A 144,179-nucleotide genomic window follows, 5' to 3' on the forward strand; every position below is an offset into this window, starting at 1 on the left:
TTATTGATAATACTTATGAAACAACTAAATACATTCTTGTGTAAGTTTATTCTTCACTTTCTTATGAAAACTACACTTCTCTGATATACTGTGATCAGAGATATTAAACTGTCTGATAATTTCATATTTTATAATCATGAGTTTCTTGATTATTTCTTCTTATAATTGTTCTCAGTGATAGTAATAAATATCTTGACTTGAGTTGAACTTTTGCTTCATTCTCACCTCTATTAATGAAATTGTTAGAATATCACATATCATCAGTGCAACAGTTGAATATATACTCTCAACAATTTTTCATAACTCTAGAATTGATTTGATATGTAAATTCATTGAATCATCTTGAAGATAGCAGTTAAATTCAGTTTTACAAGCATATAATTTTACCTGATTTTCAGTTGCAATCAATGTATGCAAGTTCTGTTTCAAAGTTAGTATTATAGTTCTATAAGATATGAAGTGTTACTAAAGATTGTTACTTACTAGAGAATTGTATTTCACTGTCTTCATATCTTGAATATCTGCTTGTTCAAATCTCTGATAGTTAACATTGTAGTAGTCTCAGACTAATTTGACATATGAGTCTTATTTCTTCTCTGTTCAATCTTGAGAAGTATAGATATTAACTTGATAAGAGAGATCTAGTAGAGCTGCTATAGTATAGTACTCTGTAAAAGATTGTTCAGTTTTACTGTAGTAATATGCCAGTTTATCTCTTACAGTAATAATAGCCTGCACTATAGCATCATCTCAGACTGAATTTCTTTTTAAGTGATTCAACTACTTCTCAAGATAAGTAAATAAACTGTTATATACTTATCAGACTGACTACAGCATTGATGTATAAGTGATTGAGACTGTCTTTATTATCTTATAAAACTGAAACAGTAAATCAATCACATATTTCAACTGAGTTCACTTTATATCAGAAAGTTTCAATGTCTGAATCTTTTTCTGATCAGAGTGTTGCACTTAATAATCAATTATCTGATATAATTGAAGAGTCTGAACAGTTATCTTATATATTGAACTTCACTGTGTTCTAATATTCTGTATCATATTCAGTGATGTGACTGATTTGTTTATTTATTAAATATCATGAAATTGTTATTGTTTTTTAAAGAAGATACAAATTACATTAGCAATGTTTTGAATCTGTGATATTTAAATTATTAGTCAATCTATTCAAAATTAACAGTAGTGTTATTAAAAAGTATTATTAAAAAGCAATATTAAAAAGTATTATTAAAAAACATTATCTTTTACAAAGTAAATGTAAAAGTTACTTGAGTAATCACTTTCATCTCATTCTCATCTCAAGAATCAGTTATCTCATTATTTTTTATCTTGATGTTAAGATTCTTTATCAGTGTTTGTATCACAAGTTAAATCACATGAGCAATGCAGAAGATATGACCTTGTTTATCATTTCAGAAATGCAAAGCTAATTTTTGCTTCAAGCTATTCATCATAGTGTAGTTATTTGCAGTGTTATCAGTTATAATTGTAAGAAGACTGAGACTAATATCTTAATAGTTATTTTTAATCACAGTTATTAATATCTCTATTATATAATTCTCAGTATGACTACTGATCAATGATTCAAATTTAATTAATGTCTCTTGATAAGTTCAGTTCTCATCAATGTAATAACATATAACTCTTATAAATATAAGATTGTTTATACTAGTTCATGCATTCACTGTGAGAGACACTCTTTGATAATTCTTCAACTCTAATTCTAGATATTGTATATTGACTTTGTAGTGTGTCTTGAGATTGAACTGAAGACAGAATTAATATGAAATATGAAGATTTGAATTAAGCATTTGAAGAAGTGTTCAGAATTCAGAGTTTTCAATTAATTGAAGAGAAAGATTCAGAGATATACACATGTGAAGTAATTATTCACAGAAGTTATCAGATAAGAGTTATAAAATTAGAGTACTAATATATGATTATTTTTACATAATTTTCTTCAAATTAGAAAGTTAGTGTTATCAAAAATTATTATCTGATAGAGTAACTTATCAGCTCAGTAGTAATTTTCTGATTATTTTTCTTTTATTATTTACATTCTGATGACTTCAGATGTTGAGAAATTTCTTCAGAGTCATGATTAGTTCATAATGAATGTTTCTGAATAAAGTTACAGTGATTGCAGTAGAGAGATGACTCTTCAGTAATCTGCAATACAATCTGTTAATAATTATTCTATAGTTCATCTCAGTGTTTGTGTTAAGTTTTTCATAAATTTTGTAACCTGGAATCAGATGTGAAGATTGAAGTGATCATTTATTATAATTGAAAGAGAGTATTCTGTGTTGAATTGTAAATAATATAGACTTTGTAATTCACAGTGATTTCTTGAAGAGTTTGTGAATCTTCAATAGAAGTAAAAGAAGTGAAAGAAGTGAATTCAGAAGATATGATAATAATTTAAGAAAAATAATAATTTATTTTCAATAACTGATCACTGATGTGTGTAAGAAGAATTAATATAAGAGAAAATAATCTTCTTTCTTAGCTTAGTTATAATTTTAGTACTAACTCAGATTGAATATCATTGATGTATAAAAGTAAACAAATAATCTTGATTAATCTCTGTCATATTTCTTGAAATATATTAATATTATGAAAGAGAGTGTTATCAAATTGTGTTATCAGATAATATTATTAAAAATATATTAATATTGTGAATATTAATGTTGAAAAAATGTTGATACTTATACATTATAGTGATATGATAGTTAAATATATATATATATATTATTCCTGATATTGATAATTGATTACAACTTGTACAATAATTTTTGAAAACTTAAAATTAATTTCAATTATTAACTAATAGTTACAAACTTATAACTAACTAATATAAAAAGGAAAAAACTTTTTCTACTTATTATCTTTCTTCTCTTTCTCATTCTTCTTATCATTCTTCACAATTCACTTCTTATTCTTATTCTTCTTCTTCTTCTTCTCATCTGAGATGATAATTATCTTAAAATCTCTCTCTGCTGCCTTCTCAGAGAAGAGTTTTCACTGCTCTCTCTCAGCCAGGTCAATCTGCATCTCAAAATCCTGTATTTTCTGATCTGCTGTCTCAGGTTTTATCTCAGCAGTAAGCAGATTGATATGTTCAGAGAGCAGAGCTGTCTTCTCAATATTCTGAATCATGAAGCACATTTGAGACCTGAACAAGACCTCAATTCTCTTCTCTATCAGCTTCTGCTAATCAATTAGAGAACAGAAGTGTTATCAAAAATTATTATCTCTTAATAAAAAACTTATCAGTTTTGACTTCTTTGTCTTCTGCTTTAATATCTTCTTAATCTTCTTTTACTGTTACTTATTTATAGTAATACTCTTCTTCTCTCTCTCTCTCTTTATCTTGATCTTAAATTATTCTCAGAACTTCTTCTGATCTTATCACTACTGTATAAGACTCTTCACTGTCTTCTTTTTTAATCTCTCACAGGTGATGTCATTCACATTATTTCTATACTTAGTTCAGTCTAAATCTATCAGAAGTGTTACTTAAAATTATTATCATTCTACTCTCTTACAGAGTCTCTTCAAGGTATTATAACATGTTTTATGATCTGTCTTCTCATACTTGAATACTTTCTTCTTCTCTCTCTTCAATCTGTGATAGTACTCACGCGCCTTGATAATCTACAGAACCACAGAATATTTGAAGAGAGATGACATGATTGATTTTAATAAGTGTTGAAGAGAGAGTGAAAGCAGGCAATGATATAATAATAATAATAATAATGATAATAATAATAATGATAATAATGATGATGATGATGATAATAATGATAATGATGATAATGATGATAATAATAATAATGAAATAAGAAGTGCATCAGAATATATTATTGACTTACTAAATATAAAGAGATAAAGAAACTATTAACAGCTTTCAGAGATGTACAGAAACAGCTACAGTGTTATATAGTAATATTATCTTCATTTAATACATGCACTATTGATATTCTTTATATGCATTTATCATATAATCTATATCAGAGATACATGCAGAAAACAGATCTTTATTACTAGAAAGAATGATTACAGTGATTCTCTGTTTTCATATTATAAAGATAAGTTATTCTTATTTCTTTCTTCTCTCTTTTCTCTTCTTCTTCAACTCATCACTAAGTTCAAGCTAGTATGAAAACTATTAAAACACTCATAGAAACTCTCAAATTAAAGAGTATAGACTAATTAAATTTTAAATACAGATGAATTAAATTACATTTAATAATACTAATTATTCATTTTCTCTTTAATAAAATAATAGTTGCATCTTCTTCTTCTCTCTCAAATGAAACATGACTTGTGAAAAGTAAGTATCATATCAGGCTATAATGATCAACACAGCTCTAGCATGCAGAACTGTATACATGCAGTGTATACTGAACTGAAAGACTGTGTGAGTTGCAAACTGACAGCAGCATCTCAGAGAGAGTCATGCAGTGTGAGAAAGCTGTAATTCTCAGTCACATGTGCAGAGAGTAAATCACTGCAGTAAGTACATGTGTATTATATAAAAGTAATGCTTTTTAATAACACTCAGTCTCTGATATCATGAAAATAGAGTCTCTTCATGAGATCTGTTTTTATCAGAAGTCAGAGAATCTTATATTTCTCAAGATCATCTTCACATATCTTATCTGTGAAATTGATGAGAGAAATCATTGATTTCAGTGTTCTGTTCTTAATGTTATTCAAGTGACAGCAGAGTTCACCCTGACCACACTTTTTAAGTGTATATTTTCTAATTATTCATATTTATACAGATATATACTGATTATTTATTAGATAATATTAAGACAATAACTAATCACAGCTGTGTTACTCTCACTATGAGAGATACACAGTTAATAATAAACATTGTAAAGACTCTGAAGAGTGAGTATTTTGAGAATACTGTGACTCTGTGACCTTGATTTTTTTTTGTTTTTATTTTTTATTTTTTTCTTTTCCTTTTCTTTTTTTTCTTATGTTTGTTTTGTTTTTTGTTTTTTGTTTTTTTTTATATTTTATGTTTTTTTCATAATTAAAATTATATGAATTATAATCTGTGTTCAGAAAAGTAATGATATTTAATAATACTCTCTATTGAATTTTCAACAAATGAGTACTATGTTATGATATTATGTAAGTGAGAAATGATTTCATAGTCTCATTTAGTATCATTCTCAATAATGAGATCAGAATGAAAATGTAACTAAGAATTCAAACATATTCTTTATCTGAGACTAGATTTTTATTTGAAAAGTGAATCTGAGATCTTTAATATTTGAAATAACATGATTTGAGATCAATATAATGAACACAAATCATGATCAGAAGTAATGCTTTTAGACAATGTGATAACTGTAAAGTTTGATCCTGGTCTCAGACACGGTCACACGGTCAGTCTACTAACAGCTGTCAGAGATCATAGAAGAAGATAATGAGCTTGAATAAGAGATTAAAAATATTCTCAATAAGAGATTATATAACTATAACTGATAATATTTTATAAAATAAGTTAGCTATGATTAACTGATCTGAACTCTGAGTTTCATATTATCTGAAACAGCAGTTCTTGACTGATGAGAACTACTTCTGAAAGAGAGAGGTTAATATGACAGGCTGCATCTGATTAATTATATAGACTATTCTGTTACACTTTACAGATTTCAATCACTTTATTCTTAAACTGCTTGATCAATTATATAGACTATTCTGTTACACTCTACAGATTTCAACCACTTCATTCTTGAATATATATGCTCTGATTCTCAGCCATTCTCAATCACTGATTCTCAGTAATCATGAACATGTACACTCTGATTCTCAATCATTCTGAATCATCAATTCTTAGCTGTTATAAACATGTATAATTCTTTCACTCTGAAGCCTCACTGTGTATATCATTACATACATGTATAAATATTCACTTCAATTGCTGATTTTCACACTTTCTCTTTCTTTTCTTTTCTAATGTTTTTATCTTTATTATATAAGACCGCCCCGGTGGCTGAATGGTTAATGCGGCCACCTGGTAGCACCTTAGCGTGGGAAATCAAGGCATGTGAGTTCAAAACCCGCAGGAGATACATTAAATCTGAAACTCAAGCATCTCAGATTTCTAATAAATACAGAGATGTATAAATCACTTCAATAAATCACTCTATGTTTCTGAGCTGAGAAGTTATTATCACATGTATCTAATTATCACTTCATTGTATTTTCTATGTTCTTGTTATCTTGATATAATCTCAACACCTGTATTTTCTTCTGTATAATTAACACTTAATCTGTATTTAACATCACACAAGAACTCATCATAAGCTTCACTTGTATATAAGTATAATGAAAGAATAATAATAATAATAATTATATAAGATCTATTAATATTATATTAATCTATTTAGTGTAGATCTTTTACATAGACTACTCTTTTTAAAGATTTCTTCTAAGTCAGTGATTACATACTTTACTTAAATTATATTAAAATAGTGATATTTTATTTCATCCGTAAATTTTATATAATCTAATAGATCTATTTTCTTTTAATTCTTCATTAAAAAAAAGAAATAAAATATAAAGTTAGTATTTATTCTAAAGTTAAGTAGATATCTTACTAATATCTTCTTATTTAAAGTATTCATTATAATTGTAATATAAACTCAGAGATATAAAAATTATTAAATTTTTATTTATTTCTTTTCTTTATCTTCTACAAATATATTTATCAGAAGAGAAGTTAACTTTGAAAAGATATCTTCTCAGTTTCTTCTCTTCTTTAACTTCTAATAATAATAGTATAGTAATTATCAGCTCTGTAGTTAAAGCAGAGATCTTTATTAAATCTTTTTTAATATTTCTTTATAGTAAGTGAAGAATCAGAATACTTAAAATTCTTCTTTATATTCTCTATACTGAAGCTGTCATAGTTAGACTGATCATGTAACTGTGTCTGAGATCAGAACCAGATTTTTTGATAGTTTCATTATCAATTCAACTGATTTCATTACATGGTTTTAACATTAGATAGTAGTTTCATACTGTCTCAGTGAGACTTACTGTCTACTCTTATCACATTTTTCAAATGAGATCATGATTTCCACTTCTCAATTTAAATTATTTTTATTGCTTTAAATGACTTTAAATCTCATTTGAGTGTTATCAAAAAGTGTTACTTTTTAAAAAATTAAAAATAGTCTAAAAAAACCTTAAAATGTCTAAAAATAGTAACTTTATGCTAAGAATGAGACTAAATGAAATCAAATGAGATCACTTTCTCATTTTTTTTAAGTCATGATTTCATTTTAAGATCTGATATATAGTCACTTTACATGTTTTTTTAATAGCCAGTCCCAGCGGGATTCATGCCAAGAAATGTATGAGATCAGATCAAATGAAATCAAATATGAAATTCATGATTTCAGCGGCCAGTCTAGTCACAGTACTATTTAAATCTTATTATTAATTACTTAAAAGAGATCTTATTAATCTTTTTCTCAGAGTATTTATAAATAAATAGATTTAAAAAGTTAAGTTAATAAGCTTAATATAATTAATTAATAAACTCTGATACTATAATATTATTTTCTGTATTTTATAAGTCAGTTTTATAAGATAAAGCTATATCTTTAATTAATTTAAATTATTAATTAATTTCTCTTAATATTTTTCAAATCTTATATTAAAATTAAAAGAATTCTTATTATTTTATTAATATAATAAGTTAAATTACTGTACTATTATAAAGCTGTACTTATAATAATCTTCAATCTAATTCAGTAGAAAGTCTTTGAATTCTTCTTAAGTTATAATAGTATTAATATACTTAAGCTCTCTCTTCTTAATAATTTAAATAGTTATAGAGATATCTTTAAGAAGATTGATAGTGTATATTACTTATATCTTATAAGTATTAAACTGACTCAGATTAAGATGAAATTTCTGTTCAAGAATATAAATAAAGTTATGAAATTTAGATAATATATTTCTCTTATAATTCAGATAATCTTTAATTTTAATCTCTCTATTTTTATAATAAATGTAGATGTGTAGAGACTGCAGTAGTAATAAAGTAATTAAAGAGCTTATATTATAGTATACAGTAAGTTCAGAAATCTCAGATTTCTGTTAAAATAGAGATATACATACTCTAGAAAATAATATAAAGTTTTCTTCAGAGAGTAAGATTGAATCAGTCTCAGTATAAATATATAAGATTATATCAGTCTGTTAATAGAGCTTAACTGATTCAAACTTATAATCAGATTAAGTGATTTAAATTATAATATAATAGAACTAAAGCAGTGACTAGTTAGTAGTATTATATAGAAATAGTTATTTAAAAAGTTATATAAATAAGCTTAATTATCTTACTTAAATAGTGAGCTTGTGAGTTATAGAGTTATTATGAGAATATCACAGATATAATACTTAGTATACTAAGAAGATTATATAAGAAATACAGTAACTCTTATATATATTTTTATAGAAGAAAAATAAATCACTGACTTCTTTAATAATAAGAAGTCAGTATCTAGCTATTCTATATAGATAATAAATGAATATCTCTCTTTCATTCTATGAGTAAGAATAGCTGGAGTGATACCTCAGCAGCATCTCACTGTCATGAAAGAGTAATCCGCTGACCTCATATAGAAGTGAGGTTCTCATATTCATCAATCAGATCTTCCTATTATCCTATATTATATCTGAATGATGTCATAGGGTGGTTGGAAACCGGTTCGAACAGCCTGCGGGATGAATGGAATCATCCGCATGGAAGCGATGGGCCGTGTGGAACCGCAACGGGGCCTTGGCCGGCCGGGGGCGTGACAGTCCCCGACCTCCACAAGTTGAAAGGGAAGCAACCCCCCCCATTTTCATGAATCATAAGAGAGCAGGAAAAAGAAAGGGATTCTATGACCCCCCCCTTGTGAGGTTCTTGTGTGTTCTTGAGAAGTAGCAGATTCGTGACCGATTCATTCATCTCAACCCAGGAGGAGAATCGTGGGTTGTCAGTACTAACCCCTGTTCCTGTCACTACGGACAAGGAGAGCCCTGCTCAGTTGACAGAGTGCCGGAAACCTCAGGCACCCATGAATCATGATGATGGCAATATCAGGTTGTAGGCTATAAATATACCGTATAATCTCTAGTTAACATGCCTCTCCGTCGCAAGACTGTATATTGCGTAGCAGAGGGAAGCTCAAAGATCACAGACTCTCTTGTTAATTGTACAAAAACAATACAACTACCCATATGAACCTGGTTTCAATCCGACATGGAAGATAACTACTCAACCATGAACATGGATTCTCCATCCTCGCGTCAAATTCCAAGATGAGGGCAACGCGTGTCGCAGGTCTCCTCCCGGCCTACCCCGGTCGTGCTCTCCCTCCTCCTCGTCTCCCTCAATATCCCAACAAACTTCAACAATCTACCACATTTACTTCAATTCCATCTCCGATGTTAACTTCACCATCACAAAGTCGCCTGAAAAACGCCGCCCCGTTTACCATGTGCAAAACTCCTACTTCACCTCAGGGACACCAGACATGACTCTGCATGCTGGCCCCGACCAGTCAGGACCCATTCTGGGCTGCTGTAAATTTGTCCTTTTTTCGACATGCACGAAAATTGGCCTGGGTATCAGTGAGGAGGATACGATTTGGGAGGATCTGGCGTGGGTGAGCAAGGATCATTCACGGTACAGATACGAAATTGATTTGGATATGAACATTGGCGACGGGGATATAGCCGGTCCCACATCCTTATCAGCGGCAAGGTCCGGTGCCCACCGCCGTGCGTTCCTCTGGAAGCCAACACACAGCGTTGGCGTTGAGGAGTCTATGCCCTCGAAATTCAGTCCTAGCAATTATAAGCTAATCGACGAAGAGACGGGGGAAGTGGTTGCGGCGTTTGCGAATAATAGATTTAAGAGCTGGAAGAAGAAGGGGAAATTAGAAATATTGAAGAAGGACGGGTTGTTCGGAGATGCGGGAAAGGGGTTTGAGTTGATGGTGCTCATGGGTGCCTCTGCAGTGATGGAACGGGAACGGAGGAGAGGTATGCAGTGGAGGTATGATCAGTTATGATCTTTCTTAGAGTATTTCTTGAGCAGTGTTTATCCGGGATGCGGGAGCCTTTTGTTAAATATGACAACTTTGCAGGTATAAGACAAATCTTTTATTCGTCCAACATCATATTAGCATGCACTCCGTAACATTCAGCTAATCATAATTTTGATGATTTCCGTTTATAGTCTGGCTTTGGTTCATTGTGGAGAAGGGATAGATAGCTACACTAAGCTACCATAGTTATTTTTACTATTACTATGTGTACAGATGGGCACGCTGGGTATATAATAAGTATACATCTGAAGGTACCGGAGAGTAGTGGAGATTGCCGGGGCTTCGCTCGCTAGGGCGGGTTCTGCAAAACAAAAGGTACCATACTGAAAAGGGAGAGAGATATTGGGAATGGAATATAAGAAAACAGCCTTGATATATACCGAAAATTGTTGACAGGAGGAATTGGCCAAGGAATAAAATGACAACCACTAGTTAACAGAAAAAAGTAAAAGGTAAACCCCGCCACCCACCATCCCCCCCGGGCTCTCCAAAAGAAGGAAAAAATAGAAGGAAAGAAAGAGAGTCCATCTCCAGGATACAAAGTTGGAGCGCGAGGAAGCAGGATGAAAGCACGATCCAATCTCAGTACTCTTACGTTGAAGATAGAGGGCATCTGTAAACTTTATGTTCCCCACATATCCTCATCGCTCATGACTAGATCCTCCTCCTGTTGCACTCGCAGCCCATTCTCCTTCCTTTTCTGTTTCCGTTCCCGTCTCGTGACAATATGACTAGGGGTAATGGGTGTGATCGGCGTGAAGGGCATATAAGGGGAATATGGAGTCTGCGGGACCCCGGTTCGAGGGCCGCCTGCCCTCAACATACTCTCGCGACGCTCAACAACTGTGGTTTTAGTTGGTGTAGCACTTGTAGGTGAAGCGAATGCGCGAAATGGTAGGGTCGAGTTACTACTGCCGGTTCGAATATTGAGAGGTGTGGGAGTTTTTCGGCTTGGGGGATCAAGCGATTTTTGGCTTGGATTAGGTGGGGGAGGTCCTGGGCTGTATATCCGTGGCGATAACGGTTGGGTTTCGGAATAGTTACTCGAGGTAAGTGCCGGAGATCCCATGGGCGGTGAGATTGGAAGATTTCGCACCGACTTCCTGCGAGCTTTGCCACCCGCCGTAGTGTCACGAGAACGAGAGCCGAGGAATGACAAGTTGGAAAGCCTTGATAATCGATGAGCTATAGGAGATAGAGGGGAGGTAGGTAGTTGTTGATGTTGATGTTGCTGCTGCTGTAGTACTGAAGGATCTTTCGGGGGTGGGAATGCGGGCTGATTCTTCAATCGGGCCTGTTGTGGATGGGCAGGTAGTGCGGTATGTCTGAGATGTCGGAATTCTGGAGGACCTTGGATGGATTCAGGGGAGGACGACACTTGTTGTTGAGCCGGGGACAAGTTTTCGTCTTCGTTCGTCTCGTATACAGCACGAGATTGCTTTGCGTCATGTTCCATAACCGCGGCGTAGAGCCGTTCCATCTCATCTTGGGCTCTCATTCGGTCTGCTTGTACTATGGTCTCATCAAATGTGGCCATGCTTCCGGTTTGGGAGGCAGGAGAAGTAGGACTTCTAGAAGTGTTAGACCAAGGCATGCTAAAGCTGGATTTCCCTTTCTTTGGGCTCGGCCACATTTGAGAATCTATTCCGCTTTCTGGAGTTAACCAAAGTCTGCTAGGTGTTGCTGGGTTTATTGTGGTGTTAAGTGTTGGTTTTTGCGGTTTGATCATTTCCATGTCCAGTGTTCGGTTCGATTGTTGTGCGCTGCGACGCAGCCGTCTCCCTGTCGTGAGAAGGCAACCCAGGAATATAACTACTGTGCCAACGTATGCGCCTACTATGGCGACAATTTCTCGCCAGAGGAGACTGAGATCGCGAGTTGCGGAAGCTGAGAGAGGAGGACCGTCTTCGGGGGCTGGGGCCGGGCCTTTGAAAATGTTGATCGAGCGAATTGATGCTGTATGGACGATAGCGGCCTGGATCAAAAGCAGCAGAAAACAAGTAGAAAATGACAACCGTGGAGCGGACATGTCGTGATCCTCGGGTTGTTATACCGCATCCGACATGCCAGGAATAAAGTCTCCCAAACAATCCAGGCCACCCCTTTCACCTCTGTAACAACAGGAGCAGCGTTTACCACTCTGCGGGGCTTTGGTAGATATAAGATCCATGCGAGGAAGGGAGATCCAAACACTGCGTCTTTGATTTTGGATCGGCATCAGGAATCTGCGAACACTGCTTGAGTGATTGGTTCGAAGGGAGAGTTCCTCAAGAGGCATTCCGGTAAAACTCCTGTGAGGTAAAGGTCTGGTCTACAAATGAGAGAGGGGAGTAGCATGAGGAGGCTGTGAGAGGATGTGGGCCGCATGGTCGCACATTGTCATCACTGACCCATTGAGATAATCGCAAGCTATTTTGGCTGCTGGGATTCCCAAGCTAGCATGGTGGCCAGCACGCACTAAAACTGGCTGCTCCTTGGAAACGGCATCGATGATTGTGGTTGGGTATTTGCTGGAACCTTGCAGAGGGATTTTCTGTCAAGACAAAGAATGATTTGCTGCAAATTAAGCGCCGAGATAGAAGTCGGCGTTTTCCCCATGTTGCGTGTAGCCAGTCAACGCAAGTCGCCAGCACGAAAGGCTGCCGGTATGGTATCTTAGTTCATGATCTTGCTGCACGACAGGCATGATCCGTCACACTAGTCCCTTTTGCACTCACACGGTCACACCTCACATTGTTTTCACTGCGGGCCGATGATGGGCCGTGGGCATTGGAGGAAGAAATGTACGCACCCGCCTGCAAAATGCCATCTCCTCTGGGGCATGGAGAGGCGATCGGGGTTGGCCTGATTTAGGCTGAGGTGTGGAATGTTTGTGATAGACCAACTAAATACATCTTTTTGGCTGCTAGCATCTTGTTGAATTCCACATAGCCCTCTTCCGGCGCGTGAGACGTCTTGTAAAACAAATGAACAGGGAGGTTCAGTATCCAAGACGATGAAATACCGCGCGGCAAAAACCCTATCATCTCACCAGGCCCAACTAATGCAGAGTTGTTGCTCTTGGACTAATTTGCCTTGCTACTTGATTTTCATGAAGAGATGAGGAGATACCCCAGCTGCAGCCTCGCCTGAGGGTGTGCGAGTCTTCCACAGCTGATTTACTGTATTGCCAGTTGTAGAACAAGGCGGCGGATCTGGTGATGCGTGTGTTCCCTCGACTCCTAGTCCACTACTACCATTTCTTCTACCTATGCAACATCAAGCGACGGAGGTATAGCGTATGTGTTTGGATCTCTGCTGCCAGGATGTGAGTGGATCCAAACAATGAACTCTCGATCCAAATTGCTCTGTTGGGTCGAGGGCAGGGGCTATATATATGGATAGATTGAGAGTTAACTACAGCCTCAGCGCAGCCTGAGCCGGTTGGGACTACGGAGCCGCATGGCATGGCAAGACATGATTTTTACAGTGTAACTTTTTATATATTTCTACGCAGGTACAGGTACGGTACAGACTGTACATGTACATGTACAGTACATACATTCTCTGAGGGAATGTCTAAACTACCTAGGTACTGTACATTACATACATACATGGCCGTGCTTGCCTGGCGCTGTTGCGTGGACAAGAAACATGGATGATGCCTGCCGCAAGAGTTTTCGAGATGTATTGAACAGCAGAAAAACTTCTGCTTGTTGATTTCTTTGCCCACGCCCGATCCATCCATGGATGCTGCATCCCAAGTGTGATGAAGCAATTCCCCCTAGTCTGCTACCCAAGCAGAGGAGGAGAGCAAGATACGTTCGCTATTTGATAATCCGTATACTCCTTATTTACCCATCAACACTCTTTTGATTGATATATTTTTTCTTTTGCAAGTGCCCCATTGACCTCCTTCGCATCATGGGGAATAAAGTCTCAGCAGTCACTGGTGTCCGCTCCCCCAATTTCTTCGAACCAGGGAACGCGGTAAACGAGGTCTGGGTTGGGGATTTGGAGGTGGTATCGCGGCTCCCTTTTGGCGATTCAGATATGGCACAAGCTGGTTGGCCCAAAAACGACTACCCAAAAATTCCATGGCGTCCTTTTATTATCCCCCTCCGTGCTACAGTCTCTGCCGCGGTGAAATCGAGATCGTTATTCTCGATTGCCGATCCCGCCTCGGACTGGAGTGCGTCCTTGCGCGACTCTGCGGCCACCAAACTGGTCCTGATATGTTGGGTTACGATGCAAATTCTTGCCATTCCTGTCCTTATGGTACCGATTGCTCTCCATCTTGTGCCGCGGAATCACTTCACAGCCTATGGTGACGATGAAAATGAAGTGCAAGATCCGTCTATTCCGTCCAATGATGACGCCGGATCGCCAGACAACTCTCCACGAAGAAAGCAAGATGCAGCATTTGCCCGTGCTTTGTTGGGTTCTGTATTCCATGTAACAGGCGTACTTCTGGTTTACGGAGTTCACGATGGCCCTGTTTTGAGTTCTATATTGCCCCCGAAACCCTCGCTTGAAAGCACGGATTCTGGTATTTCTAGTCCCCAAGATTTTGCCAGACTAGACGCGGCCACCGTATATGCAGCAATGTCAATGGCTTTGTGTTTAAATTCCGCTTACTCTGTCATACGCCTATGGTGGGGTTGTTATAAGTTCCGACGGGATCATGAGAACGAAGTGAGAGAGCATAATGAGAAGGACGCTGCAATGATTTCCGCACCGCCGCCATATGCTGATGGGGATGACGATGATGAGGATGTGGTAATCGTGCTCGTGTAAAGCATGTTCAAGATATCAATTATCAATTATCCCCCACCCTAAGTCCACTCGCTCGGCTCTGTCGTTTCTTACGTGCTTGACATCTGTTTCTCCTTTTCGTACCTTTGGCGTGTGCCTAGCAGAGCATAAGGCTATGATTTTGACGCCTGCTTATTCCTTAGGCTTGACACCCATTGGCAGTTCGGAGCAGCAGACTAGATCCCATATTCTCTCACCTACGCGCTAGGGTATCCCAACCTGCGGTTTTTTGGGACCGATAAATATCGCGGAATTTGCGTTGCCTTTGCAATACTCTGTCTTGAAAGGAGTGCCGGGCACAACAGAAATGATCATTATGACTTTTGCCGCCTTTCCCTGCCTTCTTCGATCAAAGCACATAGTTCCTTTACCCTTAACCTCCCAACACACCTTTTGCCAACATCAAATGGTCATCGAATGGTCAAATTCATACAAACACGACCATCGCTCATGAGATTCATTTCAAAGACACCCTGGAACGCACATACCACCCCCTGTAAGGCACAGTGTCCTAAATCAAATGTACAATGACCTAAGAAATTGCTGCTCCAATTACCTGTTCTAGAGTGCATAGAATCCATGTGAGTTTAGCCGGTCGCAGTATCATTCCGGTTCCATAGATCTCGCCAGAATTGTTTAAATCCATACCGCTTGGACGGATTCTCCTCATGAAGCCGCACGTTTTGCGTCAGAGATAGACTTTTAAGTAAACCGGACTCATGGAGCCCTGGTGGAATACTACGAGTCGAATTGCGTAACTTCTCTGTTGCTCTCCGTTGCAGTTCGCCTGGTAGAGACGGTGCCACGTCCGCGTAGCAGGAGAGCAATTCACGCTCGAGTTTCAGGTAGGGTTTCTGAGCAACGGGGGGAGCCATAAGGTTGTAGGACCTTATTAGTGCATTGAGGTTTTTAACTGTCAGGTTATGGTATGCCTGTTCGATTTTTAGGTAGTCGGCATCTCGCAGTGGTGGGACAGATGGGAGATGTTGAGATGCGGAGGAGTTGTTATGGGATTCGGGTGCTTTTGCATTGGTTTCTGCCGTATGCGACGTATTCTGTCCGTTATTGCCCAACCGTACTTCCGCAGCGGCATAACCCCGCGCTCGCTGAATCTGACTTTCCAGTGATCCACCCTGGCTTGCAATGAGCCGCACAGCGTGTCTCTTCCAATCACTACGCAACCGCCTCCGAAACCGATCAACCTCTTTCGCTACCTCCTGTTGCTTCTCAATCCATGGTGGGGTAACTTCCTGTTTCTGAATAATCTTATTCAGCAGGTATTCTGTCGTGTCGATATAGGGGCTGCTTGCGTTGTGATCACGTTCAGTGTTGATTCCCTTGCCGCGTTGGATATTCCGGAACTGGCCACGGGCGATTGCATCTTCGATGCGCTCGTTTGCCAGCGAGCTAAGTCCATGAGGTGTGATCGCGCGCGCGCCAGGCGTGAATCGCTCTTGTAGTTCTCTACGGATCGCTTCGCGCTCCCGTTCGGACATGTTGGGGTCCCGACTTAGGGCGTAGGTGGATGTGCGATCGCGAGCGGCGGCGAGGCGCTCGCTCGATGATATGGACTTTTTCACCGTTGGGAGCAGGTTCTTCGGACCGGGCTGCGGGGGCTTAAATGGGACTCGTATTGGCTTGCTTGCATCGTGTAGCATCCGGAGTGAGGCGTCGTGGATGGATTCGGTCCCTGTCCACGGAGCCGCTGCAGCGATATCTTGGGTTCCTCTGCCGGCACTGGCCTGTGACGGTTATTCTATTGTTACAATATAATATGAGCGGCAAAAATTGTACGGCGGTAAAAGTTCCAAACAGGCTTGAACCTGTAGTAAGTATAAATGTTTCATACCGGCATATTGACAAGAGAGAACGCAGCAGCATTCTCATTTCGAAAAGTACTCTCTGCAATCCTCTCCTCTAGCTTCTTTTTCAACTCTTCGGAGAAGCCTGCCTCTTGCATGTTTTTGCGGGAGGATCTCCCGCCTTCTAACATCGATTCGTCCGCCATTAAGGATAGCATTCTTGACATTGCGCCCTCCTCTGCACTGGATATCCCATCTCGTTTCTCTTGGCCACTCTCTCTTGATTGAGTTTGTTCATGTTGCGAAACACCTCTTAGCCCAGCAGAGAATGCCCTTGTTCGGATAATGCGTTCATGGCGAGAACCTGGCCGTAGACGTTGTGCGCGAAGGCATGGGGCACAGTAATGAAAAACGAACAGTTGCTGACATCTCATCATTTCCCTCTACCGTTGCTAGACAGTAGATAATAGCATGCTAATGAACTTTCAAGCAGATACTCCGTAGTCGTGTTGCGGCGATGTCTTGATTACATCAGCCCGGGAAGGAAATTCGAATCTTGGCATCGGCGAAGACCTTCAAAAAAAGCGCCTTGCATCAATTATCTCTCTCGAAGGGATCTAATTAGAAACGTCGGCTTGAAACGCGTCTCCAAATTTATCGCAACGTCTGCTCAATCCTTCATCCGTCTACCAATAGATTTTCATTCGGAAACTAAATCGAATTGGCGTTTCCCCGCACCACTTCCATATCAGAACCATGCCTCCAAAAGGTGCTGCGACGCGCATCAAGCCACTACATTTGCAAACAATCCAAAAACTTCGAGTAAAGAGTCCGAATACCCATCAAGCAAACCCATGTCTTGCCGTCATGACAAGTGTTCTGAGTTCGTTTCCCCCCTCTTTCCCTTCTTGCTGCTGTTGGCCCGGAGTGGACTTTGCTCTCCGCGCTCATCTTGGGCGGTTGGTGGAGCGAAGTACGACTATGAAAAAGGGCAACATGTACTAATGGGTGTTTCTGTTGCTGTGGCTTATAGGTTGCTGGGCTTCAAACCGATCGGGGAGCAGTGGGTGCTTCGCTTTAGAACAACAATTAAGAGCATGCATGGATAAAGGGGTACGTTCTACTTTTACCGATTGCTCTGCGTAATCCACATTTCCTTCTTTGAATTACGTGGGGTCATCATTGGCTAACTCAATGCCATTTAACTTGGATTTTAGAAAATACAACGGAAAGGGAAGAGCACAATCAATTACCATCTCATGCGGATGTTTCCCAAGATATCAGGGCCAAGAAAGAAGGACGGCGTGTTTCACTGAGTTTTTATTTATATACATTTTTATTTGGGTTCTGCTTTGTTTATGCTGTGGGCTGTGGGCTGTGTTATTTTTGCTTTTTCATGTTCAGCATATGCCGTCTTTTATAGTTCATCTAGACTCCTCACCTCAAAACGAATACTGGAAAATTAGTTAACTGGGTTTCTCGAGCTCCCCGAGACTGGGCGCCCACATTTGCTGGCTCTATGTGGTTTAGAGAAACAACCTGCGACAGTTGGAGTTGTGAATACGCGTTGTTGCATGGAGGTTGGAGTTTAGGATGTTTTGGCTTGGTGCATGGAGAGCGAAGAAACAAGGGTTTCTAGTATTTTATTCATGAGGTAGCTGGATTTCCCCTTCATTTCTGAAAGGAAGAATTGATTATCATTCTTCTCTTGTGTATATTATGAATCGAAAATGTATTTATTGACGTACGACATGTCGTTTATGCGTTATTTACAGAGCGAAATTCATGACCTAATCCAATCGGAAATTCGTTCGCTGGAAGGTGAGGTGAGAACAAATTCAGTGATACGTATATACACCATGGAGGGTTATAGCCGCTCATCAAATGGGAGAATTTCCATCAATCCTATTGGACTGATGTATAAGCGGGTCTGAGAAGAGGTAGGCAAAATAAGTTGTTGAACCCAGGATCACTGGCCCTCAAACAAGTTCGAATTTTAGTACCAATTTGTTGCTGGATGGCCGGACTGTGTATGCATCGATAGGCTCAATGCCTTCGTCATCGACAATCTTGCTTGTAAAGTTCGAATATATTGCAGCGACGACGAGTTTCATCTCTAATTCAGGCCAAAGTAGTGTGCCATCATTGGATTAGTTATAATGAATTCAAACAAATACATGAATCCAGTTGAAAAAGCAACGAAACAGCCAAACACAACTTACCCTGCAGGGCTAAATTGCTACCAACACACATCCGGCCTCCGCTTCCGAATGCCCAAAACCATCGTCTCATGTTCTCCAGGTCCACTGAGTCTTTTGGTTCGAGCCATCGGTGCGGCAAAAATGATTCTGGGTTTGGGAAAACGTCATGGTTCCGATGCAGTGAGTATGCCTGCGCGTTCACTCGAGTTTTCGGTGGTATTTGATCGTACCCCGCTAGAGTTGTATGTGGTGCTGGTGTTATTCGGGGTTGTATACCTGGGATTGGAGAGTGGAGGCGGAGCGTTTCCATAATGATTGCATTTAGGAGTGGTAAGGCATCGATATCCTTTGGGTGCGGCAGCTCGGTTGGGATCCCAGGGACCGATTGAGCCATTATTCTCGGTGAAAGCGTGTCCAATTCCTTTCGGAGCTCTACCTGCAAATCAGGATGCCTTGATAGTTCCCAGTACAAATAAGTGAGGGCAACTGCACTGGTTTCATGACCCGCAGTTAGATGGTCATACATCTCGCAGGCTAACTCGAGACGCTGCTGGCTCAAGACCCCCGCATTGGCTTCAAGACCATCTTTAGCCAATTGCTTTAGCATTGATTGCTTAACTTGTTTATACACAATTGGTTCGCAGGCCGGATTTGTAGATGCAATAAATTTTTCCGCATTATCGATCATCTCCAACCCCCAGTCCTCCATATCCTGGTTAGCTTTCTCACACCACTTGGGGATTAATGGGATCTTTAGCATCCTAGCCAAAGAGGTCATGTTGGGCACTTCTTGATGAAAGAATTCGAAAGGCTTTCGTGACTGATAAACTCTGAACCACTCTCTCCCAGCAGAAACATCCTCCAGAAAATTGGTGCCTGATGCGAGTCCAAAGATATATGCGGAAACGAAGTCCATCGTTATAGCATTGTTCAGCTCATGAACCTCTACGTTGGATTGAAATCGCGCATTACGCTGGAGTATTGGTAGTAAGCGGCGGTATATGATAGCCTGCGATATTGTGGCCATGTGAGGAGATGATTGCAGATAGGATTTGGAATATATGTTAGACATCATCCGTTTGCGCACCGAATGGGGTTTGGTCCCCACCATCGAGAACATGCTGAGGGTCCTTCAATGCGGGTCAGACCTAGGGACAATCAGGGTGCTAGCAACGCTGGGGTATCCAACACAGATCACGTACCCATAAGCACCGAAAACACGAGGGTACCAGTCATGCTTTTCAAACCCACCAGCGTAGACAGTACGAATGCCGCCGTCGATGCAATTTACGGATATCTCTGACGGCCCCAGTCGAACGATGGGGCCGTATTTTTGGTGCGCCTTGTGGATGGTCCGATTCCCTCGCATCCTAAAGCGATTCCATAATATCCATGCGGGTGATACTGGAGCAGAGAAATGGGCACTTGGGATTTTAGATAGCGGAGATATGAAGACAGGATATATAAAATATTTATACAAGGAAAGAATTGAGAGGCCTACAGCAATCGCTGTTGGCAAAACGAGGTTATATACCATGTCAATGGTCCCGGTGACGTGCCGGGGGTAATTGTTGAGGATTTGCCCTGAGTAGAATAGAGATAAATAGCCAAGGGGTCTTATTATTGGAACACGAACGGACTTCCTTGCACCTCTTTCATACTCCGTACATAAGGTAAAATCGGCATCAAGCTCCTCTTGTAGAAAAAAGAAGAGACGGCTGAGTAGGTAGCTGATATCTGAGCCTGTGGAGGTGGTAGCTTACATAACGAATATACGGTTCTGGCGCCTGGCGGCTTGTCGCTCTTGCGCAGGGGGGCAGGCAACAAGGAGGCGGCTTGGGTTGTATCAAAATATAAAAACTCCGGACATGCCCTATTTTCCTGCCGGCTACTGACGACACCAGAACTAGAATTCCATGGCAAAAAGTATTTTCTATTGAGATCTGGGAATGTTTCTAGACCTACCATCCGATATTGTCTACCATATCGTCAGTTTTCTGTCCACCGCCAGCTGTGTTCATAACCTCGCCCTAACATGCCGGCGACTACACGAGATTATCTCCGCAGGGAATTACCGCATTTTTCAGGCGTTCGTACAAAGCCGTTTTGAGTCCATTGATGTCCCACCGTTCTGGGTTGATGCGGCTCGTGCCCTAACTTCACGGTCGAGGGCTTTCGATCGCAAAGCAATTATTGGCCGTTTTGTTCTACCTCCTCAAAATGCTCGGCGGATCGGTCACCCAAGGACGGTCCGGACGGATCACCCAACGCTTGGATATAGACCGGTAATTGATAGCTACGAAGTCTGGTGTGGCAATAACTGGCATAGTAGGAAAGAAGTCCTCGTCTGGGGTGCCGGCGCGGACTTAAATATCCGTGTTACGGATTTGAGCCTTTATGGCAAAAATAACAAAAGGGAACATCGAGTTGAACCTGACATTGAAGTCGCAAGGCACAGAAGGAGTATTGGAAGAAGTCGAGACGGTGTGACCTGGGCTGTTTTTAATGATCTTCACGGGGTTAACAGCTGGGATGATATTGCTGGGGTTCATGCTGTACCCTCAACATACGGGGAACCAGGTACTGAGAGCGAAGATATCATATTCGGACGTCGTAATGGAAGCCTTCTTCGAATGGCTATTTCTCCAGGGACGGGAAGCAGCGTTCTGAAGAAACGTTACATCACGGGAGAATCAAATAGTCTCGAGAAAACAGATCTGAGTGCGGGGCCTCAAAGATTGCTGGCTGCAACTCTAGGAAGACGGGCTATTGCCTTCTTCAGAGCTGATGCCGAAGAAGATGAATTGCAACCCTTAGACATACTCAAAACTACTGCTCATGGTTTTGCTAGGCATAAATGCTCACGGCTTTTATGTGATGAACGAATAGCTGTTGGATCCGACAGCGCCATTGATACAATACGTGTCTATGACTTGACGCCCACCGGTGTCACCAGAACTCGTGATTTCAAAATGGATGATTCCGATGAGGGTGGTCTAATGAGAAAGTCCCAAGTGCAAACAATTGAACCTCTGCCAGTGACATCACGTACTGGTGGAAGGGCAGGAGATCTCTTCCTGGCAGGGTGGGAAGATAGTAAAGTCCGGTATGCACCTTTGACTACCCTACCGATATATCATGGCCAGTCCTATTATTTCCAATGATTCTCCTCACTGACTCTGGATCAAGGCTTCATGACTTGCGTTCGCCAAAACCTTACGTTTCCTCCTATATCGATACCGTGGATGACAGTCTGATATATGTCATCCAACCAATAGGGCGCGAATGCTTCCTTGTTGGCAGCGGTATAAATGCCACTGTCAAATTTTTCGACATGCGCATGCCGAATAGATATTCTTATCTGGATGCTCGCCCCGCTCCCTTACATTCGCAGAACCACCAGAATCACCACTACCGCCAAACGAGCAATGGCTTCCACAATTTCCAGTTGCAAAACGTAGAAACCCCAGCTTCAGAGAAAATCTTGAAAGACTCACTACGCTACCCACGCCGCGACGTTTCCGTATTCCTCTCCAACCGCCCACCCGTCCGTCCCTCGAACCGTGCGCCTCTGTTCCGTGACAACCTCCGTTACCGGGGACCGATATACACCATGTCCGTTCCTTCTCCATCCTCCTCAACAGTCTACGTCGGCGTGGAGGCAAACGTAATCCGTCTCGATTTTGCATCAACGGACGACATCACCGGTCCACATCGGCAATGGTATGAACAGAATCTCGGGCTCGGTTTGGATGTGGATGCTACTGCATATGCGGACGCAAATGCCGGTATAGGTAACCATCTACCTGTACATTCGTCCAGCTCTAGTGTGCGCCCGTTTGATCTGTCGTGCTATGAGCGGCCATTACCCGAGGATAGGGGGAAGGGAGTTAAGTTGATGATGCAGCATTCGTTACATAAAGTCGTGGGGAGTTGGGAAAGGGACGGCGATGGAGCCGATCAAGGAAGGGTTCCTGGCTGGGATCCGCGCTGGTGGCAGCCGTTGGTTAAAGGGAAGAAGAGGGTGAGGGGGAGGCGGACAAGGGCTTGACCGATGGATGGAGATTTCTGTTCAGTATTCTGGGTTATATTATCGCGGAAGTCCTGTTATATATATTTAATTTGGTTCTCATTGCGTTGGTTCCCTATCCATGTTATCCGAGTTCATATAGACGCTTAGATTTATATTGCCTCCTAGAAATTCTAGCGCATGGAATTTCCTTCCATATCTAGAGTTTACTACTGATGATTCCATATATAGCTTGCATTCCCACCAGCAGAATGGATATTACTGAGCATTTAGCGCAAGATGGTAAGTAACTAGTAAAACAAACGGTTGCTGGCCTCATCTTGCAGATTATATCTCAATATAGGTAATAAAGACGGTGTGTTCTGACATTCTATCTCGCTAGAACGCTACAGGATTTACTGATCTAATTTTTGGTAATAGAGGTTTCATAACAGCAAATTAACGAACCGTCCAGCCAGCGTACAGGAAAAGTTCCAACTTGATAGGTCGTGGGGGTGGCGAGACCTGGAGAATTAATGAAGTCAACGGAACACAAAGGAAGAGACTCTGGTATGGGAATGAAAAATAGCAAACAAAGAGCTAGCTGAAGAATAAAATATTTTTTCTTCTTTTGGTAAGTCGCGAGATATGAAAGAGTGTGCATCTGCTCAGCACTGAGATCTTGTAGTTACGATTCCCAGCACTAGTCTTCAAACTTGAATGATTTTCCGGGGCCTATGTCTATGGGTCCTCCCCGGTAGGAGCCGCGCTTCTTCTTATTCTTCTCCTTTGTGAACCCCTTTCCGCGGGTGACTGAGAGATCCTTGTGTGCACGTTCCGCATACGCGTATGGAATATAAGCATTGGAGGGATGGTTGTGTGGTAGCTCGCTGGCTTGCGCCAAAGGGGTCGGTTTAGCCCCCGAACGCTTAGCGGGCGAAGTAGATACGGCTGGGGTGGAGAGTGGTGTTGAAACAACGTTGGGTGTGGAAGTACTAAAGGTGTTCCTGTTGAGGGTGGTGGAGGAGGCGGTGAATTTGGATTGGCTGCCTGTCTGTTTCTTACTTTTCTTCTTGCTTGTAGAAGAGTTGGAAGTAGATGAATTTGAGGAGGAATCAGAAGAGGGGTCGCTAGGCGAGGAGCTAGCTTCCAGTGTTGCACTTGATTCTGTTGATCGTCTGAGGCCCGAGCTGCCATCGTTATCGGATGAGTCCGAAGAAGATGATGACGATGATGAGGAAGAGTCACTGGAATCGTTTTCGCCAGACTCGGGAAGTGGAATCTGGGCGGCAGCCACGTCAGTTGATTTGGAAACTGGTTTCTTTTTCGATTTCACAGATTCGGATGTAGACGAAGAGTCAGAGCCAGAATCGGAATCAGAATCGGAATCAGAGTTGGAATCAGAGTTGGAACCGGAATCGGAGTTGGAATCGGAGTCAGAACCAGAGCCTGAGGATGATTCGAACGAAGATTCCGAAGTGGAGGATAGCTTTGCTGCTGCCTTCAATGTTGATTTCTTAGTAGCTAGTTTTGTTCGCTTCGCCTGAGGACGGGCTCTATCTGAGCCAGAATCGGAAGACGAAGAACTCGAATTGCCATGGTGTTTGCGCTTTAAATTGTTCAATTGGGCGACGGGCGCCTTCTCGGCGTCCTCATCACTGCTGTCACTTTCCGAGGACGAGGAGGACGAGGAGGACGAATGTGCGCTCTCCATGGCAACGTCAGAATCGCTGGATTCGGACGAGCTGGCATCGGAATCCGAGTCACTCGAATCGCTTTCGTCGGTGTCAACGCTGTTCTCTTCTTTCTCCTCCGAACGTTGCGCTTTGTGATTGCGTTCCCAGTCCTCAAAAATCTCGACCAAAAAAGGTGTTTTCGTGGTGGTTTTACCAGTTGTCCTGATTTTCGCCTTCGTAATCGACTCATTCTCCTTCTGCTCTACGGCGAAAGCCTTGCTGGTCTTGTTGAAGCCGTAAGCATTAAGGAAGTCGTTAACAGCATCTAAGAGAGCAGGGGATAAGGCCGCCTTCCTAGAGAAAGAGGTGCTTTTCTCTTTTACGCCCTGATTGCGGAAATCCAATTAGGACCGGGTTGCAATGCATGTCTAATGAGCAAAGTGACAGACAGCTTGGATTGACTAACCTTGCCATTGTTCGGCTTCGAGGCAACCGACTTTTTGACAGAGGTAGTGGAGGCCGTTTTGGAAGATTTCTTGACATCTTTGGAGAGTGCCATCTTGACTGCTTGTGTGGTGTCACAGACACATAAGACACACAATAAGCTTGATAAGCTTGAGAGCAGTTCAATTGTTACCGCGTGAGAAGTTATTGGTGTCGTTCGAGATGATCAAAGCTCGAAAAAAAAAAGCAACAAAATTTAGGTTTGTGGTGGACCACCAAGGCTGACGGTACGGACGCTAGACGAAGTTAGGCAATAACGCTAGGCTGTACTAGGAATGGTACGGGGGACCAATTTGCTTATATAATTGTTTACTAGTGTGGAACTATGAAACGGATTTAATACCATACATCATAACATACGGCCTTTGCTCCAATATGTATCTGGTACCTTCAGGCAAAGAGAGTCATATCAAGAGAAAGTAGAGATAATACAAAGATAGTGCACATTGTGGCATTGGGATGGATAGATCACATACGTCCGCGTTCTCCTTCTCCGTAGAACTCAATTTTACCTATTTTAGCCAGCAAGCGGACATTGCTGGGCCGGCTGCAGGGGGGCCATTGACTGATCCGTCAAGTAGTTACCAGGTACCAGCCGCTAGCTTGAGGCAACAGGTTAGTTCCCGCCAAAAGAAGCAACTCCCTCTCCCGACGACATCTCGACGACTATCGATCACGATCCGTTCTTGTCGAGCAACTAACACGATCGCTACAGCTCTCAACGTGGCATAACCTGTTCCTTCGTATTTTGCGCTATTTATCCGTCTAGCATGCTTGAATTACTCCAAGTGTTTCGATGAACTCCTCTCCGGGTGAATTGTGATCATGAGCGGCCGCGATCGCCCTCGCGGGCTGCCTTCCAATATCTCCCCCCCAAACGAACGACGGCCCATGGCGGAGGTACACAATGGTAGCGGCGCAAACCCTGGGCCAGTGGGAATGTCAAGGGCAGAGAGATTCGAGGACGAGAAGCGGCGGCTGATCCAAAGCTGTTTTAGCAAGCAAGATGTGGATGGTTCAGGTGCGTCATCGCAGGATTGCATGCCGAATCCGCAATACCCAACGCATTAACAGCATTTGTAACGGACAAAAATGCTTAGCGGATAACCCCCATGGGGTTTTACCTGGGAGACACTGCTGTACTGGAGCAAAATTTGCACACTCTACTGGGTGTAGCTTCTGCTGCTAACAATGTGGTTTCGTATAGTTCTCGAGTCCTATATTACGCATATACGAATTACCGAGGATGCGGCGTTTCCCTCAACACCTGCTCCGCCAAACTCACCCCCTGAAAATAAAAAGGCTCGTGTGATAATCGTTTCGGTGAGAAAGTCTGGGAGGGTTCGCATGCATAAAGCGAGAGAGAACAATGACGGTACATTTTCAATCGGCAAAACATGGCTGTTGGACGACTTATCCCGAATCCAGATTTACGAACACATGCCTGTATCGAGCCCTGCTGAGCAACAACAGAAAATGTGGGCATCGAATATTGGATTCGTAGTGACCGTATCCAAACCTTACTATTGGCAAGCTGCCAGCCTCAAGGAGAAGGATTTTTTTATTGGCAGTTTGGTGAAGATATATAAGAAATATACTGGTGGCAAGGTTCCGGAACTGCTTGGTTTCGACCCTCGCGATCGAGACATGATTACCGGTACTGTGGCTCCCATTCCGCAAAATGGACCTTCCTCAGGTTCGCGTGCTCCTCCCCTCGGCCGCCCAGAGAGTCCTGGACCGCAGACCAGGTCCGCGCAAAATCAATTCAACGTCCCGCAACCGCCATATTCTGCCAACCGGCTTCCCAGCCGCGATGGAGCAAGAGAACATAGGTTGCAGGCGTCCCGGGAACAGTTCTTACACACTCCTCCAGCGCAGGATGAAGGACAAAGACCACGCCCTGAGCTCCCCGCGTCTAAGACTTCTCAACAACAAGGGTTTCGAGGTGAGCTGTCTCCGAAGCCATCCGGAAACAATACCCTCAATAATTCCCACACCCCAACACCATTTCACGCGGGCCAGCCACCCCGGACCCGGCCTCCTGCTCTATCGCCAGCTCCCAATCCTTTATCAAGTTCGACCGGTAACCAGCCTAGAACGCAGTTTAACATCGAAAATGGCATTCGTCCGGCACGAAGCCCAGTTTCGAATGATAATGGTCGACCCGTTGAATCTAGCAAGATATCCACTTCGGAATCTGGTGCTAAAATTGATTCAGAAGTCCCTAAAAGTAGAGCAGTCCTGCTGGATTCTGTCCAGCCATCGGCTCCTACACCGTTGGGACGTCCACCGATGTCTACCATTGGTAGCTCTGAGGTTCAAAGTAGTAAAAGCGAGGCGGAGGATCGCTTTGTCACTCCTTTCACTTCAGAAGCTTCCCTAAATCTTGGTGCGCGTTCTCTTTCTAGAGGGAGTGAGAAATCCACAGGGGTGCCGGAATCCACCAGCGCCCAACGGCACGTTCCTATGTCGCTGCGACCATGTTCTGGAGACGTTAGTAGTAATACCAAATCTTATACTCGCTCGGTAAACGAACCTGAAAGCGTTGTTAGAGAACTGTCGCCTGACGCAGCCGAGAGCCCTGTCATGGGCGAAATATCCGATGTACCTAAAATACTTTCATCTTCAATCAAACCTACTACACTCACCGAATCACCTGAAACCGCTCCTACGGAAGGAGGAGAAGGAGAGACACATCGTCCAGGTCTCGGTCCAATGGTGAAAAAGAAGCCGGCGGAACTCGCGTCTACACTCCGAAAGGCAGCCACTACATATGGTGCTTTCAAACCTAGACCGGGGGGTGCGGCAGATAGATTGCTGGCCACCAAGGAGAAAAGTGGAGATGAGCCAGACGGTATTACCGGTGTGATTCCGGCGCCCCTATCTAGGACGATGACTGATGATTCCATTGAAACTACTGGGCCCCCTTCGATAGAGTCATCAACAAGGGACACACAACCGTTTGTTCCTCCAATGGAAGCGCCCAAGGTTCAAGAAGTGCCTAAAGTCCAGCTTGCTGAGCCCGCACCCCAACCTCAGCCATCAAAGGAAAGTCCAGTTCCTATCGATAGTACGGCAGGTACCACTCACTCGAAAGTGCCACCGTCACAAGAAGAACGCCGGCGCCAGCGCCGCGAGGACAATACGGCACAATATTGTACCGCTCTTGCCATAGACCCAAGCCTTTTGGAGGGTAGGGGAGGATACTTCGACGATATACTAAGTGACCTAGGATGGAATGGGAGACTGAGCGAGGACAAACGGATTGACGATCTCGAGGCAGATGTCCGGCGAGAGATAGGTCGGGTACAAGCAAGTAGCTGGCTGGGACATCTCGAGCAGCAGGAAGGCAAGGTGGACCAACTCTCAAAACTATTTGACAAAGCCATTGCCGAATGCGATGAACTGGATGGCCTACTGATGCTATACGCACATGAACTGAATGCAAGTACCTCCCACCCTAATGCGTCTGATACCAATTGTGCTAACGAATCCTAGACCCTTGTGGATGACGTCGCTTATATCGAAGCACAATCTCAAGGTTTGCAGGTCCAAACAGCGAATCAAAAACTTCTCCAAAATGAGCTACAAAACCTCCTCAAAACCATTTCCATTTCTTCCGAGGACCTTCGACCTCTCCGAGAAGCATCCTTAAGCAGCGCAGAAGGCATCGAGGAGACAGAATCTTCCCTTTCCCTCCTGTACGAAGCAATGGTGACGATTGATCCTGATATTAGGATAAATAAAAAGCGACTAGCGGATGCTGCTGGCGATCGTGGTGCAATTGGCGTCTATGCTGATACCGAAGTTGGCCAGATGCGCGCGGTGAAGGAGAAAACAGGTGAATACCGCGATGAAACCCAACTTTTCTTACAGCGTTTGAAGCAGTACATGGGGCTCTCCTTTAAAATTGCGGAGCAAAAAACGGTGGATTCGATCGCGAGCTCTAAGTCAGCAAAAGTTTTCTTGGGTGCTCATGATGCCGCCAGGCAAGACCTCTGGATGTACAATGCCTTAATGCTTTTCGCTCGGGAGGTTAGCACAGCAGACTGGACTTCCATTACTACGCAATATGGGCAGCAGATGAAGAAACCATATCAGAATGAGTTCAGGGATAATACTATGGCCTGGAAGCGTGAAGCGCGGAAGCCTACTGGCGATGAACAAGAGCTGCTATTCACGTATCAAGACAAGGAACGGGATGGGGAGGGTATCACCACTGCCGCCCGGAAGTTGACAGTGAGGCGAGGCAAAACAGTCCGCGTCGCTGGGACCTCGCGAATGCCAGTAGTGGATAAAGCTGGCGGGAAAATAGAGCCCTACGAAGTTTTCGGCGGTTCGTTAGAAGACACAACGAAGCTAATTGCTGAAGAACAAAACTTTATCGTGAAATTTTTCCATCTGACCTCACTCTCGAACGTCGAGTTCCAGGATTTAATTTCAGCTGCTCGACCAGAGGATCGACGACTACCCAATTTGAGTGGCAATGAGTCTTACGACCCAGATCGCGAAATGGCCAAGAAGGTTGAGCGGATTATGGAAGCAATATTCTCCCCCTGGATCTCTGATATGCAGAATCTAGCGGACTGGGCCATTAGAGAAGATTCATTGTAAGTTTGTGCCACCAAAACTTCAAACCTATCGCTGAGCTAACAAGACAAACAGGCAAGGAGTTGGCATCTTATTTGCTTTGGAGAGAAAGAGGTCAGTTTTTGATGAAACAAGCCAGGAATTCATTGCTCGCAGTCTTCACAAAATTCATTCTCGCTTCATGGGACTTTTCAACCGGTTCGTCGACGAACAAATCCGTGCCATCGAAGAAACGAAAGTCAAGGTCAACAAGCGTAAAGGAGTTATTTCATTCATGAGAATTTTCCCTAATTTCTCTGCATCGATAGAAAATATGATTTCATTGCCATCGCAAGAAACCTTTGACATCCGTTTTTGCGTGAATGATGCCTATGAGAAAATCAACCGCGCCATGTGGGACAGTCTGAAGTTTATCGCCAAGGAAGCACCTGGCCAGCAATCTGTTGCGTCCGGAGGTGGTCAGGACCCAGAAGACAAAGAGGCACTGAATTATCATATCCTCTTGATTGAGAATATGAATCATTACATTGAAGAAGTTGACCCCCGCGATAACATCATTTTAACCGAATGGAAAGATCGGGCTGCGCACGATTTACGCGAACACTTGCGGTTGTATATAGATGCTGTGATCCGCCGGCCTCTTGGTAAACTGCTTGACTTTATCGAGTCTACGGAGTCCCTCCTCCAGACAGCCGCGACGCCAACCGATATCGCCCTCCGTACCAGCCATTCACGCGTCGTTGCGAAGAAACTTCTCACCTCGTACGATACGAAAGAGCTGCGACGGGGCATTGATGCTCTGAAGAAGCGTATTGAGAAGCATTTTGGAGATGCCGACGATCCAGGTGTTTCGCGCAGTTTGGTGGTGAAGGTGTTGAGAGAATGCGAGACGCAGTATTCAAACATACATGACCGTGTGAGACATATAATTGACTTGGTTTACGAGGGACAGATGGAATTGGAGTGGCGGAAGGAGGAGGCTGTAGCCATGTTCAAGCGATGATTGAGGGGAAAAAAAGTTTGTGTCTTGTTTCTTCGATCATCGCGTTCGATATTTTCTCTGACTTATTGATTTTTGGAAATGATATTATTGGCGTTGAGGGGTCGAATCCGATGCACGTAATTACGTTCAACTTACATGCCTCCTTTCGTCTCTTATTTGGTTCTTCTATCGCGATTTCATCTTACTAGTTTTGTTTTACATACATTTGCTTTTCTTTCTCATATATGCCACCCACCTCTTTGGCTATTACTTTTGATCTTCCATGCTCCCTTTCTACCTATCCCTTTTTCATAGCCTTATTTATATCAATCACTCGTTTACGCGTTCATTGTTTTACCTCCAGCGGCCCCCATTATTTTTCCCTTCTCCTTTCATCCAAGCAGATAATTAACCGCTGTAAATTAAGACAATTATATACTTCTTCACACTTTAAGGGTCGATCTTCAGTAGACGAAATTGGCGGCAGGAAGCATATATTCCAGGAGAAAAGGTATGAAGGGAGACGCCATGGCACGAGGAATTAGAAATGTATCTCTTCGCAAAGATGTTTCAAGAAATTTTTCGTTAGGTTTTATGGTGGGATAGTTATAGTTTATAGCTATGTCTGTACATGATCTTTTCACCACTTTAATTTTAATTTTAATTTTTATTGTGTAGAACGCTTGACCTCGAATATCGCGGCCACCCACCCACGAGCCCTGTCAGGGGGGAACCTTGCCTAGGATCAGCGGTTAGCGAGATGTTGCCCATAACTTTAGGCCATAGCATAGTAGAGATCGGATAACTAAGAGGTCGCTGAACCCAAAAAAAACCCTGTGCCTGGCTGTTCCCGGTTCGGCTCCGCAAATACCGCGAAGTCAAATAGTTAGTTATACTTATTCAAAGCCTGTTCCAAGGATCGCGATCGAGCGGAGTTTCAGGGGACCGAGGAGGTATGTATTCGAACCCTCACTCATCTATTGAATAACATGTATCAGTCAAACATCCCTTATGTTTATTAATAGTAACCATCTCGAGTTCTATTAACTACTATTTCTACTATGCAAAGGTATATATATATATATACATATAACTATATATAAATAAGGGTTGTGTAACTCCACTCCTGTTCTTAAATATTCATCCCCAGATCCTGCTGCGACCCATCCCGCCACCACCCATCTCATCCCATCCACTGTCTTTATAGCGCAGTGCCCCTCCACTAACTAACTAGTCAGTCAGTCCGCTGGCCAAAAACGGGGGAGAGGACAAAAGAAAAACAAAAGAAGAAGAAAAAAAGAAAGGAGAAGCCTGAGCGTGACAACGACAGTTGCGGCTCCAGCACTCAATAAAACTAACTAGCCCACCGCACCGCGGCTGAAATGCCCTGCAGGAACAGCCATTAACTAACGGACATTTGTTTCTCCCCCTCTCCCCGTGTCGTGTGGCCTTGAATCATTATTCTTGTTGCCAACAGCGGCACACCACACCAAGCACAACAAACAGGATTTGGCCCCGTCATCTCGAGGCCTGGCTGCTAACTATCGCCACAGTCAGTGATTTAGTTACTCTCCTCGTTTAGGGAAATATTTTGTCCGTGCGTGCCTCAGGGGATTTGGTCCAAGGAAGACCAGAGACTGCCCTTCCCTACCGCCGTTCCACCGCGATATTTTCATCCGCTCCCCGTCTCTTTGGTATGCATTGTCATCCCAAACATTGTTATCCTCCATTTATTCCATTGTTTCTGAGATGCGTTTGTTATTCTTCAGTCGGTTACGGAGGGAATACTACAATTGATGCGCTCACTGACCAAGTTCCGCTATTTACCCGACCAATTCGCAGAGCTGGTCACGCAAGCAAATCCGATTCTGAATGTAATCCTGTCGCAGACCAGCAAGAGCTCTCCCTCCCGTTCTCTCTTAATATTCTAGCCCGTCATTTGCCTATATTATTTTTATCCTTTTTCCCTTCACCGGTCTTTTAATTTTTAATCCCCCGCCAAGCTGCGATTCCGACTCTCTTACTTCCTTGACAAACAACATGCCCTGGCGACCTCTCCCTCGAATTGCATTCGCTGTCGCTATCTATCCCTTCAAGCCTTCGTCTCCCGCAGACCTCCCCCTAGAACTTGGCGATGAGCTTTACATAATTGAACAAGGAGGGACAACTGGATCCTGGTATCGGGGTTATCTTGTTGCGCCGCCTTCACTACTGGCAGGTTTAACCAGCGTGAAGGGACGCACGCTCGAGGCAAGGGTCTTTTCAGGAATCTTTCCTAAGAACTGTGTGGAAGTGCGAGAGGTCTTGGGTGATGCAGATGGCTCAAAAGACGGCAGATTGAGCACTCAGATCATCACAGGGAAATATGCAGGCTCGAGAACCAGCACCGCATCCCCTGATAGCCTTTCTGTCACAGATGGCAGGACACTTTCCACTGGAGTGGGCGACCTTAAGGCGTCACGGAAAATGTCCCAAATTACAATTATAAAACTAGAAGAGGATGTAGGTATACGACGATCCGCGTCTCCCTCTTTGCCATTGACACCTATATCCCTAGGCCCCCGCGACCCTAACACTATAAAACCGCCTGCACCCGTCCCAATGTTGAAAATCGGCGACGAGACGCCCACTTCTGCAGCAGAGCCTCTTGTGGATGAAATCGCATCATGTTTGCGGGAATGGCATTCCACAAATATACACCAACTCCTCTTGGCCCGACAATACACAACCCTAGAGAACATGTCGAATATCGTTTTGGAACTAGACCTTGCACGACGACAGTTGCTTCACAATGTCCTGACAGCCCAAGAGCGCGCGGCCTTGCGAGAAGAGACAGTATGGAATCTCGTTCGAGGAAATAAAATGCTAAGCGGAGAAGTGGTTGTTCGTGACCCAAATCAACGAGGGCGCTTGCTTACCGGAGACGATTCGGCCATGGAACTGACCAAGCTTCAATCCGAAATGAGCATGCTTGACAGTGGACTTACTCCTCAACTAGATAACGTTTCGCTCCATCATCTGCTTTTTGAAGTGAATGCAGTTTCTGGGACTGATGCTGGCTCAATAACTCTTGCCGTCAGTCTGTGGTTGAAACAAGCGAACGGAGACATACGTCAACTTTCAGAGACCTACTCTTTAGATCTGCCGACCGCCGAAACCTTCGCCACCCTGGTTAACAACACCAAGCTGAAGACCCTCTTTACGGACTTAAGTGCCGCTGATATTGGAGAAGGATCTAACTCTGATTCAAAGCTGTACCTTGTTATCAAGGCGTTGGGATCCGAATCACCTAGGGTTAATGCGCCGCCAAAATCTCGGTCATCAAGTTCCCGAGATGGCTCGTTATCGAATAGAGTCGCTTCAGGTATCAATAGCGCAGGGAAAGGTAGCTTGAAGACCAGACGGAGTATGATGTGGGGCCCTAAATCTAGAGGGCCAGGCTCTGAAGTTGGAAAGGAGCTATCAAGACATCCACCACAGTCGAGCGACTCTGTTACAGCCAAGCCTAGCAAAGCTGATACATCTGGGAAGGAGGCTGCAGTCGCCAGAGTAGTTGGGCTTGGGGCTTTGGATATTGGCGCTATACTCAAGCAATGCAAAGAGGTCGAGCAGGTCGTCAATATTTGGTCTCCTCGTCGTAAAACCGATGAAGAGGATGACTACTCAGAGGGTTTCGATGAGATCGTACGGTCCCTCCTATATAGCGCAACAAAACAGTATGTGAGATCCTTTCGCGCGGGAAGGGTGCACGTACAGCTCCACCCATTCACCAGCGAAGATGCGGAGACGCTTGTACGGAACAACCCTACTTCCCTCCATAACGTCACACAGACGAAACGAATAGGATTTCCCGGAGCGCCAACTAAACCAAGATCCGATATCTACGTCACTTTAAATCGAGCAATCATCTCGCAAGATGCCTTGCTTTCGCATCCAATCAACTGTCAGGTTCCGGTTCCGCAGATCACAGGTTTACGGAACCTCCAGTTGACCCTTGAAGTCCGCAACACTGCAGGAGCACGAATTGAACATTGTATCTACCCTTCCTCCAACGCACTAGGCCAAACTGCCTGGCGAACCACTGTTGCTGAGAGAGGCGCAGCTTGGAACCAAACGATTCGATTGAACATTCCTGCCGATCAAGTCCCCGGTGCCCATCTTATTATGAGCGTAGCCGACGCTCCCGAATTCCCGTTTGCTCTGAGCTGGATGCCACTGTGGGACCAACAGGCGTTCATTCGTGACGGCCGTCACTCTCTCTTGTTGCATGCTTACGACAAGTCTACTTCAAGCATTGAAAATGGGCGCGGCGCCTATCTCTCCCTTCCTTGGAGCGCACTTGGAAAGAACGAATCTACTAAAGACGAAGCTGTTACTGGTCCTTTAGCAACACTGTCCCTAGAAACAGATCTTTGCAGTACAGAGTACTCACAAGATCACGTAATTCTGGGCCTCATAAGCTGGCGGGAAAAGTCAGCAACAGAAGTTCTGGAGCTTTTAAAAAGGATTGTTTTCGTTCCGGAAATTGAAATAGTGAAACAGCTTCGGGATGTGTTCGATGCGCTCTTTGGGATCATTGTGGAGAACGCTGGGAATGAAGAGTATGAAGATCTAGTATTCAATGACTTGGTCACTGTCCTTGGCATTGTGCATGACCGTCGATTTAATCTTGGGCCTTTGGTCGACCATTACGCGGAAAATCAGTTTAATTTCCCCTTTGCTACGCCATGTCTGATTCGAAGCTATTGTCGCCTCCTTCAAGCGACGCCGGACTCACAGCAATCTCGGAGCCTTCGTGCTGCCTTCAAGGTTGGCCGACATCTTCTAAAATTCATAATTAATGCCCGGGAACAACAGAAAGCAAAGGAGGAAGGTATCGGCATCACAAAGGTTCAGTCGACCTTCAACCGAGATTTACATTTCATCTTCAAGTCTGTGGAAGCTCTGATGCAAAATCCTGCTCCGATACTTGTTGGCAGCAAGACTTTGGTTGTACAGCATTTCCATACATGGCTACCCGAACTTTCAAGTGCACTGACAAAGGAAGAGATCATTAATATTGCATTGAGCTTCATGGATTCCTGCAAGGATGTCAAGAGCATGCTTATCCTTTATAAATTGGTGTTGATCTTGAACTATATCCGCCTTCCCCTGTTCGAAAGCCCAAAAGACAGAGAGATGCTATTTTCTTCCTGTGTAGATTGGCTCGCCCCATACTGGGGACAGACGGATGATGCCAATGACCAGTATCGAGATCAGGTTCGACTCTGTTCGTCAATTGTAGCAGAGCAGCTCAAGTATCCATCCCCCGAAATGTATGTGTACATGCCCAAGGCTGTAGCATCATACTGCGTTCTGGTTGCCGATGGTGTCGAGGAAACAGATTGGCTATCGATGCTCTTCAGCAAGTCTTTCCCTTTCCAGCTCAAGCAGTCCAAAACAAAGCAAAAATTCGAGGAGAGTCTTGTCGAACTTGCAGCCGTCATTGCATCGCTCGCGACAATACCCAACCCGACGCCATTGTCATTCAAGGATGATGATCTAGCCTTGTTCTTGTCACAGGCTCTCGAGACCCATAAATCCGTCCTTAGCTGCGACGCTTACCCTCCTACTTGGCTGAGTCTGCATATATATCACCATCGAGCGATCATGAAGAGTTTAGAATATCTGTCAACGATGCTGATTAGCTCTTTTCTTCCCCCACCTGATGATGCCGATAATTTTGACATGGAGCTATGGAAATTATTTTTCGAGACACTGCTGAAGCTCGTTTCAAGTGATGCTCTCACCCTCGAGACCTTCCCCGAACAGAAGCGCCGAGCTGTATGGAAGATTGCTGGAGATGTGCGTGAGCATGGTGCTGATTTATTACGGAGAGCCTGGGAAGCAATTGGTTGGGAGTCTAGTTCAGAAGAACAAGAGCGCTATGGCCTGAAGAAGCTGGGCGGATACCAAGTTCAATACGTCCCTAGCCTTGTTTGTCCCATCATCGAACTCTGCCTCAGCGTCCATGAAGGCCTTCGACATGTCGCCGTGGGGATCCTGCAGACAATGATCGTTTCCGAGTGGCAACTCAATGAGGACCTTTCATTCGTGGAGGCTGAAATAATCTCCAGTCTAGACTTGCTGTTCAAAACAAAGAATGCCAATGAGAGTGGGACTCAAAAGACGTTTATCAACGAGTTGCTAGACTTATTTGAAATAGTCTCCTCAGATCCCGATGCGGACCTGCTTGTGGCGTTGAAGGAACTTGTTGCAACGGTTGACGAGTTACTGGATCTTTTGGTCGCGTCTCAAAATGGCAATATTACGGAGAGCCTTAATACCTTGAAGCTTATGGAGTTTATGAAAGACATGGACAAAGAAGATATATTTATTCGATACGTGCATGAGCTTGCTCGTGGGCAGATTGCGGCGCGTAATTATACCGAAGCCGGCCTTGCGCTTCAGTTCCACGCCGATCTTTATGACTGGGACATCTCCAAACCCGTCCCTGCGTTGACGAACCCTGTTTTCCCCGAACAGACATCATTTGAACGGAAAGAGGCATTGTACTTTGAAATCATTCAACATTTTGAGGATGGTAAAGCTTGGGCACATGCACTTTCCTGCTACCGGGAACTTGCACATTATTACGAGCACACAGTACTGGATTTCTCGAAACTTTCAAGAACTCAGGCATCCATGGCCAAGATTTACGACGCCATCGTGAAAGGTAACGACCCACCTCAAAGATATTTCCGTGTTACATTCAAAGGTCTTGGATTCCCCGCTACTCTAAGGGATAAGCAGTATATTTTCGAAGGATACCCTACAGATCGGATGGCGACGTTTACAGACCGCATGCAAAAACAATACCCAGCCGCCCAGATCGTGTCTTCAGATGTTATAGACGATCTCGAAGGGCAGTTCTTGCAGATTTCAGCTGTCAGTGTGCAAAAAGATATGAATCACGCTGTCTACCAGCGATCTAAGGTACCGTACTCAGTCCGAGAACATCTGTTGACTTCAGTGCCTTCCCAATTTTCGATTACCTCAAAACGACATACTAGCGGAGATGACGTGAAAGAACAGTGGGTCGTCAAAACTGTTTTCACAACTACAGAGCCTTTCCCGAATATTCTTCGGAGAAGTGAAATTATCTCGTCGGAGGAAATAGTCCTTACACCTCTTCAAACGGCAATTGAGCGCACCTGGCGCAAAACCCAAGAGCTCTTGTTGCTGGAAAGACGAGCCTCGTCTGGAGAGGACTTCAATTTAACAGGGTTAACGGAAGTGCTAAGCCGTCTTCTTGATCTTCAGTCAACTTCCTCGGGCTGTGTTGCCCTTTATCGACAATTTTTGGTAGATGAGAGCAAGATGGATATGAATTCAGTAGATTGCGAGACTGAGGAGCAGGCTCCACGCCCCGTCAATCCTCTGAACAATGCAATGGCTGTTGCTCTCATCGATCACGCCCTTGCAATTAAGCGCTGCTTGGCATTGTACAACCGTCCTGCTTATCAAGCTACCCAGTTGGAACTTAGTCGCCATTTCGAAATCGCATTTGCTCCAGAGGTTGCCTCCCTTAGCCCTGTCTTTAATACTCCTGCAGGCGAAGAACCACCTAGCCTTCTCAACGGTCGTTCTGACCCATTAATTGCCTCTCGACCTCAGCCCATAGCCCAAACCCGTCCCATTAGTCCAGAACAGGAACTCATCCGCGCCACGCGTCAGCTTGAAAATCCTTCGAAGACGAATAAATCCCATGAGAAAACCATCAGCACGCATCGGATCAGCCTCAATCCTTTTAAACGCTCCAACCATTCTGTCACCAACTCTAACTCCACCATCAATGCGTCTACCATCAACGATGTACGACAACAATCCGAATCCAAGCTGAACGGCACCTATACATCGCGTCCATCCACCGCAAGAACAGATGCCACGGATGCCGTATCCGTCACTCCCAGCCGTGCCGCTAGTCGTCGGTCGCGCAATAAAAACCGCGACTCTGGGTCAAAGCGACGTAGTTGGTTTGGTGGTGGTGGCGGTGGAATCGATACACAAAAGAATAGTTCATCCATCTCTGCGCCCGCCACTTCTACCGAGGACATCCGTACGACACAACAACGGATAACGGAACGTGCGCGATCATCTCGATCACAAGATGGGCGGAGTGGAAATATCGCCTCCCATCCCCCTAATGCGGAAAATAGCGGCAATGGTGGTGTGACTAACGGTATTAGCAGTGCTGCTGCAAAAGTGAGCCAGCTTACTCGAACGGTATCAGGCGCACGCCGTGGAACCAAGGGCAGTAGCAATAACAGTACCAATCCTACAAGTGCGAGTGCGGATTCCAATAACAATGGCCGCCCCGTGACTTCGGAACGGCTTGTTACAAAAGCAATAATGCCCACCCAGACAACCACAGTGACGACCGGCGAGAATGACAATAACAAGAATGCCGTCTCTAATTCTCACAGAGCGACTGTTAGCACGTCAGTCACGACAGGTCCCACTGCCGCGGCACCCGCACCTGATGGCAACGCCAGTGGAGTTCGAGATTCAATGATGAAACGGTTTAGCATGTTGAAGGTGGGGAAGAAGACCACCCGACATAATGTGCGCGATGGAGGTGGGGTCGGGGGAATGTTGCGAGAGGAGTGAATGGAATGAGAAGTCTCTTTTCTTCTATTATTTTTTTATTGGGTACATACGTATGACCATTCATGGGATGATTTTCTTGTTTGGTTTTTTTGTTCAGGGTTACTTACTTTCTTTGTTTACCTCTTTTTTCCCTTCTTTTTTCCTTTTCTCTTACATATATACTTATATTCCCCCTTTCTTTTTCATTTTTATGTTTTCATATATTTATTTTTATACCTATATTGTTGGATCCCCTAAGGCATCCACAAAGGGTCCGACCGCAGCAGCTGCCTCCCACATGGTCTAGAGGTGTTCACTGAATGCAATACACCTTAATATTAACCAACTACTTGTTATATTGCCAACAGATTATAACTCTTTACATGAAAAGTCTTTCACACTGATTAATCAATTTTAGAACTTCTTCTTAATCATTATCAAAAATCATTACTTTTCAAAAAGTGTCTAAAAATAGTAATTTTATGCTAATAAATGTATGTAGCTAAATAAATAAAATCACTTTCTCATTTTAATCAATCATAGTCTCATTCTAAGCTTTTATTTCTGGTTACCTTTCATATTTTTTTAATGATTAGTCCTGATAAGACTCACATTAAGAAAGATATAAATATCTTTTGTGTCGGTTAGCGGGGCGCCGAGCCTAGAAATCAAGCCTGTCATTGGTCCACACCGTAACTACACAATTACCGTTATAATAAGAGCGTTGCCGCTTCGGGGATAGCGCCTGGATCGCCGCTTTTGCAGCATCTCACACAACCCACCACCGCCGCAACAATCTATAAAAACCCCTCACCCATGGGGTGGAAAGGGAGGATGACTGGCTGGAATGTATCCCGAAGCCATCAGCTGGGCTTGGGTGCTCAGGGCTACATCCTCCCATTCACCCCTGACCCACTAAGGCTAACTTGCAGGCTCTCACTTTCATTCTCTGATCAATGGCAAAATTACTGCATTGCTTTTGCTGCGGGATGCGCCTCTGAGCCAGCCCGGGGGCTCTGTATCAAGAAGCGCAGGTGGTACATGTGATCCTTGGAAGTTGCAATGATTGAATGATATTTGGCATAGAGCACTGAGTTATCTGTCCCAGGTCCCAGTTTCAACAGGGATGGACATGTCAGCATTCTCAAGTGAGGTTTAAGGAACGGAGTCTGGGGGTAGTGGTGAAGTGAGCGCGTTGAGAGCCACTATAAGAAGGCTGACTGGTTCTACTCCAGAATTCTAGCACCTCACAATCTGATTTTCCCATTTCACACAAACTCCCCTGAGTCCCCTCATTGATTTCCATTCCTAATCTCCCTTCAGTTTTTAGATCATCTCCGCGTCCAAAATTCTACCCTCATGAAATATGCTATCTCCTCATGCGAACTTCAAACCATGGGCGCCCCTTCACCTCAAACTACTCTCATCTTACGTATCCCACCATTCATGCTCTCCAGCGGCCAGCTGTTCTCCTCCCTCTAAACCCCATCATGATTCTCCCCGCAGCACTCTACCACCCCCCAAGCATCACCTCTCTGCAAGACCACCGGCTGAAGTTTGCATGTCATTCAGCACCAACGCCAGGCCATGTACACCAACAGCATCCCAATTTCAGGAACGAGAGATATCGATACCGCCATCCAGTACGCCATCTTCAGAGAACCCCAAGCATGGGCCTTTATATCCGCATGATCCAGCACATCTTACTCCAAATTCACCTCAAATTGCCGCCTTCGACACCCAAGATCTCACTGCTCTTTCAGACAAGCTACCTCTGCTTGAGAGAGGAGCTGCAGGGCCAGGTCCATCCTCACCCAGTACAAACAGCTCGGATGGCAGCCTAGAGAAATTCTTCAGGCCCCTGGTTCTTCAGAACAACATTCTCATAGACCCGGCCATTCTTTCCAATGACAGGCCCCGACAGGCCAGCAGGTCTCTCTGATTTTTCTAGCAAGGAAACAGCTCTGCAACCCCGAAGGCAAACTGTCCATATTCTGAACCTCCTCCGTCTATGTTCTGCGGTGCACCCGACTATCATCAAGGTTCTCTGAAGTGGTTTGATGGCTGGAATGATGATGCTCAAATGGATAAAGACCCTCACATCCAGGCTTGTTCACAATTGCACCCCTCCCATCTTAGCGCTGGAACCGATGCACCTTGCTCCAGTGGTGTGGGTGAAGGCTCCCACAGCAGTGAAGTTGAAGAGTCTCGAGCGAGGAGTGGAGGGATTGGAGGAACAGACAATGAAGCAGTCTCAGATTGCTTTCATGTTATCTACAGAGGAAGGTTCCTTTACCGGTCTTCATTCCCATTTCCTATCTCTACAGCTTGATGAACGTCTGCAGTTCCTTTCTTGGCTGTTTGAAGGTGCTATGGCAAGTTGCACACTCAAGTTGAATGAGAGCGTGCAGTCAGTCGTTCACTCAGATTATCATGAGGAGATTGAGCAAACTCAGCGTGAGCATAGTAAGAGGAGGAAGGGCCATTGAGACAAGCCATGGTGATGATCCCCTGAGGATGATGCATGTCTTTTGAGCATGATAGAGGACCGCCAGCCCTGGCTGGAGATAGAGAGATGTTTCCAGAGAGGACAGAATCGGCCCTGCGCTAGCGGCAGTCGACACTTCGAAAATGAAGAAACAGGAGGAGGTTACATCCAGCTGAATCTGCCACCACCACACTGGCATTACCAGTTGTGATATAATATGTGTTGTACATAATATTGAAGCCAAGATAAAGGGGCCAGCATCCATCCTGTTTTCCATATGTGGCTTCTCTGACTAGCGAACGAAAACCCCCTGTCAAGTCAAACCCAAACTAACTGGCAACCCCCCGCAATTATAGGTGAACACAGTGACGAAGAGTGATGATGCAGATTTCTGTTTCTTTCATTTTAATCTCACCTATTTTATATAGTTCTTCAGCCAATCAACAAGCTTCAAGAAGATGTCAGATTTCATCTGTATCATATTTTTACTCTGAGAAACAGAATGCACAGCAATTTGAGTGACTAATTAATAGTGTTAACATAGCAGTATTCCTCTTAAATTATTCATTCTCATGTTCACCATCAGAGTTCTCCATGGCATCAATTATCATATCCCTGACAGTTTTCAACAAGAAGATATATATATATATACTCTGTATATGATGATGACAAGGAATCCGGCCCGCCCCACTTACCTGAGGTAAAACCGAGTCTGCAAAACACCTGGGTGCTGACAGGCAGTGGCAGCTTTACACAAGCTTACACCACGCTCACCTTGCCTATTTGAGTTACAACTATCCACTATTTGGTCTAATTACACTGTTGAACTCTAATCACAGGTAAGTGGAGGTTATAATGATGACAGACCGAACGCAAGGCCTTTTTCGGGTAGGTAATTTCAATACCGCGGGTAGGGTCTGTTAAGTGGACCTTTTTAACAGAGGTTAACAGAGGTTAACTGTGCAACCGAACACGCCCTAAAATTCTAATTTGCGGGCTATACCCTCATATTGGCGCTAGCCGAATAAGAAAAAAAAATCTACAGCAGCTGCTTTGTTAGAGCCATAGAAAGTAGAGGTTAAACTCTTCCACTGGATTTTGATTTAATTAAAAAGATGATTTCAATTCAAAAGATTACTTGCTGCAGGCCCCACACTGCCCTAGGATGAAGCGAGCAAACAAAAGTAAGATTTAAGTACACAATGAACTACATAGCAGTAATTAAGGGAAGTCAAAGGAGCATGACATCTGCATGTGTGTCAGAAAGAAAGGAAATGAAATATGCAGGCAAGTACAAGGAGTGAGATGATGTAAATATGTCCATGAAAAGAAATGAAGAACCCAGAACATCACCATCATTGATTGTACCCGCTGAAACGCCCAGCCGCTTACACAATGACATCTTGATCGTAGAACAAGTCGCAAGCATGGGGGTTCTGCAGGCAGTACTTGGGTTGCAGAGGAGAGGCCTGGATGTTATTGGCCAACAAGTACTCTCTGAAGTTGAGGATACGGCTTGTCATCTCGGTCGTGCGCTTCTTCCCCTCGCTGTTGCGGTTGCCGGACCAGACCAGCTCGCCCAGAGCAGCGGCACGAGGCCAGAACTTCGTCGAAATGACAGCGTCGTCAACCTGCTCAGACCACAGAGGTGCCGCAGCGCCAATGACGTGTTTCTTCTCAGCGTCGGTGAGGTTGTATGTGAAGTCGTAGTCATAGATACGCTGCCAGGTCTTATAAGGGGCGCACCAGGAGCCGCCAGGTCCAAGGTAGTTGTAGTTTGGCTTGGTTGGGTCTGGGTTGATCATGACGTTGTATCGGGGGTCATTGCCGACCCAGCCGCCGAAACCGCAGTCAAGGTAGAGGAAATCGGCGGAAGATACAATGACGTCGTAGCCTTGCGAGGTGAGTTTCTTGATGTTGTCAGGGCCCAGGTTCCAGGATTGCATGATCACGTCCTTGGGGACTTCGCGGGCATGCATTCCACCGAGAAGGACGTCTTCCCACATGATGAGACGACGAGATGGGCGGTCCTTGAAGATAGGATAGGCTTTATCAACCCAAACCTGAAGGAGGTCGTTGAAATCACGGTTGGGGTCCTCAGCAAACCAATCCCGGATAATACTGCTGAAGTTGAAGCAGTTGGGGTGCACTTCATCACCGCCAGTGTGGAAGAAATTGTCGGGGAAAAGTTGCTTGACTTCCTTGTAGACGTTCTCAACAACCTTGTAGGTTTCGGGGTAAATGATATCAAGTTGGCCTGGGTTGGGTTCGACCGCAGTGTGTAATGGCCAAACGTCATTGGACCACCAAGAATTGGCGCAAGCGATCAACTTGGGATCAATGTCTTCCCAGCCTTTTGCGGAATGGCCTGGCATATCAATTTCCGGGAGGACACGAATTCCACGTGCCTTGGCGTATTGGACAATATTGCGGATGTCCTGTGGCGTGTATATTTCGCGAGGGGAGTAGGCGCCCTTGATCATTTGTGGGTAGCGGTTAATCTGAACTGGCCAGGACTGAGAGTCAGTCAAGTGCCAATGGAGAACGTTGAGCTTCGCCAACGCCATTCCGTTGAGTTGTTCTTTGATTTTATGAAGGCTGATGAAGTTGCGGGCACTGTCAATCATGATACCACGATACGGGTACAGAGGCTTGTCCTTGATGGAGACTGGCTGCTCCACGATCAGCCGTTTGCCGTCAGCGATGACGATCTGCTGGAGTGTAGTAAAGGCATGCAAGGCACCGTAAATCGTATTCGCGGTGATTTCGATAGACTTGGCTCTTTCCTTGATATCCAGAGTGTAAGATTCATCGACGCCATGCTGTAACTCGGCCTTCTCGTTTTTGACTTTAACCATGACAACTCTAATACCCTTTTCTGGGTCATCATCATCATCATCCGAGTCACGTCGTGCCTTTGCGTTGGTCGGGAATGGGTCGAATATTGGAATTGGTTTTTCGACTGTGGCGGGGGTCCATCTGATGGTTTTGATGGTCTCTTTTGCGCGCTTGAAGGCATCCGTCACAATCTCGTTCCTGCTCCCTCTTATCTCAAATTTCTCGCTGATTTGGATCGGGCCGGAAGTTCCCCAGGTGATTTCAACGGGAGCTGGGAGTGGGTTGACTTTAACAGCTTCCACTGCAACACCTGCAAAGCATATCGCTGTGGCCGCAGCCTGTAGCAACCCCTGGAGGTGCATGTTCGGTGGGTTAAAAGAATGTCGGTCAGTTGAAGGAGAGACTGAGGGTCGGTTTCCCTTGCTGATGATTTTATTTTCCTCGTTGGGAGGGGGAAGCAGTGCACCTTATATAGCTGCTGGGGCTGATTGATCGACTTCTGGAGCTACTAGGCTACTTTATCAAGAACGTAAAAAAACAAAGGAATGAAAGAATCAAGTCCTTGGAAATCCACAGGCCTAGTCGCATTTTCCCATGCAACCCCAGCCATGAATAATACGAGTTAAGGTCCAGGACAGAGGCGTCCACGTCGAGAGGGCGTTCTGCAATGTCCTACGCAGTGTGACATTCGGCCTTGGGAAATGCATGGGAAGTCAGTACATGGACCCTTCTCCGCATGCGCCGATACCAAAGTCAATGAAAGCAAACCCCATATTGCTGTGGGCTCTTGGTGGGCATTGAAGGACTAGGCTGAATCGTTTGTTGGTTGGTTGGCTGCGAAGGGTCCCAAGGGACCACCTCGAGCATCTCTCAGTCTTCCAAGAGTTGACAGTCAGGTAGCTGTTGATGCAACATCGAGCATCTTTGAAGGTCACTGTAACTGTGGGGAGACCAAATTTATGGTGCTGATGGATGGGACCGCTAGCAGGGAAGCGCCAGCCATGATCGCTCGAAATTGAGCCCATCCCAGCAGAGACACGGCAAGGTTTGAGCGACGCCACAACACAGCTCAGACCAGACTCGACTCAACGGCCGTTGGAAACACCTCTTTCATTTCTCTGATTTTATGTGGCTGCATAGCGCTTCGTTGTTTCCAACCACCATCTGCTATCAACTCGTCCGTCCGTGTATGATGTATCTATCAACCTCTCTGATGATGTCGCCAATAATGACTAAGAGTGAAAATAAGAATCTGGTTACTCCCACGTGCTGTTCCCGTGTGGACCCACTCGCAACCACCGATTGCAATCATCGCGAGGTTTTTTTTTTTTTTTTTTTTTTCCTCGACATCCTCTCTCGCCCGCTTCTTCACACTGCTGTCACAGATACCTACAGGTCTCCAGTGGACACATGGCTTTCAACGGGATTTCCTCGAGCCCATAGCCTTAGTTGGGTTGGATTAATTCAACAAATCCAACTACATAATTTGGCGTTGGGTAAAAAGAATGCTTCTGCAGAATAAACGAGATCCGGGACGCTACGGCGTACTGGGTGGGCGTGGATTCTCGAAAGTTTGTTTGACTTGAATTAACTAACTAGTCCAGCCGGAGGGAAGAGCAGGATTTGTCTCATTATTCCCAAGCCATAATGATAACAGATATGGGGCAGCATTGTGTGGTTCGTATTCCTCCTGGTTTTGTAAAGCGAAATTGCAGACCAAGAATGGTTCTGGGCTTCCATCTTGCGGCCGCAGACAGGTTATCTCAATATCCTGTGGCTTCAGTTCTGTGACATTTACTGACATTGCAAGACGCCTGACACTTGTGGTTGTTGCGCTTGTTATTGATACTTCTCCTCAAGCAGGCGCGGTATTGGTTGATCGACTCCGCAGAGAATGCACGGGAGGCCGATTCCGTTGCAAGAGACTCTGAAGGAAGTCTAAACGACGTGATCTGTGGGGCGGTGTCGGCGGGTAGTTAACTAACTAACCCAGCTGCCTAATTAGTAATAGGGCGAAGAAACTCCAGAGATGAATATGGGGTCATGGGGAGTAATATGGAGAGGAAAAGAACGCTGCGGGAAGAAGATATGCCCGGTTGAGGGGGAAAAGAGATAATCAATAATAACAAGAGAATAATCGCGGTGCTCTCTGGAGCAGTAGCGGATTGTTGCTATCCTCATAGCTCCTGAGGAATAATCCGAAGGTCTCTTCACCTAGCTCAGGGGCTAAAAGTCAGTCATGCTAGCTCGTTCCTCACGAACTACCCCGCGGACTAAACGCACTAAAATGGTATTCTTCAGCGAATTGAGTAAGAAGACGCTCCAGGATCTGTGGGACACGCGCCTCTCCGCATGCTCTGCGGCTCACCCGCTTTACCACTGACCATGTTGATGGTATCATCGTCTCGTCGCATCGACCGACCTTCCAATGGAACAACACTATCAGCGCTGTTCGAAATCCACCCCGGGCGGATTTCTCTGATGATGTCGTTGACTTACACCTCCACCGAGTATCACACCACAAAAGGACAAATTCATTCTTTCTGCTCTCTGAGCAGCAACCCTGAGGATTTGTCAATGAGCCGTCTAAGGATAGGAACTTGGCGAGCAATTAAGCGCCTGGCGAGGAACGAACACTGGTTCCCGGTTTGGATAAAATGAGAACAGGACCTGGACTCCCGCCCCAATTGCCAGGTTCCTGCATCAGAAACCTTCCGGTGTGGATACGATGCGCAGGAAAAGCCCCCGTCTCATCAAACATCCCCACACCAACTTGTCAGCATCCGAAGATCGGCACATTGTTCTGTATCTTGCCGGATGAACTTCCCCGAGCTATAAAACTATACCTACTGGGTAGTCTTGTTTTTTCAATGGGAACCTGGCACGCCACATCTAGACCAGATCAAGGTAACGGGCATCAACGTCCGTTCAAACAACGACAAATAATTATGTCCAGGCTTGGCTCAATCTTATCCAAGCAGCCGCCTGTCAACAAAATTAATAGCACAGCTTGGCTCTAAAGGTGAAAAACAAAGATCCTTTTGTTTTTGGGAACACAAGCATGTAACTAACTCCTTTTGCAGACAAGAAATCGGAAATGGTCTGCTTGGAAACACATATTACCGCTCTATTCATTAAGCGAACTAGTTATGGCGTGACTTCCTCCAAGCTCTTGGAAGGAGAAACCCCACATCCTCAACTCCACACACCAGTGAGTGGCCCAGATTACTCGATGTCGAAGTGACCCGAACAGACACCTACAGCAGATAAAACCTTGATATGATGGAGAGGAAACACCGAGTAGCCCGCCACATCACGCAATATGGAGGCCTGCCTCGGCATATCCAGATGCAGGACAACATCGGGGCTCCACATACTCAACGTTTCATGGCATGAAGGATGCGTGCAGGCGTTGATGAGGATGAATAATGAAAAGGATGAAGCAAGCAAGCCTCATTATTCCAGATACAATCTTAGCGGCCGCCTAGAACGTTTTGAAAATGACAGGCTGAGTGGGGCCCTACTGTTGCATGTGCATTATTCACCGGTGCATAATAGTGCATTAGCATTTGTATTGAAGAATACATCATCATTATTAAATTATTGTCCTGAGTGGAATAAGCCATAATTAATAATAATAATGTATGTATGTACTCTGTACATGTACATCGAGATGAACGCACCCCTGGAGCCTAGAGCTTGGATTCTGGGACGGGACGTGCCTTGGTTCCTGTACTGTACTACTGACTAGAGCTCGCATTTCGCAGGGCCCACCAGGGCCTATTAGAATAAAATCTCTTTTCTTTCTGCTCAAGGAAGTGCTTCCTTCCAAAGCATGATGAATAATATAATGCGCCAATTGCCATCAAACAACTCATGTCAGAATACGAGAACTTCCCCCTCCAGTGAAAACTATAATTTCTTTCTCGGTGAGGTGTAACAGTTCTTATGATTGCGGGTATAGTGTAGGTAACATAATTTTGTTTCATTGAGGAGAGGACTGCTCTACATTTTTCTTGTCAATATTCTTTTTCACAACTCAGGGCATCCCGGATACCCCATCTAAATGGCGGCCATCATTTCTTCCAGAGAAAAACATAGGAACGACAAAAATCTCCAATATGAGAAGAGATCGAAGAGGGCGACGGGTAAGACCTAATCTTGCGCGCCACAATCAAATTCTAAAACTTGCAGTTCTTAAACAAGTAACCAGGACAAAGAAAATAAAGCAAGAAGAAACTCACAAAACAATATTGTAGAAGTCAATGAAACATATCCAGCACAGAAACTGGCAAACCTGACAACATTCCAAGGGGGAAGGAAGAGCCAGATATGTCGAAATGAAGGGACAGAGACAAGGGGAATGAATGGTCATAACTAAAGCGCACATATGGCATGAATCGAGAAGAAGACGCCACATGCCACAGCGCTCAATTTGAGCTCAACAAAGCAACCATAATAATGGTGTGAAAGAAGGAACAAACAAGCCGGGTAGGATGAAAAAAAATCACCTCGGATACACGGGCTAAAATTCCTCCGTTGCAGAACGCAGGGGTTGAATTTGGAGACGTGGTTTGCCCGGTCCCGCCATAAATACAGCAGGGGCGGAGGTCACCTCGTGAGTCTTGAGGATGGGAGGTGTAAGAGGCATGAGAAGGGGGGGGGGCCTGATAAGTTTGGGGTACATTGCGCCCAAACCCCTTATTGTGTTTATCCGCCGCGATGCATCCATGGATGCGTTCTGACGCTCCCGTGTCGTTTTGTTCCCAGCTCGGCCTGCTGGTTGGAAGGGGTACGTGCGACCTTTCTTGGAAATACCGTTGTTCGCTCTACGCCTTGCTAATTGTAGTTGTGGTTGTGGCATAGGAGGAGTACTCGCTTTCATGGGGCCAATTCTGCCATTACTTCTATGGATTTTGGCGGTTGTGCTCATGTTGTCTGATGTCTTCTGTCGGGACTTAGACCTTGTCTTCCGAATTTTCTGAAAGGCGGAGGCAGCTTTATGCTTACTTTTCGCCAGCCTTGCGGTACATGCGGTGACCTCCCGAAGACGAACAACGTGGGTTTCCTTTTCCGCGGCACAATTGCGCCCATGAATCTCGACACGACTATACATATCCCGTCGACTCTCGATTGTAAAATTATCCAAAATTCTAGCTAATAGCTTGCCATCTCTTGACCAGCTGGCACCATTCAACAAAGAGGTCACGGAGCGTGTTGTGTACCTCGAAGAAGGAGCGGTAGGCGGAGAAATAGGCATGGCGATGGCGGGCCAGTTCTTGGAATACGACCATATCGGCTGGAACCAATTCTGCCTTCATTTGATATTTTGAGTTGCGATAGTTCGTTATAGTCGATGGAGGGGTTAGGTTCCCCAGATTCAGGGTTGGGTGGATTGCCGAAAAGGACGGCGCTTTTGGAACCAGCGACCTCGACGTAATTGCAAATGGAGAGGACGATGACTGTGTCCTGTGATATTGCTTCCTCAAAAGGGCTGGTGATGGGAATCCCACACTCTCGCGATTCATTTTCCCTTGTGGTCGCCTCTTTGTGTTCGCCCTCTGCTATGTCGGTCGGACTAGGCCTCTCTATTCCAAGTGGTTGGACGGAAATAGGGAACGAATTCTTTTAATCTGATAGCTCAGTACTCCCGCTAATGAATAGAGAGAATGGAAACAAGGTATAAACATTATGGAGGTAAAGTCTGTAAGTATAACTAGTATTATATAAGATTAGAGAAATGAAGTTGCTTCAATATGCATGTATATATGTGTGTGTGCGTGTGTGCGTATGCGGCGGGGGTATCCAGGCAATGCGAGGAATGATGCGATGTGATGCTGAGGAGTGAATATACAAACGTGTCCGTGGGCTATGTAGAAAAGAAAAACAAAGGAGCTTGGGAAAGACAATGTAAGAATCAACAGACAGCCTTTGCTATGTAAGAGAAAAAAGTGATTAGTTCTAATGGTTCCCCTTCGCAAGGATAAAACAACCCAGCTCCCTGAATCCCGAGAATAGATACAGGGTCTATATCATGATTGCAACACTGAGAAATCGACAGTCCTTATCGCTAAAAATGAAAATGAAGAAATTTCCCCGCTTTCAAAGAAGCATTAACTAGAGCTTGTCCAGAAGAAGGATGAAACCCATCAACATTATTAGCATCGGCTGGATGAGCTGTGGCTTGCGGAAGACATATTTTCCATATTTCGATGGATAGAGAGCAGACCCAATGACTAGCTCTTCCTACTGCAGTCCAATTAATAAAGACCATTGGTATAATAACGTTAGAGAAATTATACCAAACCTGGCTTGAACATAAGTGTTCGTTGTTGAAGGACGAAGTTGTCACTTATGCTTGATGCTTCATGCCTCATTCGAACGAGGTAGATCGATATCAACAACCCAGGGGGCATGTACTGGGTCATATTGAACAGTGACGATGCTGGCGTTGACAAACAATGTCTCCTCTCCAACCTTCAACGGCTTCTCACCACCATCACGGCTGACATTAATGTAGGAAGCTCGATCCTTGAGCACGGTCGTTTGATCCAGCTTTATATTCGTTACTTTCTCCCCCGCCCATTCCATCCGCTGGGCACCATATCCTTCATGAATGTGGCCAAAACAGTGTAGTCGAGGCTTAGCTCGGGTAACCGCCCGTCGAAGGTGGTCGCAACCGACTGGTTCACAGCTGATGGTCTCGTCCATGACCCCTCGTGGTGGGCCGTGAGTTAACATAACATCCACAGCAGGGAAATCGGGTACTGGGTTTTGCGCAACGAATTGCGCGCCTTCTTGGGCGTGGTTGAATCGGTCTTGGTGGCGCTTGTATGCGAAAGCCCATCGACAGAATTCTGGCTGGTAGGGAGAGGCATAGACAGTGAATCTGGCGCCATTTTTCAGCGTGAACGTTCTCAACTCCTCATCCATGTAGACGATGCCATGTTTCCGGGCCTCCTCCCCACAGTACATCTCCCTGATCTTAACCAGGTCTTCCCTTGCTCTATGTCGACGATACCCGAAGCTATTATAGTAGTCCTCATCAAGCGTGATGTCATGGTTCCCCGCAATGACAATCTTTAGCTCTGCATCCGCGTTCTTGAGCATGCCAATTGTCGCCTGATGCTCACTCTCCTTTCCGACCATGGTGAGGTCGCCGGCGTGTAGGAGAACATCTGAGGTGGGGAAAGGCAATCGGAATGGAGACCAATTGTCTGGCGGCAACGGCGTGTATGTATGGGTATCGGAAATGATGCAGAAGCGGGTTTTCACCTGGCTTGGGGGACTGTTCGCCTCCATGCTTCTGTGTTCCGACTCCGTACGACGATTGTTGAACGGTCGTTGGGGCTTAGACTCGGGATGGGATGGCGCCGGGAATAAAAAGGACGTTGTTGTTGCGGGTGATAAAACTAACTGCCTAGGATGGTTAGCTGGCGAAATGCCTGCGCAAGCTTAGGTGATCAAAATTTCAATTGGCCACTCAAAAAGAAAAACCAGGGCCATTTCGCCAGCCAGGGAGTGGACACATCCGTGCCGTTTTGGTTCAATATGTGGAGGGGAATTATTGATTCCTGGCGGAGATATTTACGAGATACACATTGTAATGGAAAGGTCACTTTTATTTCTGAACGTAGGGACGGGTTTCGAGACAGTTAAAGTGAAAAGGAATAGAAAAATACACCCAATGAGATATTCCACGTAAACAAAAATGAAGTAAAAAAGAAAGTTCCATTCCGATAGGTAAAAAAAGTTCAGAGCTCTACAGACATCCCATCCTAGCAGGCGCTGTATTAAGTATCACATAATTTTATTTCGAAAATTTGCTGAACTCCAACCGAACCCATCAATCATCACAGCAACACAACCCTGCCTCCCACGCCCGCTCTACTTCCTGATCGCACGCTGGTAGAACGCCAACTCCTCTCCTTCCAGGATATATCCATCAACACGCCCACTCTGGCCAGGCCGCGAGGAAACGACAGCGTACAGCCGACCGGCCTCGAACTGTTTTTCGAGGGCCGCCTCAACCTTTCCTTGAGCGGCGAACCGTGCCGCTTGCTTCTTTTCTACACTCTTGCTCTTCTTCTCCTCCGTAACCTCAACACCGGACTTTTGTTGGCGTCTTCGGCCGAGGGGTTGGCCGTAATGGGCCTCATACCATTGTCTGAAGGGGGCAGCGTCGACTTGGACAACGGCGGACTTGGTGAGGGTATTTGTGCGGACGAGTTCGTTGTTGGAGGGATGGTATGCGACGACAATCACACGGACCTTGCGGGCAATGCCCTCAGAGCCCCACGAGAAGTTGCCAGACTCGAGACGGAGACCACGGAACTTCTGGTTGCCGCCACGGGTACGGACGAGATGGATTCTCTTAGGTCCAATACGAGTGTTCGCGGGTTGGCGACCCTTTTCGAAAGCTCTGTAAAAATTGGGAAAAAACGAATAGTGAGAAGTCTGCGCTAAATGAAAATATCTCTCTCCGCATCCCTCCTAAAATAAAGGAACGATATTGGCACAGTATAATCGCCATACCTCTTCTTGCGGAACTGAGCTTTTTTCGCACCGGTGGCCGAACGCTTGTGGCGGGAATCTCGTGAGATACCCATGATTGCGGTTGATGGACGGGACTACTGGAAAGGAAGAAGCCCAAAGGTCAGTATTTCAATCGATCCAAGTGATAGTAAAGACCGTAGGTTTCCCGCGATGAATTTTCCAATGGTGTGGTCTTTTGCTGGATATTGTCATCGCACACAATCACTGTCCAGGGAGGAGCGGGGATGCCCTTATTCTCCACAGTAAAAAACACCACAGAACCTCGAATTCGCGTCTCAAACACACAGAACTAGGAACAAAAACAGAGAGGAGGAAAATTCTCACCTCGTATCGTGGAGTCCTTCACCAGAATATCGCAGGGTGGTCGGCGGTGGTGAGTTTGGCGTGAGGTTGAAGCTTGTCGTCGTCAGGAATGCTGAATTTCGCACAGTGAGCTCGCTTGTTGAAAATGCCATGCCCTAAGAAGCGGCGCTAGGCCAAATCGGGACTGGTGTCCCCAACTTCCACACCCAGTTTGATAACTCGCCAGGAAAAAGTTTGTACGAGGGAGAACGAGCAGATATGGCTAATGGCCTTATACGCGGGAAACGGGGCGTTTATTTTCTACGAGTGTTCTAGATGTCAAGCAGCATGGCGTCTAACTGCAGTATTGGGCGGCGATGCTTGCTTTGTCGACGCGATTGTGTCTTGGCGATATTTCTTACCGTTGGAGATCAACAACAGGATCATTGAATGAAACGTTAACCTTTGAGCCTCGGAGATTCCAGATGTTGGAATTTGAGGAATTTGAGTCACTCCATCCTCAGGTTTGCTATGCCGTCCGCATTTAAGGAAACCAGAAGTAGACTCAAGAATTCTACTTCCACGCGTTCACAATTTGTCTGCATGCCCTTCCTCTCTCCTTTCTTTGAAAAGACTTTGGAAAGACATAACCACAAACTGTGGGCTTACGACGTGGAAGTAAGGCCTAGAACAAAACATGTGAATTTCCCTTAGCCTCACAGGAATGGATGCTTCAATACACGCCAAACCTTAGGCTCCACCGTTCTCACAGACTGTTTGTTAAATCCCTTCGAAGGATGTCTTAGGTAACCTTGGAATTCATTATGATCGGAGAAAGCGAAACATGAAAGACTATAGATATGTGACAATGCAACACGTTGAAGTCGAACGACAAAAGGGAAGGGGAAAAGAAAACAGGTACATATCCAAATTCAAAATAAAAACAACAAAGCTAAAGAAAAACTCGCCTTCCCTGATCCAAGTTGATATCCGTTCAATCAACACAGCGGTTGTATCACTTGAAGTTCCCGATGTTACCATTGAAAGCCGCATTTCGTGCTAGAAAGAATCGACCGGACCATTACGCCACGTACGACACACAATTTGTACTTCGAAACGGGTACTCGAAAGGGAAAATGAAGGTGGGACGTCTTATTTTCTATGCACTGCCAATTTAAGACCTTCACGATTAATGTCACGCTCAGCAAGTCTTCCATTAAAGGATATGCAGGGATTTAACTCGCGGAGTGGAGAGGGGGGCGGAACCAAAAACGGACGAGGCGAAGGAGAACGAGCACCAAGATCCTGATGGCCCAATGCCAACGGAATGGGAACTCCTCAAGCAAGAAGATCAACAATCTAAAGAGGTTAAGAGGGCTTTACTTACAGAAGAGCGAGTGTCAGATCGCCATGGATACTGGCTTTCAATTCTACCTCTATATCTAGATTAAGCTCCAGCTTCAATTTCAGACCATCCTGTTCATCTTCCTGATGCTTCTCGGCAGTGTTGAGCTTCTGATTCGGATTTCCGTCCCGCATGGGGATCTCGCCTCGCTGCGCACGAGCATAGGTTACTGGCCCATCCATTGACGTTTCTGGTGGTCCGATGCGCTCCAATGGTTGCATTGCTTTATCCTCTGATTGGGCTGATGCAGTTTTCATGGGCCGTTGACGCCGGTCATTTTGTCGTTCCTTTTGTAGTGATTGTCGTGGTAGAAGCCGCTGTGCGGTTCTCCGTTGGGGCTGGCGCTTTATTGGGGTATCGTCATAATCTTCTTCCATAGTCATCTCCGGAGAAGTAGTCCAAGTCTTCGTCATCGCTGTATTGCGGAGTTGGTTGTTGTTGTTGCAGTCTATCATTCTTTCGGGTGGTGGTTGGATTCATGACGAGGTGGGTGGGAGAAGATTTGTGATTTTCCTTTTGATGACCCTGACGTATAAGAGATAAGGAGAAGATTAGGGAGGGCGCAAGGAACAAAGGAATTGTTATATATATGTATGTTAGGTATGAATGAATATTCAAAGAAGCAGAAAAAATCCAAGGACTATTCCATAAAATTGGAAACCGAGCATCTGTAATATCAATCTACCTTGAAGCCTCTTCCCTGCCTCCGTCGGGCAAGGTTCGATATCAGCGATGACGTTGATAGTTGCATGGCATAGGTTGTGGTGTCACGTGTGGGTGGGACCTAAGGTTTCTTAGTTGGCCATGTCAAACCGACGTCTGGCATAAATGGATTTTGAGGTATAATATAGCTTTTATTATCTCATAAGGCCCGCTCAAGAAGATTCAAGAGGGCTTGACAATGGCCACGATAATTTATATCATCTTAAGCTCACTGCCAAAAGACCTTGAAATCGCTAGTTGGCGCTAGGTCTGTTCCTTACTGTTGAATTTTTCATTGAATCCGCTATTAAATTCTCTATTAAATCTGATATTGAGTTTTTCATTAATTCTACTGTTGAATCTTTTATTAAATTTATTATTGAATTTTTCATCAAATCTGCTGTTAAATTTTTAATTAATTTTACTGTTAAATTTTTTATTGATTTTATTATTGAATTTTTTATTGAATATAGTATTAAATTCTCTATTAAATCACTGTTGAATTTTTCATTAATTTCACAGTTAAATTTCTCATTGATTTTACTGTTAAATTTTTTATTAAATTTAGTGTTAAATCTTTCATCAAATCTGTTATTAATTTTTTTATTAATTTTATTAAAATGTTTTTATAGTATACAAGCTTTGATATGTTAATTATTATAAAGCTAGTCTGTATTAAAAAACAGTAATTCTACAGATAAACTGTAATATAGTAGAATTAAATATTTTCATTATTATTATTATTTTTCTATGTAAATTATCAATTTAATTACTCTGTAATAACTAATTTTTTTTAAAAAAACAATACTTATATAACTCAGTCTGCAGCTATTTAATTATCTTTAATAAATTTAACAGTTATTTTTAAGAAATCTTAAATATAGTTTAATTTTCTCTGAAAGAAGATATTATTATAGTATAGATATTTAATTTCAATTTCTTTAATATTAAGTAACTTAATTCTATTGTCTCTGATTTAATATTTAATAAGATGAGCTGAGGCTGTAATAGTAGTAGCAGGTTATTTATAGAGAGAGAAGTTCTATTTAATAACTGTAGTAAGTTTCTTTTTCTTCTTCTTTTTTTTCTTCTTTTTCTTGAAATTAATAATTCAGTTGTCTAGTTATATATCAGCTTATTATTAATTTATGCTTGAATTCATAGTATAGACTTACTTAAATAATAGAAGTAATAGCTTTTTATACTATTATAATAACAGCTGATACATATATTTTAATAATAATCTTGAAAATTAATATAACTTATAAATAAGTCTTCACTTTAAATATAGTAATTATTAGATTTTTTTACAATTATCTTTTATAAATGCAGTAATGCAGTTTTTTAATTAATAAAATAGCTTAAATTAAAAGTTTTACGCTTTTATATATTCACTGTATAAATGTGAGATAGTGTAAGAAAAACAACAGTTCTTGCTAATAATTTATCTGTCAGAGTTTCAATCAGAATTATTCAGTTTCTAGAAAATAACTCAGTAACTAGACTGACTGTGTGACCGTGTCTGAGACCAGAATCAAACTTTACAGTTATCATGTTGTCTAAAAGCATTACTTCTGATCATGATTTGTGTTCATCACATTGATCTCAAATCCTGTTATTTCAAATATTAAAGATCTCAGATTCACTTTTCAAATAAAAATCTAGTCTCAGATAAAGAATATATTTAAATTCTTAGTCACATTTTCATTCTGATCTCATTATTGAAAATAATATTAAATAAGACTATGAAATTATTTCTCACTTACATAATATCATAACATAGTGCTCATTTGTTGAAAATTCAACAGAGAGTGTTATCAAATATTATTACTTTTCTAAACACAGATTATAATTAATAATATCATTTTAATTAAAAAAAAATGTAAAATACAAAAAATAACAAAAAAACAAAAAACAAAACAAGAAAAAATCACAACAAAAAAAAAAAAAAAAGAGAAAGAAAAAAAGAAGAGAAAGAAAAAAAGAGATAGAAAGAGAAAGAAAAATAAAAAAAAAAAGAAAAGAAAAAGAAAAAAATAAAAAATAAAATCAAAAAAAAATCAAGATTACAGAGTCACAGTATTCTCAAAATACTTACTTCTCAGAGTCTTCACAATATTCATCACTAATTATATATTTCTCATAGTGAGAGTAACACAGCTGTGATTAGACTGATCACTGAGATTATGAATTTCACATTTGATCTCATTTGATCTGGTCTCATACATTTCTTGGCGTGAATCCCGCTGGGACTGGCTATCAAAAAAACAGGTAAAGTGACTATATATCAGATCTTAAAATGAAACCATGACTTGAAAAAAATGAGAAAGTGGTCTCATTTGATCCCATTTAGTTCTATTCTTAGCATAAAGTTACTATTTTTAGACATTTTAAGGTTTTTTTAGACTATTTTTAATTTTTTAAAAAGTAATGCTTTTTGATAACACTCAAATGAGATTTAAAGTCATTTAAAGCAATAAAAATAATTTAAATTGAGAAGTGGAAATCATGGTCTCATTTGAAAAATGTGACAAGAGTAGACAGTAAGTCTCACTGAGACAGTATAAGACTACTATCTAATGTTAAAACCGTGTAATGAGATCAGTCAAATTGATAATGAGACTATTAAAAAATCTGGTCCTGGTCTCAGACACGGTCACACGGTCAGTCTAGCTGTGATGAGTCATTGTCTTAATATTATCTAATAAATAATCAGTATATATCTATATAAATGTGAATAATTAGAAAATATACACTTAAAAAGTGTGATCAGAGTGAACTCTGCTGTCACTTGAATAACATTAAGAATAGAAGACTGAAATTAATGATTCTTCTCATTGATTTCACAGACAAGATATGTGAAGATAATCTTGAGAAATATAAGATTCTCTGACTTCTGATAGAAATGAATCTCACAGAGAGACTCTATTTTCATCATATCAGAGACTGAGTGTTATTAAAAAGTATTACTTCAATGCATATATACTTACTGTGATAATTCATTCTCTGCACATGTGACTGAGAATTGCAGCTTTCTCACACTGCACAGCTCTCTCTGAGATGCTGCTATCAGTTTGTAACTCACACAGTCTTTCAGTTCAGCACACACTGTATATATACAGCTCTGCATACTGGGGCTGTGTTGATTATTATAGCCTGATGTGATACTTACTTTTCACAGGTCATGTTTCATTTGATTGAGAGGAAGAGAAATGTGACTGCTGTTTTATTTAAGAGAGAATGAATAATTGAATCTGTAGAAGATAATTTGATTTCTTCTGTATTTGAAATTTGATTAGTCTATACTCTTCAATTTGAGAGTTTCTGAGAGTGTTTTAATAGTTTTCATATCAGCTTGAAATTAGTGATTGATTGAAGAAGAGAAAAGAGAGAAGAAAGAAATGAGAATAACTTATCTTTATAATATGAAAACAGAGAATTGCTGTAATCATTTATTCTAGTAACAAAGATCTGTTTTCTGTATGTATTTCTGATACAGATTATATGATAACTGTATACAAAGAATATTAACAGTGTATGCATTGAATGAAGATAATGTTGTTATACAACACTGTAGCTGTTTCTGTACATTGCTGAAAGCTGTTAATATTTTCTTTAAGTCTCTTTATATTTAGTAAGTCAGTAATATATTTCAATACACTTCTTCTTTTATCATCATCATCATCATCATCATCATTATTATCATCACTATTATTATCATTATTATTATTATCATTATCACTATTATCATTATTATTATCATTATTATTATCATATCATTTCTAGTCATCTCTTCTATCTTCACTTCTCTTCAATACTCATTGAAATCAATCATGTCATTCTTCTTCAAATATTCTGCGGTCTTGCAGATCATCAAGGCGCGTGAGCACTGTCACAGATTGAAGAGAGAGAAGAAGAAGATATTCAAGTAAGAGAAGACAGATTGTAAGACATGTTATAATGCCTTAAAGAGGCTTTGTAAGAAAGCAGAATAATAACAATTTTAAGTAATACTTCTGATAGATTTAGACTGAACTAAGTATAGAAATAATACAGATAATACTGTCTGTAAGAGATTGAAGAAGAAGACAGTGAAGAGTCTTATACAGTAGTAATAAGATTAGAAGAAGTTCTGAGAATAATTTGAGATCAAGATGAAGAGAGAGAGAGAGAAGAAGAGTGTTACTATAAATAAGCAGTGATAGAAGAAGATTAAGAGAGTGTTAAAGTGAGAGATAAAGAAGTCAAAACTGATAAGTTTTTTATTTATTAAGAGATAATGATTTTTAATAACACTTCTGTTCTCTAATTAATTAGCAGAAGCTGATAGAGAAGAAGAGAATTGAGGTCTTCTTCAGATCTTGAATGCACTTCATGATTCAGAACATTGAGAAGACAGCTCTGCTCTCTGAGTATATCAATCTGCTTACTGCTGAGATGAAACCTGAGACAGCAGACCAGAAAATGCAGGATTTTGAGATGCAGGTTGATCTGACTGAGAGGAAGCAGTGAGAACTCTTCTCTGAGAAGGTAGTGAAGAGAGATTTTAAGATGATTATCATCTCAGATGAGAAGAAGAAGAAGAAGAAGAAGAATAAGAAGTGAATTATAAAGAATAATAAGAAGAATAAGAAAGAGAAGAAAGATGATGAGTAGAAAAAGTTTTTTTCTTTTTATATTAGTTAGTTATAAGTTCATAATTATTAATAATTGAAATTAATTTTGAGTTTTTAAAAATTATTGTACAAGTTGTAATCAAGTCAGGAATAATATATATATATATATATATATTTAACTATCATGATTCACAAATCACTATAATGTATAAGTATCAACATTTTTTCAACATTAATATTCACAATATTAATATATTTTTAATAATATCATCTAATAATGCAATTTAGTAATACTCTCTTTTATAATATTAATATATTTCAAGAAATATAACAGAGATTAATCAAGATTGTTTATTTACTTTTATACATTGATGATATTCAATCTGAGTTAGTACTAAAATTATAACTAAGCTAAGAAACAAGATTATTTTCTCTTATATTAATTCTTCTTACACATATTAGTGATCAGTTATTGAAAATAAATTATCATCTTTCTCAAATTATTATCATATCTTCTGAATTCACTTTTTTCATTTCTTTTACTTCTATTGAAGATTCATAAACTCTTTAAGAAATCACTGTAAATTACAAAGTCTATGTTATTTACAATTCAACACAGAATGTTCTCTTTTAATTATGATAAATAATTACTTCATTCTTCACATCTGATTTCAGGCTATGAAATTTATGAAAAACTCAACACAAACATTGAGATGAACTATGAAATAATTATCAACAGATTGTATTATAGATTACTGAAGAGTCATCTCTCTGCTATAATTACTACAACTTCATTCAGAAATATTCATCATGAACTGATTATAGCTCTGAAGAAATTTTCTGATATCTGAAGTTATCAGAATGTAGATAATAAAAGAAAAATAATCAGAAAATTACTACTGAGCTGATAAGTTACTCTATCAGATAATAATTTTTGATAATGCTAACTTTCTAATTTGAAGAAAATTATATGAAAATGATTCTGTATCAGTACTCTGATTTCACAACTCTCATCTAATAACTTCTGTGAATAATTACTTCACATGTGTATATCTCTGAATCTTTCTCTTCAATCAATTGAAAACTCTGAATTTCAAATACTTCTTCAAATGCTTAATTTAAATCTTCATATTTTACATTGATTCTGTCTTCAGTTCAATCTCAAGACACACTACAAAGTCAATATGTAATATCTAGAATCAGAGTTGAAGAATCATTGAAGAGTATCTCTCACAGTGAATGCATGAACTAGTACAAACAATCTTACATTTATGAAAGTTACATGTTATTATATTAATGAGAACTGAACTTATCAAGAGACATTAATTGAATTTGAATCATTGATCAGTAGTCATACTGAGGATTATATAACAGAGATATTAATGACTGTGATTAAAAATAACTATTGAGATATTAGTCTCAGTCTTCTTACAATTATAACTGATAATGCTGTGAATAACTACACTATGATAGAGAGCTTAGAGTAAAAATTGGCTTTGCATTTCTGAAATAATAAACAAGGTCATATTCTCTGCATTGCTCATGTGATTCAACTTGTGATATAAACACTGATAAAGAATCTTAACATTGAGATGAAGAATAATGAGATAACTGATTCTTGAGATGAGAATGAGATGAAAGTGATTACTCAAGTAACTTTTACATTCACTTTACAAAAGATAATGTTTTTTGATAATACTTTTTAATATTGCTTTTTAATAATGCTTTTTGATAATACTACTGTTAATTTTGAATAGATTGACTAATAATTTAAATATCATAGATTTGAAACATTGCTAATATGATTTGTATCTCTTCTAAATAATAATAATAATTTCATGATATTCAATAAATAAACAAATCAGTCACATCACTGAATATGATACAGAATGTTAGAACACAGTGAAGTTTAATATATAAGATAACTGTTCAGACTCTTTGATTATATCAGATGATTGATTATTAAGTGCAATACTCTGATTGAAAAAAGATTCAGATATTAAAACTTTCTGATATGAAGTGAACTCAGTTGAAATATGTGATTGATTTACTGTTTCAGTTTTATAAGATAATAAAGACAGTCTCAATCACTTGTACACTAATGCTGCAGTCAGTCTGATGAGTGTATAACAGTTTATTTACTCATCTTAAGAAGCAGTTGAATCACTTAAAAAGAAATTCAGTCTGAGATGATACTATAGTGCAGGCTATTGTTACTGTAAGAAATAAACTGGCATATTACTACAGTAAAATGAAACAATCTTTTACAGAGTACTATACTGTAGCAGCTCTACTAGATCTCTTCTGTTGAGTTAATATCTACACTTCTCAAGATTAAACAGAGAAGAAATGAGACTCATATATTAAATTAGTTCAAGACTACTACAATGTCAACTATCAGAGATTTGAATGAGCAGATGTTTGAGATGTGAAGACAGTGAAATACAATTCTCTAGTAAGTAACAATCTTTGATAATACTCTATATTATATAGAACTATAATACTAACTTTGAAACAGAACTTGTATACATTGATTATAATTGAAAATCAGATAAAACTACATGCTTGTAAAACTGAATTTGACTGCTATCTTCAAGATAATCTGATAAATTTACACATCAAATCAATTCTAGAGTTATAAAAAATTGTTGAGAGTATATATTCAATTGTTGCACTGATGATATGTAATATTCTGACAATTTCATTGACAGAGATGAGAATGAAGTGAAAGTTCAACTCAAGTTGAGATATTTATTACTATCACTGAGAACAATTACAAGAAGAAACAATCAAGAAACTCATGATTATAAAATATAAAATTATCAGATAGTTTAATATCTCTGATCACAGTATATCAGAGAAGTGTAGTTTTCATGAGAAAGTAAAGAATAAACTTGCACAAGAATGTATTTAGTTATTTCATGAGTGTTATCAATAATTATTATCAAATTCTGATTATATAAGTAATCACTGAATGAACTGAATGAGACTGATTTTGATCTTCAGTCTCAGTTTCATTCTGATTTTGAAAGAATGATTATCTTTCACAGTTTATCCTGGAAAATTACTCTCATTTCACTGTTCTTGAATTAAATCTGGTCATTTTTCACATCATTTCTCTCAGAAATGATCCATTTTCAGATTTTTTTGAGGCTTGGTCCTGGTGAGACTCACGCCAAGAAATGTATGAGACCAGATCAAATGAGACCAAATGTGAAATTCATGGTCTCAGCGGCCAGTCTATCAGTAACTGTAGTGAAAAAATAAGAAACACTGAAAATATGAAAAAAATAAGTAATAGAGGAATTCTGCAGTACTAAGTTATATGAAATATTTAGTACATATAATCTTTCTATATAGGTATAGATGTTACAATTCAGCGCTGCTATAACATAGACCTTGTAAATATTGTATTTATTTAATTGAAAATCTCTTATATGAATATAATAATAATCTATAACTGTAATTAACACTAATTATTAATAACTCTGCAGAGTGTGTGTTATAATGATAATAATAATAATAAGCTTATCATCATCATAATAATAATAATATTAAATGAATTTAAATGTTGAAGATAAGATTGTAGCAGATACAGCTATCAGCACTACTATTATTACTGCTGTTATTACTTATACAGTTATTTTAAACTTCAATAATAATAAAAAGCAAGGTCTTTTATATTAATATCAGCTGCTTATTTTATACACCTGTTTTGATTTCAATCTTGAAAATATATCTGATAAGTGAATAGTATTCAAATTTCAGTTTATTAAGAATGAGATTTATTAAATTATACTCTACATGTAGCTTAATCAGATTGAATGAAAATATTACTATAATTTATTTAATGAACTGGTATTTTATATTCTTCTTAATTGTTTAGTATTTCTTAATTAGTATAAGAATATCACAGATCTTTTTAAACAGTTAACAGGCTTTGTAAATAGTGTTTTTTAGATGTAATTATTCATCTTAGAGATTGATTTAAGAATTTTCTTTACTGAGATTTAACTTATCTTACTATGCTAAAATTACAGCAATATTATCAGTATATTAATACTCAAGAAAATGAAGATCTAATATGAGATTATATTGATAAAACTCTGTAGCAGATCTGTCAGTCTATAGAGAATTAACATCTTATATATTCAGAATATAAACATACTTGTAAATTTAAATATCAAGAAATAATAACTTCTAATAAATTGCTATTCTCAGTCTATGACTCAGTTGTTAATAGTTATAGTGATTGATTTCTCTGGTATAAAAGTCAAATAGAATTAGAAGTAAAAGCTCTATTTATATAAGAGGTCTACACTGAATTGATCAGTATAATATTGATAGGTCTTATATAACAAAGAGAAAAACATTAGAGAAGGAAAAGAAAGAGAAAGTGCAAGAATCAGTGATCAAAGTGAATATTTATACATGTATATGATGATGTACACAGTGAAGCTTCAGAGTGAAAGAATCTATACATGTTAGTAGTAGCTGAGAATCAGTGATTGAGAATGGCTGAGAATCATAGCATACATGTTTAAGAATGAAGCAGTTGAAATTTGTGAAGTGTAACAGAATAGTCTATATAATTGATTGAGTGCAGCCTGTCACATTAGCTCTCTTCTTTCAGAAGCAGTTCTCATCAGTCAAGAATCACTGTTTCAGATAATGCAGAACTCGGAGTTCAGGTTGATTGATCATAGCTGACTCATTTCACAAGATATTACCGGCTGCGGCCGCGGCCGTGAGGTCTCTCATTGAGAATATTCTCAATCTCTTACTCAAGCTCATTATCTTCTTCTATGATGCCTAGCAGCTGTCAGTTGAAAGTCAGTTGAGAAGGGAACAGATCAGTGATAACACAGTGAAGCAAGCTTGTATAAAAGACATTATGAATCTCTGATAATATGTTAAGACAGTAGTTATGACTATCTAGAACTTCTATCACTTTATACTTGATATGACAGTAATTCAGTATACAAGATGAACATGTGATTTGTATATTCTTAAGATTCAATCATATCAAGTCTTCTATCTTATATTATTTGACAGAGTCTTAGTGAACATTGATTTGATTCTCTTGATCTTGTTTCACAGTTATCATAAAGATCTCTGCTTAATCACAGATATCTCAGAGCTTTATTACTATATTATTAACAATCTGAATTAAACTGTGAGAGTCTGATATAAACTGTGTAATCTCTAGAAGATTTAACATCTTTATATAATAATTATATATAAGAAAGAACAGACATACATCTATTAAAATAATATCTCATTTATTAATAATGATCTCTGTGTGTAGAAGCAGATTATATCAATCATCTTATAAATAATTATAGAACTTATAAAGATAGTTCTTTATAGTCTGAATTATCTATTCTAATGCATTATCAGTCTGACAGTCTCAGAGTGATAGATAGTGAACAGACAGTATATAATCTTGAGAACTTGACAGATTCTTATTCAGAGAGTACTTATAAATTAGCAGTCTCAATCTGATACTATTAATCTCAGTAACTCATACCTCTGATAGAATGAACTCTATAAGAAGACTTTAATAACTTGTTTAGTATTTATCTTATTATAAGATTTCAATATTATATCTTTATTTAGTTAATTAATAATAATCAGAATGTTTCTACAATTCTTACTTTTAAATAGATTAATAGTGAAGTCTGTAGCGGGCTGCGCCCGATCAATTATATAGACTATTTCATTACACTTCACAGATTTCAACTGCTTCATTCTTGAATGTGTATACTCTGATTCACAGCCATTCTCAATTGCTGATCTTCAGCCGCTATGAACATATACACTCTGATTCTCAGTCATTCTCAATCACTGATTCTCAGCTGCTACAAACACATGTATATTCTTTCACTCTGAAGCTCCACCGCGTACACCATCACATATATGTATAAATATTCATCTCAATCACTGATTCTCACACTTTCTCTTTCTTTTCTTCTCTAACATTTTTATCTTTGTTATATAAGATCTATCAATATAATACTGATCTATTCAGTGTAGATCTCTACTACTATAAAAACATTCATCATCTTCTTATTAGAAAACAATTATTCATGCATCATCTTATCATCAGAAACAATTACTCATTAAGAGATATCTGAATGTATAATAATGTGTAAGAAAGAGAAACACAGTTAAGTAGACACTGAGTTCTTAGATAGTTCTTAGATAGAAGCTTGCTTATCAGTTACTCTGATCTCATAATAAGATTTTATAAGAGAATATCAGTGAAAGATCTGAGAGTTCTGACACTCAGATATATAAGATATTCATACAATTACATATCTGACAATTGATATAATTATGTCTAATGATAATATAAAACTCTTGAATGTGATTATAGATATAATATCACAGTGACTCTGAGCAATGTTGAAATGATAATAATAATAAATAGCTGATATGCATGCAACTTAATAACTTCAATACAAAGAGATTCAATAATTAACTCATGTGATTTCAATACTTACAGAATGAAATACAAAAGTGCTGAAGAAACACTTAGATACTTCTGTATATTTCAATACTTCTGATCTCACTCTCTACTCATCATGAAGAATGAAAATGCTTATAAAACTGAGTATAAATGAAGATTTCATCAGTTTATTAATCAATCAAGATTGATATATCAATGAATAATTGAAGAATTGCATGAAATAGAAGTTTCATTCATGAATAAAAGCATGTGAATCAGCATTGTAAATATCTGATAATATTATCAAATATCTTGATATTCTGTTCTGAGACACTGTCATGCAATAGAAAGTATTAGATTGATTACAGAGTGTCTGACAGAGAAACATTTCTCTTATAACATTCATTTCTGACTTTGACATCAAGATCTTAGAAGCAGGTGATCAATCTTGAGAGAATTAAATGAAGATTAACATGCTCAAGAAAACATTAACTTTCAAACTCTTATAGACTCTTATAAGTGTAAATGAAGACTCAACTTATAAAGACTTCTGCACACAGCTTCAAATATTGAATAATCATCTTACTAAGCTCAAGAGTATACAGAACAGTGATAGAAGATATTACATTTCAGTCACTCATACACCTGCATCAAAGAACAGTAATAATACAGATGCTATGAACTGAATAGATTCAAATGCCTATATACAAGTAAGAGTCTCTGCTATCTGAACAGACTTTTAAGTCTCTGAGATCACTTCTGAAGAAGTCATTAATCAATATCAATATGAAGTATGCATTAACTGTAACTGATTAGAACACATTACTTTCAACAGTCAATTGATCTATGTGTCTTCACACTTAAGAGAAAGACTGACATCTTCTTAATTGAGAGAAAGATCAGTATCTTCTCATTCAAAGAATGAATCAGCATCTGTTCATATCAATCACATTACAGTGAAGAAAGATTCAGAAGATAACTATGAGAATGCTCTGATGAAACAGGGAAAAGATTAACTTCTATTCAAATTTGTAAACAGAAGCTTGAAGAGGTCAGACAACAATAATTTGAAGAGAAAATAATAATAAATATGATTCTTGTATATACTGTGATTAATAACATGTATAATATGAAGATTATGATAGACAGCAGTCTATGCTACTATACAATAATTAAATCTTCAGTCATGAGACATTATAACCTTCAGTGTATCTTCTTATCAAAACCTCAACTTCTTGCAGAATTTAATGATTTAAAAGATGTTTGCATCTGTTATATGATGAAACTAAACATAGATATCAGAGAATATCAGTGTGAAGACATCTATACATATGAAGTTAATAATCTTGATTATAATCTTATATTAGAACTTATCTGACTATCTGAACAAGGCATCTTGTTAAACACTTGAAACAGAAGTTTAATATTCTCTAACAAAGGTAGAGTTCATAAGAATGATATTCATAAGACTATGAACCTGACACAGATCTCTGTCAATGTCTATAAAATGCTCAGAAAAAGAAGTTGCTGAAAGAATCACTGACAGCAGAATTATGTATCAATCTATTTCATCAGTCTAGCTAATATTAAAAAGGCTCTAGAAAAGTTATCTTATATTACAATAACAGATTCTTATATAAAACTCTCTTAATAATATTATAAATATCTAGATGTCTTCTGATAAGATAATAATACTACAAATCTACCTCTCTTACAAGGTTCAGAAGTGAATCACAGTATTAAGTTGAAAAAGAAGAATAGTAAGAATTCTGAATCATTATAAGACTCTCTTTATAACATGTCTCAAGATAAACTTCTTCTTCTTCAAAAGACACTTAATAATCTATTGAATAAAGAATTTATACACATTAGCAACTCTTTCACTGCAGCCTCTATTCTCTTTGCAAAGAAATCAGATAAAGAACTCTGATTCTGTATGAATTATTAAGAATTGAACAGATTAATGAAGAAGAACTGTTATTCTTTATCTCTTATCAATGAAACTCTAGCTTGTATTGAATAAGCTCAATAATTTACAAAGTTAGATGTCATTGCTGCATTTCATAAGATCTGCATTATTAAAGAAGATAAGTAGCTTACAGTATTCTGAATACAATATAATCTCTTTGAATGAGTAGTCACACTCTTTAAACTGACTAATGCTCTCAGTACATTTCAGAAGTATATTAACTGAATACTCTGAGATTTTCTTAATGAATTCATATCTGCATATCTTGATAACATTTCCATCTTCACTGATAAATTCAGGAAAGAATATCAAGAATATATATGAAAGATATTATAACAGCTACAAGAAGCAGAACTATCAATAGATATTAATAAGTATGATTTTGAAGTCAGAAGTATTAAGTATCTGAGTTTTATTATAGAAGCTAATCAGAAAATTTGAATGAATTCTGAGAAAGTCTTCATCATTCTTAAATAAGAAGCTCTGTGTACTGTAAAAGATGTATGAAGTTTCATCAGATTTACTAACTTCTATCAGTGATTTATATAAAACTTCACAGATATTGTAAGATCACTTACAGATCTCACTAAGAAAGACTCAGTATTTTTGTGATTCAAAGGTTGCTTAAGCCAGCGTATGATTACAGGCGTACGCCGGCTTCTTATATATTGTAATATCATACGCTAATTTAATTAGCGGCCGCTATGGCCCCTTTACACTTGTATGCATATGCTAGTAGTTTGGAAGCGGCTGTGGTATTATTCAACAGTCATACATTCTTCTGAATCACATTCTCTCTCATCAGATTCAGTCACACTCACATGATCATGTTGTATGCCCTAGCTTCATGCAGATTAGCTTATCACTAGCATTTCACAATTATGTGACCTATTTCTGATTCAGCTAGTGTTCTGTGTACACTCTCACAAAGAAACTTTCACTATATTATATCACTCATTCACTAACTTTTCTCATTCTTCAATCATCTTCTTCATTTCATCATCATCAAATATTATCATCATTCAAGATTTCTACTTCTTCTTCTGTTCAACTCTTTCTATCTGTTCATCTATCACATTGTACATGTTTCTGGCAATGGCCCTCTGTTCTCATAACAAGTGTCATCATAGTACTCATATTAAGCAGTTCATTAGCAGTAAGTGTAATATATTATAAAATATGATCAGAACTTGTTTATCTTCTAATGATTGTCAGAATAATATATTATCATGAATGATGACACATCTTCTTCATCTTCTTATACATTCTTAATTGTTTCTTCTTCTCAGCAGGTTTCTGATTGTGTTTTCTGACACAATTTTGTATAAATGCAGATGCTGATATGTTTGTTTTTATTCATATAGAATCTTCATATATTGACAGATTCATGTTCACTGATGATAGTGAACTCAGTGTTAAATCATTGATTGAGAACTTGAAGAATGCAATAATGAAGGAATTATTCATGCTATATATAATCAGATCTTCTGTATCTTCTTCTATCTTCTCTGTTTCTTTCTCTATCACTCTCTCTTAATCTTCTACACCTGTCTCTGTGTCTGGTTCCTCTCTCACTATCTCTGTTCTCGCGACCCTCACTTCTGCTACTTCTGGTTTTATCATCTCTGCTTTCATTATCAGCTCTCCCTGTTTCAAGAAGATATTATGTAGACTTAATGAATCATCTCTCTCAGTACATACACTCCTGCTCTTCTTACTAACTCTCAGAATAATTTATTATACAAAGACTGTGTATAACACAACTATCTGAAGCTCAGTTGCAGATATCAATTATTATATTTATTTTAAATATTCATGATGAAGCAATTGTTTATTTATATCAGAGAATCACTCTCTCTCTCAACAGTATTAAAATTATAAGTCTTTTTCTTTTTCATCTTTTCTTTCTAATGCTGATTTTTCTGTTCTTAGAGAAAATTGTTATGAGTTTTACTATGCATGAAGTTATAATGTTCACAGATATCAAGAAACTTTTTATAACTGTAAAGTTCAATATCACAGAGATATCTGCTCTGATGAATTTCTTCAGAATAATAGATTCATATCAGTCTATTCTCTGATATCTGTCATCTGACTTCATAGTGCAGGTGAAAGATATTCATGTTTTCAGAAATGAGAATATGAATGTTGTACTCTTTTACACTTGCAGGTGTGAGGCTTGTACACCTTGTCTGAGATGTTGTCATGAGAATGAGCTGTTCACACACTGTGTTCTACTTCCTGTATTTCTCTGTGTCTCTCTCTCTCTTTCTGAGAAGCCTTGTATGTGTTGTAATTGTATGTACAACTCTAAGGTCAGTGAGTGTTTATTCAGTAACTGTTCTCATCTCTGATTTTTCAATTTTCATATGCTAACAATAGTTCTTAGTTGCTTCAGTGTCAGAGGTCATTCTAATTGAAGATAATAATACTGCAGAGACTACTCTCTCTCACTCTTAAGCTTCTTCTATTACTTTCTCTCTCTTCTCTGCAAGAAAGATTGTGCACACACCAGATTATAAGTATTCAGTTTCAGGTGACTCTCATCATCATTTATCTGATTCTGTGTCTTCTTCTTCTTCTGTTTCTTTCACCTCTGTCTCTTCTACTCTGGCTCTTGGTTCTGCAGGTTCTGCGCTCTTCTTCAATTTCTCTACACATATACATGCACATTTCTATATTGACATTCCAGTCAATCTTGTGATAAATGACATTAATATCATACACAGAGCAGTAGAGGAATCAGAGACATGCACAGTGTTATTATAAGAGCAGCTTACAGCTCTTAAATCCCTCATAAATCTTGAGTTTTGAGATTTCCTTTGTTTTTAGCATTTTTCAGGTGACATGATGTTGGAAATAGATTAAACATGTGATATATGAAAATGAATGAGATATGTATAATAACATTTATCTTTTTACAGCTGATTCTTACAGTTGATAATCAATTCATTATCTCTTTTCTTTTTCTTATACTTTTTCTTTATCTGCTAGTCACTACTCTTACACAATCTCTATATAATACAGCATTTAATGACTAGGTTCAGCAGCTTCTATCTTTGTAATTCTATCTTATATATTATACTGTCTCTCTTCACTCACTCAGACTACTACAGTGAACAGCTCATTGAAACTAATCTCACTCAATCTCTGAGCATCTTCAGAGATTAAGATGACTTGATCTCACATATCTGTGAATGTTTCAGATAGTTCATTCTCTGTGATCTCTGCAATTGAACTGATATAAACAGTTAAATTCAACTCTGAATTTCTTTTTCTTCTGTGATCTGACTCATGTATAAGTCTGCTGCTTTGAGACTGCTCTTTACTGTGTTACATCTGCTATCTGTGATGTGTTATTATATGACTGACTACAGTCTCATCACTTATTAAAGTGTGATATTTGTCTGATTTCTTCATTTCTTTTCATTCTTTTCTTATAATTGTGAAAAGATTGAAATAAGTGAGATTATCTGATTTGTAAGTGTCTATGATTTCTCTTACTTTGTGAGACTTTTCAATTGTAAGTCTCTTCTTTTTCAACACTGATAATAGTACTGTAAATGATTATAATTCACTCAAGTCTTACATCTTTGCTTTTATAAGTTATGAATCATTGATTAAGTTATGTAAGACTTATCTCTCTGATTCTTTCAATGCATACATTTCCAGAGAATGTGATTTGAGTATTTTATATGACTTAAATCATCTAGATTGAAACTTCTCAGAACTCTCATTGTGTATGAGAACTCATATTCTTATCTTGAGACTTGATTTCTTAATAAGTGAGTCTTATATTCTTTTTGATTGAATTGCTCAGTTCAGAAGTAACTTGTTAGCTTTTACACATGCATGACTGATCTCTTTCAATCTTGATTCTGTGTCTGTGACTGTTGTATCTGCAACTGCTGTTTCCTTTCTCATCTTTTTCAAAGCATTCTCTGAGATGCGCGGATGCAATTCATACAACAGATAGAATGATGAATACTTGATAACTGCATACTGCTGAATTCATGTGGCTAATAGCATCTGATCAAGATATTCATCTTATAATCTCATAGGCTTGCTCACTAGATATTTCATCAGCATATTGCTCAAGATTTCATTCAAGCATTTCATCTTTCTGTTCATCTGCAGATGATATAATATTGTTCTACAATGTCTTGTCTGTAACTAGCTCATGAAATGCCTCACTGCTTCTTCTACAAGATTCACACTGTTATCAGTTAGAATCTCATGCGGCATTTCATAGTTAACATAGATCTCATCATGTAGAAACTTTGTCATCACCTTCTCTATTATCTCTGAAACTGCTTTTATAACTGGCCAGTCAGTAGTGTAATTAATAGCAGTGATTATTCATTGATTTTCATTTGATATTCACAGTAATATATTTATGAGATTCACTTCTCATCATTTGAACAGTTGTATTATACATTTCATCTGATGTTGTGCTTTCTCATATTTCAACCCTTTCTTAGATTCTTTCATGACCTGGCAATTCAGGCACTTGTGAGCATATGCCTGAATATCCTCAGCCATGCTTAGCCAGTATACTCTTGATTTGAGTACACTCATGAGTTCAGAGCTTTCTAAGTAACTGAATTCCTTATGCATATGAGTTATCAAGTCATGTCTAAATGAAGATTCTAGATAGAAAGCTTCTGCATATTCTAGATCACAGTTATTATTATTATTATTCTTCAATTATAGATGTATGCAGTCAGAGACTATGACATCTACCTGAGAACTTTAGTTCTCAGGGTTTTTTCTATGTCTGTAAAGTTAACTATTATACATTCATCAATTTCAGATATGCAAAATCAGAAAATTCCAGCTCAGAATACAAAAACTGTTTACAAATTGCAGTGTTTTAACATCATCTCATACTTTGAAACCATTTGACAATATCATGACAAAGGAAAAGAGAACACAGTCTTAAAGATAGACACATTAAATAGATAGACAGAAAGAAATTGAAAGGAAAAGAAAAAAAAAAAAGGAAGACTGTAACAAAACAAATTATTAAAAGATAGTATATAGCTGTTTTAACAGACTATATCTGGTTGATTTCCTCCTCTTCACATTCAGATACTTCTGAATTTAGCCATTTTCTTGTAGCTGCTTGAGTTTCTGATAGAAAGTCTATTAAGTATTTAATTCCTGTCTCAGTTGAGAATAAGAATCTCATATTTAATTGATTTAGATCATACTTCTCTTTCAATCTGGCTCTGAGACTATTGTATAATGCACAGGGCATTAAACTAGATCACAGTAAAGCACAACATCATTTTTCAATTTTCTCAGCTTGAAGTTCAGAAGCATCTCTTCTACTACTTTCATAAGATGCTTATCATCTGACATCTTGTCATTCTTCAAGTGAGAGATCATAGCATTCACTTATTCTGATTCCTTGAATTCTCTCAGCATATTTAATGCAAACATCTCTTATGTCTGATGCACAGAATCCTCACTCATGAAATCAGATCTGTGACTGATTACATTCAGCATCACTGCATCTGATCTCTTCTGATATTTGATATGAAGATTATACACTTGAAACTCTGAGATTCAATATACTAAGCATTTGAAAGGTTTTGTTATCAATTATAGATAGACAAGGCTTTTATAATCTATGATCATCATTGTTATATATCTGTTGTCAATATATCTATTTCACAATGTCAGCATGTGCTTGATCACTAGTAATTTCTTTTCATACACTGGGTAATTGAGCTCAGCATCTGATAGTTTTCTACTATTATATATCACTGAATGCAGCTTGTCATTCTTACTTATCTGTAGAAGAACGCCTCTGATAGCTCATTTAAATGTGTCTATCTCAATGTAGAAAGATTTATCACAATCTGATTAAATAAGCACTGAAGGTGTTATTACACATTTTCTCAGTGTGAGAAAAGCCTCTTCACACACAGTATTTCAGATGATTGAACAAAACTTCTTCTTTATTATTATTATTATTATTCTTCAATTATAGATGTATGCAGTCAGAGACTATGACATCTACCTGAGAACTTTAGTTCTCAGGGTTTTTTCTATGTCTGTGAAGTTAACTATTATACATTCATCAATTTCAGATATGCAAAATCAGAAAATTCCAGCTCAGAATACAAAAACTGTTTATAAATTGCAGTGTTTTAACATCTTTTGATACTTTGAAACCATTTGACAATATCATGACAAAAGAAAAGAGAAAAAGAACACAGACTCAAAGATAGACACATTAAATAGATAGATAGAAAGAAATTGACAGAAAAAGATAAAGAAAAAGATAAAGTAAAGAGAGACTATAACAAAACAAATTATTAAAAGAGAGTGTATAGCTGTTTTAACAGACTATATCTGATTAATTTCCTCCTCTTCATATTCAGATAATTCTGAATTTAGTCATTTTCTTATAGCTGCTTGAGTTTCTGATAGAAAGTCTATTAAGTATTTAATTCCTGTCTCAGTTGAGAATAAGAATCTCATATTTAATTGATTTAGATCATACTTCTCTTTCAATCTGACTCTGAGACTATTGTATAATGCACAGTGCATTACAATATACTCAGGATTCTCATTTGTATTGCAGAATGAGCATTCTATTGAGTCAAATCTATCATCAAATCTTTGTATATAAGATTTGAAATAGCCATGTTCTAGTTTCAGCTGTATTATAGATGAGAATATTTTCTTTTTACATTTAATTAAACAAGATTTTCACTTGAGTTTTATTTTAAATCTTGAATAATGTATACTCTGCTTTTATTTCTGCCAGCTTTCATTTCACTTATCTAAACAAGATTCTTTTATTTTTCTCTTTATAAAAGACCAGGACACAATTTTTTGAATAGATCTGCTGAATTCAGCACTCTTTTTTGCAGCTGAATCAGCCAATTCATTGCCATGAATATTCATGTGAGTAGGAACTCAGTGCAGATGAATTATCAGCTTTGATATTCTTCTCTTTTGAATTTTCAAAACAGAGTTTAAGATCAGTTCAAGATTCATTTGATCATTATGAATCTGACTATTTCTAAGTCTTTTTAAAGCAGCTTGACTATCAGAGAATATTCATACCTCTTTCAAATAATTTCCTCTTTTATAAGATTTTATTTTAATGAGTTTGAAAGCTTTCACTATTGCAAATAGTTCAGCATCAAAGACTTCACATTCATAGTCTAGATTTCAGAAATCTGAGATAAAATTAATATTATCTTCAGTATAAGCAATACCTGCGCCTAATCTATTCAAGTTCTCATTTTTTGAGCCATCTGAATAAATCAGAATAGAGTCTTTTATATTGATTGTAAAAATTCTCTTTAAATACTGTTTATATTCTTTCTCTTTTAATAGTTCACTTATTTATAAGTCTATAAGAGATTCAAGCTTTTCTCTTCAGAGAGATAACTTCTCATGATCAACTTTTTCAACATTTAAAGAAGAAAATTGATTTTTAATCAGAGAGCATAGTCTGTACAGTTGAGAAGACATTTTCTTTGAAGAATTATTTTCATTTCAATCAAGAAATCTATTCCAATCCAGTTCATTTCCAGAGTTAATTGATGGAAATGAAGAAGAGACTCTTTCTCTGATTATATGATTTGAGCTCATCTTTATAACTCTCAGAGCATAGTTCATACAGGCCTTTTCAAATCTAATAGTAGAAGAAGAAATTGAAGCTTCAATTTCCATTGCTTTAATAGAAGATGATTTGAATGCTTTCAGAATTCTTCTCAAGACTCTGTTTTGCAGACTTTGAAAGAGTTCGGTGAAATTCCCTTGATTATTTCATCAAACTTGAACTTCATAATCAGCTACTGATGTAATACAGGCTATATATAACTGTCTCATAGCCTGGAAGAATAGACCTCTCTCTGTATTTGATAGTCTGATTATATTGTTCAATAGTCTTTCTGCCTTGACAGTTCTTTGTTGAATGTGATATTTAAAATTCAACTTGGAGTTTAATCATACTTCTAATCATTTGACATTTACACTGGGTTTAATCTCTCTATTTAAAAGAGTTAGAGATAGTTCTTTCTCATTGAGTCTAGAAAAGAAATGAATTAACTCAGTTTTATTCATATTAAATTGAATTTGATTGATGTCTGCTCTAACAAAGATTTTCTTTACAGCTTCTTCAATTACTTTCAAATTCTCTTTGATAGTTTTTGAGCTGTAGACTAGATCAATATCATTCACATAACTTGAAGATTGCACTATTCTCATATTTCTATTTTTGAATAGATATACAGTGTATATTGCAAATAAAATAAGTGAGATTGAAGATCTCTGTGATACTTCTATTTTTATCTCAGTCTTGTCTTGTTTCATTTTATCAAAGAAGAGTTATATAATTCTTTTAGATATAAAACAGTTAACTCATTTTATTAGAGAAAGTGACAGTTTTAATATCTTCAATGTCTGAATTAACTTTGACTTTGAAACATGATCAAATACTCTCTTTATATCAATAAAAACTGCAGTTGAGACCAGACTCTCATGCTTTGCTATTTGAATATTATGAATAACTGAGAGAACAGTGTCAATTGCAGAACACTGTTTTCTATCTCTCATTTATTCACTGAATAAAAGAGAATCATCTATAGAGCTTATAAAAGATAGTCAAGTAGCTATTATCTTTTCTAAAATCTTTTCTAAACAGTTCAATAGAGATATTACTCTATATAACTTAGAAATTGAAGTTTTTCTATTAGATTTTGCAAGAATCACTTCAGTGACTTCTCTCCAGCATTCAGAATGATATTCATTTTTCAAGAGATTGAAAAAGAGCTCAAAATATTCATTCTTTAAGTAGAAATATGTATTTTGAATAATCAAGTGATTAATTGAATCAGGATCTGCAGCAGTTTTAACAGAACTAGAGAAGATAGCTGACTCTAATTCATCTTATGTAAGATCAGATCATTCTCAGTCATTTTCATCAATGTAGTTAAGAAGTGATATATTCTCTTTCTCTGAATTTGAATCTGAATCTGATGAGTTCTGAAAGAGAATTCTCATGAAAGCTTGATATTTTTTCTCAAAAGAGTTTGCTGTATATGATTCATTCTGAAACTCATATTCTAAGACTGGAAGTTTTGCTACACTTCTTGTTTTAGTATAGTTAAAAGCTTTAAAAACTTCCTTCTCTTATACTTCTTCAAGAAATTTATTTCAGCAGTCTGTTTTAACTCTTTTAATATCTGAAAAATATTCATTTCTGACAGCTTTGAACTCTTTATCAGATATTACATCATTCTTTCAATCTCTTCTAGCAGTAGCTAATTCTTTTCTTTTAGATGAGATATTCTCATTTTATCAAGATTTTGAATACTCAGAAGATTTTCTTTTTGAAATATTATCTCTAACACTTGTTAGAATAATAGATGTAATAAGCTTCACTCTATTCTCAAGCATTTCATTTGAGATATCTTGACCAGAATTTCAATATAGCTCATTCTGTCTTTCAGATTTTAGCAGTTTTATGCTTTCTTTAACTGCTTTTCAATCAGCTTTTTCAAAGTTATACTGATTAGAGAGAAGAGAATTTTCACTTATTTGTTTTTCACTCAGTTCAATATCAAATTGAATAATCTCATGATCTGATTCTGATGTCTCATTTGAATTAATAAATCAGTTTATAAGTCTTCTTTTTATTAGATTTTGTGATATGAAGATTAGATCTATAATAGACTTCTGTTTCATGTCTTTTCTAAAGAATGTTTATTGATCAGACTTATTAATCAAATCTATTAAATGTTCAAAGATTCATTCAATCAGATTATCAGCTCTCACTGCTCTCTTGCATTCTGAATTTCATCAGAGATAATGTGTATTGAAATCTCCTGTAATTATAGAGTTTCTTGATGAAGTTATGTTCAGAAATTCTCTATTAATTGTTCAGATATTGTTATTTTTCTTCAATGACTTTTCATTATAGATATTTATAAGCTGTATAGTATCAAACTCATTTTCTTTATCTATAATATCACTCACCAGAATATCAGAGTCAGACATGATATTAAATCTTAGATTAAATTGATATCTTGATCTCTTTCTTTCATAGATTACTACTCTTGACTTTATCTCAGACTTTTGAGGTAAAAAGCAGTAGTAGCTTAAATGAGAAATAACATATTTTTGTTCAGTATCAAAATTCGGCTTCTGAAGCAGTATAAAATCAACTTTTTATTCAAATGCAATTTGAAGACAAGAATAAATACAATTTGAGTTTCTATTCACATTATTTTGAATAAATGTGATTTTTGAAGAGTTTTTAAACTTTTTTTGTTGTCTACGGGTGCTAGCCACCCGCAGAATGCATCTTAAGCTAATTACATTTAACTCTCTATAATTAACCGATCACTGTGTCCGTCCTCTCGAGCCAGCCACTAATTTTCAGAGGCATTAGTTAGTGGCTGTCATCACTCACTTGATAATGTACACATCAAGCTTTCAGTTGCTGATCTCGGCCTCATTAGATGTTCATAGACCTATCAATCAGTTGTTATGACCTTGCCCTGTGTTAGAAACTAATTATAGACTTGATAACTGCAGTTCTCTCTGTCAGTATTAGAGCTTGACAGTGAGCTTGCAGACTTGAGCCTATCAGAGTGCTCTGTCTAGAGTCTAGATATGTGTCTAGACCTGCTAGTTAAGTGATTTTTAAAATCATTTTCTGTATTTGAGAGGGAGCTAGGCTTCAATGACAGCCCTAGTTAGAGACTTGCTTAAGTAGTGTATAATCACTACATTAGACTTGACTCTATATTGTTAGAATCTTGACAGATGCATAGTAGAATAGTGAGACATTGACATCTCATATCAGCTCTGATGAGTGTTCACAGAATCTTGCTTAACTAGTGACTTAGCTTGCAGTAGAGAGTTCTACCCTGCATCAAGCCTTACTAATTAGACTCAGCTTCTATTACATGAGGGCTTTCATGGGTAAGAAGTGACAGATGCCAGCGGTGGGATTCGAACCCATGCATCTCTAATGTGTGCGGTCTTGATTACCAGTCTTATCAACTGAGTCACGCTGACAAACTTCTTCTTTCACAGATTCACATCTATTTCTCTTAAGAGATCTGAGAGTGATGCAGATATTCATGTGAAATTCTTGATAAATCTACAGTAGTATGAGATCAACTTAAGAAACTGTTGTACATGATATACATTTCTCAGTCACAGCTAATTCACTATGACATTCAATTTCTCTGAGATGAGGTGTATACAGTTATCACTCACTACATGTTCTATGAACTTCAACTCTTCCATTTCAAACACATACTTGATTGATTTAATATAGAGCTTATACTTTGTCAGAGTTGTAAGCACTTCATCAAGATACTTCAGATATTCATTATATGAGTTTGAAAAGACTAGAATGTTATCAAGATATACAAGGCATGAGATTTCATTCTGTTTATGAAGAATTGTATTCATCATCATTTGAAAGATAATGAGTGCATTTATCAGTCTGAATAATATTATCAGGAATTTGAACTTTTCTCATTATATATTAAATATGATTCACAGAACTGATAGTTCATCTATATGAATCTGTCAGTATTCTGAGAGAAGATCAATCTTCAATAGATATTGAGTGTTTTCAACTGTATTCAACTGTTATTGAATCTGTGATAGTGAATATTCATTCTTGATCATAAGCTTGTTAAGTGCTCAATAATTGATACACATTCATCACTCTCCACCTGTCTTTTTCACAAATAGAACTGGAAAGCCCCACGCGCTTGATGAGAATTGTATGAGATCACATTCTAGAAGGTCTGTGATCTGACACTTCTGTTCTTCAAGATGTGTTTGTGACAGAGGGTATGCATTCTGATTGACTGATTTTGCATTCTCTGTGTCAATCTCATGTACAAATCCTTGTTCTGACAGTAATTTCAGTGAAAGATCTGTTCAGAAGATCTTTCTATACTTCTTCAGAAGCTTCTTCATACACTTATTCTTCTGCATATTCTTTATCTTAGTTTTCTTCACTTCCAGGTCCTGTATAATATACAGAATACTTTCAGATAAGGTCTTGCAAATTATTCTCTTTGCTTGTTAATGTGTAAGCAGATTTAATTCTTCTATATCAGAGACATGAAATGTTCTTCTCATATCAGTTGATAGAATCATATGAACCATTTTCTTTCTATTGATCAACTGTATATAACATGTATGTCATTGAATCTGTGAATTGAATCTTTGAAATCAATTAAGTCTGAGAATAAGGTCATATTTCATGTTCTGCAGCTCTCATGCTTAAATATAGCAAGATTATTCTCTGAAGTGCAAGAGAACTCTTACTTTTGCAGATGATATCAGATATCAGTTATCAGATAATCTTATATATCAGAGATTCTTCACTCAGTGAATCTCTTTCAATCTTTGAATTATATAATTATTAATATATTATATAGAAGCTTCTGTGTCTGCTAACACTTTTGCAGTCATCTCTCAATTCTTATTTAAGTGCTTCTTATATATTAACATTTCAGGTCTTAAGGTATTGAGATGAGTGTTCACTTCATTCTCATCTGTACCTCAGTCAGAAGCCTGCTTTCTCTTGATATTTGCAGAATTCAGAGAGTCATCTAACACAGGCATCTCTTTCACTTTGAAGACTTTTCATAGAATATCAGTGAGTGTCTTCAAGCTCACTAATTCTACTAGTTTTTTGACTCTCTTGCTTCTCTTGACTGTACATGCTGAGTGCAATCTTTTGTATTATGATTTTGATATTCACAGTTGAAGCAAGCTTGATACTCATAATATCAAGATTTTCACTCAGAGAATTTCTTTTTCAGAGGATTTAATGCTTTAGCAATAATATTCAGATTTAGATTCATTATATTCAGATGTGTAACTTGTGTTATAGAAGTCTGATTACTCATTCTTCACTGAGATATACTCAATTGCAGTATTTTCTATCACAGTTGACTTGCTTATTTCTGTATAATGAGAATATTGTATACTTTCTTCACTGTGTCTGACTATGAGGTTAAGCATTTTCATTTCACTCTCAATTCAGACATAAGATCATGAATGAAGATTTATAAACAGAAAGATATTGAAAGCTCTTCATTCAACACAAGATAGTATAAGCTGAAGTGTATGAAATATAATATAAGATCACTCACTTATCTACACTCAGTGAAGTGTTTATAACACTTATCTCACATATTCACTTTCTCAAAGTTGTACAAGATTCATTTGAAAAACTCATTTCATATTTATGAGAATGAATATTACTTCAAGTCTGTAAGATTCATCTTTTCATTAGTTATTTATAATGACTTTGCTTTTCTGTGTAGAAACACAGCAGATCTTAAGACTTGTTAAAATTCTGTTAACTATCTGTCTATGAGTTCACATTCAATCTGATAATATGATTGTATCTGACTTAGTCAGCTGATTGCAGCATCATTTTTTCAGTCACTATTAAAGCTTAGTGACTTCAGCAGATCTTTCAGCTTGATGTATTTTATACTCAGATTCTCATTCTGCACAGCAGTCTTCAATGATGTGTATACTTCTGAAGAGATTGTGAATAATCATGATGAGATCTTCAGATTTGATGTAGTCATCTATCTGTGTAAACATTTGATCTTCTACTGCAGGCCTAAGATCTGGTTTTCTCTATTCTTATTAATGATGATGATTGTATCAGTGAAGCTCTTCATAGTGAATGCTTGATCTGCAGTGAATGTCAATTGTTGTTTAACTTTCATCTCAGCCTGTCACTGTGTACACAAGGCCTTGATCTCATTTAGAATTCTTGTATATATACAGAGCTTTAATTCCAGTTCAGCAGTCTCAGCTGTTTTTCTTACTGCTTCAAGTAAATTCTCTGAGAGGTTCTGTATATCTTTCAGTTCAGGTAGCAGAGAAGAGTGTTGTTCATATTGACTAGAGAAGATATTCATTTCAGTGATTTCTGATTGATTATACAATATCTATCATTATATCACTTATATCATTATATCACTATATCACTGTATCATTATATTGCTATATTATTCTATCACTATATTATTATATGATTTCTGTTATTATTATACAACTTCAGTGATAGTCATTTCTTCTTGTATTTCTTTGAGTGAAGAGCAGTCTTCTTTAAATCTGATTCATTACTCTTATTTCTTTCTCATATCTCATCTGTTCGCGTTTCATACATGGCATTTGCCTGAGTATGAAGTTTTTCCTCAACAAGTAAAGTAGTATCAATTGAATGCTCTTTCACTCACTGCTCTTTATACACTATCTTTTGAGACATTCTAGAACCACACTGACATGATAACTATGAATCACTTCATAGATGAAATTATCACACTCTGAAGAAGTCTGTGCTTCTCACTAGTTTTTAGACATGCTATCAGATGTGATTCAAAGATTGCTTAAGTCAGTGTATGATTACAGATGTATGCTGGCTTCTTATATATTGTAATATCATACACTAATTTAATTAGCAGCTGCTATGGCCCCTTTACACTTGTACGCGTACGCTAGTAGTTCGGAAGCGGCCGCGGTATTATCCGACGGTCGTACGTTCATCCGAACCACATTTTAATGATTAGTGAACATTAAAGCTGCATTTATACAGATGAAGAAGATGTTTATTAATATCTCTTTACTGATAATATTTAATTCTGATCATGAGACAGTTGTTAAGACTAATTTCTCTGACTATATAAGAGAAGAAGTGATATTATAATATGATAATAAAGATGTTCTACAATTATATATCTTCATGTCTAAGAAACTGAGTTCTGTTAAATGCAATTATAAGATCTATGATAAGAAACTTCTTATAATTATACACTGTTTAGAAGAATGAAACTCTGAACTCTGAAGTGTCTCTGAATTTGAGATAATCACAGATTATAAGAATCTTAAATACTTCATAACTATCTATAAACTCACTGAATGACAGATGTGATGATCTGAGTTCTTAAGTTACTTTCATTTTATAATACACTATCATTCTGATGGTCAGAACTTGATGACAGATACTCTCTTATAATAAGAGTAAGATATATTATCTGATGTAACAGATACTCACTGAATGAACTGAGAGCACTGACTCTTGAATTTGAAGATACTAGTTGATTAAGATAGAATAACTCATGACACTATACATACTTCTCTGATTAGAACATCTTCTCTTCAAACTATCATTAACACTGATATTTCAACTTCTCTCAAATCTATACTGAATGAATTATGATATGTAATAGCTTAAACTGATGAACTTCTTCAAGTACTTACTGAAGCAGTATATCAAGAAGCACTCTGATTCCTCTCAGAACTACGTATAAGAACTGATATCTTGAAATGTTCAATCAATGATAATAACACTTTATGATTTTATAAACAATGCTGAGTCTCTCACTCTGAATTCTTACACACTCAGATAATGTAAGAGATGCATGATTTGTATATAATCAGTCATTCAGATTATAAATAACTGTATAGAATGATTGTCTGAGAGTTCTACTGACCTGAGATATTAAACAGTATAAGATACTTTATCTGAAACTGCAATTACTGTTCTTCTGTTATCTCATGAAAGAATCATAAAAAAGATCTATTGAAATCACTCAATATCTCTGATGGAATCTGATAAGATGTAGTAATTGACTTCACTGTCAATCTATCTAAGAGTAAGAGTTATAGAAACATTCTGATCATTATGAATCAATTGAGTAAAGATATAATATTGAAATCTTGTAATAAGATAAATACTGAACAAGTTACTGAAGCTTTTCTACAGAACTCATTCTATCAGATACATAAATTGCTGAGATTTATAGTATCAGATTAAGATTATTAATTTATAAGCACTCTCTGAACAAGAATCTGTCAAGTTCTCAAGATTATACACTGTCTGTCAACTACTTATCACTCTGAGACTGATAATGCATCAGAATAGATAATTCAGACTGTAAAGAATTATCTTTATAAGTTCTGTAATTACTTATAAGATGATTGATATGATCTTCTTCTACACACAGAGATTGCTATTAACAGTTAAGATACTATTTTAACAGATATAAGCTCATTCTTTCTTACATATGAATATTATATGAACGTGTTAAATCTTCTAAAGATTACACAGTTCACACTGAATCTTCACAGTTTAATTCAAATTACTGATAATATAGTAATAAAGCTCTGAGATACCTGCAACTGAGCAGAGATCTTTATAACAATTATAAAACAAGATTAAGAAGATTAAATTAATATCTGATGAGATTCTGCAGAGCAGTATAAGATAGAAGATCTTATATAATTAAATCTCAAGAATATATAAATTACATATTCATCTCATACACTAGATTATCATCATATCAGATATAAAGTGATAGAAGTTCTAGATAGTCACAACTATTATTTTGACACATTATCAGAAATTTATAATATATTTCATATAAGCTTACTTCACTGCACTATTATTAATTCATTTTCTTCTCAGCTGACTTCTAACTGACAGTCATCAGACATCATAGAAGAAGATAATAAGCTTAAGTGAGAGATTGAGAATATTCTTAATGAGAGACTCTGCAGCTGCAGCTGATAATATCTTGTGAAATAAATCAGCTATAATTAATCAATCTAAACTTCAAGTTTCATGTTATCTGAAACAGCAGTTCTTGACTGATGAGAACTGCTTCTGAAAGAAGAAGACTAATATGACAGGCTGTGTCTGATCAATTATATAGACTATTTCATTACACTTCACAGATTTCAATCACTTCATTCTCAAATGTGTATGCTCTGATTTGCAGTCATTCTCAATCACTGATCTTCAGCTGTTATAAACACATACACTTCAATTCTCAGTCATTCTCAATTACTGATACTCAGCTGCTATGAATATGTGTATATTCTTCTGCCTTAAAGCTTTATCATGTACATTATCACATACACATATAAATATTTATCTTGATCACTGATTCTCACACTTTCTCTTTCTTTCCTTCTCTAACATTTTTATCTTTGTTATATAAGACCTATCAATATAATACTGATCTATTCAATGTAGGCCTCTTACAAAGTCAATCACTACATCTTATCAGATTCTATCAGAAATATTAAGTAATTTCAGTAGATCTTTTCTACAGTTCTTTTATAAGATTATTATTATTATTATTATTCTTCCATTATACTCATATGCAAGCGGAGCTTATGATGAGTCCTTGCGTGATGTTAAATACAGGCCAAGTGTTGATTATACAGGAGGAAATACAGGTGTTGAGACCATGTCAAGATAACAAGAACATAGGAAATACAAAGAAGTGACAATTAGATACATGTGATAATAACTTCCCAGCCCAGAAACATAGAGCGATTTTATTGAAGCGATTTGTACACCTCTGTATTTATTAGAAACCTGAGGTGCTTGAGTTCCGGATTTAATGTATCCCCTGCGGGTTTCGAACCCACACACCTTGGTTTCCCACGTCAAGGCGCTACCAGGTGGCCGCATTAATCATTCGGCCACCGGGGCTCTCTTATAAGATAATAGAAGAACAGTAGTTACAGTTTTAGATAAAGCATCTGATACTGTTTAATATCTTAGATTAATAGAACTCTTAGAAGATTATTCTATATAGTTATTCATAATCTGAATAATCAGTTATATATGATTTATATATCTCTTGTATTATCTCAGTGTGTAAGAGTTCAGAGTGAGAGACTTAGTATTATTCATAGAATTATAAAGTGTTATTATCATTGATTGAATATTTTGAGATGTTAGTTCTTATACATAATTCTGAGAGAAATCAGAATGCTTCTTATTATACTGCTTCAGTAAGTGTTTAAAGAAGTTCATTAGTTTAAGCTGCTGTATATTATAGCTCATCTAATATAGATTTAGAAGAAGTTAAGATATCAGTAATAGTTCTAATCAGAGAAGTATATATAGTACTGTAAGCTGTTTTATCTTAATTAACTAGTATCTTCAGATTCAAGAGTCAGTGCTCTCAGTTTATTCAGTAAGTATTTATTATATTGAATAATATATTTTACTCTTATTATGAGAGAGTATCTGTTATTGAGTTCTGACTGTTAGAATAGTAGTGTATTATAAAATGAAAGTAGCTTAAGAACTCAGATCATTGTATCTATTATTCAGTGAGTTTATAAGTAGTTATAAAGTATTTAAGATTCTTATAATCTATGACTATCTTAAATTCAGAGATATTTCAGAGTTCAGAGTCTCATTCTTTTAAACAGTATATAATTATAAGAAGTTTCTTATTATAGATCTTATAATTGTATTCAGTGAGACTCAGTTTCTTATATATAAAGACACATGATTATAGAACATCTTTATTATTATATTATAGTATCACTTCTTCTATTATATAGTCAGAGAAATCAGCTTCAATAACTGTCTTATAATCAGAATCAAATATTATCAGTAGAGAGATATTAATGAATATCTTCTTTATCTATGTAAATGCAGCTTCAGTGTTCACTAATTATTAGAATACTGAGTCTTTCTTAATAAGTTCTGTAAGTGATCTTATAATATCTGAGAAGTTTTATATAAATTATCAATAGAAGTTAGTAAATCTGATAAAGCTTTATACATCTTTTACAGTGTGTGAGACCTCTTATTCAAGAATAGCAGAGATCTTCTCAGAATTTATTCAGATTCTCTTATCAGCTTCTATAATAAAACCTAAGTATTTAGTACTCTTGTCTTTGAAATCATACTTATCAATATCAATTGATAGTTCTGTTTCTCATAGTTATTATAATACTCTTTATACATGCTCTTAATATTCTTTTCTGAATTCATTAGTAAAGATGAGAATGTCATCTAGATAAGTAGATACAAATTTATTAAGAAAGTCTTGAAGTACTCAGTTAATATACTTCTGAAATGTACTGAGAATATTGATCAGTTTAAAGAGTGTAACTACTCATTCAAAGAGATTATATTATGTTTGAAATGCTGTAAGTTACTTATCTTCTTCAGTGATGTTATTATTATTATTATTCTTCAATTATAGATGTATGCAGTCAGAGACTATGACATCTACCTGAGAATCTTTAGTTCTCAGGGTTTTTCCTATATCTATAGAGTCAACTATTATACACTTATCAATTTCAGATATACAAAATCAGAAAATTCCAGCTCAGAATACAAAAACTGTTTACAAATTGCAGTATTTCAACATCTATTAATACTTTGAAATCATTTGAAAATATCATGACAAAAGAAAAGAGAACATAGTCTTAAAGATAGACACATTAAATAGATAGATAGAAAAGAACAGAAAGAAACAAGTACAGTAAAGAGAGACTATAACAAAATAAAAGTATTAAAAGATAGTGTATAGCTGTTTTAACAGACTATATCTAATCAATTTCCATCTCTTCATATTCAGACACTTCTGAGTTGAGTCATTTTCTTATAGCTGCTTGAGTTTCTGATAGAAAGTCTATTAAGTATTTAAGTCCTGTCTCAGTTGAGAATAAGAATCTTATATTTAATTGATTTAAATCATACTTCTTCTTTAATCTGACTCTGAGACTATTGTATAATGCACAATGCATTACAATATACTCAGAATTCTCATTTGTATTACAGAATGAGCACTCTGTTGAATCAAATCTATCATTAAATCTTTGTATATAGAATTTGAAATAACTATGTTCTAGTTTTAGCTGAATTATGAATGAGAATATTTTCTTTTTACATTTAATTGAACAAGATTTTCACTTTGATTTTATCTTAAATCTTGAATAATGTATACTCTTCTTTTATTTCTGTCAGCTTTCATTTCAATTATTTAAACAAGATTCTTTTATCTTTCTCTTTATGAAAGATCAGGACACTGTTTTTTAAATAGATCTGTTTAATTCTGAATTCTTTTTTATAGCTGAATCAGTCAATTCATTGTCATGAATATTCATATGAGCAGAAACTCAATGCAGATGAATTATCAGTTTAGATGTTCTTCTCTTTTGAATTTTCAAAACAGAGTTTAAAATCAGATCAAGATTCATTTGATCATTATAAATCTGACTATTTCTAAGTCTTTGTAAGAAATCCCGCTCCTTGCGGATCCTTTACCCCTATTCCTATCTCTCGCGTAACCAATAGGGCTAGCGGCCCTTGACTACACACAACTATATAGACTGGAGTTCGCGAATACTATTCATAACTCAGCTTGAATGCTATCATACATTTGATCTCTACATTTATCTTTCTACTGTGAACACTTCTAGTAGTTAACAGTATATATCACATCAAGCTGCAAACACCTGAATAATCGCCTGCAAGCACTTATTCTTACATTTCAAGCTCAGTCAGTCAGCAACTGTCTGTTATGACTGAAAGAACTAGAAACTCGCGTGCTTCAACCCCTGTGAACTCTACTGCAGACACCCAGAAGCAGCCACCTGAACCATGAATAACCCCCATGAAAGAAGTTCCAGAGAACTTATCAATCACTCATGAGACACCATTCTCTGCATCTATGACAGAGAAACTCTTCAAATCCATGAACAAATCAATCTCAGTGAAGAACATCCTTGAGCATCTTCTATGAAATCAAGCTATTTTTCTACAAGGAATGCTTACTGCCTGCAAACACTCTCAAACTGAGTCTCTAGACATGATCTTCAGAGACACCTGCAAACTGAAAAGAAACTTTCTCAAGCTGTGACCACTTAAGGTCATCTACTGAATCACAATCTATAAAAGCTTTTGCAAGTTTGTATTTGAAATTGACTCACAAGCCCGGCTGTGTGACATGGAAGATGAAGAAGCTGTCATCTACATAATGACAGGCCTCTATTACACTGAAGCCAAGAACTGGCTGAATCATCTAGAGAATGATCATGAGAGATTCTGATAATCTGTTCTCAAGACCTATCTAGAGAACAAGTTGAGAGACTCTGCAAGCTGAACAGAGAACACCTGAGCTGTAATCATCAACATTAGAAAAAGAGACAAGAAATCTGATAAAGACTACTCACAGTGCTTCATGAAATTGTGATGTGAATTGAGATCTGTGGAAACAGGGCTCTGAAATAAGACCTGGATGATGATGTTTGCAAAGAGGCTGAATAAAGATATACAGAACAAGCTCATTGAGCAAGGCTCTAAGTCCTTGACTCTGGAGAAACTGATGACTCTCATTCATCACTTACAAATCACTGTGAGAGTCACAGACCTGCAGAGAGTGAATCATCAATCAGCCTTGTGAGAGCCAGGACAACAGAGGACAGATTTGTCAGAAAAAGATGATAAGACACAGAGAGATTTGTGTCTGACTGCTGAGCAGAGAGAGAGAGCTTCACAAGCTCTCATAAACAGAGTGTACAACAGAGAGATCAAGAAAAAGAAACTCTGCTTCATCTATTCTAAATCAGGACATCTCTGTGCAAACTGTTCAGACAAATCAAAATAGGAATTTGAGAAGTCACAGACAGAGTCAGCAACAGCCTTCTTAAGAGTCTTGAAGCTGACATCTGAATCTGTTGCTTTCTCAATGAAAATGCTTGCTTACAGAGAGAGATCATGCCATGATGCTGCTGCTCTACAAGCATGGGAAGCATTGATGAACTCAGGATCCCAGGTCACTGTGATGTCTCTAAAGCTCACAGAGTAAATGAGCTGAAAGATGAAGACTGAGAACCTGCTCTTGCAATAAGTAGAGTGTGAGAACTCAGATCTGAGAGCTGAGAGACTTGTAAGAGTCATCTTTGAATTGCAAGATCTCTCTGAAATCTGAAGAAGATTTACAGAAACTGTGATTATTGTGAATATTACAGATAACATGTATTTGAGACTTGCATGACTTCAAAGACACAATTCACACATAGCTGTTCATGAGTCAGGTTTATACTTTCAATCAGTGTTGACAGACTCACTTATGAAGATAGAAGCAGTTGATGCTGCAGAGTTGATTAGAGAAGACAAGCTCATCTATATAATGACTTTACAAGTGTCTGAGAATCTCACAGTCATGAAAACTGAGCTTCAGATATCAGAGAAATACTGAGATCTTACAGAGATGTTCAGCCCAGCTAAGACAGCTGAGCTTTCTTCTCACTGTGAGAAGAATCTGATAATAGATTTGATAGAAGAGCAGAAACTCTTCTGAGAATCAATCTATAAGCTCTCTTATTACAAGACAGAGATCTTGCAGATCTATGTGAAGAAGAATCTGAAGAATGACTTCATCTGATCTTCACAGACCTCTGTGAGAGCCTCTGTGATATTTGTGAAGAAGAAGAATGAAGATCTCAGATTGTGTGTAGACTATCACAATCTGAACTTTAAGATAATAAAGAGTCACTACTCTCTATCTCTGATTGAGAATGTAATCAATCATCTCATGAGAGCTATCATATTCATACAACTGAATGTGATCAATGTATATACATGACTGTGAATACAGTCTGAAGATGAATGAAAGACTGTCTTTAGAACTGCACTGAAATTGTTTGAATACCTAGTGATGTCTTTTGATCTGACTAATGTTCTCACAGCATTTCAGTCTTTCATCAATAAAATACTTCATGCATATCTGAATATCTTTGTGATAATATATCTGAATGATGTGATGATGTACTTCATGAAGAAGAAAGAATACACTGAGCATGTGCAAAGCATGTTGAAGGTCTTAGATGAGACAGAACTGTATATTAAGCTCACAAAGTACAACTTCAGTGTCTGCTGAATTAATTTCCTAGAATATGTAATCACTGTGAATGATATTCAGATGAAATCTTCACAGATTGAGACTATTCTATCATGACTGAAGCTAACTAGTATTCATGAGATTCAGATCTTTCTGAGCTTTGTGAATTTCTATAGATAATTTATCTTTGCATTCATGAGAATCTTCTTGACCCTTACAGACATACTGAAGAATGAAAATAAGAAGAAGTTATTCTATGAATAGAGAATGAAAAGATTATTGAGAAGAAAGAACTGTGAGAACTTTCTTATCTCAGAAGCTCACAGAGTCTTTATAAGATTGAAACAGATATTTATAAATACAGTGATGCTGTTTCACTTTGATCTCTTGCTCTTAATCAGATTGAAGATAGATGTCTTCTTCTTTATAATTTCAGAAATAGTCTCATAACTACAGTCAAATAAGAACTGAGTTTCAGTGGCCTTTTTCTCACAGAAGATGTAATCTGCAGAGATCAACTATGACATTCATGATCAGAAGCTTCTCATAATAGTGAAATTCTTTCATCACTAATATCACTACTTCAAGAGCCTTGTAACAGTGATTACTATTAGAACTGATCATGACAGCTTATAATAGTTTGCTTCAATCAAGAAACTCTCACAGTGACAGATTTGCTGAGCTCAGAGACTGAGTGAGTTCTGATTCAAGATAGAATATATCAAGGGAACTAAGAACTCAGCAGACAGACTCTCTCACAGGTCAGACTATGTTAAGAAGGCCAGGGCAACAGACATAGAGAGACTAGAGAAGGCAGAAAAGCTTCACAGAATGCTTGAACTGAGTGTTGTGAAGAGATTAACTGAAGAGTCTCTCAATCCCTCATGAGAGAAGAGGGAGAAGAGAGGGAAGAAGCCTGCACAACTACTCTCTATAACACTGAGAGTTAACACTCTGAGAATCTTCACAAGGATTCTTGAAGAGAGTATCTATAATCTGAAGAGTTTATGAGCTTTGAGAAGCATCACAGAAGACCTGATGTAAGAAGAAACAGAGTATAAGTCTTTATAAAATCTTCTATTCAGATTGTCTGAACTGCAACTGAAGAATAAATATGCTCAGTATATTCAGAAACTGCTCATAGTAGGGATCAACTCTGCAGAAATAAAGAATTGAAGAGACTTAAATAATCTCTTGCAAAGAGAGAGTCAGATTTATATACCTGTGAATGAGTTTCTATGCATAGAACTTATTAAAAGGTATCATAACTCTTCTCTAGTGAGTCATTTTACAGATACTAGAACTCATGAGTTGCTTATAAGAAAATACTTCTGACTGAAGATACAAGAACTTGTGAAGAAGATAGTGAATTCTTATACTATTTATCAGAGTTCATGAGTAGTGTGATTCAGATCATATGAAGAACTTACTTCTCTACTCATCTTATAAAAACCTTGAGAACAGCTAGAAATGAATGCTCTTGTAAGCCTCTCTGAAAGTAAGAATATATATAATATCTGCTTTGACAGTGTGCTGATAATAGTGAATCACTTCATCAAGATGACACACTTTATACTCACTTACAAGGACTTGAAGTCAAAGGATTTGACTTATATCTTTATTCACAATGTGATTCAGTTGCATGAATTGTCTGCAAATATTATCTTAGATAGAGAATTAATCTTCATAGAAGAGTTCTGATCTGATCTGATGACTATACTGAAGATCTTGTGAGATCTAAGCACAGCTTTTCATCAACAGACAGATGATCAGACAGAACATCTGATAAGTATATTAAAACAGTATCTGCAGTGCTTTGTTAATTATAATCAGAATAACTGAGTGCATTGATTATTACTCACAGAGTTTATATATAACAACTTAAAGTATGTCAGCATAGATAAAACTCTCTTTAAGATGCTCACTGAGACTCATTCATGAATGATCTTGATGAACCTGTGAGAGTACACTATAGAGTGTGATGATGCCTGTGAACAGGCTGAGAGAATTCAGGAGATTCAGGAGAAAGTCTGTGAATTCTTGAGAAAGACTCAAGAGTATCAGAAGAGATACTATGACTTCAAGTATATTATAAAGAGTTTTAAGAAAGATGATAGAGTCTGACTGAGTCTAGAAAATATTATCATGCAGAGATCTAGTAAGAAGCTGAATCTCTTATGAACAGAGTCTTATAAGATTGTGAAGAAAGTTAGCTTGCAGTTCTATAGATTGAAACTGTTATCTGAGTTGCAGATGTATAATATTTTTCATATCTCTTTACTCTATAAATATAAGAAATTCTTAGAAGAGAACTCTGTGACTCATCACTCTGTTCACAAAGCACTAGAGAGTGAAAGAGAATATCAGGTCAAAGAAATTATTGACTCAGAGAAGTGAGATTATGAGCTCTGATTCAAGATTCAGTGATAAGAATATTCTGATAAGATGAATGAGTTCACTTAAGAATCATCTGAACAGATAAGACATCTGTAGAAGCTGAGACATGACTTTCATACTGTGAATTCTGATAAGTCAGAATAATATGATCTTTACTAAGAACCTGATTGTGATAAAGATATTAACACTGTTATTTATGAATTCTAGTCTATAAGATAATGAGTTTCTACTGGAATGAACAGTCTGCAGTGTACATAAGAAAAGAAGAAAACATGTTCTTATTAAAACTAAAAAACAAGAAAATAAACAGGGTCATGAATGCAATTTAGAGATTAATAAAGAAAAAACAAAGAAAACTCATACTTATATTATCAACATCTGTGACACTCAATTCTCTCATAACTATTAATTTCTCTCTTCAAAGAAGCAGAGAGTATCATGTCTGTGATACAGATAATTATTGTATTTGATACAAAGATTATCAGAAATGCACAGACTTCAGAGAAGTCAGATATCAGAGTGTGCACAGTTGCAGCAGAGTCTTGAAGACTGATCATCTATGCATGTGATCAGATATCTCTTACAAAGCTGTGTCTGCTCTTTCAGTTGTGCTGAAGTATTCAGCCTGAAAACAATGAAGATGTGAAGAGAAAGCTCATCTGTTCAGATCAACTTCTGTCATGAATTCATGGCATTCACATTGCCTTGATTACCTGGATTTTGCAGATACTCAGAGACTCATCTCTTATTGACAATGAGATTGTGAAAATGCGCTGCAGTGCAAGGATCATTGATAGAAAACCTAGACATATTTGCATATGTCTGGTCAGAGATTGTGTGAGCAGGGAAAGAGTGGTCATAGGCCTGTGAGGCCGCAGAAGACACTGGCAACACCAGGAGCTTTGTAAGAACTGTTAGCTAGAGTCTGTAAGGAATTACTTATGAGAAGACTTACAGTAAAGAGAGGGACTGTGCTGCTTGAAGCCAGGGGCTGGTCTGAGAAAGGGATGGGGTGGGCTGCTGGCCTGAAGATTGGGTGTGATGGCAGGGCTGAGGGGAGTGAAGACATGGTCATGGGCGGCAGTGTCCCTGCTTCATCAGCTGGTAAAAAGTGATCAGAGGAGTCACAGGGACACTCACAAGAAGCTCAGTAACAGCCAGACATTATTTACAAAGATGTTGAAATTGAAAAATTTTTTATTCTTGAGAAGTTCTTGAATTAATATGCAGACATTGTCAGAAACACTCTCTCTCTGTCATCTGAGTGGAAATACTTCACAGATGAATGAAGATACTCACAGTTTATGAGAATGAAAGCTGTTACAGAAAAAGAAAAAAGAAGATGAGATTTCATAGACAGATCTGAGATATTTATACTACTCTAGAGAGGTTTGCTTACACTGTGAGTGATTTCATAAAACAGTCAGATCACTCTAGTAAACAAGAGTGATTGTGAATTACAGGCCTGAATCTTTCTATATGACTATAAAGAGTGATTGCAGACTGCAGACATCTTGATTCTATAATTCTACAGAGTTGATGAAAGAATGAAAAATTTCTCACAATTCTACAGTGTCAAAGAGCAATGATTTATAAGAATGAATGAAAGATCAACTCATAAATGTTTCTCTTTGATAAGGGTGATCTCATAGAGAGTGATTCATCTGTAAGATGAATCTGTGTGATGATTATACAAGAATCTTGTGAAAATGATTGAGAGTCAACTGAAACCCTTCTATATAAAAGATGTGAGATGAATCTGTGTGATAGTCAGAGAAGAATCTGTAGATCACAAAGAATCTTACAGAATAAGAAACTGAGTGATAGACTCTTTTTTCTTTACAGTAACAAGAGATTTTTCCTCACTGAGGTTTTTTATAGATGTGAAGGATTTTTAGTGAGTATCACTGCAGTGCTGAGCTGACTATGAAGTCACTCAGTGAAAGGCTTCATGGACAAAGCCTTAGAGAGAGAGAGGTATGTAAGAAATCCCGCTTCTTGCAGATTCTTTACCTCTATTTCTATCTCTTATATAATCAATAGGGCTAGCGGCCCTTGGCTACACACAACTATATAGACTGAAGTTCATGAATACTATTCATAACTCAGCTTGAATGCTATTATACATTTGACTTCTACATTTATCTTCCTACTGTGAACACTTCTAGTAGTTAACAGTACATATCACGCCAAGCTGCAAACACCTGAATAATCGCCTGCGAGCACTTATTCTTACAGTCTTTTTAAAGCAGCTTGACTATCAGAGAATATTCATGTCTCTTTCAAACTATTTTCTCTTTTATGAGATTTTATTTCAATGAGTTTGAAAGCTTTCACTATTACAAATAGTTCAGCATCAAAGACTTCAGATTCACAGTCTAAATTTCAGAAATCTGAGATAAAATTGATATTATCTTCAGTATAAGCAATGTCTGTATTTAATCTATTCAAATTCTCATTTTTTGAGTCATCTGAGTAAATCAGAATAGCGTCTTTTATATTAATTGTAGAGATCTTCTTCAAATACTGTTCATATTCTCTCTCTTTAGATAGTTCACTTATTTGTAAGTCTATGAAAGATTCCAGCTTTTCTCTTCAGAGAAATATCTTCTCATGATCAATTTTCTCAACATTTAATGAAGAAAATTGATTCTTAATAAGTGAATATAGTCTATACAGTTGAGAGAGCATTTTCTTTAAAGCATTATTCTCATTTTAATTAAGAAATCTATTTCAATTCAGTTCATTTCCTAAGTTAACTGATGAAAATGATGAAGAGACTCTTTCTCTGATTATATGATTTGAGCTCATCTTTATAACTCTCAGAGTATAGTTTATACAGGTCTTTTTAAATTGAATAGCAGAAGATGAAATTAAGGCTTCAATTTCCATTGCTTTAACAGAAGATGATTTGAATACTCTCAGAATTCTTCTCAAAGCTCTGTTTTATAGACTTTGAAAAAGTTCAGTGAAGTTATCTTGATTGTTTCATCAAACTTGAACTTCATAATCAGCTACTGAGATAATACAGGCTATGTATAACTGTCTCATAGCCTGAAAAGATAGATCTCTCTCAGTATTTAATAGTCTGATTATACTATTCAGTAGTCTCTCTGTCTTGATAATTCTTTGTTGAATATGATATTTAAAATTCAACTTAGAGTTTAACCATACTTCTAGTCATTTAACATTCAAACTGGGTTTAATCTCTTTATTCAGAAGAGTTCAACTTAGTTCTTTCTCATTAAATCTGAAAAAAAGTGAATTAACTCAGTTTTATTTATATTAAATTGAATTAGATTGATATCTGCTCTAACAAAGATTTTCTTTACTACTTTCTCAATCACTTCTAAATTCTCTTTGATTGTCTTTGAACTGTAGAGTAGATCAATATCATCTATATAACTTAAAGATCTCACTATTTTCATCTCTCTATTCTTGAATAAATATGCAGTGTATATTGCAAATAAAACAGATGAGATTGAATATTCTTATAATACTTCTATTTTTATCTCAGTTTTATCTTGTTTTCTTTCATCAAAGAATAGTTGTATAATTCTTTTAGATATGAAATAATCAACTCATTTTATTAGAGAAAGTGACAGTTTTAACATCTTCAAAGTTTGAATCATCTTAGACTTTGAAACATGATCAAATGCACCTTTTATATCAATAAAAACTGCAGATGAGACCAGGTCTTCATACTTTGCTATTTGAATATTATGAATAACTGAGAGAACAGTATCAATTGCAGAACATTGTTTTCTATCTCTCATTTATTCATTAAATAGAAGAGAATCACTAATAGAGCTTATAAAAGATAATCTAGTAGCTATTATCTTTTCTAGAACTTTTCTTAAACAGTTCAACAGAGATATTACTCTATATAACTTAGAAACTGAAGCTTTTCTATTAGGTTTTGTAAGGATTACTTCAGTAGCTTCTCTTCAGCATTTAGAATGATAATCATTTCTTAAGAGATTGAAAAAGAGCTCAAAATATTCATTCTTCAAGTAGAAATATGTGTTTTGAATAATTAAATCATTAATTGAATCAGGCTCTGCAGCAGTTTTAATTGAACTTGAGAATATTGCTGACTCTAGTTCATCACCTGTAAGCTCAGATCATTCTCAGTTATTTTTATTAATATATTTATGAAATGATATATTCTTCTCTTCTAAATATGATGAGTTTTGAAAGAGAATTCTTATAAAAGCTTGACATTTTTTCTCAAAAGAGTTTGCTGTATACAATTCATTCTGAAATTCATATTCTAAGATTGAAAGCTTTGCTACACTTCTTGTTTTAGTATAGTTGAAGGCTTTAAAAACTTCTTTTTCTTATACTTCTTTAAGAAATTTGTTTCAGTAATCTGTTTTAGCTTTTTTAATATCTGAAAAATATTCATTTTGAATAGCTTTGAACTCTTTATCAGATATTAAGTTATTCTTTCACTCTTTCTTAGCAGTGACTAATTGCTTTCTTTTAGAAGTGATATTCTCATTTCATCAAGGTTTGAAAAACTCAGAAGACTTTTTCTTTAAAATATTTTCTTCAATACTTGTTAGAAGAATAGATGTAATCAGCTTTACTCTATTCTCAAGCATTTCATTTGAGATATCTTGACTTTGATTTCAATAAAGCTCACTCTATCTTTCAGATTTCAGCTGTTTTACTCTTTCTTCAACTGCTTTTCAATCAGCTTTTTCAAAGTTATATTGATTAGAGAGAAGAGGATTTTCACTTCTTTATTTTTCACTCAGTTCAATATCAAATTAAATGATCTTATGACCTGATTCTGAGGTTTCATTTGAATCAATAAATCAGTTTATAAGTCTTTTTTCAATTAGATTTTGTGATATGAAAGATAGATTCATAATAGATTTCTATTTCATGTCTTTTCTAAAGAATGTTTGTTGATCAGACTTGTTAACTAAATCTATTGAATGCTTAAAAGTTTATTTAATCAGTTTATCTACTCTTACTGCTCTTATACACTCTGAGTTTTATCAGAGATGATGTGTATTGAAGTCTTCTACAATTATAGAGTTTTTTAAGAGAGTTATATTCAAAAATTCTCTATTAATTATTCAGATATTGTTGTTTTCTTTCAATGACTTTTTATTATAGATATTTATAAGTTGAATAGTATTAAACTCATTCTCTTTATCTATAATATCACTCACTAGAATATCAGAGTCAGATATGATATCAAATCTCAAATTAAATTGATATCTTGATCTTTTTCTCTCATAGATCATTACTCTTGATTTTATCTCAGATTTTTCAGAAAGAAAGTAGTAATAGCTTGAATGAGAAATAATGTACTTTTACTCAGTATCAAAGTTTGGTTCTTGAAGAAGTACAAAGTCAACTTTTTATTCAAATGCAATCTGAAGACAAGAATAAATACAATTTGAGTTTCTATTCACATTATTTTGAATAAATGTGATTTTTGAAGAGTTTTTAAACTTTTTTTATTGTTTTTATTGTATATTCATACTAAGAGAGAGTAGAGATAGAGTAGAATCTAATTTCTATTATCAGATAGTAGATTATAACTATTTTGAAAAGTAGAAATCTTAACTGCTTGCATTATATCCAGTTTATTATCAGAGTCATTTCTCAATTCTCTAATCTTAATAGAAGTTTGAGAATTCAAATTCTGTTTACACTTAGCTGAAGAGTTGAAGTTTAAAGATCTAGATAGTTGAGAATTTCTTCTTTTTAAGCTTATAGTTATAGATTTACTAGCTTGAGTTTTCTCTTCAGTTTTAGATTCACTTTGAGCTTCATCTTTTCTTCAGTTCTTCTGAGTTCTTGAAGTAAATACACATTCTTTTGAACTAGATGCATGTTTTTCTTTACAATTGAAGCACTTAAGCAAAGTATATTGACATATTTCATCTCTTTTTAAGCATATTTCACAATTATGCTCACTAGTTTTGTAATCTCTAGCACAGAATACACATTTTGAGTCTCTGAAATAAGAGATTATAAAGTGTCTATATCTTTGACAGTTTGAACACTGTGCTTGAGCTTTGAGATTCATTCTTGAGTCTTTGTATTCATGAACTCTCATTTTCAAACCTGCTACTCTTACTTCAGAGATTCTTGATTGTTCAAGTATCTTTGTATATACTAGAATAGAGACATTTCTTCTACTCTGTCTGAACTCAATTGAATTAAGTCATATAGGCTCTTTTCTCAGTTGAATAGAATTATATTCTTTTAATTCATTTTTGAGAAGTAGCATTTCTTTCTCACAGTCAAAGATTTCAACTGAAATATCATGAAGAATGAATTTATCTCACTTTTCATCTCTCTCAGATAGAATTATTATTTTTAACAGAGATTTTACTACTGACTTTCAGAGATTCTTATTCTGAATAAGGAATTCTGCACTGAATTCAGACATTGTGATCAGAATGATGAAGTTTTCAAAGAAGAATAGCTCAATTGAAGCTATAACTGATTTTTGAACTTTAATATCAGTTATTAACTGAGAAAAGAACTGCTGATTGATTTCATTTCTAATTCTGAAAATGAGGTTTGAGTTTAGCTTATTTCTCTGCAATATATTCTGATTTGAGACTTTGAGAATAAGTCTTCTATTTCTGAAGATTTGAAGATTTTTCTCTTTTTATATTTTTTTCTTCACTCTTCTATCAATAGAAGTATGAGCAGTATTCTTCTCAGTTTTCTCAGAATTTTAAGCAGATTTTGAGATAGCAGATTTAGAGATAATAGATTTAGAGACAGCAGATTCAGCTGCTTGAGTATATATTTTCTTCTGATTTAAAGAAGAAGAAGAAGAAGAAGTAGAAAAGAAAGAAGAGTAAACTGAAGAGTCAGTGATTATATTAGAAATTTTCAAACTTTTTTAAACTGTGTTTGAAATTCTAAGTTTGAACTTAATCACTTTCTGTAGTTGTCTAGTCTGAGTATGAAGAATTAACAGAACTTCTTCATTCATCTCACTCAGATACTGTATTTCAAGAATTTTACTTACTTTTTCAAGTTTCTGTATTTCAAGAACTTGTTATTTCTCTATTTCTTCTTTCTTTCTTCTCTTCAGAACTTTAATCTCAGAAATAGCATTTGAGAAAGCATTCTTTTTCACATTAACTGAGTGTACTTTCAAACTCATTATTCTTACTCAATGAAAAGTTGATCAGACTAATTCAATTGAGATATTTATTAAACTCTTTTGAATTGAAAAGTTGATCAGACTGTTTCAATTAAGAGATTTCTAAGTCTGTTTTCAATTGAAAAGTTGATCAGACTATTTTAAAAGAAGAATAACAGACTTTTATGTATAAAATACCTGATTTTTTTCACACTAGTTCAGTAACTAGATTAGATTTTTGAAGAGAATCTAATAAACTAAAATTGATTTTTAAGATAAATTAATAAAATCTTTACAATCTCTTTCTTGAAATACAGTGAGAAAAAGTATGATATCAATTAATAATAAATCAGATAATATGACAGTTTTTGAGAGAAAAACTGATAAAAAATAAATCAATTTTTTGCAGAGAAATTGATTAAAACTATTCAATTTTATTCTAAATTATTCAATTCTTCTCACACAATAAGTATGCAACTCAAATCAGTTAATAAAGAGTATAAAAAAGAATTAAGTATTAATAAAAGCTCTTCAGTCACTGAAAAAGTAATTCTTACTTAAAAGAATATAAAATTATAACAGAAAATAACTCTGTTTTTAATTCTTTGTAAGAATATTGTATAAAAGTCAGAGAAAAACATCTTACTTTTTCAAGAGAAGTAAAAAACTATTTCTAAGATCTTTTTTTTTTACATTAACTACTGCAGAAGAATGAGATAGAAACTGCTAAGATATATACTACTATATACTCTCTATTAAGACTTTCTCTCTTCAGAGTCTTGATATTATAGAGAATATAAGTCTGTTTCTATATAATAATATAAATATTATCAGTGAGATGTAGAGAAACTGATTATTTATATCTTAAAATAGAACACTTTATCAATGATTATATTAATATAGAGTTATTTCTCAAATTCAATAGAAATCTAGTGTTACTGTTCTCAATCTCTTGCAGAATCTATTGAATATTGAGATATTAAAACTAGATTTAATATATCTCACTGTGCAGAAATTAAAGGCTCAGTCAGATCTTAAAGTATACTGATTTTATAGTTATCATATCTGCTGATTATGTATTGAGTACAGTTACTGAGATATTCTTTTGTACTTTTCTATTGAGAATGAGCCAGATTGAGAGAAGTGATATGAGAGTGAGACTTGATATTAATGTCTAGATACACTGAAAACAGATTACAGAGATTACACTTCAGAAGTGACTGTTAATTATATACTTAATATTATCACTGAGATATCTTTTTGTATTTTCTGCTGAGAATGAGCCAGATTAGAAAGAGTGATACAAGAATGAGACTTGATATTGATATTTTGAAATATTAAAGATGGACAGGGTTTTCGCGGAGATTACTTCTCAGATATCTCCACAACTACAGATCAGAGATCTTTCAAAATCAAGAAGATTGATGCATATGACTAGGTCTCTTCACCTGACAATTTGTATGGCAATTTGGCCCGGGGTTGTGGTGTGGTAGGGGAGAATGAGGGATAATCCCACACAGGAGTTTCGAACAACGTCTGGTTCACATTTGACTGAATAACTTCACCACCACACGGGGTATGCGGTCGGCGATGGGGTTAAAATGCTTGTATGATCGAGAGCTTTTCAATGAATCTATTGGCGGGTTCTTATTCCAAAAATCAAGCGAGTTCATGGTGGAGCGGTTTGACAGCTGTGATATTGTCTTCAGTGATGTGAATCTTATGAAATACAATGATGACATCTAACTTTATAAATTATTAAGCTTATTTAATATGAGCTAGAGTTTCATTAATAAGAGATAAAGAATAATAATCTTTCTTTGTTAATCTGTTCAATTCTCAATAATTCACACAGAACTGAAGTTCTTCACCTGATTTCTTTGCAAAGAGAATAGAGACTGTGATAGAAGAGTTACTAATGCATATGAATTCTTTATTTAACAGATCATTGAGTGTCTTTCAAAGAAGAAGAAGTTCATCTTAGAACATATTATAAAGATAGTCTTATAACAGTTCAGAGTTCTTATTATTCTTTTTCTCTAACTTGATACTATGATTCACTTAAGAATCTTATAAGAAGAGTATATTTATAATATTATCTTATCAGAATACATCTAGATATTCATGATATTATTGAGAGAGTTTTATACAAGAATCTGTTATTGTAATACAGAATAATTTTTCTAGAGCCTTTTTAATATCAGTCAGACTGACAGAATAGATTATTATATAATCTCACTGTCAGTGACTTCTTTTTCAGAGTATTTTATATGTATTAACAGAGATCTGTGTCAGATTCATAATCTTATGAATGTTATCTTCATGAATTCTATCATTGTTAGAGAATATCAAGCTTCTGTTTTAAGTGTTTAATAAGATGCCTTGTTCAGATAGTCAGATAAGTTCTAATATAAGATTATAATCAAGATTATCAACTTTATATGCATAGATATCTTCATATTAATATTCTTTCACATCTATGATCAACTTTATCATGTAATGAGTACAAATGTCTTTTGAATCATCAAATTCTGTGAGAAGTCAGAATTTTGATAAGAAGATATACTGAAGATTATAACATCTTACAACTGAAGATTTTATCATTGCATAGTGACATAGATCACTGTCTATCATGACTTTCATATTATACATGTTATTAATTACAGTAGATACAAGAATTACATTTATTATCATTTTCTCTTTAAATTATTATTATCTGACCTCTTCAAGCTTCTGTTTACAAATTTGAATAGAAGTTAATCTTTTCTCTGTTTCATTAGAGCATTCTCATAGTTATTCTCTGAATCTTCTTTCAATGCAATGTGATTGACATGAACAGATGTTGATTCATTCTTTAAGTGAGAAGGCATGTAGGCTGATCAGCAGTTGAAAGCAATGTGCTCTGATTGATTACAGTTGATACACACTCTACATTGACATCAACCAGCGACTTCTTCAGAAGTGATCCCAGGAACTCAGAAGTCTGTTTAAATGACAGAGACTCTTGCTTATATGTAGTTATTTAAGTCTACTCAATTCATAGTATCTGCATCATTGTTATTCTTCAGTGTGAGTATATAAGTGACTGAGATATTTCTCAGTGCAGGTGTGTAAGTGTAACATCTTCTGTTACTGTTCTGTATACTCTTAAGCTTAGTAAGATGATTATTCAATATTTGAAGCTGTGTGCAGAAGTCTTTATAAGTTGAGTCTTTATTTACACTTATAAGAGTCTATAAGAGTTTGAAAGTTAATGTTTTCTTGAGCATGTTAATCTTCATTTAATTCTCTCAAGATTGATCACCTGCTTCTAAGATCTTGATGTCAAAGTCAGAAATGAATGTTATAAGAGAAATGTTTCTCTGTCAGACACTCTGTAATCAATCTAATACTTTCTATTGCATGACAGTGTCTCAGAACAGAATATCAAGATATTTGATAATATTATCAGATATTTACAATGCTGATTCACATGCTTTCATTCATGAATGAAACTTCTATTTCATGCAATTCTTCAATCATTCATTAATATATCAATCTTAATTAGTTAATAAACTGATGATATCTTCATCTTTATTCAGTTTTATAAGCATTTCCATTCTTCATAATAAGTAGAGAGTGAGATTAAAAGTATTGAAATATATGAGAGTATCTAAGTGTTTCTTCAGCACTTTTGTATTTGATTCTGTAGATGTTGAAATCATATGAGTTAATTATTAAATCTCTTTGTATTGAAGTTGCTGAGTTGTATGCATATCTGCTATCTGTTATTATTGTAATTTCAACATTACTCAGAGTCACTGTGATATCACTTCTATACTTGCATTCAAGAGTTTCATATTATCATTAGATATGATTATATCATTTTATCAGATGTGTGATATCTGTGAAATCTGAAGAAGTGGAATTATATAAATATCTCATATGTGACATCAGTGATTAGTTATTGAAAATAAATTATTATCTTTTTTAAATTATTATTATATCTTCTGAATTCACTTCTTTCACTTCTTTTACTTCTATTGAAGATTCACAAACTCTTTAAGAAATCACTATGAATTACAAAGTCTATATTATTTATAATTCAACACAGAATGCTCTCTTTTAATTATAATAAATAATCACTTCATTCTTCATATCTGATTTTAGGTCATAAAATTTATGAAAAACTCAACATAAATACTGAGATGAACTATGAAATAATTATTAACAGATTATATTATAGATTACTGAAGAGTCATCTCTCTACTATAATTACTGTAACTTTATTTAGAAATATTCATTATAAACTGATTATGACTCTGAAGAAATTTTCTAACATCTAAAGTCATTAGAATGCAGATAATAAAAGAAAAATAATTAGAAAATTATTACTAAGCTGATAAGTTACTCTATTAGATAATGATTTTTAATAATACTAACTTTCTAATTTGAAGAGAAAATTATATGAAAATAATTATATATCAGTACTCTGATTTCACAACTCTTATCTGATAACTTCTGTAAATAATTACTTCATATATATATATCTCTGAATCTGTCTCTTTAATTAATTGAAAACTATGAATTCTGAATACTTCTTCAAATACTTAATTCAAATCTTCATATTTTACATCAATTCTATCTTCAATTCAATCTCAAGATATACTATAAAATTAATATATAATATCTAGAATCAGAGTTGAAGAATCATTGAAGAGTGTCTCTCACAGTGAATATATTATTATTATTATTATTATTATTATTCTTCAATTATAGATGTATGTAGTCAGAGACTATGACATCTACCTGAGAACTTTTAGTTCTCAGGGTTTTTCCTATATCTGTAAAGTTAACTATTATACATTCATCAATTTCAGATATGCAAAATCAGAAAATTCCAGCTTAGAATACAAAAACTGTTTACAAATTACAGTATTTTAACATCTTCTGATACTTTGAAATCATTTGACAATATCATGACAAAGGAAAAGAGAACACAGTCTTAAAGATAGACACATTAAATAGATAGATAGAAAGAAATTGAAAGGAAAAGATAAAGTAAAGAAAGACTGTAATAAAACAAATTATTAAAAGATAGTATATAGCTGTTTTAAGAGACTATATCTGGTTAATCTCCTCCTCTTCATATTCAGATAATTCTGAATTTAGCCATTTTCTTATAGCTGCTTGAGTTTCTGATAGAAAGTCTATTAAGTATTTAATTCCTGTCTCAGTTGAGAATAAGAATCTCATATTTAATTGATTTAGATCATACTTCTCTTTCAATATGGCTCTGAGACTATTGTATAATGCACAGTGCATTACAATATACTCAGAATTCTCATTTGTATTGCAGAATGAGCATTCTATTGAGTCAAATCTATCATCAAATCTTTGTATATAAGATTTGAAATAGCCATGTCCTAGTTTCAGCTGTATTATAGATGAGAATATTTTCTTTTTACATTTAATTGAACAAGATTTCCACTTGAGTTTTGTTTCAAATCTTGAATAATGTATACTCTTCTTTTGTTTCTGCCAGCTTTCATTTCACTTGTCTAAACAAGATTCTTTTATTTTTCTCTTTATAAAAGATCAGGATATAATTTTTTGAATAGATCTGCTTAATTCTGCACTCTTTTTTACAGCTGAATCAGTCAATTCATTGTCATGAATATTCATATGAGCAGGAACTCAGTGCAGATGAATTATCAGCTTTGATGTTCTTCTCTTTTGAATTTTCAAAACAGAGTTTAAGATCAGTTCAAGATTCATTCAATCATTATAAATCTGACTATTTCTAAGTCTTTTTAAAGCAGCTTGACTATCAGAGAATATTCATGTCTCTTTCAAACAATTTCCTCTTTTATGAGATTTTATTTCAATGAGTCTGAAAGCTTTTACTATTGCAAATAGTTCAGCATCAATGACTTCACATTCACAGCCTAGATTTCAGAAATCTGTGATAAAATTGATATTATCTTCAGTATAAGCAATGCCTGCATCTAATCTATTCAAGTTCTCATTTTTTGAGTCATCTGAATAAATCAGAATAGAGTCTTTTATATTGATTGTAGAAATTCTCTTCAAATGCTGTTTATATTCTTTCTCTTTTAATAGTTCACTTATTTGTAAGTCTATAAGAGATTCAAGCTTTTCTCTTCAGAGAGATAACTTCTCATGATCAACTTTTTCAACATTTAAAGAAGAAAATTGATTTTTAATCAGACAGCATAGTCTGTACAGTTGAGAAGGCATTTTCTTTGAAGAATTATTTTCATTTCAATTAAGAAATCTATTTCAATTCAGTTCATTTTCAGAGTTAATTGATGGAAATGAAGAAGAGACTCTTTCTCTGATTATATGATTTGAGCTCATCTTTACAACTCTCAGAGCATACCAGTGAATATATAAACTAGTATAAATAATGTTACATTTATGAAAGTTATATATTATTACATTGATGAGAACTGAACTTATTAAGAGATATTAATTGAATTTAAATCATTGATCAGTAGTTATACTGAGAATTATATAACAGAGATATTAATAACTATAATTAAAAATAATTATTGAGATATTAATCTCAGTCTTCTTATAATTATAACTGATAATACTGTGAATAACTATACTATAATAAAGAGCTTAAAGTAAAAATTAACTTTGTACTTCTGAAATGATAAATAAGATCATATTCACTGTATTACTTATATGATTCAACTTGTAATATAAACACTGATAAAGAATCTTAACATTGAGATAAAGAATAATGAGATAACTGATTCTTAAGATGAGAATGAGATAAAAGTGATTATTTAAGTAACTTTTACATTCACTTTATAAAAGATAATATTTTTTTATAATACTTTTTAATATTACTTTTTAATAATGCTTTTTAATAATACTTCTATTAATTTTGAATAGATTGACTAATAATTTAATTATCATAGATTTAAAATATTATTAATGTGATTTGTATCTCTTCTAAATAATAATAATAATTTCATGATATTCAATAAATAAATAAATCAGTCACATTACTAAATATGATATAGAATATTAGAATACAGTAAAGTTTAATATATAAAATAGCTGTTCAGACTCTTCAATTATATCAGATAATTAATCATTAAGTATAACACTCTGATCAGAAAAAGATTTAGATATTAAAACTTACTGATATGAAGTGAACTCAGTTGAAATATATGATTAATTTACTGTTTTAGGTTTATAAGATAATGAAGACAGTCTCAATTATTTATACATTAATACTGCAGTCAGTCTGATAAGTATATAACAGTTTATTTACTTATTTTAAGAATCAGTTAAATCACTTAAAAAGAAATTCAATCTGAGATAATACTATAGCACAGGCTATTATTACTGTAAGAAATAAACTGGTATATTATTATAGTAAAACTAAACAATCTTTTACAGAGTACTATACTATAGCAGATCTACTAGATTTCTTCTGTTGAGTTAATATCTACACTTCTCAAGATTGAATAGAGAAGAAATGAGAGTTATATATTAAATTAGTCTAAGACTACTACTATATCAACTATTAGAGATTTAAATGAGCAGATGTTAGAGATATAAAGACAGTGAAATACAATTTTCTAGTAACTAATGATCTTTGATAATACTTTCTATTATATAGAACTATAATACTAACTTTGAAACAGAACTTACATACATTGATTATAACTGAAAATCAGATAAAACTATATACTTATAAAACTGAATTTGATTACTATCTTCAAGATAATCTGATGAATTTATGTATTAAATCAATTCTAGAGTTATAAAAAATTGTTAAGAGTATATATTCAACTATTACACTGATAATATGTGATATTCTGATAATTTTATTAATAGAGATGAAAATGAAGTAAAAGTTCAACTCAAGTCAAGATATTTATCACTATTATCAGAGACAATTATAAGAAGAAATAATCAAGAAACTCATGATTATAAAATATAGAATTATCAGACAGTTTAATATCTCTGATCACAGTATATCAAAGAAGTGTAGTTTTTATAAGAAAGTAAAGAATAAACTTGTATAAGAATGTATTTAGTTATTTCATAAGCATTATTAATAATCATTATCAAATTCTGATTATATAAGCAATTACTAAATCTGTAGAATAGTTGAAGATTGTATTGATAGATCTATTTACAAGAACATAATATAGTGATGAGTCATGTGATCTAGTAAGATCACTAACTGCAACAGCTGTAACAGTCAACACTCTCTCTCAAGATAATAAGAATCATATACAAAAACACTCAAATCATCAAGATAGTCTGTTAAAATTAAATACAAATGTAAAATTAAACATTCTCAACTTTTACATCTGTAAGACCTAGTAAAATTATGAATCATATAAATATCACAGTATTTAGAGATTTAGTGAATTCATCTGCTATTATCTGAGCAGTGAGAATGTATTCTAAATCAATAATTCTCTGATTCAACTGTCAACATGAAAAATGAAAACATGTGTCAATGTGCTTACTTCAGGCTGTAATGACTGCTATCTTTGTAAGATCTATGACACTCTTATTATCAGTGAGAATCTGTATCAGAGATGTAGTAATGAAGTCAAGCTCAATTATGAGATTTCAGATTCATGTTTTCTCACAGACTATCTTACTAAGAGCTATATATTCAGTCTTATTGAAACTTAGAGATATACAAGATTGCTTCACTGAATATCATGAAATCAGACTGTTTACAAGCTTAAAAACATAGCTGAATGTTGATTTTCTATCACCATTCAAGAAGCCAGCTCAATCAGAATCTGAGTAGCTGAAGAGTAGGTAGAAATCATTGAGAAAATCAGAAACAACAGAGAAATTGATAGAAATTATAGAAACAGACCTCTTATACAGACTGTGTCTGTAGAAAATGTTCAGATTCATGATCTCTTTCAAATAATGTATAATATGTAATAGAGCCTTTCAACATTGAGATGTTAGATCAACATTTCATTGAGTGAGTAGTAAGACAGTGTGAGTGATATCAGAATGTGTTTTAACTGCAAGATATTACAAGCAATTCACATCATATTAATATTACTGAATTGTGAAATCAGTCTCTTTCTCAGATATGAGAGAATCATTAATACAGAATTCATTCTTTATTGATGTTCTGACAACAGCTGTATTATTAAGATAGAAATCTTCAATAAGATATTTGATATATTGATAATATATCAAATCAATTTCTTTGTCTGAATAATTGACTTTCATACTCAAATACTTGATTAACTGATATAGATTCTTAACTTTCAATTTCTCACTGAGTATACTTACTAGTCAATCAGCATTCTCAGAAACTTCAGATATAATGTTAAGATTGTCAACATAGATTATTATATAGAGATGATATCTGAATGTATGATATCAGAGTGCTGAATCATAGATACTGACTGTAAATTCAAGATCACTTAACAGAGTTATTAAGTAATTATACCAGATCTTTGCTGCAGAGTTCAGGTTATATAAACTACTTTCAACTGTGCAGACAAGTGCTTTCAGCAAACCTGTCTCAAAATCAGTGAATTATCTTATATAGATCTTCTTAGTGAGACACTCATGCAGATATGTCATCACTATATTCACTTAACAGAGTGTTTAACTGTGAAGTGCTGCTATTGTAAAAAGAATAAAATTAACAGTATCAGTGATGACAGAAGTATAGATCTCTTTTCTAGATTTCTTCTTAACTCAGTTATTATAAATCACTCAACATGATTTTCTAAGAATATCATCAGAATCAGCATTCAGGTTCACAGGTTTATTTTTCTCAAGAAATACTTAATAATCTGAAGCAATCAGTTCATCACTCAGAACATCAGATCTGAGAATCAAACTTCATGTATTATGTCTCTTCAGATCAGTAATCTTGCATTATATGAACTTCTTTCAATAATCTTCTATCTTCTCTGACTGAGATGTGGCATTCTTGTAGAACTTCAGAAGTGTGATTCAAAGATTACTTAACTCAGTGTACAATTACAGGCGTATGCCGGCTTCTTTATATATTATACACTAAATTAATTAGTGGCCGCTATGGCCCCTTTACACTCATAAGTAGACTGACCGTGTGACCGTGTCTGAAACCAGAATCAAACTTTACAGTTGTCATGTTGCCTAAAAGCATTACTTCTGATCATAATTTGTGTTCATTACATTGATCTCAAATCACATTATTTTAAATATTAAAGATTTCAGATTCACTTTTCAAATAAAAATCTAGTCTCAGATAAAGAATATGTTTGAATTCTTAGTTACATTTTCATTCTGATCTCATTATTGAGAATAACATTAAATGAGATTATGAAATCATTTCTTACTTACATAATATTATAACATAGAACTCATTTGTTGAAAATTCAATAGAGAGTATTATCAAATATTATTACTTTTCTGAATACAGATCATAATTCATATAATTTTAATTATAAAAAAAATATAAAATACAAAAAAAAATAAAAAATAAAAAACAAAATAAACATAAGAAAAAATCACAATAAAAAAAAAAGAGAAAGAAAAAAAAAAGAAAAGAAAAAGAAAAAAATAAAAAATAAAAATAAAAAAAATCAAGATTGTAGAGCTGCAGCACTCTTAAAATACTCACTTCTCAGAGTCTTTATAATGTTCATTATTAACTGTGTATTTCTCACAGTGAGAGTAACATGACTGTGATGAGCTATTGTCTTAATATCATCTAATAAATAATCAGTATATATCTGTCTAAATGTAAATAATTAGAAAATATACACTTAAAAAGTGTGATCAGAATAAACTCTGCTATTACTTGAATAACATCAAGAGCAGAACACTGAAATCAATAATTCTCTTCATCAATTTCACAGACAAGACATGTAAAGATGATCTTGAGAAATATAAGATCTCTCAACTTCTGATAAAAATGAATCTCACAGAGAGACTCTATTTTCATGATATCAGAGACTGAGTGTTATTAAAAAGTATTACTTTAATACAATGTATATACACTTACTTCAGTGATTCACTCTCTGCACACATGACTGAGAGTTACAGCTTTCTCACATCACACAGCTCTCTCTGAAATACTGTCATCAGTTTACAACTCACACAGTCTTTCAGTTAAGTACACACTGTGTATATGCAGTTCTGTGTGCTGAGACTGTGTTGATCATTATAGCCTGATGTGATACTTGCTTTTCACAAGCTATATTTCATTTGAGAAGAGAGAAGAAAGACATGACTATTGTTTTATTAAGAGAGAAATAAATAATTAGTATTATTGAATGTAATTTGATTCATCTGTATTTAAAATTTAATTAGTCTATACTCTTCAATTTGAGAGTTTCTATGAGTGTTTTAATAGTTTTCATACCAGCTTGAACTTAGTGATGAGTTGAAGAAGAAGAGAAAAGAGAGAAGAAAGAAATGAGAATAACTTATCTTTATAATATGAAAATAGAGAATCACTGTAATCATTCTCTCTAGTAATAAAGATCTGTTTTCTGCATGTATCTCTGATATAGATTATATAATAAATGTATACAAAGAATATCAATAGTGCATGTATTAAATAAAGATAATGTTGCTATATAACACTGTAGTCATTTCTGTACATCTCTGAAAGCTGTTAATAGTTTCTTTATCTCTTTATATTTAATAAGTTAATAATATATTCTGATGCACTCTCTCTTTCATCATTATCATTATTATCATCATCATCATCATTATTATCATTATCATCATTATCATCATCATCATTATCATTATTATCATTATTATTATATCATTGCCTGTCTTCATCTCTCTCTTAACACTTATTAAAATCAATCATGTCATTTCTCTTCAAATATTCTGCGGTCCTGCAGATCATCAAGGCGCGTGAGTACTATTACAGATTGAAGAGAGAGAAGAAGAAGATGTTCAAGCATGAGAAGACAGATCACAAGACATGTTATAATGCCTTAAAGAGGCTCTGTAAGAAAGCAGAATGATAATGATTTTAAGTAACACTTTTGATAGATTTAGACTGAACTAAGCATAGAAATAATGGAGATGACACTGTCTGTGAGAGATTGAAAAAGAAGACAGTGAAGAGTCTTATACAGTAGTAATAAGACTAGAAGAAGTTCTGAGAATGATTTAAGATCAAGATAAAGAGAGAGAGAGAGAAGAAGAGTGTTACTGTAAATAAGCAGTGATAGAAGAAGATTAAGAAGGTATTAAAGCAGAAGATAAAGAAGTCAAAACTGATAAGTTTTTTATTAAGAGATAATGATTTTTGATAATACTTCTGTTCTCTAATTGATTAGCAGAAGCTGACAGAGAAGAGAATTGAGGTCTTATTCAGGTCTTAAATGCAATTCATGATTCAGAATATTAAGAAGACAGCTCTGCTCTCTGAGCATATCAATCTGCTTACTGCTGAAGTGAAACCCGAGGCAGCAGACCAGAAAATGCCGGATTTTGAGGCACAGATTGACCTGGCTGAGAGGAAGCAGCAGAAACTCTTCTCTGAGAAGGCAGCAGAGAGAGATTTTGAGATAATTATCATCTCAGATGAGAAGAAGAAGAAGGAGAATAAGAATGAGAAGTGAATTATAAAGAATAATGAGAAGAATGAGAAAGAGAAGAAAGATAATGAGTAGAAAAAGTTTTTTTCTTTTTATATTAGTTAGTTATAAGTTTGTAACTATTAGTTAATAATTGAAATTAATTTTGAGTTTTTAAAAATTATTGTACAAGTTATAATCAATTATCAATATCAGGAATAATATATATATATATATTCAACTATCATATCACTATAATGTATAAGTATCAACATTTTTTCAACATTAATATTCACAATATTAATATATTTTTAATAATATCATCTGATAATGCAATTTGATAATGCTCTCTTTCATAATATTAATATATTTCAAGAAATATGACAGAGATTAATCAAGATTGTTTATTTACTTTTATATATCAATGATATTCAATCTGAGTTAGTACTAAAATTATAACTAAGCTAAGAAAGAAGATTATTTTCTCTTATATTAATTCTTCTTATACACATCAGTGATCAGTTATTGAAAATAAATTATTATTTTTCTTAAATTATTATTATATCTTCTGAATTCACTTCTTTCACTTCTTTTACTTCTATTGAAGATTCATAAACTCTTCAAGAAATCACTGTGAATTACAAAGTCTATGTTATTTATAATTCAACACAGAATACTCTCTTTCAATCATAATAAATAATCACTTCATTCTTCATATCTGATTTCAGGTCATGAAATTTATGAAAAACTCAATATAAATACTGAGATAAACTATGAAATAATTATTAACAGGTTATATTGTAGATTACTGAAGAGTCATCTCTCTACTATAATCACTGTAACTTCATTCAGAAACATTCATCATAAACTGATCATGACTCTGAAGAAATTTTCTGACATCTGAAGTCATCAGAATGCAGATAATAAAAGAAAAATAATCAGAAAATTACTACTGAGCTGATAAGTTACTCTATCAGATAACAATTTTTAATAATACTAACTTTCTAATTTGAAGAAAATTATGTGAAAATGACTATGTATCAGTACTCTGATTTCACAACTCTCATCTAATAACTTTCATGAATAATTACTTTGTATATATATATCTCTGAATCTTTCTCTTCAATCAATTGAAAACTCTGAATTCTGAACACTTCTTCAAATGCTTAATTCAAATCTTCATATTTCATATCAATTCTGTCTTCAGTTCAACCTTGAAATACACTATAAAGTTAATATATAATATCTAGAATCAGAGTTGAAGAATCATTGAAGAGTGTCTCTCACAGTGAATACATAAACTAGTATAAACAATCTTGTATTTATGAGAGTTATATGTTAGTACATTGATAAGAACTGAACTTATTAAGAGATATTAATTGAATTTGAATCATTGATCAGTAGTCATACTGAGAATTATATGACAGAGATATTAATAACTGTGATTAAAAATAACTATTGAAATATTAGTCTTAGTCTTCTTATAATTATAACTGATAATACTGTGAATAACTACACTATAATGAATAGCTTGAAGCAAAAATTGACTTTGCATTTCTGAAATGATAAACAAGGTCATATTCTCTATATTACTCATATGATTTAACTTGTGATGCAAACACTGATAAAGAATCTTAATATTGAGATGAAGAATAATGAGATGACTGATTCTTGAAATAAGAATAAGATGAAAGTGATTACTCAAGTAACTTTTACATTCATTTTGTAAAAGATAATGTTTTTTGATAACACTTTTTAATATTGCTTTTTAATAACACTTTTTGATAATGCTACTGTTAATTTTGAATAGATTGACTAATAATTTAAATATCACAGATTCAAAACATTGTTAATGTGATTTATATCTTCTCTAAACAATAATAATAATTTCATAATATTCAATAAATAAATAAATCAGTCACATCACTGAATATGATACAGAATATTAGAACACAGTAAAGTTCAATATATAAGATAACTATTCAGACTCTTTGATTATGTCAGATAATTGATCATTGAGTGCAATACTCTCATTAAGAAAAGATTCAGATATTGAAACTTTCTGATATAAAGTAGACTCAGTTAAAATATGTGATTGATTTACTGTTTCAGTTTTATAAGATAATAAAAACAGTCTCAATTACTTATACATCAATGCTGCAGTCAGTCTGATAAGTGTATAACAGTTTATTTACTTATCTTGAGAAGCAGTTGAATCACTTAAAAAGAAATTCAGTCTGAAATAATGCTATAGTACAGGCTATTATTACTGTAAGAAATAAACTGATATATTACTACAGTAAAACTGAACAATCTTTTACAGAGTATTATACTATAGCAGCTCTACTAGATCTCTTCTGTTAAGTTAACATCTACACTTCTCAAGATTGAACAGAGAAGAAATGAGACTCATATATCAAATTAGTCTGAGACTACTATAATACTAACTATCAGAGATTTGAATGAGCAGATGTTAGAGATGTGAAGACAGTGAAATATAATTCTCTAGTAAGTAATGATCTTTGATAACACTTCATATTACATAGAACTATAATACTAACTTTGAAACAGAACTTGCATACATTAATTGTAACTGAAAATCAGGCAAAACTATATACTTGTAAAACTGAATTTAACTGCTATCTTCAAGATAATTTAACAAATTTATGTGTTAAATCAATTCTAGAGTTATAAAAAATTGTTGAGAGTATATATTCAACTGTTATACTGATAATGTGTGATATTCTGATAATTTCATTGACAGAGATAAGAATGAAGTGAAAGTTCAACTCAAGCTAAGATATTTATCACTATTATCAGAGACAATTATAAGAAGAAACAATCAAGAAACTCATGATTATAAAATATGAAATTATCAGACAGTTTAATACCTCTGATCACAGTATATCAGAGAAGTATAGTTTTCATAAGAAAGTGAAGAATAAACTTGTATAAGAATGTATTTAGTTATTTCATGAGTGTTATCAATAATTGTTATCAAATTCTGATTATATAAGCAATCACTGAATGAATTGAATAAGACTGAATTTGATCTTCAGTCTCAGTCTCATTCTGATTTTGAAAGAATGATTATCTTTCACAGTTTATTCTGAGAAATTACTCTCATTTCACTGTTCTTGAATTAAATCTGGTTATTTTTCATGCCATTTCTCTCAGAAATGGTTCATTTTCAGATTTTTTTGAGGCTTGGTCCTGGTGAGACTCACGCCAAGAAATGTATGAGACCAGATCAAATGGGATCAAATGTGAAATTCATGGTCCCGGCGGCCAGTCTACTTATAATCAAGTTCAAAAGTCGCTGTGTTATTATTCAACAGTTGTATGTTCTTCTGAATCACATTCTTTCTTACCAGATTCAGTCATGCTCATGTGATCATGTCATACACTCTAACTTCATGTGAATTAGCTCATCACTAGCATTTCATGATTATGTGATCTATTTCTGATTCAGCTAGCATTCTGTATACATTCTCATAAAGAAACTTTCACTATATTACATTACTTATTCACTAACTTTTCTCATTCTTCAATTATTCTTCTTCATTATTATCATTATTAAATGCTATCATCTTATTCATGATTACTGTCTCTTCTTCTGTTCAACACCTTCTATTCATTTATCTATCACATTATACACATTTCTGATGATGATCTCTCATTCTCATAACAAGTGTCATTGTAGTGCTCATATCAGGCAGTTTATTAACAGTAAGTATAATATATTGTGAAATATGACTGAAATTGTTTATCTTCTAACAATTATCAGAATATATTACTATGAATGACATATCTTCTTCATCTTCTTATACACTCTTAACTATTTTTCTTCTCAGCAGCTTCTGATTGTGTTTTCTGATATAATTTTACATGAACATAGATGCTGATGTTTGTTTTTATTTATATAGAATCTTCACATATTGACAGATCTGTGTTCACTGATGATAGTGAACTCAATATTGAATCATTGATCAAGAACTTGAAGAATGCAATAATGAAGAAATTGTCTGTGTCATGTGTGACTGAGTCTTCTGTATTCTCTTCTGTCTCTTCTGCTGCTGCTCTTCAATCTTCTACAGCTACTTCTATATCTGATTCTCTCACTTCTGCTACCTCTGTTTCTGTGACTCTCACTCTCACTACTTCTGCTTCTTCTGGTTTTATCATCTCTGCTTTCATTATCAGCTCTCCCTGTTTCAAGAAGATGTTGTATAGACTTAATGAATTATGTTTATCAGTGCATACACTCTTATCTTTCTTATCAACTTCTAGAATAATTTATTGTATAAAGACTGTGTATAACATGACTATCTGAAGCTTGATCACAGACATTAATTATTACATTCATTTTAAATATTCATAGTGAGACAATTATTCATTTATATCAGAGAATCACTTTCTCTCTTAACAGTGTCAAGATTATAAGTCTTTTTCTTTTCCATCTTTTCTTTCTGACACTGATTTTTCTGTTCTTAGAGAAAATTATTATAAGTTTTACTGTGTATAGTTATAATATTCACAGATATCAAGAAACTTTTCATGACTGTAAAGTTTAATATCACAGAGACATCTGCTCTAATGAATTTCTTCAGAATAATTGACCTGTATCAGTCTATTCTCTGACATTTATTATCTGACTTTGTGATGCAGGTGAAGAATATCTGTGTTTTCAGAAACAGAAATATGAATATCATACTCTTTTACACCTGTGAATATGAGATTCATACACCTTGTCTGAGATATTGTTGTGAGAATAAGCTGTTCACATGCTATGTTCTGCTTTCTGTATTCTCTCATATTCCTCTCTCTCTTTCTGAGAAGCCTCATGTGTGTTGTAATTATATATACAATTCTAAGATCAGTAGATGTTTGTTCAGTAATTTTTATCTCTGCTTTTATAATTTTGTATACTAATAATAGTTCTTAGTTGCTCCAGCATCAGAGATCATTTTAATCAAAGATAATAACATCACTAAGACTATTCTCTTTCACTCTCAAGCTTTTCTCATCACTTTCTCTCTCTTCTCTGCAGAGAAGATTGTGCACACACTGAGTTATAAATGTTTAATTCTGAGTGACTTCTACTATCATTCATTCAGTTCTGTATCTTCTCCTTCTTTCATTTCTTCTGTCTTCATTCTCTCTGTCTTGGCTTCTGATTCTGCGGGTTTCATACTCTTCTTCAATTTTTCTACATGTACATGTATGCATTTCTATATTAGCATTTCAGTCAATCTTGCAATAAATGACATTAATGTTGTAGACAGAGCAGTAGAGAAATCAGAGATATACACAGTATTGTTACAAGAGCAGCTTGCAGCTCTCAAATTCCTTGCAGATCTTGAGTTTTGAGATTTTCTTCATTTTTTTGACATTTTTCAGGTGGCATGATATTGAAAATAGATTAAATGTGTGATGTATGAAAATGAATGAGATGTGTATAATAACATTTGTCTTTTTACAGTCAATTTTTACAGTTGATAATTAATTCATTTCTCTTTTCTTACACTTTTTCTTTGTCTGCTAGTCACTACTCTTACACAACCTCTATATAGTACAGTGTTCAGTGACTAGATTCAGCAGCTTTCATCTTTTATAATTCTGTCTCACACATTATACAATCTCTCTTCGCCTGCTCAGATTACTACAGTAAACAGCTCATTAAAACTAACCTCACTCAATCTCTGAGCATTTTCAGAAATCAAGATGACTTAGTCTTATATATCTGTGAATGTTTCAGATGCTTCATCCTCTGTTGTCTCTGCAATTAAACTGATGTAAACAGTTGAATTCAACTCTGAATTTCTTTTTCTTCTGTGATCTGATTCATGTGTAAGTCTGCTGCTTTGAGACTGCTCTTTACTGTGTTATACTCACTGTCTGCAGTGTGTTATTATATGATCAGCTACAGTCTCATCACTTATTAAAGTATGATATTTATCTGATTTCTTCATTACTTCTCATTCTTTTCTTATAATTATGAAAAGATCAGAATAAGTAAGATTATTTGATTTATAAGTGTCTATAATTTCTCTAACTTCATAAGACTTTTCAATTATAAGTCTCTTCTTTTTCAACACTGATAATAGTGCTGTAAATAATTATAATCTACTCAGATCTTACATCTTTACTTTCATAAGTTATAAATTATTTATTAAGTTATATAAGATCTGTCTCTCTGATTCTTTCAATGCATATATTTTCAGAGAATGTGAGTTGAGTATTTTATATGACTCAAATCATCTAGATTAAAACTTCTCAGAACTCTTATTGTATATGAGAACTCATATTCTCATCTTGAGACTCAATTTCTTAACTAGTGAGTCTCATATTCTTTTCAATTGAATTGCTCAGTTCAGAAGTAACTTATTAGCTTTTGTATGTACATGACTGATCTCTTTCAATCTTGATTCTGTGTTCATAACTATTGCATCTGTAACTGCTGTTCTCTCTCTCATCTTTTTCAAAGCATTCTTCAGAATGCATGGATGCAATTCATACAACAGATAGAATAATAAACACTTGAAGACTGCATACTGCTGAATTCATGTGACTAATAGTACCTGACTGAGATATTTATCTCATAATGTTGTAGACTTGCTCACTAGATATTTTATCAGTATGTTACTCAAGATTTCATTCAAGTATTTCATCTTTCTGTTTATTCACAGATGATATAATATTGTTCTATGATGTCTTGTCTGTAACTAGCTTATAAAATGTCTCACTACTTCTTCTATAAGATTTGTATCATTATCAGTTAGAATCTCATATGATATTTCATAGTTAATATAGATCTCATCATGTAGAAACTTCATCATCATCTTCTCTATTATCTCTGAAACTGCTTTCACAACTGGTCAGTTAGTAGTGTAATTAATAGCAGTGATTATTCATTGATTTTCATTTGACATTCACAGTAATATGTCTATGAGATTTACTTCTCATCATTTAAATGATTGTATTATACACTTCATCTGATATTACACTTTCTTGCATTCTAATCCTTTCTTAGATTCTTTCATGACCTGATAATTCAGGCACTTGTGAGTGTATGTCTGAATATTCTCAGTCATGCTTGATCAGTATACTCTTGATTCAAGTACACTCATGAGTTCAGAGCTTTCTAAGTGACTGAATTCCTTGTGTATGTGAGTCACTAAGTCACATCTAAATAAAGATTCTAGATAGAGAGCTTTCATATATTTTAGATTGCAGTAAAGCATAACATCATTTTTCAATTTTCTCAGCTTAAAGTTTGAAAGCATCTCTTCTACTACTCTCATAAGACACTTATCATTCAATATCTTGTCATTCTTCAAGTGAAGGATTATGACATTCACTTATTCTGATTCCTTGTATTCTCTCAGTGTATTTAATACAAACTTCTCTTATATCTGATTTACAGAATTCTTATTCATGAAATCGGGTCTGTGACTGATTACATCAGATATCACAGTATTCAATTTCTTTCAGTATTTAATATAAAGATCATACACTTGAAACTCTGAGATTCAATGTACTAAGTGTTTAAAAGGTTTTATCATTGATTGTAGATAGATGAGACTTTCATAATCTGTGATCACTGTTATTATATACTTATTATCAATATATCTATCTTACAATGTCAGTGTGTGCTTGATTGCTAGCAATTCCTTTTCATACACTGAGTAATTGAGCTCAGTGCCTGATAGTTTTCTATCATTATACATCATCAGATGCAGCTTGCTATTCTTACTTATCTGTAGAAGAGTGCCTCTGATAGCTCATTTAAATGCATTCATCTCAATGTAGAAAGGTTTATCATAATCTGATTGAATAAGCACTGAGAATATTATTACACATTCTCTCAGTGTGAGAAAAGCCTCTTCATGTATAACATTTTAGATGATTGAATGAAACTTCTTCTTTCACAGATTTGTATCTGTTTCTCTTAAGAGATCTGAGAGTGATGCAGATATTCATGTGAAATTCTTGATGAATCTACAGTAATATGAGATCAACTTAAGAAACTATTATATATAATGTATATTTCTCAGCTGCAGTTAATTCACTATAATATTCAATTTCTCTGAGATGAGATGTATACAGTCATTACTTACTACATGTTCTATAAACTTTAACTCTTCTATTTCAAACACATACTTGATTGATTAAATATAGAGCTTATACTCTATCAGAGTTATAAGCACTTCATTGAGATGCTTCAGATATTCATTATATAAGTTTGAAAAGACTAGAATATCATTGAGATATACAAGACATGAGGTTTTATTCTGTTTATAAAGAATTATATTCATCATTGTTTAAAAGATGACAGGTACATTTGTTAGACTGAATGATATTGTCAGAAATTCAAACTTCTCTTATTATATATTAAACACAGTTCACAGAACTGACAGTTCATCTACACAGATCTGTCAGTATTCTGAGAGAAGATTAATCTTTGATAGATATCAGATGTTTTCAACTGTATTCAACTGTTGTTGAATCTGTGACAATGAATATTTATTCTTGATCATAAGCTTGTTAAGTGCTTGATAATCAATACACATTCATCACTCTTCATCTGTCTTTTTCATGAATAGAACTGAAAAGCCTCACATACTTGATGAGAATTATATGAGATCACATTCTAGAAGATCTGTGATCTGACACTTCTGTTCTTTGAGATGCATTTGTGATAGAGAGTACACATTCTGATTGACTAGTTTTGCATTCTCTGTGTCTAGACTGACCGTGTGACTGTGTCTGAGACCAGGACCAGATTTTTTGATAGTCTCATTATCAATTCGACTGATCCCATTACACAGTTTTAACATTAGATAGTAGTCTCATACTGTCTCAGTGAGACTTACTGTCTATTCTTGTCACATTTTTCAAATAGGATCATGATTTTCACTTCTCAATTTAAATTATTTTTATTGCTTTAAATGACTTTAAATCTCATTTGAGTGTTATCAAAAAGCATTACTTTTTAAAAAATTAAAAATAGTCTAAAAGAAACCTTAAAATGTCTAAAAATAGTAACTTTATGCCAAGAATGAAACTAAATGAGATCAAATGAGATCACTTTCTCATTTTTTTCAAGTCATGGTTTCATTTTAAGATCTGATATATAGTCACTTTACATGTTTTTTTAATAGCCAGTCCCAGCGGGATTCACATCAAGAAATGTATGGAACCAGACCAAATGAGATCAAACATGAAATTCATGGTTCCGGCGGCCAGTCCACCTGTGTCAATCTCATGTATAAATTCTTGTTTCAGCAGCAATTCTGATGAAAGATCTGTTCAGAAGATCTTCTTATACTTCTTCAGAAGCTTCTTTATATACTTATTCTTCTGTATATTCTTTATCTTAGTTTTTTTTACTTTCAGATTCTGTATAACATACAGAATGCTTTCAGATAAGATCTTGTAAATTATTCTCTTTACTTGTTAATGTGTGGTTCGGAAGAACGTACGACCGTCGGATAATACCGCGGCCGCTTCCGAACTACTAGCGTACGCGTACGAGTGTAAAGAGGCCATAGCATATGCTAATTAATTTAGCATACAAGATTAAAATATAAGAAGCCGGTGTACACCTGTAATCATACACTGGCTCAAGCAACCTTTGAATCACATCTGATAGCATGTCTAAAAACCAGTGAGAAGTGCAGACTCCTTCAGAGTGTGATAATTCCACCTATGAAGTGATTCATAGTTATCATGCCAGTGTGGTCCTAGAACATCTCAAAAGATAGCATACAAAGAGCAGTGAGCAGAAGAGCATCTGATTGATGCTGCTTCACTTGTGAGGGGAAAACTCCACACTCAGATGCATGCCACATATGAGACATGAATGAATGAGGTGTGAGAAAGGGGATGAAAGTAATGAACCAGATTCAAAGAAGTTCACTCCCTACTCAAAAGAAGGATAAAAGAGAGGAGTGATCATCACTGAAGTTGTACAATGATAACAGAGCAATATAGTGATATAACAATATAGTGATATAATAATACAGTGATATAGCAATATAATGATACAGCAATAATGATAGACATTGTACAATCAATGAGAAATCACTGAAATGAATATCTTCTCTAACTGATACAAACAACACCCTTCTCTGCTATCTGAACTGAAAGGTATGCAGAACCTCTCAGAGGGATTACTCAAAGCAGTAAGAAAAGTGACTGAGATCATCAAACCAGAATTGAAGCTCTGTATACATATGAGAATTCTAAATGAGATTGAGGCCTTGCATACACAGTGACAGGCTGAGGTGAAGACTAAACAACAATTGGCATTCACTGCAGACCAAGCATTCACTATGAAGAGCTTTGCCGACGCAATTGCCACTATCAATAAGAATAGAGAAAACCAGATCTTAGGCCTGCAGCAGGAGATTGAATGTTTATACAGACAGGCAACTACACTAAACCTGAAGATCTCATCACAATTATTCACAATCTCTTCAGAAGTGTACACATCATTGAAGACTGCTGTGCAGGATGAGAATCTGAGCATGAAATATATCAAGCCAGAAGATCTGCTGAAGTCATTAAGCTTTAATAATAACTGAAAAAATGATGCTGCAATTAGCTGACTAAGTCAGATGCAATCATATTATCAGATCAAATGTGAACTCACAGACAGACAGTCAACAGAATTCTAACAAGTCTTAAGATCTGCTATGTTTCTACACAGAAAAGCAAAGTCATTATGAATGACTGATGAAAAGATGAATCTCACAGACCTGAAGTAATATTCATTCTCATGAACATGAAATGAGTTTTTCAAGTGAATCTTACACAACTTTGAGAAAGTGAATATGTGAGACAAGTGTTATGAATACTTCACTGAGTGTAGACAAGTGAGTGATCTTACATCATACTTCACACACTTCAGCTTACACTATCTCATATTGAATGAAGAGCTTTCAACATCTTTCTGTTTACAGATCTTCATTCATGATCTTACATCTGAGTTGAGAGTGGAATGGAAATGCTTAACCTCACAGTCAGGCACAGTGAAGAAAGCATATAACATTCTTATTATACAGAAACAAGTGAGTCAATTACAACAGAAAATACTGCAATTGAGTATATCTCAGTGAAGAACAGATAATCAGACTTCTATGACACAAGTCACACACTCAGACACAATGAATCTAGATCTGAATGTCATTGCTAAAGCACTGAATCCTCTGAAAAAGAAATCCTCTGAGTGAAAACCTTGGTGTTACAAGCATCAAGCTTGTTTCAACTGCAGATGCTAAAATCATGGTGCAAAAGATTGCACTCAGCATACACAGTTAAAAAACTAGCAGGATCAGTGAGCTTGAAGACACTCACTGATATTCTATGAAAAGTCTTCAAAGTGAAAGAGATGCCTGCATTAGATGATTCTCTGAATTCTGTGAATGCAAAGAAGAAGCAGGCTCCTGACTGAGATGCAGGTGAGGATGAAGTGAACACTCATCTCAATGCCTTGAGGCCTGAAATGTTAATGTATAAGAGGCACTTGAATAAGAATTGAGAGATGACTGCAAAAGTATTAGTAGACACAGAAGCTTCTATATAATATATTGATGATCATATGATCTGAAGATTGAAAGAGGTTCACTGAGTGAAGAATTCTCAACATATAAGATTATCTGATAACTGATATCTGATATCACCTGCAAAAGTAAGAGTTCTCTTGCATTTTGAAGAATGATCTTGCTATATTTGAGCATGAGAGCTGCAGAATGTGGAATATGATCTTATTCTTGAACTTGATTGATTTCAAAGGTTCAACCCGCAGATTCAATGATGTACATGTCATATGCAGTTGACTGATAGGAAGAAAATGGTTCATACAATTCTATCAACTGATATGAGAAGAACATTCCATGCCCCTGATATAGAAGAATTAAATCTGCTTACACACTAACAAGCAAAGAGGATAATTCACAAGACCTCATCTGAAAGCATTCTGTATATCATACAGGACCTGAAAGCAGAGGAAATCAAGATAAAGAATATGCAGAAGGACAAGTGTATGAAGAAGCTTCTGAAGAAGCATGAGAAGGTCTTCTGAACAGACCTTTCACTGAAATTGCCGCTGGAATGAGGATTTGTATATAAGATTAACACAGGGGACACAAAATCAGTCAACCAGAATGTGTATCCTCTGTCACAAACACACCTTGAAGAACAGAAGTGTTAGATCACTGACCTTCTAGAATGTGATCTCATACAATCCTCATCAAGTGCATGGGGCTTTCCAGTTCTATTCATGAAAAAGACAGGTGAGAAGTGACAGATGTGTATCAATTACTGAGCACTCAACAAGCTTATAATTAAGAATGAATATCCACTGTCATGAATTCAACAACAGTTGAATACAGTTGAAAATGTCTGATATCTATCAAAGATCAATCTTCTCTCAGAATACTGGCAGATTCATGTAGATGAACTGTCAGTCCCACAAACTGTGTTTAATACACAATAAGAGAAGTTCAAATTCCTGATAATGTCATTTGATCTGACAAATGCACCTGTCATCTTTCAAATGATGATGAATATGATTCTTTATAAACAGAATGAAACCTCATGTCTTATATACCTCAATAACATTCTAGTCTTTTCAAACTTATATGATGAATATCTGAAGTATCTCAATGAAGTGCTTACAACTCTGACAGAGTATAAGCTTTACATCAAATCAATCAAGTGTGTGTTTGAAATGAAAGAGTTGAAGTTCATAGAACATGTAGTGAGTGGTGACTATATACATCTCATTTCAGAGAAATTGAATGTCATAGTGAATTAGCCGCAGCTGAGAAATGTACATTATGTATAACAGTTTCTTGAGTTGGTCTCATACTACTGCAGATTCATCAAGGATTTCACACAAATATCTGCATCACTCTCAGATCTTTTAAGAGAAATGAATACAAATCTGTGAAAGAAGAAGTTTCATTCAATTATCTGAAATGCTGTGTGCAAAGAGGCTTTTCTCACACTGAGAGAACATATAACAACATTCTCAGTGCTTATTCAATCAGATCATAATAAACCTTTCTACATTAAGACAGATACATTCAAATGAGCTATCAGAGACACTCTTCTACAGATGAGTAAGAATGACAAGCTGCACTCAGTGATATATGATGATAGAAAACTATCAGGTGTCAAGCTCAATTACCCAGTGTATGAAAAGAAATTGCTAGTGATCAAGCATGTGCTGATATTGTGAAATAGATATATCAATAACAGGCATATGACAACAGTGATCACAGATCATGAAAGCCTTGTCTATCTACAATTAATAATAAAACCTTTCAAACACTTAGCATGTTGAATCTCAGAGTTTCAAGTGTATAATCTTCATATCAAATACTGAAAAGAATTGAATGCAGTGATGCTGAATGCAATCAGTTACAGACTCAATTTCATAAGTGAGGATTCTGTGAATCAAGTACAAGAAATGTTCATGTTAAACACACTGAGAGAATGCAAGAAATCAGAATGAGTGAACATCATGATCTCTCACTTGAAGAATGACAAGATGTCAGATAACAAGTGTCTTATAAAAGTAGTAGAAGAGATGCTTCTGAACTTCAAGCTGAAGAAATTGAAAAATGATGTTGTGCTTTACTGTGATCTAGAATATACAGAAGCTCCCTATCTAGAATCTTCATTTAGATGTGACTTGATGACTCATATGCACAAGGAATTCAGTCACTTAGAAAGCCCTGAACTCATAAGCATACTCAAATCAAGAGCATACTGGCCAAGCATGGCTGAGGACATTCAGGCATATGCTCACAAGTGTCTGAATTGCCAGATTGTGAAAGAATCTAAGAAAGGATTAGAATGTAAGAAAGCACAACATCAGATGAAGTGTATAATACAATTATTTAAACAATGAGAGATGAATCTCATAGACATATTACTGTGAACATCAAATGAAAATCAATGAATAATCACTGCTATTGATTACACTACTGACTGACCAGTCACAAGAGCAGTTTCAGAGATGACAGAGAAGATGATGATAAAGTTTCTACATGATGAGATCTATGTCAACTATGAAATACTGTGCAAGATTCTAACTGATAACAGTGTAAACCTCATAGAAGGAGCAGTGAGGTATTTCATGGGCCAGTTACAGACAAGACATTGTAGAACAATGTCATATCATCTGCGGATGAACAGGAAGATGGAACACTTGAATGAAATCTTGAGCAACATGCTGACAAAATATCTAGTGAGTAAGCCTACAAGACTATGAGATGAATATCTCGGGCAGGCGCTATTGGCCATGCGGATTTGACAGCATGCAGTCTTCAAGTGTTCACCATTCTATCTGTTGTATGAATTGCATCCGTGCATCCCGGAGAATGCTTCAGAAAAGATGAGAGAGGGAACAGCAGTTGCAGACACAGCAGGAACAGCAGTTGCAGATGCAGCAGTTACAGACACAGAACCAAGATTGAAAGAGATCAGCCACACACACACAAAAGCTAACAAGTTACTCCTGAACTGAGCAATTCAATTGAAAAGAATACAAGACTCACTTGTTAAGAAATCAAGTCTCAAGATGAAAATGTAAGTTCTCATACACAATGAGAGTTCTGAGAAGTTTCAATCTAGATGATTTGAGTCATATAAGATACTCAAATCACATTCTCTGAGAACATACACATTAGAAGAATTAGAGAGATAGATCTTACACAACTTAATCAATGATTCACAACTTGTAAAAGTAAAGATACAAGACTCAAGTGAATTATAGTCATCTACAGCACTATCATCAGCATTGAAAAAGAAGAGACTTACAATTGAAAAGTCTCACAAAGTAAGAGAAATCATAGACACTTACAAATCAGATGATCTCACTTATTTCAATCTTTTCACAATTATAAGAAAAGAATGAGAAGAAATGAAGAAATCAGATGAATATCACACTTTAATAAGTGATGAGACTGTAGTCAGTTATATAATAACATGCTGCAGACAGCAGATGTAACACAGTAAAGAGCAGTCTCAAAGCAGCAGACTTGCACATGAGTCAGATCATAGAAGAAAAAGAAATTCAGAGTTAAATCTGACTGTTTACATCAGTTCAATTGCAGAGATCACAGAGAACAAACTATCTAAAACATTCATGAACACATAAGATCAAGTCATCTCAACCCCTGAGAATGCTCAGAGATTGAGTGAGGTTAGTTTCAATGAGCTGTTCACTGTAGTGATCTGAGCAGGTGAAGAGAGACAGTATAATGTACAAGACAGAATTACAAAAAGTTAGAAGCTGCTGAACCTAGTCATTAAACACTGTACTATATAGAGGTTGCATAAGAGTAGTGACTAGCAGATAGAGAAAAAGTGTAAGAAAAGAGATGATAAATTAATCATCAATTATAAGAATCAGCTGCAAAAGACAAATGTTATTATACACACTTCATTCATTTTCATATATCACATATTTAATCTATTTTCAATGCCACGTCATCTGAAAAACATCAAAAATAAAGGAAATCTCAAAACTTGAGATCTACAAGAGATTTGAGAGTCACAAGCTGCTCTTACAACAACATCATACATGTCTCTGATTCCTCTATCACTCTGCATACAACATTAATGTCATTGATTGCAAGATTGGCTGAAATGCTAATATAGAAATGCACATGCATATATATAGAGAAATTGAAGAAGAGCACAGGACTTACAGAACCAGGAGCCAGGGCAGAGAGAGTGAAGGTGAAAGAAACAGAAGAAGAAGAAGATGCAGAACTGAATAAACAACAGAAGCCACTCAGGGCTGAACACTTATAACTCAGTGTGCACACAACCTTCTCTGCAGAGAAGGGAGAGAAAGTGATGAGAGAAGCTTGAGAGTGAAAGAGAGTAGTCTCAGCAGCATTATCATCTTTGATCAGAATGATCTCTGACACTGAAGTAACTAAGAACCATTGTTAGTATACAAAAATCACAAAATCAGAGATGAGAACAGTTATCAAATGAACACTCACTAGCCTTAGAATTGTACACATAATTACAACATGCATAAGGCTTCTCAGAAAGAGAGAGAGAGACACAGAGAAATGCAGAAAGCAGAACACAGTGTGTGAACAGCTCATTCTCATAACAACATCTCAGACAAGATATACAAGCCTCATGTCTGTGAGTGTAAAAGAGTACAACATCTGCATTCTCATTTCTGAAAACACAGATATCTTTCATCTGCATCATGAAGTCAGACAACAGATATCAGAGAATAGGCTGATATGAATTGATCATTCTGAAGAAATTTATCAGAGCAGATATTTCTGCAATATTAAACTTTATAATTATAAAAAGCTTCTTAATATCTGTGAACATCACAACTTCATACACAGCAAAACTCATAATGATTTTCTCTAAGAACAGAAAAATCAGTGTCAGATTGAAAAGATGAAAAGAAAAAGACTCACAATCTCAACACTGTTGAGAAGAGAAGTGATTCTCTGATATGAATAAACAATTGTCTCATCATGAATATTTAAAACAAACATAATAATCAGTGTCTACAGCTGAGCTTCAGATAGTTATATCATACACAGTCTTTGTATAATAAATTATTCTGAGAGTCAGTAAGAAGAGTGAGAGTGTACATGCTGAGAGATGTAATTTATTAAGTCTACATAACATCTTCTTGAATTAGGGAGAGCTGATAACAAAAGCAGAGACAGCAAAACCAGGAGTGGCAGAAGTGAGGGTCACAGGAACAGGGGTAGCAGGAGCGGGAGAACCAGACACAGGGGCAGATGTAGAAGATTGAGGGGAAGTGGCAGAGAAAGAAACAGAGAGGGAAGGAAGGAACATGGAAGACTCAGCCACACATGGCACAGGCAATTCCTTCATTATCACATCCTTCAAGTTCTTGATCAATGATTCAACATTGAGTTCACTATCATCAGCAGACACAGATCTGTCAACACATAACAATTCTATGTGAATAAAAACAAACATATCAGCATCTGTGTTCATATAAAATCATGCCAGAAAACATGATCAGGAACCCGCTGAGAAGAGAAACAGTCAAGAATGTACAAGAAGATGTGTCATCATCCATGATAATATGTCATTCTGGTAATTGTTAGAAGATAAACAAGTCCTGATCATGTTTCACAACATGTTACACTTACTGCTAACAAACTGCCTGATATGAGTACTATGATGACACTTGTTATGAGAACAGGGGATCATTGTCAGGAACATATACAATGTGATAGATGAACAGATGAAAAGAGTTAGACAGAAGAAGAGATAGAAATCTTGAATGAGATAGTAGCATTTGATGATGATGATGATGAAGAAGATAGTTGAAGAATGAGAAAAGTTAGTGAATGAGTGATGTAATATAGTGGAAGTTTCTTTGTGAGAGTGTACACAGAATGCTAGCTGAATCAGGAATAGATCACACAATCATGAAACACTAGTGGTGAGCTAATCCGCATGAAGCTAGGGTGTACAACATGGTCATGTGGGCGTGACTGAATCTGGTGGGGGAGGATGTGGTTCAGAAGAATGTACAACTGTCAGATAATACCGCGGCCGCTTCCAAACTACTAGTGTACGCGTATGAGTGTAAAGGGGCCATAGCGTACACTAATTAATTTAGTGTATGAGATTAAAATATAAGAAGCCGGCGTACGCCTGTAATCATACGCTGGCTCAAGCAACCTTTGAATTACAAATGTATAAGCAGATTTAATTCTTCTCATATCAGTTGATAGAATTGTATGAATCATTTTCTTCCTATCAGTTAACTGTATATGATATGTATATCATTGAATCTGCAGATTGAATCTTTGAAATCAATTAAGTCTGAGAATAAGATTATATTTCATATTCTACAGCTCTTGCACTCAAATATAGCAAGATCATTCTTCAAAGTACAAGAGAACTCTTACTCTTGCAGATGATATCAAATATTAGTTATTAGATAATCTTATATATCAGGAATTCTTCACTCAGTGAATCTCTTTCAGTCTTCAAATTGTATAATTATTAATATATTATATAGAAGCTTCTGTGTCTGCTAATACTTTTACAGTCATCTCTTGATTCTTACTCAAGTGCCTCTTATACATTAATATTTCAGGTCTCAAGACATTGAGATGAGTGTTTACTTCATTCTCACCTGCATCTCAGTCAGAAGCCTGCTTTCTCCTGATATTCACAGAATTCAGAGAGTCTTCTAATGCAGATATCTCTTTTACTTTGAAGACTTTTCATAGAATATCAGAGAGTGTCTTCAAGCTCACTGATTCTACTAGTTTTTTAACTCTCTTACTTCTCTTGACTATGTATGCTGTGTGCAATCTTTTATATCACAATTTTAACATCTACAGTTGAAGCAAGCTCAATGCTTATAATATCAAGATTTTCACTCAGAGAATCTCTTTTTCAGAGAATTCAGTGCTTTAGTGATAGCATTCAGATCTAGATTCATCATGTCTGAGTGTGTAACTTGTATTATAGAAGTCTGATTATCTGTTCTCTGCTGAGATATACTCAATTACAGTATTTTCTATTACAATTGACTCACTTGTTTCTGTATAATGAGAATGTTATATACTTCTTTTATCATGTCTGATTATAAGATTAAGCATTTTCATTTCACTCTCAACTCAGATGTAAGATTATGAATAAAGATCTATAAATAGAAAGATATTGAAAGCTCTTCATTCAATACAAGATAGTATAAGCTGAAGTGTATAAAGTATAATATAAGATTACTCACTTATCTATACTCAGTGAAGTATTTATAACACTTGTCTTATATATTTACTTTCTCAAAGTTATGCAAGATTCATTTGAAAAACTCATTTCATATTTATAAGAATGAATATTACTCTGAGTCTGTGAGATTCATCTTTTCATCAGTTATTTATAATGACTTCACCTTTTTATATAGAAATATAACAGATTTTAAGACTTATTGAAATTCTGTTAACTGTCTATCTGTGAGTTTATATTCAATTCAATAATATAATTACATCTGACTTAGTCAGCTGATTACAGTATTATTTTTTCAGTTATTATCAAAGCTTGATAACTTCAGCAGATCTTCTGACTTGATATACTTCATACTCAGATTCTTATTCTATACAGCAGTCTCTGATAATGTATATACTTCTGAAGAGATTATGAATAATTATGATGAGATCTTCAGATTCAGTGTAGTCATCTGTCTGTATAAACATTCAATCTTCTACTACAGGTCTAAGACCTGATTTTCTCTATTTTTATTGATGATGATGATTGCATTAATGAAGCTCTTTATAGTGAATGCTTGATCTGCAGTGAATGCTAATTGTTATTTGACTTTCATCTCAGCCTGTCTTGATTTTGTTTAGAATCGCCAGCGTGGCCCAGTTGGTAAGACTGGTAATCAAGGCCGCACACATTAGAGGTGTGTGGGTTCAAATCCCATCACTGGCATCTGCCACTTCTTACCCATGAAAGCCCCCATGTAATAGAGGCTGAGCCTAATTAGTAAGGCTTGGTGCGGGGTAGAACTCTCTACTGCAAGTCAAGCCACTAGTTAAGCAAGATCCTGCGAACACTCACCAGGGCCGGCATGAAGTGTCAATGTCCCACTATTCTACTATGCACCTGTCAAGGTTCTAATGATATAGAGTCAAGCCTAATATAGTAGTTATACACTACTTAAGTGAGTCCCTAACTAGGACTGTCATCAGAGCCTAGCTCTCTCTCAAATACAGAGAATGATTTTGAAAATCATCTGACTAGCAGGTCTAGACATGTATCTAGGCTCTAGACAGGGCACTCTGATAGGCTAGAGCCTGCAAGCTCCCTGCCAAGCCCTAATACTGACAGGGAGGACTGCAGTCATTGAGCCTATGATTAGTCTCTAACACAGGGCGAGGCCACAACAGCTGATTGATAGGTCTATGAGCATCTAATGAGGCCGAGATCAGCAACCGGAAGCTTGGTGTGTATCAAGTGAGCGGTGGCAGCCACTAACTAACACCCCTGGAAATTAGTGGCTGGCCTGAGAGGACGGATGCGGTGGTCGGTTAATTATAGAGGGTTAAATGTAATTAGCTTAAGGTGCATCCTGCAGGTGGCTAGCGCTTGTAGTTCAAAAGAGAAGAATATCAAAACTGATAATTCATCTGCATTGAGTTCCTGCTCATATGAATATTCATGATAATGAATTGACTGATTCAGCTGTAAAAAAGAGTTCAGAATTAAGCAGATCTATTCAAAAAACAGTGTCCTGATCTTTCATAAAGAGAAAGATAAAAGAATCTTGTTTAAATAAGTGAAATGAAAGCTGGCAGAAACAAAAGAAGAGTATACATTATTCAAGATTTGAGATAAAACCAAAGTGAAAATCTTGTTCAATTAAATGTAAAAAGAAAATATTCTCATCTATAATTCAGCTGAAACTAGGATATGATTATTTCAAATCTTATATACAAAGATTTGATGATAGATTTGATTCAACAGAGTGCTCATTCTGCAATGTGAATGAAAATCCTGAGTATATTGTAATACATTGTGCATTATACAATAGTCTCAGAGTCAGATTAAAGAAGAAGTATGATTTAAATCAATTAAATATAAGGTTTCTATTCTCAACTGAGACAGGAACTAAATACTTAATAGACTTTCTATCAGAAACTAGAGCAGCTATAAGAAAATGACTGAATTCAGAAGTATCTGAATATGAAGAGATGGAAATTGACTAGATATAGTCTGTTAAAACAGCTATATATCATCTTTTAATAATTTTGTTTTGTTATAGTCTTTCTTTACTGTACTTGTTTTCTTCTGTTCTTTTCTCTATCTATTTAATATATCTATCTTTAAGACTATATTCTCTTTTCTTTTGTCATAATATTTTCAAATGATTTCAAACTATCAGAAGGTGTTGAAATACTGCAATTTGTAAACAGTTTTTGTATTCTGAGCTGGAATTTTCTGATTTTACATATTTGAAATTGATAAATGTATAATAGTTGACTCTATAGATATAGGAAAAACTCTGAGAACTAAAGATTCTCAGGTAGATATCATAGTCTCTGACTGCATACATCTATAATTGAAGAATAATAATAATAATAATTGTTTAGAATTCTCATACATGTACAGAGCTTCAATTTCAGTTCAGTGATTTTAACTGCTTTTCTTACTGCTTTGAGTAAACTCTGTGAGAGATTCTGTATATCTTCTGATTCAGATAGCAGAGAAGAGTGTTATTTATATTAACTAAAAAAGATATTCATTTCAGTGATTTCTTGTTAATCATACAATGTCTATAATTATATCACTATATTATTGTATAATTTCTGTTATTATTATACAACTTCAGTGATAATCACTCTTCTCTTTTATTCTTCTTTTAAGTAGAGAGCAGACTTCTTTGAATCTTGTTCATTACTCTCATTTTCTTTTTCACATCTCATCTATTTGTATATCATACATGACATTCATCTGAGCATGAAGTTTTCTCTCTACAAGTGAAGTAGTATCAATTGAATGCTCTTCTGCTCACTGCTCTTTATACACTATCTTTTGAGATGTTCTAGAATCACACTGGCATGATAACTACAAATTGCTTTGTAGATAAAATTATCATGTTCTGGAGAAGTCTGCACTTTTCACCGGTTTTTAGACATGCTATCAGATGTGATTCAAAGGTTGCTTAACTCAGTGTATAATTACAGGTGTATGCCGGCTTCTTTATATATTGTATGCTAAATTAATTAGTGGCCGCTATGACCTCTTTACACTTGTAAGCAAGTTCGGAAGCGGCTGTGTTATTATCCGACGGTCATATGTTCTTCTGAATCACAGGAGGTTACCTGTAATAAGACTTAAAGTATATGTAGCCAGTGATTTCGCAGGCTGCAATCATGTGGAATTCAGATCATCAATATCAGAAGCATCTTCATCATCAATCAGATGAATATCAGGTTTTAGTTTATCAGCATTATTAATGAGTGTTACAGATGTGATAACTGATTCTGATTTTTCAGTGATCAGAAATCTCACATCACTACTGATAATAATCTTATAAGATTCAGAATGCTATAGACAATATATCAATATATCACTGAATTCAATGATGTGATAGAAATTGATATGTAAAGAGAGCTTATCTGCAGACTTCTGAGATTTATACAAGTGAATAAAAACCTCTGCACTTAATCAGTGAAAATACCTCACATTCAGTAAGATATTCATAAGTGCATATCAAGAAATCTTATGTGAACTTGAAATCACAGAAGTCTCTGCAGTAGAGGGTCAAAATTTTGAGTTGTAAGAAACTGTAGATATGAGAGTATTATTAATTATTGTCATCACTGTCTATAGAACATCTGTTCAGAACTTCTTAGAGAGATTATCTTTTAAAAGAGCAGCTCTAACTCATCTCATAATAGTATGAATCTCACATTTGAAAACATCATTCTGATGTGATGAATGTGATGCTGTTAATTCTCATTTAATACTATATGAATTCATGACTGTGTGTATACATGTGAATCAGAAAACATCAATAATATCAGTTCATAGAAAAGCAGGGACTGTATACTCAAGATTACTCATGAATCTGAGTCACAACTCAAAGTATTGAATAGCTTCATTCTTGAACTTTAAAAAATATACTCAACAGTAGTGAGTTGCATCACAGATAATAAGCATTCAGTATTTAATTCTCTGATGAGACTCTAAGAGATGATCAGAGAGGTCTTTTAATGTATATTCATCATCTATAAGATTAATATGAACCTTCTCAATGAGTTAAATAGATCTAGACATTGATGTTTTTAAATAATCTTGCATTATACCTGTCTTGACACATTTCTCACAAAAGAACTTAGTCTTAGAATCTTTAATTATGACTTCAGTATGAAGATTCTTGACTATAGCAATTATAGTATCAGTATGAATATAACTAAGATTACAGTGTCAGTTCAAAAGAGTCTTTGATATTCTTGTATTCTTGAGATCTGTATTCAGAACTATAGAATCAATGTTATTAACAGTAGTAACAGTAATCATAGAAAGATTAACTTTTCAGTCAAAATTATACTCATGTAACATTGTAATATACTTAACTATCTTATTCAGATAATTGAGATTCTCATTAAACTCTCATTCATCAATCTTATATATATTATTCTAAGCAGTCTGAACTGTATGAAAAATAACACTGTTCAGAGCTCTGCAAAAAAAAAATGAGAGAATAGTAAAAGATAATGTAAATCAGAATCTCTGATCTTCAAGCTTTATAAATGAGAGCAGATTAACTGTAATATTAGAAATATAGTAAATATTCTGTAAGTTAACATCACTGTTCTCAATCTTCAAGATAACAGTTTCAATCTTCTTGATAAACTCAGTTTTCTCAGTCACAGAATCAACAGAGATATTATCATTAAAAGATTTAATATTTAAAAAAGAATGAAGCTCACTTATCATATTCAGACTTGTATATATATCTAAATATCAAGATCTAGAGAATGATTTTTCAGTAAATGTGAAAGAGAAATAGAACTCAATCTTTGTAATTACTGCATTTACTGCTGATTGAGAACTTATTAAGTCATTCTTCTTCTCTTTCTTCTTATTATCATTCTTCTTGTTCATCTTCTTTTTCTTTTTATCAGAGTGTAAGATGAAATATCTGTTAATAGTATATTTATATCTTCTGCAGTGAGTGCACTTGCATATAGATGTGCTTTTATTCTCATCTTTATTCTTATTCTTTTTCACAGTCACAGAATTGATCTGAGACTGCTTTTTTCACTCAGTGATGATCTTCTTAAATGTATGATTAATCAGTTACTTCATCAAATTATTGATATTAATATTGACAATGAGTCTCTGATCAGTGAAGAAAAACTCATTCAAACATGTCTTAATAAACAGTCTTTAATAATCTTACAGATTGTTGAGAAAAAGATTATAATATATATTTTCAGTACTCTGATAGAGCTTCTTGTAATAAGTAATAAGATAGTGAAAATATCTCTGAAAAGTAAGATAATTATTATTCTTGACTTATAATTTTATCAATTTCTTAAAGACATTAACTCATTCTTCAGTCAGTGATATTATATATTCAATATTGATCTTATCTCACAGAGCTACAGTATTATCAGCTTTTAAGATTTCAATAGTGATTCAAACATTTTCAACAAGACTTAATAGTATACATCTATATAGAGACTTAAAACAGATTCTTCACTTCTCAGAGTTAATATAATGTGTAAAAGAGAATTCTCATTGAGTTTTCAATAGAATATTAGTTTTATTAATAACTTTCATATCAGTCAACATATTAACACATCAGGCTTTATAATTAGAGTCATTAAATGTGATCACTGATTTGATGTCTAGTGTATATTTAACTTTCTTCTGATAATTCCACAACTCATTTCTTATAGTATCTCTTTGTACAGAGATAGATGTAGTGAGATATTGAGTGATTTCAGCTGCAGTTATTTAGTTTCATAGCATTATCTGTATAAGATTTATAAGATTGTCTGTGATATAATAGATAGATTAATTCAGATCATCATTAAAAGTTAGCATTTCAGAGATGAGAAATAATGAAGAATTTAATGAGTTAAAATAAAAAGATTCTGCAGATAAATATTGACTCTGTTTTTCTTTGTTCTGAAGTTTCTTCATTATCTTATCATCAAATTTCATACTCTGATGAAAACTGATCTCAGTCTCATCTTGCAAGTCAGAAGCCTTCTCATAATAAGTGATCATTCTATTAATAAGTCATCTAGTGAAGTATGTGATTCTGAGCCTTGAGCTGAACTCTGAAGTAACAGATGTATCACTCATATCAAGGTAACTCTGCTTCTTCTAAATATGTAAAAAAAAAGTGATATTCTTCACAATGAAGAACATACTTTCTCAAAAATATAAAGTATATAAATCTGCTGATTAGCAGATTCAGAAAAAATGAAATATCTCTAATAAAGAGTGAGAGTCTTTTCAAAAAAGATAAACTACTCTCATCAAAAATGTTGATATAACATTTTAAAAAGAAAAACATATCATATGAACTATAATCTGTAGAATAGTTAAAGATTGTATTAATAGATCTATCTACAAGAACATAATATAGTGATGAGTCATGTGATCTAGTGGAATTGCTAACTGCAACAGCTGTAACAGTCAACAGAATCAACTATCAAAAGCACTTCATCATGAACTCACTCAATTTTTCAAATAAGAACCCGCTGATAGATTCAGTGAAAAGCCCTCAATCATATGAGCATTTTGTCCCCATCGCCGACCGCATACCCCGTGTGGTGGTGGAGTTATCCAGTCAAATGTGAACCAGACGTTGTTTCAAACTCCTGTGTGGGATTATCCCCCGTTCACCCCTACCACACCACAACCCTGGGCCAAATTGCCATACAAATTGTAAGGCGAAGAGACCTAATCATATATGTCAATCTTCTTGATTTTGAAAGATCTCTGATCTGCAATTGTGAAGATATCTGAGAAGCATCTTTCATGAAAACCCTGTCTATCTTTGATGTTTCAAAACATCAACACTAAGTCTCACTCACATACTGCTCTTCTCAATCTGGCTCATCTCTGACAGAAAAATACAAACAGATATCTTAGTAATAGTATTAAGTACATAATCAACAGACATATCTGAAGTGCATTCTCTGTGAAAAACCCTCTCTGTCTTTGATGTATCAAGACATTAACACTAAGTCTCACTCTTGTACTGCCTCTTTCAATCTGACTCATTCTTAGCAGAAAAATACAAAGAGATATCTTAGTAACTGTACTCAATATATAATCAACAGATACAATAACTATAAAATCAGTATATTTCAAGGTTTGACTGAGCCTTTGATCTCTGTATAGTGAGATATATTAAATCTGGTTTTAATATCTCAATATTCAATAGATTCTGTAAGAGATTGAGAACAGTAATACTAGATTTCTATTGAATTTGAGAATTAACTCTATATTAATATAATCATTGACAAAGTCTTCTATTTTAAGATATAAATAATCAGTTTCTCTACATCTCACTGATAATATTTACATTATTATATAGAAACAGACTTATATTCTCTATAATATCAAGACTCTGAAGAGAGAAAGTCTTGATAGAGAGTATATAGTAGTGTATATTTTAGTAGTTTCTATTTCATTCTTCTGCAGCAGTTAATGCAAGAAAAAAAAAGATTTTAGAAATAGTTTTTTACTTCTCTTAAAAAAGTAAGATATTTTTCTCCGAGTTTTATATAATATTCTTATAAAGAATTAAAAACAGAGTTATTTTCAGTTATAATTTTATATTCTTTTAAGTAAGAATTACTTTTTCAGTGACTGAAGAGCTTTCATTAATACTTAATTCTTTTTTATACTCTTTATTAACTGATTCAAGTTGCACACTTGTTGTGTGAGAAGAATTGAATGATTTAGAATAAAATTAAATAGTTTTAATCAATTTTTCTGTAAAAAATTGATTTGTTTTTTATCAGTTTTTCTTTCAAAAACTGTCATATTATCTGATTTATTATCAATTGATATTATACTTTTTCTCACTGTATTTTAAGAAAGAGATTGTAAAGATTTTATTGATTTATCTTAAAAATCAATTTTAGTTTATTAGATTCTCTTCAAAAATCTAACCTAGTTACTGAACTAGTGTGAAAAAAATCAGGTATTTTATATACAAAAGTCTTTTATTCTTCTTTTGAAACAGTCTGATCAACTTTTCAATTGAAAACAGACTTAGAAATCTCTTAATTGAAACAGTCTGATCAACTTTTCAATTCAAAAGAGTTCAATAAATATCTCATTTGAAATAGTCTGATCAACTTTTCATTGAGTAAGAACAATGAGTTCAAAAGTACACTCAGTTGATGTGAAAAAAGATGCTTTCTTAAATACTATTTCTGAGATTGAAATTCTGAAGAGAAGAAAGAAAGAAGAAATAGAGAAACAATAAGTTCTTAAAATACAGAAACTTGAAAAAGCAAGTAAAATTCTTGAAAAGCAGTGTCTGAGTGAGATGAATGAAGAAGTTCTGTTAATTCTTCATACTCAGATTCTCATATAAAACTCTTTTAATAATATCATGAATATCTAGATATCTTCTGATAAGATAATATTATAAATATATCTCTCTTACAAGATCTAAAGTGAATCACAGTATTAAGTTAGAGAAGAAGAATAATAAGAACTCTGAACTATTATAAGACTCTCTTTATAATATATTCTGAAATGAACTTCTTCTTCTTTGAAAGACACTCAATGATCTATTGAATAAAGAATTCATATATATTAGTAATTCTTTCACTGCAGTCTCTATTCTCTTTGCAAAGAAATCAGATAAGAAACTCTGATTCTATGTAAACTATTAAGAACTGATTAGAATAATAAAGAAAGACTGCTATCTGCTATCTCTTATCAATGAAATTCTAGCTTGTATTAAACAAGCTCAATAATTTATAAAACTAGATATCATTACTTCATTTCATAAGATCTGTATTATTGAAGAAGATAAGTGACTTACAGTATTCTGAATATAATATAATCTCTTTAAATAAATAGTTATTCTCTTCAGACTGACTAACACTCTCAGTATATTTCAGAAGTATATTAACTGAGCACTTTGAGATTTTCTTGATAAATTTGTATCTATATATCTCAATAACATTCTCATCTTCACTGATGAGTTCAGAAAAGAATATCAAGAATATGTATAGAAGATATTACAATGACTATAAGAAGTAGAACTACTGATAGATATTAATAAGTGTGATTTTAAAGTCAAGAGTTTTAAATATCTGAGTTTTATTATAGAAGCTGATAAGAGAATTTGAATGAATTCTGAGAAAGTCTCTGCTATTCTTGAATGAGAAGCTCTGTATACTGTGAAAGATGTATAAAGCGTTATTAAATTTACTAACTTCTATCAGTGATTTATATGAAACTTCTCAGATATCATCAGATCACTTATAGAACTTATTAAGAAGAACTTAGTATTTCAGTGATCAGCAGATACTGAAGCTGCATTTGTACAGATAAAGAAGATATTCATTAATATCTCTCTACTAATAATATTTAACTCTGATTATAAGACAGTTGTTGAAGCTGATTTCTCTGACTATATAATAGAAGAAGTGATATTATAATATAATAATGAAGATATTCTATAATTATGTATCTTTATATCTAAGAAACTGAGTTCTGCTGAATACAATTATAAGATCTATAATAAGAAACTTCTTATAATTATACACTATCTAGAAGAATGAGACTCTGAACTCTGAAGTATCTCTGAATTTAAGATAATTATAGATTATAAGAATCTTAAATACTTTACAATGATCTGTAAACTCACTGAATAATAGATATAATAATCAGAGTTTCTAAGCTGCTTTTATTTTATAATATACTACTGTCTCAGTAGTCAGAACTTGATGACAGATACTCTTTTATAATGAGAATAAGATATTTTATCTGATATAATGAATACATACTGAATAAATCAAGAATATCAACTCTTAAATCTGAAGATATTAGTTGATTATAATGAGATTACTTATAATACTATATATACTTTACTAATCAGAACATTCTCTGAATCTACACTGAATAAATTATAGTATATAACAGCTTAAACTGATGAACTTCTTCAAACACTCACTGAAGTAGTATGTTAAGCAATAATCTGATTTCTCTCAGAACTATATATAAGAACTGATATTTTAGAATATTTAATTAATAATAATAACACTTTACAATTCTGTGAATAATACTGAGTCTCTTACTCTGAACTTTTATACATCTGAATAATGTAAGAGATGTATAATTTATATATAACTGATTATTCAGACTGTGAATAACTGTATAGAATAATCTTTTAAGAGTTCTACTGATCTAAGATATTAAATAGTATCAGATACTTTATTTAAAACTGTAACTATTATTCTTTCATTATCTTATAAAAGAACTATAGAAAAGATCTGCTGAAACTACTTAATATCTCTAATAGAATCTGATAAGATATAATAATTAACTTTACTATTAATATCTTTAAAAGTAAAGATTATAGAAATATTCTAATCATTATAAATTAATTGAATAAAAATATAATATTGAAATCTTATAATAAAATAAATACTGAATAAGTTACTAAAGCTTTTCTATAAAGTCTGTTTTATTAAATATATAAATTGTGATTCAAAGGTTGCTTAAGCCAGTGTACGATTACAGGCGTACGCCGGCTTCTTATATATTGTAATATTGTATGCTAATTTAATTAGCGGCTGCTATGGCCCCTTTACACTTATACACATATGCCAGTAGTAGACTGACCGTGTGACCGTGTCTGGGATCAGAATCAAACTTTACAGTTATCACATTGCCTAAAAGCATTACTTCTGATCATGATTTGTATTCATTACATTGATCTCAAATTCTGTTATTTCAAATATTAAAGATCTCAGATTCACTTTTCAAATAAAAATCTAGTCTCAGATAAAGAATATGTTTGAATTCTTAGTTACATTTTCATTCTGATCTCATTATTGAAAATGACATTAAATGAAATCATGAAATCATTTCTCACTTACATAATATCATAACATAGTGCTCATTTGTTGAAAATTCAACAGAGAGTGTTATCAAATATTGTTACTTTTCTGAACACAGATCATAATCAATAATATCATTTTAATTAAAAAAAAAAATGTAAAATACAAAAAATAACAAAAAAACAAAAAATAAAACAAGAAAAAATCACAACAAAAAAAAAAAAAAAAAAAGAGAAAGAAAAAAAGAAGAGAAAGAAAAAAAGAGATAGAAAGAGAAAGAAAAATAAAAAAAAAAAGAAAAGAAAAGAAAAAGAAAAAAATAAAAAATAAAAATAAAAAAAAATTAAGATTGCAGGGCTGCAGCACTCTTAAAATACTCACTTCTCAGAGTCTTTACAATGTTCATCATCAACTGTGTATCTCTCACAGTGAGAGTAACACAGCTATAATAAGTCATTATCTTAACATCATCTAATAAATAATCAGTATATATCTATATAAATGTGAATAATTAGAAAATATACACTTAAAAAGTGTGATCAGAGTGAACTCTACTGCTACTTGAATAATATCAAGAATAGAACACTGAAATCAATGATTTCTCTCATCAATTTCATGAACAAGGTGTGTGAAGATAATCTTGAGAAATATAAGATTCTCTGATTTCTGATAGAAATGAATCTCACAGAGAGACTCTATTTTCATCATATCAGAGACTGAGTGTTATTAAAAAGCATTACTTCAATGCATATATACTTACTGTGATGATTCACTCTCTGCACATGTAACTGAGAGTTGCAGCTTTCTCATACTGCACAGCTCTCTCTGAGATGCTGCTGCTGATTTGCAATTCATACAGTCTCTCAGTTCAGCATGCACTGTGTATATACAGCTCTGTGTGCTGGGGCTGTGTTAGTCATTATGACCTGATGTGATACTCACTTTTCACAGGCCATGTTTTGTTTGATTGAGAGAGAGAAGAACACAACTGCTGTTTTATTTGAGAGAGAATGAATAATTGAATCTGTAGAAGATAATTTGATTTCTTCTGCATTTGAAATTTGATTAATCTATACTCTTCAATTTGAGGATTTCTGAGAGTGTTTTAATAGTTTTCATATCAGCTTAGAATTAGTGATTGAT

General features: G+C 35.7%; 21 protein-coding genes and 1 pseudogene across 24 annotated transcripts; 12 read left to right on the plus strand and 10 right to left on the minus strand.

Moving 5' to 3' along the window:
• Positions 1-8,906: 8,906 nt before the first annotated feature.
• On the plus strand, positions 8,907-10,588 carry BDCG_07462 (uncharacterized protein). Its single transcript, XM_045423252.1, has one exon. It carries the CDS (start codon positions 9,582-9,584, stop codon positions 10,119-10,121), a length of 540 nt encoding a protein of 179 aa, XP_045278685.1. The 5' UTR covers positions 8,907-9,581; the 3' UTR covers positions 10,122-10,588.
• Positions 10,589-10,779: 191 nt separating this feature from the next.
• Positions 10,780-13,792, minus strand: BDCG_07463 (uncharacterized protein; the record flags this gene model as incomplete). Its single annotated transcript, XM_045423253.1, has 5 exons — positions 10,780-12,132; positions 12,211-12,448; positions 12,548-12,690; positions 12,949-13,011; positions 13,751-13,792. 5 exons carry the CDS (start codon positions 13,790-13,792, stop codon positions 10,780-10,782), a joined length of 1,839 nt encoding a protein of 612 aa, XP_045278686.1.
• Positions 12,688-15,921, plus strand: BDCG_07464 (uncharacterized protein). The gene has a single exon (XM_045423254.1). It carries the CDS (start codon positions 14,061-14,063, stop codon positions 14,931-14,933), a length of 873 nt encoding a protein of 290 aa, XP_045278687.1. The 5' UTR covers positions 12,688-14,060; the 3' UTR covers positions 14,934-15,921.
• Positions 15,539-17,190, minus strand: BDCG_07465 (uncharacterized protein; the record flags this gene model as incomplete). The annotated part of the gene is made up of 2 exons (XM_045423255.1): positions 15,539-16,693; positions 16,801-17,190. 2 exons carry the CDS (start codon positions 17,188-17,190, stop codon positions 15,539-15,541), a joined length of 1,545 nt encoding a protein of 514 aa, XP_045278688.1.
• BDCG_17551 (mitochondrial 37S ribosomal protein YmS-T) lies at positions 16,864-18,738 on the plus strand. The gene is made up of 3 exons (XM_045426659.1): positions 16,864-17,636; positions 17,787-17,866; positions 17,971-18,738. Exons 1-3 carry the CDS (start codon positions 17,510-17,512, stop codon positions 18,067-18,069), a joined length of 306 nt encoding a protein of 101 aa, XP_045282161.1. The 5' UTR covers positions 16,864-17,509; the 3' UTR covers positions 18,070-18,738.
• Positions 17,542-20,789, minus strand: BDCG_07466 (unspecific monooxygenase). Its single transcript, XM_045423256.1, has 3 exons — positions 20,157-20,789; positions 18,976-20,084; positions 17,542-18,869 (listed from the first exon to the last, which is right to left on the minus strand). The coding sequence occupies exons 1-3, from the start codon at positions 20,489-20,491 to the stop codon at positions 18,733-18,735; spliced, it is 1,581 nt and encodes a 526-aa protein (XP_045278689.1). The 5' UTR covers positions 20,492-20,789; the 3' UTR covers positions 17,542-18,732.
• BDCG_07467 (F-box domain-containing protein) lies at positions 20,725-23,607 on the plus strand. The gene is made up of 2 exons (XM_045423257.1): positions 20,725-22,060; positions 22,144-23,607. Exons 1-2 carry the CDS (start codon positions 20,904-20,906, stop codon positions 23,003-23,005), a joined length of 2,019 nt encoding a protein of 672 aa, XP_045278690.1. The 5' UTR covers positions 20,725-20,903; the 3' UTR covers positions 23,006-23,607.
• Positions 22,923-25,306, minus strand: BDCG_07468 (uncharacterized protein). Its single transcript, XM_045423258.1, has 2 exons — positions 25,106-25,306; positions 22,923-25,025 (listed from the first exon to the last, which is right to left on the minus strand). The coding sequence occupies exons 1-2, from the start codon at positions 25,196-25,198 to the stop codon at positions 23,667-23,669; spliced, it is 1,452 nt and encodes a 483-aa protein (XP_045278691.1). The 5' UTR covers positions 25,199-25,306; the 3' UTR covers positions 22,923-23,666.
• Positions 25,307-25,739: 433 nt separating this feature from the next.
• On the plus strand, positions 25,740-31,385 carry BDCG_07469 (exocyst complex component Sec3). Its single transcript, XM_045423259.1, has 4 exons — positions 25,740-26,164; positions 26,351-28,587; positions 28,642-29,753; positions 29,809-31,385. Exons 1-4 carry the CDS (start codon positions 25,969-25,971, stop codon positions 30,734-30,736), a joined length of 4,473 nt encoding a protein of 1,490 aa, XP_045278692.1. The 5' UTR covers positions 25,740-25,968; the 3' UTR covers positions 30,737-31,385.
• Positions 31,386-31,703: 318 nt separating this feature from the next.
• Positions 31,704-39,850, plus strand: BDCG_07470. 2 transcript variants are annotated; one of them, XM_045423261.1, is made up of 2 exons: positions 31,704-32,409; positions 32,558-39,834. In XM_045423261.1, the coding sequence occupies exon 2, from the start codon at positions 32,756-32,758 to the stop codon at positions 39,362-39,364; it is 6,609 nt and encodes a 2,202-aa protein (XP_045282163.1). In that variant the 5' UTR covers positions 31,704-32,409; positions 32,558-32,755; the 3' UTR covers positions 39,365-39,834. The 2 variants fall into 2 exon arrangements, with proteins under 2 accessions (XP_045282163.1, XP_045282162.1); XM_045423260.1 differs by having other exon boundaries at positions 31,704-39,850.
• An 859-nt stretch (positions 39,851-40,709) lies between these two features.
• On the plus strand, positions 40,710-41,285 carry BDCG_17552 (uncharacterized protein; the record flags this gene model as incomplete). Its single annotated transcript, XM_045426660.1, has 1 exon — positions 40,710-41,285. The coding sequence occupies one exon, from the start codon at positions 40,710-40,712 to the stop codon at positions 41,283-41,285; it is 576 nt and encodes a 191-aa protein (XP_045282164.1).
• A 130-nt stretch (positions 41,286-41,415) lies between these two features.
• BDCG_17553 (uncharacterized protein) lies at positions 41,416-41,832 on the plus strand (the record flags this gene model as incomplete). The annotated part of the gene is made up of 1 exon (XM_045426661.1): positions 41,416-41,832. One exon carries the CDS (start codon positions 41,416-41,418, stop codon positions 41,830-41,832), a length of 417 nt encoding a protein of 138 aa, XP_045282165.1.
• Positions 41,833-42,882: 1,050 nt separating this feature from the next.
• Positions 42,883-45,977, minus strand: BDCG_07472 (beta-N-acetylhexosaminidase). Its single transcript, XM_045423262.1, has one exon. It carries the CDS (start codon positions 45,029-45,031, stop codon positions 43,220-43,222), a length of 1,812 nt encoding a protein of 603 aa, XP_045278693.1. The 5' UTR covers positions 45,032-45,977; the 3' UTR covers positions 42,883-43,219.
• Positions 45,978-46,012: 35 nt separating this feature from the next.
• BDCG_07474 lies at positions 46,013-49,042 on the plus strand. 2 transcript variants are annotated; one of them, XM_045423265.1, is made up of 4 exons: positions 46,031-46,346; positions 46,533-46,901; positions 46,971-47,691; positions 47,753-48,533. In XM_045423265.1, the coding sequence occupies exon 3, from the start codon at positions 47,327-47,329 to the stop codon at positions 47,687-47,689; it is 363 nt and encodes a 120-aa protein (XP_045282167.1). In that variant the 5' UTR covers positions 46,031-46,346; positions 46,533-46,901; positions 46,971-47,326; the 3' UTR covers positions 47,690-47,691; positions 47,753-48,533. The 2 variants fall into 2 exon arrangements, with proteins under 2 accessions (XP_045282166.1, XP_045282167.1); XM_045423264.1 differs by adding an exon at positions 48,929-49,042 and having other exon boundaries at positions 46,013-47,691; positions 47,753-48,817.
• On the minus strand, positions 46,169-46,473 carry BDCG_07473 (uncharacterized protein; the record flags this gene model as incomplete). The annotated part of the gene is made up of 1 exon (XM_045423263.1): positions 46,169-46,473. One exon carries the CDS (start codon positions 46,471-46,473, stop codon positions 46,261-46,263), a length of 213 nt encoding a protein of 70 aa, XP_045278694.1. The 3' UTR covers positions 46,169-46,260.
• BDCG_07475 (uncharacterized protein) lies at positions 48,615-49,929 on the minus strand (the record flags this gene model as incomplete). The annotated part of the gene is made up of 1 exon (XM_045423266.1): positions 48,615-49,929. One exon carries the CDS (start codon positions 49,927-49,929, stop codon positions 49,195-49,197), a length of 735 nt encoding a protein of 244 aa, XP_045278695.1. The 3' UTR covers positions 48,615-49,194.
• A 277-nt stretch (positions 49,930-50,206) lies between these two features.
• BDCG_07476 (Ser/Thr protein phosphatase) lies at positions 50,207-52,186 on the minus strand. Its single transcript, XM_045423267.1, has one exon. The coding sequence runs from the start codon at positions 51,969-51,971 to the stop codon at positions 51,036-51,038; it is 936 nt and encodes a 311-aa protein (XP_045278696.1). The 5' UTR covers positions 51,972-52,186; the 3' UTR covers positions 50,207-51,035.
• A 370-nt stretch (positions 52,187-52,556) lies between these two features.
• BDCG_07477 (40S ribosomal protein S8) lies at positions 52,557-53,278 on the minus strand (the record flags this gene model as incomplete). The annotated part of the gene is made up of 2 exons (XM_045423268.1): positions 52,557-53,091; positions 53,205-53,278. The coding sequence occupies 2 exons, from the start codon at positions 53,276-53,278 to the stop codon at positions 52,557-52,559; spliced, it is 609 nt and encodes a 202-aa protein (XP_045278697.1).
• A 1,612-nt stretch (positions 53,279-54,890) lies between these two features.
• BDCG_07478 (uncharacterized protein) lies at positions 54,891-55,325 on the minus strand (the record flags this gene model as incomplete). Its single annotated transcript, XM_045423269.1, has 1 exon — positions 54,891-55,325. The coding sequence occupies one exon, from the start codon at positions 55,323-55,325 to the stop codon at positions 54,891-54,893; it is 435 nt and encodes a 144-aa protein (XP_045278698.1).
• Positions 55,326-112,698: 57,373 nt separating this feature from the next.
• BDCG_07480 (uncharacterized protein) lies at positions 112,699-113,463 on the plus strand (the record flags this gene model as incomplete). Its single annotated transcript, XM_045423270.1, has 2 exons — positions 112,699-112,843; positions 113,258-113,463. The coding sequence occupies 2 exons, from the start codon at positions 112,699-112,701 to the stop codon at positions 113,461-113,463; spliced, it is 351 nt and encodes a 116-aa protein (XP_045278699.1).
• Positions 113,464-123,572: 10,109 nt separating this feature from the next.
• Positions 123,573-124,007, plus strand: BDCG_07481 (uncharacterized protein; the record flags this gene model as incomplete). Its single annotated transcript, XM_045423271.1, has 2 exons — positions 123,573-123,605; positions 123,702-124,007. 2 exons carry the CDS (start codon positions 123,573-123,575, stop codon positions 124,005-124,007), a joined length of 339 nt encoding a protein of 112 aa, XP_045278700.1.
• An 8,818-nt stretch (positions 124,008-132,825) lies between these two features.
• On the plus strand, positions 132,826-132,906 carry BDCG_17554 (annotated as a pseudogene). The gene has a single exon. The product of its transcript is annotated as a tRNA-OTHER (tRNA).
• The last annotated feature ends 11,273 nt before the right edge of the window (positions 132,907-144,179 follow it).

Source organism: Blastomyces dermatitidis, assembly GCF_000003525.1.
Source record: "Blastomyces dermatitidis ER-3 genomic scaffold supercont1.9, whole genome shotgun sequence".
NCBI classification, from domain to species: domain Eukaryota; kingdom Fungi; phylum Ascomycota; class Eurotiomycetes; order Onygenales; family Ajellomycetaceae; genus Blastomyces; species Blastomyces dermatitidis.

Excerpts from the sequence above, each read along its gene's own strand:
- BDCG_07472 (XM_045423262.1), bottom strand. The coding sequence starts at position 45,031 with ATGCACCTCCAGGGGTTGCTACAGGCTGCGGCCACAGCGATATGCTTT.
- BDCG_07476 (XM_045423267.1), bottom strand. The coding sequence starts at position 51,971 with ATGGAGGCGAACAGTCCCCCAAGCCAGGTGAAAACCCGCTTCTGCATC.
- BDCG_17551 (XM_045426659.1), top strand. The coding sequence starts at position 17,510 with ATGCCTCCAAAAGGTGCTGCGACGCGCATCAAGCCACTACATTTGCAA. Across the intron at positions 17,637-17,786 it reads CGTCATGACAAGTGTTCTGA|GTTGCTGGGCTTCAAACCGA; the intron begins GTTCGTTTCCCC and ends TGTGGCTTATAG. Across the intron at positions 17,867-17,970 it reads GAGCATGCATGGATAAAGGG|AAAATACAACGGAAAGGGAA; the intron begins GTACGTTCTACT and ends CTTGGATTTTAG.
- BDCG_07469 (XM_045423259.1), top strand. The coding sequence starts at position 25,969 with ATGAGCGGCCGCGATCGCCCTCGCGGGCTGCCTTCCAATATCTCCCCC. Across the intron at positions 26,165-26,350 it reads GCAAGATGTGGATGGTTCAG|TTCTCGAGTCCTATATTACG; the intron begins GTGCGTCATCGC and ends GGTTTCGTATAG. Across the intron at positions 28,588-28,641 it reads TATACGCACATGAACTGAAT|ACCCTTGTGGATGACGTCGC; the intron begins GCAAGTACCTCC and ends AACGAATCCTAG.
- BDCG_07470 (XM_045423260.1), top strand. The coding sequence starts at position 32,756 with ATGCCCTGGCGACCTCTCCCTCGAATTGCATTCGCTGTCGCTATCTAT.
- BDCG_07468 (XM_045423258.1), bottom strand. The coding sequence starts at position 25,198 with ATGGCACTCTCCAAAGATGTCAAGAAATCTTCCAAAACGGCCTCCACT. Across the intron at positions 25,026-25,105 it reads CGAAGCCGAACAATGGCAAG|GGCGTAAAAGAGAAAAGCAC; the intron begins GTTAGTCAATCC and ends TTCCGCAATCAG.
- BDCG_07464 (XM_045423254.1), top strand. The coding sequence starts at position 14,061 with ATGGGGAATAAAGTCTCAGCAGTCACTGGTGTCCGCTCCCCCAATTTC.
- BDCG_07466 (XM_045423256.1), bottom strand. The coding sequence starts at position 20,491 with ATGGTATATAACCTCGTTTTGCCAACAGCGATTGCTGTAGGCCTCTCA. Across the intron at positions 20,085-20,156 it reads CGTGTTTTCGGTGCTTATGG|GACCCTCAGCATGTTCTCGA; the intron begins GTACGTGATCTG and ends CCCGCATTGAAG. Across the intron at positions 18,870-18,975 it reads TAGCAATTTAGCCCTGCAGG|AGATGAAACTCGTCGTCGCT; the intron begins GTAAGTTGTGTT and ends GGCCTGAATTAG.
- BDCG_07462 (XM_045423252.1), top strand. The coding sequence starts at position 9,582 with ATGACTCTGCATGCTGGCCCCGACCAGTCAGGACCCATTCTGGGCTGC.
- BDCG_07467 (XM_045423257.1), top strand. The coding sequence starts at position 20,904 with ATGTTTCTAGACCTACCATCCGATATTGTCTACCATATCGTCAGTTTT. Across the intron at positions 22,061-22,143 it reads TGGGAAGATAGTAAAGTCCG|GCTTCATGACTTGCGTTCGC; the intron begins GTATGCACCTTT and ends CTCTGGATCAAG.
- BDCG_07474 (XM_045423264.1), top strand. The coding sequence starts at position 47,327 with ATGAGAACAGGACCTGGACTCCCGCCCCAATTGCCAGGTTCCTGCATC.